Source organism: Tachypleus tridentatus, chromosome 10 (genome assembly GCF_004210375.1).
Source record: "Tachypleus tridentatus isolate NWPU-2018 chromosome 10, ASM421037v1, whole genome shotgun sequence".
In the NCBI taxonomy this organism is placed as follows: domain Eukaryota; kingdom Metazoa; phylum Arthropoda; class Merostomata; order Xiphosura; family Limulidae; genus Tachypleus; species Tachypleus tridentatus.
In genome coordinates, this window is record NC_134834.1 from 45,552,776 (window position 1) to 45,679,075 (window position 126,300).

The 126,300-nt window shown below is 32.7% G+C and overlaps 1 protein-coding gene across 1 annotated transcript; it reads left to right on the plus strand.

Moving 5' to 3' along the window:
* Positions 1 to 6,112: 6,112 nt before the first annotated feature.
* Positions 6,113 to 90,522, plus strand: LOC143228055 (zwei Ig domain protein zig-8-like). The gene is made up of 5 exons (XM_076459394.1): positions 6,113 to 6,474; positions 55,759 to 55,949; positions 71,169 to 71,379; positions 80,395 to 80,691; positions 89,976 to 90,522. Exons 1-5 carry the CDS (start codon positions 6,336 to 6,338, stop codon positions 90,089 to 90,091), a joined length of 954 nt encoding a protein of 317 aa, XP_076315509.1. The 5' UTR covers positions 6,113 to 6,335; the 3' UTR covers positions 90,092 to 90,522.
* The last annotated feature ends 35,778 nt before the right edge of the window (positions 90,523 to 126,300 follow it).

Consider the following 126,300-nt stretch of genomic DNA (forward strand, 5'->3'; position numbering starts at 1 on the left):
CAGTGTAGCTATGTCAGCAATGTTTTAGTTATTATTCAAAGATATTTAGGCGTCGTTATAATTTTACAATTGTATTCAAATGTTTGTTTATTTAAAATTAAGCACAAAGCTACACACTGGACTATTTGAGTTCTGCTTACCAAGGGTATCGAAACCCGGTTTTTAGCAGTGCGAGTCCGCAGATATATCGCTGTGCCATTGGGGGACTTTATTACGTACAATAACGATATTAACGCTCTCTGAGGTGTTTTGTTCAAACAGCTTTGTACTACATAACTATAGCGTTTCACCAATTTACTGGCTCCATTTAAGATGTACAAACGATAATATTTCTCTTCCATTTTCTTTTTGCACTTAAGAAACATGTGCAATAAAATTTTATTATCTAACTTCTTTCAGCTAATATTTACCAACACCAACTTTCATTCAGTGATATATCTTGGTAGGAGCAAAATAACGGGCTTATATATATATCACGTTCCGGAACCTATAGAAATATTTGACTTATCTCTGTATTTTTGACAATGAAAATAAGCCCTTGAAAATGTCATAAAAACTAATTGACGGCCTGTGTAATATACGGACATATTTTCTGTTCCTTCTTGACTGACTCGTTCTTTGCCGTGATAGAAATAACTAGTGAAAAGGCAAGAATAATTGATTTTGTGTCACTGTTTATGAAAAGCTAATGTTTTATCGACAAAAGTCTTTTGTTCAATCGTTAAATCGATGTACCAGAAATATTTCATGAAGCATACTGCCGATTGACTTGCAACCATTGTGACAGTCTGAGCTAACAAACTAACTATTTTTGAATTCTGCTCATCTTCATGAAGTATATTGTTTTAATAAATTTATTAATCTGATGTAAGAGAGCTATTGTCGAATTAATAAGTCACTTATATGTAGAGTATTGGATGACCAATCAAAAATAATTAAACACATCCTTTAGAAAACACCCACAAAGGAGTCTGTAAAGTAAATGAACGAGCGAAGATTTCATGAACGTAAATTTTGGTTACTCAGATTAATTGGAGTAAGATACTAAACTCTCTATCATAAACATACATCTCTTTATTCAGAACTTATAAAACTGACAGTAACCATAGTGGTAGGAAAATGATGATAGCATATATTACCAATAAAAGCGATTACATTATCAATTATAATTGTATTGTAGAAATATGTATATATATATATTTAAATTCTGGATATTCTCGCAAAGATATTCTTAATTTGAACTTATAAACGAGATAGAAACAACAATTTAACAACATCAATGGCCAAATTCTTCTAATGTTGTAATCGAATAGTAGAGTTTGCCACTCACTCTTATAATGTATCTGCGATCCTAGAATGCAGAGAAAATTCTGTGTTGAAGAGTTATAAACCATGAGCCATCATATTCGCATTCCAGCACACTAACCACGACTGAAGTTCTGTAAAAGGAAAACTTCCATATAACAGACGTTAAGTTATGAACACCTGACTCTCTTAAACACAGGGGCTAAACAACATAAACTTTATAATAAAAAATAGCAGGTATGCCATGACGCACATTCTTTGAGTTACGGGTATATTTAATAGGCCAATGACACTAAGCATGCTAACTCTTTCTCCTCTTGATTTCCTTACAGATACCTAGATTATATTTAACCAGCTCATACATCCAGTCAATGAATTGGGAAAACAAAAGGTGTTATTATTATAATTTATTTTGGATGTTACGTAATACGATTTCAAATTGTCGGAAACTTTAATTTTAATTTAGCAGTTAATTGAATTTCGATATGTATCAAATTCATGACATTTGCCAACAAGATTGATACACACAATTTTCTTTCTTAACACAAATAAAATATACAAACAACAATACAATTTATAATAACGACTATTACAAATACTCATTACAAATATTGGTTTATATACAAAGTAAGTGTTACATAATTTTTTTTTTTTTAAAAGGGAGATTTGTCTCCCGAGATATTTTGAGCAGATGTTTAAGGTGAGTTGGAGTATACAGTATGTATCTACTGTGATTTGACAAACAAATTAGTTAAGAATGAGGTAGTTTGTTTTTTCCAGGAATGCACAAACTAGCCATTTTGATAGAGAATATTTTGCATGGAAGTAATTTCTTTGTGAAGGGGTAGATAGGCTGAAGTAAGATTGTAGGCTATGTTTAGTAGACAAAGAATAAGATTGCATTTAAAAGAGAACGATATATAACTGTCAAACTAAGTGAAGAGGCCAGTAAATGTATTTTTACGATAGACAGGAACTGAAAAGACGTTAGCATAATGGATAACAAGAATGTCCAGAAAGATAATAGTATCATATTTCTCCATTTCACGTGAGAACTGTATAAAGGAGTGTTGTGAATTAAGATAATCAATAAAGCATTGGATATGATCAATATGTGAAAAATAAGGAAAGTATCTTCAATAAACCTCCTGTGGAGAACAGGTTTAAATCTTAAAGGACAGTTGTCAATCCAGTACTTTCATAGTGACAGAAAAAAATGTTGAAAAGTACAGGATCCAGTGTAGAATTGATAGCAATACCATCCATCTGTTCATATGGGATATTGTTTAAGAGAATAATAGAGTCTTTAGTAGAGAGCTCAAGCACAGATTTAAAACCGCATTTATAAAGTTCATTAATAACAATGCTTTTGGCAAAGAGATTTGACACTGCATTAGTGCAGGGTACAAAGAATTTAGCTACATTATAACTTGAGGTGGATAGGTGTGTGACTGTTTTTTAACTTCAGCAAACTATATAATATTCCAGAATGGGAGTTTGTAGGATATAAATTGTTCTGAACACAATCAGAAATAATATTTCCTTTGTTTAGGTTTCTAATAATTCTCTGTGTTTTCCTTGAACTTGTAAAGTTTAAAAACTGGAAGGAATATTACAAACCATCCCAACTCCGCTATCTATCAGCACAATACAGAAACAGGACATTCATTTTCTGTCTTTAATTTAAAACACTCTCAACAGCCAAGGATGATATTGCACTTATACATAAAATATCTCCTTTTGTCTCTAAATAATACACAGTCTTCATTCAATAGATTTAAACTTATTTTAGCTTTAGCCACGTTATCGTTTTCTTGTCTTATATTTTTATATTCAAATTGTTTACTCTTATGTATATATTTCTGCTGTGATTAATAATATTGTTTGCATTGTTACACATTATAATTTATTTCGGACGAATCTCAGATTTATTGTACTACGTATGGTACGTATTAAAATTTTAAATGACCGAAAATTTGAAATTAAATATAGAAGTAAATCAAATGTTAATACGTATATATTTTATTATATTTCTAAAAAAGATTGATACACACAACTTTATTTTTAACACAGATCTATTTTAATATTGAAACAAAACAGCAATAGAATTTATAATATCAGTTATTACTATGAATTATTGCAAATACCGGTTTATATACAACAGTTTTACAAACTTATAACTTATACCTTAAACTTGGTTAAACTTAACATTCTTCACTCATACTTAAACATCCCTCTTAAACTCGTTCAAATACTATAAAAAAACAAAAAAACTGATGAGTAACTTAGTTACATCATGCATGATGGACAAAATTAGAAGTACTGCTTACCAATAAATAAAATAAATAATATTATTAAAATGGCTAATTAGTATTAGGCATTAGAGATTTTTTTCCGATCCATTTACAGTTTTATTTTGAAAAAAGGTTTATTTTATGTGTAGGTAAATAATTTTTTTTTTGTGTATAATGTATAATTAACACAAGGTCCTTTGTTCACACTATAGTCCCTTGAGGTTATGTCCAAGTTAGAATTTTTCCTGTGATACTTCTCACACAATCTCATTGGCGCGGAGTCTTTGGAAACATCTTACAGCGTAAACTTTACCAACTATAATACCTAAAAGCAAATGTTTGAAACAATGAAAAGTATAAACAGAATTATCATAGAAAGAAAACAAATTAAATATGAAATCTGAAACACTTGATGATAAAAAAAAAGTAAATTAGAGAAGAAGCCGAAGGAGTATCTGAAACTCCCAAGTCCAACACATTCTGACATGTTAAGGCATGTAAAAATAATAGGCCTAAAAACCATAAGTTAGACCCCTTTGTTGAAAGAAAAGATGCAGTAAAACAAATTGTCTAAGGTATTAAAGATAATATTATCAGATAAAATTTGTTTCATACTGTTTTCTACATAAAAGTTATTCGTTGTATGCATATAATAGTAATCTATCTAGCATGTGTTAAAACATTTAACCAAGAGGGTGAAGTTACTTTCTGACTACAAGTAAAAAGTATGACTTAATGTAGATTGTTGTTTCAGTTTAAGGATCAATTTTAAAAATGAAAAAAAAGACACAACTGTATATCAATAATTTATTTTAAGAACAATAGCTCTAATAAAATGAATAAACATGTAAGAAAACATATTAAGTTCATTCATTATCTTTCCTTTGCTTACAAATAATAGAATACCATTACAAAACTGAAAACAACGTGTACACTCAAGCCTTATACAATTTTTGGAGGGAGGGACCACTCTGAAGTAGTTTATATTACTCAAAACTCTGTATATACTGAATATATTTAATTCCACTGTTTCGTAATGTGTTTTATTATAACTAAAGTTCAAACTCATAAGAAACACATCCACTCGGTGGACTTGGCAAATAGCCCGATGTGACTTTGCTATAAGAAAAACACACACATAAACAACACATTTATCTACAAAATAGCTTGGCTGGTATTTATTTAAAACAACATCATGAAGCTCACAATATATAAGCAAATTCTTGACATTTAATGCCATAAAATCTCTTATGCCAACTTTAAAGCGATATTGTTTCGTATTTGAAATACTTCTCATAACATAAGAATGCTGAAATCTATAGCTGTGTTCATAACTGACATTGTTATACTTGATAACCAGACTAACGTTTAGAAACAAAACATTTCTTAGTATAGTGATCAAGCTAATTTAAATAACTGAAACATTACTTTATGTGATATTTATCTGACAATAGTATGCCATTTTGTGTAACAATTTCACTGATGAGAAATGTGGAAGCTACGTTTTTGTGATGCTTATGCTGAAGTTTAGAGAAAAATGTTAAATAACTACTGATAAAGTCTACAGATGATGTGACACACACTTGAATTCAATCACTGCTGATAAATGTCACAGATGATATGACGCATACTTTGTTTCCACATTGGTGAAGAATTCTACAGCTGACATGATACCCATTTTGTTCGTACCACTGCTGATAAATGTAGCAGCTGATATGATACATACTTAGTTCCACATTGGTGAACAATGCTGCAGATGATATTTACACACATTTTTTTTGTTTTTCATCACTGTTGATAAATTTTACAAAAGATATGAAATCATTTCGCTTAGGCATTTATTTATTATTTATTTATTATTCATTTATTTCCGATAATAACAGAAAAATGCTACAAATTTACTTGCGTCATTTGGATTACTGGTGAGAAATTTCATGCTACATAATTCGTTCTCAATGTAGCAAGGCTTATAGAGAGACTACTCTTGTAACTTATACTTGGTCTATGCCTTTCATTTAGACTTTTTAGTAGCCCTGATAAAATCTCCAAACTAGTTAAGTGTGCTTTCAAAAATCACTGTCCAATATTTTAGTTTATGCAATTTTAATTTTTAAAATAGTAACACGTTATTGTGATGATACTACTGTATAATGTAAGTCGATAATAGTTAATACTGATTATTTTAGTTTATATTGCAACAAATACGACTTGTGAAATACAGTTTGCTAGTGACATACATAGTTTTAGAGATATTTTTGACATTACTGCACTTTAGTTTGGCATTTATTTGTTTATCTTAATTTCTTACAGCTTTTCTTGTAGATTTCGTGTTTCGGAGTAATGTAAGCCGCTTCTATTGTTTTCGGAATTTACCATAAAATATATGACAAGACGTTTTAGCAGAGTCTTGTTCATACAGCAAACATTACTGACTGTTCAACAACACCTAATGTTGACTGGCTATACTCTGTCACGTGACGGTATCTATGTGGAGGTCGTAGACTGCTAAGAAGACTTATCTCCTTTATAAGCTGTATAGAGTTAGGCTTTCCACTATTACAAAAGAGACACGAGGACCATTAAGATCTACAAAGTTACTTGGTAGTTCGTGCTTTCATTCCAGTTTGTGACCAACCAATCAGACTGTAACGTCAGACAATAAACGCATAAGATGGCTGGACTATAAACTTTACGTTCTGCATTATTGTATGTTACTGTTTACGCGTTGCTCGAATCATGTTATTCAAGGAAAAACATACAAGTTCACCATTGATCAGTGCAAGAAGAGAACTCTGGTTTTACAGTGTTAAGAGTGTCCGAACCCTCGCTGGTATTCTTCTCTGTTTTGTTGTCCTTAACAGATTCGTGGAAGGAGGTAAAGTACATCATAATCTCTCTAAGTATGATACTTCAGCAAAATACGAAGCATGAACAAAATAATAACATTATATCTGCAGAGAAAATTCTATTGTTGGAGTTATCACAAAAAATAAAGTCAATGTGTATATTAAACTTGATTGCTAAGAATATATTTTAATTCAGGAATAATTTAATAAACAAATTCCGTTTATACGATGAAATATCATACAAACTCTTTCTAGATCTTGTCAAATATTGTCAATCTGAATAATATTATATTTAAAAAAATATAATATATATATCATGACTATCTTCTTAATAAATGCTGTTTTATAAAGATATTATGATTATTTTAAACATGCATACCATTATAGTCACTTCTATCGATAATGATATTTATTGTTGTTATATTATTATTACTTTGATTTAAACAAGGCTAGAAGCAATTGTAAGATGTAGTTAAATACTTTTCCTTATTCTTTAGTTGTGTTATACTATCAACTGCTTTTGATTTGATTGCTCAAAAATGTATGGGTTTGAGTAAAGATTTCGAGTTCTACACTAATGTCAGGCCTGAGTTTTTGCAAATGTTTTGCTAGATTCGTATCACAGTAAAGTAACTATATTCCTTTACTTTATCTCTCTCTTGTAAGCGTTATAAACTTCCTTTTCTCTTTTTGATGTAGATTATATGGCTACATAGTAATGCCAACACGTCTTTCCTCAAGTGCAATACCTGATCCCTTGCAGTATTTATTGTTATCTTCTGATGTCAGTTATCTCACAATATGCATGCTCGTCGTTTTACGTACAATGGCTGTCGCCTGATGTATGTACAGTTGTTTGGTTATCCAATAATACTCACGTTTGTCTACAAGCGTACACTTGTTGGTTATGAAACAGTACACATGTTTATCGTCTATATTCTCGAATATCTTCGTGCATACAATGGTTTACTTCTCACAATACTTGAATGCACCTTTTCATGTACAATAGCTAATTAACTTAGTGTTAGTCATATCCATTATCTCACGCGCATATCCACGCTATGAAAGCAATATTCATAATTTCACATACGCTATCTGACCACCTAGCAACGGTAAGATTCATTGCTGCTCATTGGTTTTCTAAATCAGTGGATGTATGATACCGTTAACAAACTTATCGCCAGGATTCTGGTATTTGAGTCATTATTATCACAGCTTTATTTTGTAATATGTCCAGTTAGAATACCGTATATACAATAAACAGCACATGTTCATATGAAATATGAATGCTAAGCTTTTGTATTAAAATGATGTTTGTATCCTTGATAAGGATATGTCATGCATCGACCTCGAGCTCTTGAAAACCAGTGTTTACTGCCATCATTGTTTTACGTTAGTAAGCGAGTACGTATGTAAAGATGTACATATCTGTTGAAACGATAATGGTTTTCTTTAACAAGTCTTTTCTTTGTGCATTCATTCGGGATATAATGTCGCGAAATATATGTAAAAACGGCTGGTTTGGATTGAGAATTTTTGTTTTATGTAGAGGAGCGAACAACGTTTAGACCTTCTTCGGTCATTGTCAGGTTCATAAAGAAAGAAAAACGTAACTGACCGATAGCTGACCACATGTTTGAAGAGGGTTGTGTAACTGAGTGTAGGAATGTAGAGGGCGTGCTTAGATGTTTGATTATATTTATTAATAGAGGTATAAAGGTGCTCCTTTGTATTGGTTTATTTTGGGCTTGAGTTGTAGTATAAGTAAGGCTTCTTTAATTTTGCGTTTGTTTATGTTTGTTTCTTTATAGAGTATTTGGGTGTTTTTTATGGTTATGTTGTGTTTATTTGACTTGCAGTGTTCGAAAACGTGTGAAGGTGACTTTTTATGTTCTTTGAATCTGGTTTCCATTTTTCTACTTGTTTCTCCAATATAGAAGTCTTGGCAGTTATCACATTGTATTTTATAAATAATGTTGGTGTGGTGTTTGTCAGTGTAGTTTTTACACAGTATAGACCTTAGTTTTGAGCCTGGTTTTTGAATAAATTTGGTATTAACTGGAATGTCATATTTTGTTACTAGTTTTTGCCAAATGTTGGTTATTTGTCTGCTGATGTCGGGAATATATGGTATGCAGCAGTATATGGTTTCGTGAATTTTTAATTTGTGGGATATATTTACTTTTGATGTTGATGAAGGAGCGTATAACGAAAACATGATGAGAGACTATATTTGGGGCTGATACGTGAAAGTGATTTACATTACAATCGCAAATCTCGAAAAAGTACTCACTTCTAAACATTTTTGTTCATTGTTGCATAACTTTAGTATAAATACATGTAAATCTTGATTCATACTGAATGTTCAGTATAAGGCGCAGACGCCATTCATAATAATTTGAAGTTATATTTTGAATATTTGTTTGTGAAAACCCACATAAACACCTGTTTTTTGTTTTTTTATGAAAGTGTGTGATTTGGTATACTCTTTCTCGAAATATATCAACGCTTTCTTCAAACAGTTTCTCTGTACTTGATGTAGCGCGTAGTCGACTGTATGTCGCGGGTTTCGCGCTAAACATGCTCGCCCTCCCAGCCGTGGGGGCGTATAATGTGACGGTCAATCCCACTATTCGTTGGTAAAGAGTAGCCCAAGAGTTGGCGGTGGGTGGTGATATAGGCGTCACAAAATTAGGGACTGTTCGACTGTTCAGTAAAGGTGTGAATGTGCTAACGAAACATGTTCAGAAAAGGTGTGAAGCTAACGAACATTGTTAAAATAGTACGATACCCCAGTGTAATGTGTCAGAATCCTTAAACGTCATCGGACTACAGAAAACGTTCTTCCAGGAAAATCTAATGGTAGATTTAAAAAGCTACTGTTTTTGATTAGATTAACACATTAAAACCAAAAGAAGTATTGCAACATCTTACAACAGGAATGGCATAGACACATCCATTCCAGGTTATCCAGAATATTAGTGAATATGATACTTGTCAAACAAGGTTATTTTGTAAGAAGGACTATTTGCAAACTGATATTAACTAGAATTCGATAACATCACTGTGTTAATTGTGCTAAACAGCATGCCATCTTATTAAACGACTCCTGTTTCCGGTTTGTTAAAAGTAATTTTAATATTTTTATTCGAAGCTTACCTATAGGATAGATGAGAGAAGACTGTATTTTCCACAGAGCTCACACATGAGGTAGTGGAGTGTATGTTAGGGCAGCTATTCATTATGGGAAACGTCAATGGCGCCTCCTACATATGGAGACGACATTTTTGCCATATGCTAGGGAAATGTTTGACAATAAGTTTTTGTTCAAGGATGACAATGTCACTGCCCACAATGCTCGTACTGTAATCACGCTGACCAGGAGGACATTACAAGCTCTTCATGGCAAGCAAAGACTACAGATTATCATTAACCTACTAGATAGCACGCCACATTGTATTGTGGATTTTAGTAGAGTACGAAGAGGTCCAACCAAATACTGAATGTTCAGTATAAACTGATATAAGGCGCAGACGCCATTCATAATAATTTGATGTTATATTTTGTCGTTATATATGGTTTAGTAAGGCTTTGTTGTAATATGGCAAATGACGAATTACACGTATTTCTTCAGGTGTCCAATAAAATTGTTTGCTGCTCTAATAAATCGTTCATGATGTCCATAGAACCTATTTACTTATAGAAATTACATATGGATGTGTATAATATAACATTATTTTCTCAGTTTGACAGTGTTAAGTATACCTGTTCTAATGAAAGAAGCAAATAGTTGCAGGATGTGACTGGAACCTTCCAAAAATTTGGTTTGTGAGCCTTTTCAGATTTATATGTTGTTAAAGGAAATAGAAGACACATCTGGCTTTATAAAATACACTTTGCGGATTAGAACAATATTCCAGTTTCACTCTATTGCTGGCTGAGTTTTTTGCTTCCAATAGAAAACATTAAGGCTTCCTTTCTCGAAGTATTGTATCTTTTGGCTCTGCCTGGTATACCAATTTCGTCATACAAATATTCTTTCTCTGAAAGAACTTTTACACGTTTTTACAGTCATGTCTTTAATTTTACAGCTTTGCCCTGTCAAATGATTTGGAATATACCTTGAGCGAAGTTTATACTTGTGGAAAATATTTTTCGCGATACTACGCCTCGCAGCTGAAATGATATGCCATTACATTAGAATATTGCCTAAAAGGTAATTAACCGCCTTCTGTTTTTAAATAGGAATTTTAGACACTGAGTGCCTACAATTTATGCTCTACAGTCTATGATGTGGCAACTTACTTACCCATTAATAACAAGCTTAAACGGAAACTAACTTTGTTATGGAAGGTCTGTTTCTAAGTAATACTAACACGGCCTTCATCTCATTTATTTATATTACTCCATTTTAGTCAAAGATTTGTGAAGAAGTAAATGAACTCTTTAATCAGAACCGACCTTGGAGTAAACGGTACTTGACAGGGAGACAAATATTAGCGGCCTTAAACATGTTAACACTTGCTACCTCAAAATAGTTTATCAATTATTTTTTCACTTACCTTTTAATTTTATTGCTTCAAAATATAACGTTCCCTAAAGCTTGAATGTTACTTCCTTGCAGTCGCTCGTGTAGCTTTGCATGAATTCCATTATTACTCATACTTACACATCAAATGTATATATTTTTCTTACAAGACTTGTATCTCGACAATTCCTAGACACGTATCAAATATAGCTAAACTCCTTTTTGTAGACTTAATTTCATTTCACCTTTGTGATTATTGTCTTGAACTAACAAATTATTAGGCTAATATCATTTTCGAGGTACCACAATTCTTGAGTCACGTTGTATCTTTCTTATGCATTTAAAAACAATATTCTTTCCGCATTACTCACGAAATTTAACATAAAAAAATCATGATCTCTTGATTTCATGAAACGATAAACACAATAAATGCATTTATAAAAATGTGCTTCTTAAAAATCCTCCAAAAGGAGAAAAAAAAAGTCTAATTAAACTTTCTGCTCTGTGATCAAATTACGAAAAAGTTAGTAATAGTTGAATTTAACACGATCGTCAATATATGTTTAGCTACACCTAGAAGTTAATAAGGACATGTGTACGTTTTTAACATCTGGAGAATCTCACGGACCATAGCTTACGTCCCGTTGCTGCAAAATTGTGCTCCTCACTTTGGGAATGTGTGTGCATTTTAAGATTGAACAATCTATTCTTATTATTCTATCAGAGTAGCCCAATTACTGGCGGGAGATGCTCTTGACTGATTGCTTTATTTCTAGTCTAAAAGTTCGAATTTAGAGACGGCTATCTGAAATAAATCTTGTTTAGTTTTGCGTGAATATTCGAAAACGAGTGTAAACCATATTTCATAATGGAATAGTTGTTTTGTAAACCCACATTAGTTGACAGTTTACGTAATTAACTATTTTAGATAACTGATAAAGATTTATGTGAAATTCGATGCACAATCGATTACAGGATTCAAACTTTTACTATAATTATTCTGTATACAGAAATTATAGCCTTTTTTATTAACTATTCCTCCAACTAGTAAGAAAAACTAAAAAACTGAAATTTGTTTGTGCAGCAACATGGTAATTATATAGAATAATGTATTCACCATACAGGGTATATTTTTCTTTCATTAATCATATAGCTCTGAAATAAATGTAAAAGGCAGTTACCCAGTAAAGAAAAACATAGGATGTCTGACAAAGAAAAAATAAGTTAATTTATTTACAGACAGAGGTTCATAACTTAATTGCACTTTTACCTAAACCTAACACATTATAAGTATTTAAAAAATCTAAGAAACACATGAACGCAAATAAAAATTACCAAAAACATTAAAACATTAATAAGATGAGCCATTGCGTTTAATTAGATGCATAATATGGCAAGATCAGAAACTCATGTATTGCAGTTCTATTCAAATGTGTTTTGGGTATTTGAGTAGCTGCAGAAGGTTGACATGAACTACTCGTTTTAATTTTCAGCCGATAGGCTAGGGGGAAGGTAGCTTGTGAACAATACGTTTACATTATAGGAGATGGAGACATTATATGATATAGTGTGTCAAGTTATTGGAAGTCGATAGAAATATGCTCATATATCAGTTAAAGATTATAGTTTCTTGAAAATATGTTTGTAAAAATACATTTGGGGTGGGGGGAATATGCTTCCAACTTTTAGTTGGACAGCGGTAAGTTCACGGACTTACAACGCTATTTGTTTGTGTTTTTTTTTTGAATTTCGCGTAAAACTACACGAGGGCTATCTGCGCTAGCCGTCCCTAATTTAGCAGTGTAAGACTAAAGGGAAGGCAGCTAGTCATCACCACCCACCGCCAACTTTTGGGCTACTCTTTTACCAACGAATAGTGAGATTGACCGTCACATTATACGCCCCCACGGCTGAAAGGGCGAGCATGTTGGTGTGAATGGAATTCGAACCCGTGACTCTCAGGTTACGAATCGAACGCCTTAACCCACCTGGCCATGCCGGGCTATACAACGCTAAAATCTGGGATTCTATTTTCCGCAATGGACCCAGCAGATAGCTCAAAGTATAATAGCTTTGATATGAAACAACCAACCAATAACTTTCTGTTTACTAAATCATGTTCGAAGACAACGATGTCTGCGGATATAATTTTAACACTTATTTGCATAATTACATAATAAACACATCATGTTTGCACCCTCTTGGCTTAGAAACTATAACAGGTTATTTAGTTTTCTTGGGTTTCCCTTTACTTACCACTAAAATCTAAGTTACTTTAGGTTTTTGGATACATCAACACCTGAATAGTACTTTATATTCTACCGTTACATAAGGCCTAACTTATTTATTTGCTTTCCTCTTCCAGTCATCACTGGTGAGTTGTGAAGTTAGTGAAACCAGCCTAATGTAGCTAAAGTAGCGAATCAAATAATAGATTAGACCTCTATGTCGTCTTTTCTTCACTGAAATTCACGTTTTGGTGAAGAAAAGAAATTAATAGCCAAATTACATAACATATTTAATGTTCAGTAATGAGATCTAAAATCTCAAACGAAAAACATTTTTTTCTATATGTCAAATTTTTAAACATCATATAGCTAAAGAAACACAACTTATCCTAAAATATATTGAAATATAAAAAATTCAGGCTCTAAAAGGATTTCACAATAAGCACAATTTAGCAGGTGAAATCCTTTTAACTTGGTATAAAAGTATGGGAATAGATATAGATTTGTGAGGTAAATATACTGATTATATTATTGAAGTTTAGCGTCAGAAACTTAACTCACAAAACTTTCATAATTCTCCAAATTTCACCTTATGCTTCAACATTACATTTACACAAAATTTCTTGACTTTTCGGACACTTTCACTTTTCATACTTCAACCCTCGCAAAGTTTTCAAATTAGAAAGAGCAAAATTTTATACCTTAATATCCAGAGATCATTAAGTAGTAATCTCAGTGTTCCGAAATCGTTAAATTATATATGTTCACACCCCTATATTCCGAAGTCATTAGATTAAAATAATTATAAATTAGTAACTCTGTATCTTTGTACAGTATATTTTATTTGAGTGTACTATTCAAATGTATCAGGCAAAACTAAATTATATTGATCACAGTTGCAATACACTTGAAGATCACTTGCTCTGAACATTTCTATTGCCCAATGACTACCTATTAAAGTGGATTAACTCTTTTAATGACAATGATACCAAATGGCCTATTAAGTATGAGTTTCTGGATCGTATCTTAACGATTTATTTCTCAGTACTAATTTCAACATCCTTGACAAATATGATATACTAAAATGTTTCACCAGATACCAAAACATAAGCAATAATAACCGTTTTCCAAATTAAAAAAATACAAGAAATTAAAATATTAGGCAAAGTAAGAAAGACTACGTATCACCTTCGCTTTGCAACAAGCGTGAAAAGTAGTTCAGAACTAAGTGTTATCTCCATACATTTTCATTGCTCAACTACTTATGTAACAAAATTACCTCTTATTTTAATAATTATGAAAACAAATGGCGTTTTACATACGACTTTTTTGGCTAGTATCTTAACGATCCGCATGTCTATGCAAACTCTATATATTTTATTCTAAATACGGATATTGTTCCTTCCCAATATTTTATGGATAAACATTAAACTAGAAATCAAAATATAACAATAACTTTGTGATTTTTAAATTTCACTTGGAACAGTATTGTAATAAAAACTAGGAAAACATTATGCTAAGATATTTAAATTGTTTGCCAGAATGCTTCTCCTAACAACCACGCTAGTTCGAGTATGTTATTTATAAACCATAAAGATACTACGTCGAAAACAAAAGCTTTAACCAAAAGTAAATAAATAAAATATCGTGTTTATTAATAAGAACTGCACAACACCCTGGAAAAGCACTAATAGCCTACCTGATGTTATCTTCTTTCTTTAGAAATACTGCTTGTCAGAGAGAGAGAGATAAAAATGCTGTTGCTGTCAAACAAAGTACTTTAGGCCTTTGCATTGTTGACAACCCGGATAAAGTTATGTGTGATAAATGCGGGTAATCTTTTAGAAGAAAGTATAGAAGATCAGAATATATGTTAACTTTGAAAAACTATATAGCAAGATAAGATCACTGTGGTATAGTTTCACCTACTTATAAATTTGTATGTGATAGAAATAAGAAATATTGTACCGGAGGGACTAGCTGAGCAGAATATGTGAACACTGAAAAGTTATACAACAAGAAAACATCATTGTAATATAGTGCGTTAACCTGCCTGGTTATAAATTTACGTGTTATAAAAGTAAAGAAGTTTATGTCGGAGAGGATAGCTGATCAGAATTTGTTCACATGAAAAAGTTGTACAACACATTAACACCATTGTAGCATAGTGTATTATCCGAATAATATTTACGAATATATGAAAAACCAACTAGTTAATAATAATAATAATAATAATAAATAATAAATTTAGTCGTTTTTAAAAAAGAATGCACTTGTACTGAAACAAACTAATCCCAGAGATGAACAGACACAAAAGTTATCAATTATAATTACACATGTTGTAAAAGTACAGAAAATGGCCATTATTCCCTTCATACTTTGCTTTTGTGACTTGGATAATGAAATTTAAAAATTAACCTATTTTCTATGTAAAAACAGGCAAATTTGCACATTTTCATTTATGTAAAATCTGAATAAAACCACATATGAATCAAGATTTACATGTATTTATACTAAAGGCATACAAAAATGAGCAAAAATGTTTAGAAGTGAGTAGTTTTTCGAGATTTGCGACTGTAATGTAAATCACTTTCACGTATCAGCCCCCAAATATAGTCTCTCATCATGTTTTCGTTATACGCTCCCAGGTCACAAAAGCAAAGTCTGAAGAGAAAATAGGTGTTTTCAATTTACTTTAGTAAAAGTTTTGTTACATAGTGTTATTAGCGTAATAAAATCATTGTAGATAATTAATTACAATTACATCTTGCATTTTGATATTTGACTAACTTTACTAATATAAAATAAGATTGTGACACATTGTTTTAGTGTTCTTAGAACTTGGTTGCTCATAATGATTCATATACTGCTACTTGCCTGGTCACAATAAATAAGTGATTGTTTAACCTTTAAGCTGTTGAGTTGCCAGTTAAATGGGCTGAAGCTTTATATTTCATAAAGACACTGCTTTGTTTGGTAAACTAGTCATTAATGTAAACAAGTAAAAGTTTTTGCTCTTGAACTGATGTATGAAGTAGTGATTGTCCAGCTGTCTGAATGACAAGCAAATTTTAACAGAAATAATAATATTTTTGTTGTGGCTTGCAAACAGGTTCTTGGGAGAATACTTGTCAAACCTACACGTGTTCACCGTCTGGGTAGTCTAAAGATAGCAGTTCGTCATAAAAGAATTACAGTTACAAAACATTCTGGAGCATACGATGGCATTTGTAAACTCTGCTGCTATCGACGTACAGTAATGTCCGAAAGAATAGTGGTCGTTCGATTCTGAACATTTTCCACATATTATCAGAGCGAAAAGGGTCTATTCTTATTTTTACCGTGCATAAATGCTTGTTTTTAGAAATTACTGAAACTGCATTATTACTGTAATTATGCATAGCTGTACTGCAAGTGATCTCGTTAAAATGTAGTTAGTCACGGGAACCTTTCTTTTATGACATAACTATTTGTATTCTGTAGTATTTACCGAGATAAAACTGTATTCATATATCGGTTTAATTTGTGTATGACATCTTTTAAATGGCCAATTTGTATTATCGAGGTTGTCTATTTACATATACAGTGAAGAAGAAAGTTGATGTAATAAACTGAGAATAAATATACATGTCTACCACCTTGAGCGTGTGGTTAAACAATTAGTAACTTTATTTACAATACTGCTAACGTCGAGTAGCTCGATTACATGCACATGGTGCTTTTTGAAAGAACTAACATAAGTATTATGCATATTCTTCTGGTAGTGAGACTCTCACAGTTGACGGTTTAGTTTTATTAGACGCTATGGTGTAACCATTAGGTGTTGCGTTGAATACAGTAGCATACAGTTAATAACGTTTCACTAGTAATCTAGAGACTTTAAGCGGTTAAATAAAACTAGATCTAGTAAACAATTTGATAATGATTTGAGGAAAAGAAAGCAATGCCTTAGAATCTAACAGCTTGAGACTTATGTCACTGATGTTAATAACATATTTGGTCCTGTGATGTAAATATACACCAAACCGCGCAGTTTGCGATTTCATTATGATATAAACCATGTGAACTTAAAAGTTTCTGTTTTGAGAAAACAGACTTATGCACTTGATAATATTACCATATTTGTGATAAAACTTTCATATTGTAACTGGAAAAAAAAACACATAATCGGTGAAATGATAATTCTTTATTCCTTGACTTTTAATGTAAACATATCTACATAGAAACTTGGTTCTATTCCATCCAATAAACGTTAAAAACGCGTGATTTTTGGTAAATAAAGCCTTAGTGTATTTTTACTCTGTTAATCCGTAATGTCGAAACGGTATGTTTTTTAGCATTCATTCACTCATGAATGGTTTATTTACACCAAAATGCAGAATATAATATTCTGTTCGTATATAGCTAAACATCTGGCCGATTGTTTAAGATAATTGCAAAATATTTATTTCAAAACTAATACTGTAATTTTTCTGAATTTTCTACAACTCTATACTTCTTAAATAGCTAATGAATATACCTCAGCTACACAAAAGCTAATGTGTGTCACGTCACGTCACGAAACAGGGGGATTCATAATAGCCAAAAAACATTTATCCAACTAGAGCAGTTTGATTACTATTTGCCCATTACGAGTCTTGTAAAAAGGGTCGTGAGGAGAATACGGCAAAATCTTATAAGTGTAGTGAATGTTGTTATAATAAGTGTGATATAATATAAAAGTAAATATGTACTGTGGAATCACCTAGCCTAGAGTATATAAAATTTGTCATGAAAATATGATCATGGATTCAATTTTAAACTTAAATAGTTTCTGATTTAAGCTATTTTCTGTTATATCATTAACGTTTTTATTAAAAAGAAACTTCTTTAATCAACGGAGATTCTAAATTAAGAAACCAGCACATATTTTTCTACTTTTTTATGTATAAATTTCGTTTTATACTTTCAGTTCAAAGACTAACAATAGTATATATGTTTTGTTGACTTTTCGCCTTCGCGCATGACAATAACAATTTTGATCACTAGAGTTTCGAATAAAAAGAAGTTTATTAAATAATATTTATATTATTTGTAATTTATCAAAGTGTGATATTAACGGTAGAGGATGAATACATTTGCAAGGCACTGTTTTTCCATACTATCCATTAATAAAATCATGATTTCAAAAGGTTTATCATAAAGTATCTTCTACTTAAACGCTATTAAGTAAGAAATTCTGAAGCACACCACTACTGGAAAGAATAAATACAAAACAAACATGGAAAATTGATTTTCTCTGACATTAGATTTAAATTGGTATTATCATGAGTATGAGTATTTCATGTTCTTCTAACACGAAGTTTGTTATACAATGAGTATAAAACTATTTATGTCTTGTAAAGTTTTGAAAGTGTCTTAGAATATAATGGCAAAACTTGACATTAAACACTAACACAAAAGAAAAGTAGATATGTTTTCACTTGCGCAAATCATTAGTGAAATTTGACTTTAGTTTGGATTTTAGATCAGGATTAGTTAGTTCATTAAATAGACACTTCTGTTAAAGTTTTAAGACTTTCTGGTCGAAGAAAATCTCAAAAATAAATCGTTTCGAGTTAATCAAACTCCACAACAATATTTTTATTCCTTGTAGACGTGTTTATAATCGGACACGGCACAAAAGTGGATTTATCTCTTCACTGATTACATAATATTCTAAATCTAGTTTTAAAAACAGAAAGGTACATCATAAACATAAGTATATAACCATGAGTAGGATACAACTTTAAAATTGTTTAAATGCAAAAACAGATATTTGCAAGTGACAGAGATTATTGAGTCCAATATAAAAGTAATTCGCTCTGCAAACTGATCCTACAAGAGGAAAGAAAAATACGCTTGTTGTAGGCAATAATTTATGAGAAAAAAACTATGAACAGGATAAGATATGAATTCAGTAAGTCTGTAATAAATAAACGTGTTTCAACTAATTGTGAGTTTTATCAATGTTACCTAAAGCTATCAAAGTATCTACAGAGCCCAAATCAATAAAAAAAGAAAGAGAAAGGAACATACAGAAATACAGATTTACTTGATATTATGTGAAATAACGATTTAAATGTAAATATTGTATAATATATAAAGTGACACTAAAGTTTTCATTGCAGGACATCTGTCAACTTTCTTCTCAAACAAAGCGTTTCATATCGATTATAAATTATCAGTAATTTAACAAAAAACACTTCTGTGTTTATTCACATATTTATGTAAATGAAAAGGCACATATGTTTTTTCACTCAAGATCAAGCTGCTTATGGAGAAAAGTTCTTTATGTTGTGGATTCTTTTCTACGGACGGTTAATCGCTCTTGATAAGAACTTATTCTCCTATCAGGGATCGTAATTAGTGTGATAGGTATAGTCACACCACTCTGCCTGGAAGAGCACAGTGTGATAGGTATAGTCACACCAGTCTGTCTGGAAGAGCAGGTTCAGTCATAACAAACTTCTACGAGAGATGTTAAGATCAGTCATAGCTTTCCGCGGAAATTTCACTTAATTGGACGCCAGCCCATACAATTCTGTTTAAAACAAATGCACAGAAATTGTATGTGTGTGTGTCAAAGAAAAGTATGAACATTTGTTTCTTTCAATGTTTCTTAGAAACACTTTTGTGCACCTCGATCTGTTATTTTGTATTTTATCTGGATGTAGCTTCACTTTCTTCACTTCCTGGAATATATATTACAGTAATATCAGGAAAATAATAACAGTACATGTAGTCAAATTGACATTTCCTATTATATGAATAACCACAAAGACCGAAAAGAAATGTATTTTACTTTTTGTGTATTATACTGAAGGGTTCTTATGATCTCGTGATCAGTAGCAAATCACCTTTTCCTTGTGAGAGTCTTTTTTTTTTAGTGTATTATGTCTTGATAATGACAGAGCTACTCCTGCGTGTTGTTGTTCAGTTGTTTGAATTTCGCGCAAAGCTACACGAGGGCTATCTGCGCTAATCGTCTTTAATTCAGTAGTGTAAGACTAGAGGTAAGACAGTTAGTCATCACCACCTACTGCCTACTCTTTTACCAACGAAGAGTGGGATTGACCGTCACATTATAACACGGCTGAAAGGGCGATCATGTTTGGTGCGACAGGGATTAGAAACCGCGACCATGCTGGATCTTTGTTCAGTTGTTTACACATCCTTATGTGAATGTGTGCCAATTTTCGCTCTTTATTGCTATTCACTGTATTGTAGTTATTCATTTTTAAACTCGACTTACTGACTTTTGTTATTTTTTTGCTATTTGACTATAAGAACGCTCTTTTTGTCAAAAAGAGCTGTGGTGTAAATTCCAACCACAAGCCTTCTCATGACGCTCGACGAATAGTTTGGAATTTGCCGTAAACAATTATATATAGGTATTAAATATGTCACCAGTGGAATCACGACTTACATCATCGGTGAAAAGTCACTACATTGGCATGTGTATATTGTTTTTTTAAAATTCAATGAATCCCTACTATTCGGAGTGATCCCTATGGGAATCGAGTCTTAAGTTTACATATTCTGTTTATTATTAAAACTTGTTGCTTTTCAAAGAAAAAACATTTTATCTCGAATGTTAAATGTTTGCTCCCAGTTTCACAAGATTTTAAAACGGACGTTTCATTATAGCATGTTTCCCACTACGGTTAAATATCACATTTATATATAATGGGATTTATATATGGAAATGCCGTAGTGAAGGACCTTCGAATATTTTCAGATTATCTACTGAGATACGTACCAAACTGGATGTTACTAATATAAATGTAATGCCTAACATAATACAGTCTTGTCAACAAATATATGTCCGATTAGATTGTGACACGTATGGCTTTCAATGCATTAGAACCCCAGTGAGTCTCCCATTTCGATACCGAAGATCACCAGAGTGGTACAAGTTAAAGTTGTTGTAAAGACCACAATTTGGAACAAGACCTTAAGATCTGAAATCAAATGAGTTGTGTTCACCTGTATATAACTGATCTTTTTAAGTAAGTATTTATAGTGGCATTAAAGACCCTTAACGAACAAATGAAATGTTTGGATTGTATCTGAGAGACATGATAATCAATACAGTTAATCACCTTTTTTAATTAACATAACATTCTACGCATTACGAATATGTAAGTGAAACTGCAATTAGTGTCATATCACATTGAATATTTTTCAGGAGATATGCCAATGTATGTAAAATCAACTTGAAATGGACACACATGTATTACGACTATGAGATACACAAGAGTACAGTAGAAATTACTGCTATATACTTCAACAGCAAGGAAAACATTTACTAACTTCAGATTAAAACTTTAACAGAATGAAGTAAATTTTGTTTTAAATAACGTAAACATCATTCTGTTATAGAAATTTGAACATCTTCATTCATCAATGTTACACATTATACTTGTTGTATAAATGTGCAAAATATAACTAAACGACATTACAGGGGTATTTGGTATTTCCACACTATTTTTATTCCCACTCTTAAGAAAACCTAAAAGGGTAAACCCACCTTTTATATCTATTTTTATTGACCTTTACATGCTATGATATCTTTAGGTCAAACTTTAATGAAAAAGGTTTTATTTCTTTCCTCGAGGCGCACTTTTCGTGATTGATAAGTATTCTCTAAAATATTCAATTTGACGTATGGAATGCCAATGGTAAAACCTCAAAACCTTTTTCCGATTATTCAAAGATTCCCAAACCGCTGTTGCAGTTTTGCTGATGAATTCATTCCTCAATTTCGCTAGTGCTATCAGGATCTGGCTATTTTCATTATGGTTTTTAAGGGTGATTCTTTAGCCTGCTTTGATGCAGAATTTTTTTCATTTGTAGTGAAACTGTTGTCCTATGTTGTTTTTTTTGTAACTTATAAAACATTTTATATTTTGAGTTTTTTACTTGTTTACACACAAGCCATCTCGCCTTCTGGTACAAGTCTTTTGCTAACTATTATTATATACACGCTTTTGTTACTTCTTATTGATTTAAGTCCTAGACCTGTTTTATTGTTGCCAACCCGGAAGTCATTAGAGCTTCTTCTATTTAGTAAAATCTTATATTTTGTATTTCAGAGGGAGTACCAGGATTTGTAGAAACGTTTCATTCAGCACTAAACATTTTATTCAAAGTCCAGACTACTATTTTTTCCGAAGATCAATGTTTGAGACATTTAATAACAAATGTAGAACAAACATTAATAATTCGGTTTCCAATTGACTCGGGAATTTACCCGGCTTTTCATTTTGGTTATATCTAAGTAATCTTATCATCCAATAAATAAATAGTTCTTCGTACCACTAAACCATTATGTTACAAATGTAATCTGTTCATCATGTAATCATGTATTATTGTTCCCAGGAGCAATTCTCTGTCTCGGTAGGGTATTTTTTCTGTAAGAACTCCTTTGGGCTTAAAAGTATTTTTATTCTAAAGGTTCTGAACATAGACTTTTAGTTTTATCTTTTTTGTCCTTCGTTTATTGTAAAGATTCTCTTTTCAATGGTATCCACATTTCAATTAAATATAGCTCCTTCGTTAATTTTTTCAAGGTCCCTACAGATCCCACTATTCGTTGGTAAAAGAGTAGCCCAAGAGTTGGCGGTGGGTGGTGATGACTAGCTGCCGTCACTCTAGTCTTACACTGCTAAATTAGGGACGGCTAGCACAGATAGCCCTCGAGTAGCTTTGTGCGAAATTCCAAAACAAACAAACAAACCCTACAGATGTTGCTAATCTAAGCTTTCAATTTTCGCGTACTGAATTCATCTCTGTATTGGCTCGTAATCCGAAGGTCGTGGGTTCGAATCCCGGTCGCACCAAACATGCTCGCCCTTTCAGTCGTGTGGGCGTTATAATGTGACGGTCAATCCCACTATTCGTTGGTAAAAAAGTAGCCCAATAGTGGGTGGTGGGTGATGATGACTAGCTGCATTCCCTCTAGTCTTACACTGCTAAATTAGGGACGGCTAGCGCAGATAGCCCTCGAGTAGCTTTGCGCGAAATTTAAAACAAACAAACAAATCTCTGTATTGATGTGAAATGTGAAGTGGATCGATAGAATATTACTTAGTGAAACTTCATTCCTGTTCTTCTCTAACGAAAGACTTTTGTCATTAATTTATTTATTTTTTACTCACATGGAACCGAGAATTTTCATTTAATAAACAAACTATTACGTAATGAAAGTAAAACTTATCAGAACTGAAGCAAGTTTATACATCCATTATTGTAGAAAGTCATTTAATTGAGTATTACATTTAGCTTGTTCAAAATAGGCTGATATCAAGATAGCATGAATTATGGAGATTGGAAACATTGTGTCTTTTAATGATTGTTTCAGCGATGGGGGAAAAAAAAAAGAAATTTGTAACACAGATGCCACTTCTCTAATTGTTACCAAGTCGCTAAAACCTCATAAAATGAAATAATTATGTTGGAAGAAACTTCAATCAAGTACAACGTACGCTAAAGAGTAACAATAGTGTTTCTTTATTTTCAGTGAAAATAAAACTTTCGTTTCAAAATGTATTTTAGCTCATGCTTTATTTTTTAAAATTTTAAAACATATCAAAAGGAATACAATACTTTTACATTCTATTCTGTTAAGACTCAAAGTATAAGCTCCCTACAATATGTAATTTCAGATTACATCAAGTATAAAGAGCTAGAGCGTAATCAGCTGACTTATCAGCTTTTTAATGTCAGGTGTATATTTTGTTGACAACATTTCAAAGCAATCTTGATACATTTTTCTTCTTATTAGATGCGAAATGAGCTTGTTTTTTATAGTATAAAGTTATGTCAGTGAATTAGGACATCTGAATTATGTTATCCTGAATTAATTTTGTGAAACTTCAATTGTAAGTTGATCAAAAACAATGATATTATTAGTGACCTTTGGAAAATATAATGAAGCTCAAGCTTTTTCAAAAAAATTAAGCACAAAGTACAAGAATGAGCCCACCACAAGTATCTAAACCCGCTTTCTAGCCAGGTAAATCCACCGACGTACTGCTGTGCCACTGGGTGGCTTGAAAGTTACCAAAGACAAAAAATAAAAAAATAAACTTACACTTACAACCGCTAACATTGGAATAAAATCCAGTTTTGACTTCAACAATTCTGAATTATGTGTTGAAAGACAAAGTTACTTAGTTAGTTTTAGGGTAAAGTGACACGGTGCTGCTGGGATCGAACATTGAGTTAAAGCGTTATAAACCAACAAGGTTACCACTAAGCTACAACTATTTCTTTCGTCTTGTTATGCGATCGCCTAACGTTAAACGTTTCAAGTTGTTCTACATTGAAATAACTGGAAAGTTATTTAGTGAATTATTTGTGAAACTCTTGGACTGAGGTAAATATAATAACATAGTTAACATGTTTATATCATACGTAATCACTTCATCACCACAGCTACATTATGTACAATTATACAGTCAGCATGGCTAAATTTTACATATAATCATGTACAGAACAGGTTCATACTACATTTAATCATTACATATAATTACCTGGTAGGCATGGCTACATTACAAATAATTCACAATCATCATAGCTACACTAATCATAATCACATAGTCAAAAAAAATCAACACTATACATAGTTATCGCACAGTTAGTATGGCTACACAACACACAATTACATATTCAGCATAGATATACTGTACGTTTTCACATAGTCAGGATGGCTACACTTATTATTGTCACTGCATGGCTATACTATACAAATTCACATAGCCAAACTGTAGATAACCACATAGTCAGCATGGATATACTACACAGACTAAGCTACTCAGCATGACTACCTATACATAGTAGCATAGTTAGCAATGGCTATATTATACATAATCATATAGTATATATGTTTACTTCACATGCAAGAAGAGCTTCAGCATGACTACACTTTGCACTATCACATAGTCTGCTTGTATATACTTAGGTAATCATATCAGGAATATATTTATATCACACATACAGTAATGGATAAAAGTACTGCATCACTCAATTTTTAACACCGTTCTTTGTCACCTGTTTTGAGGCCCTGCTGCATGTAGGTGCAAATATGTTTTATGGATGATGCAACACTGTCTAATTATTAAAATTATTACCAGCAGCTTTACAGGCTGTCTAGGTATTTTATCAGCAGCTTTCTGGCCTTGAATAAAAGTTCTTACTGAGATTCAGTTTAGTATCTTCGACAACATTCGTGCCATGTTACCATGATCAAGGATTGTAAGTTAATTTCCTGAAAAAAAAGCAATCATTATTTCTTTCACCAAAGAGGGACTTTCGGCAAGACAGATTGCTAGAGGAATTAAATTCAACTAGTCTGCTGCGAGCCAGTTTGTACAAAGATCTAGATCACAATAAAGATCACAATAAACTACGTGGGTCTCGATTGAGCCAAAGAGCATGCTGATTAGACTGTATCAAAGTGGAGCTAGTTAATTTTTAAGACGAATCAAAGTTCAATTTGCACATGTCTGATGGAAAACACTTCGTACAATGTAGATGTGAAGAACAGTTTCATCCAGCGTATTTGAATACATGAAACATCCGTAGAACCAGATGCTTTGGGTAGAAAAAGATCTTAGGTTTTATTTCATTGCTGGCAACAGCCAAAATCTCTGCACTACAGATAACTGTTAGATGTCAATGGGTAAGAAAGTGTAAAAGAAGGAACCGAGAAGCATCTTGGAACTGCAGAAAACTTTAATTCACGTGTGACATCATGAACTTACCACTTCCTCTATTCAGTTCCTGGTGAACGTTATTCCATGGCGATGTCACGTAATTATCAAGGCCAGAGGGGTCACTAGCAAATATTAAACAAACAATAGACTTTGTGACCACCTTTTGTTAAGTTAAATGCGAGCATTATCTTTAAGTTAAGATTTTTTTACTCGCAGAACATTTTAGTACTAGCCAAGTATTTGTTAATCATCTGTCATAATACATTTTTCACGGTTGGTTTGTTAATAAAGATGCATGTAGGTGTTTGGATATCAGGAATGCGAGTCAACTTACACAACACAATGTCCATAACCGTTTTACACTGGTTCTGATGCTTCTACATTTCACAATATTATAAAAAATTCAGGAACTAATAAAAGTGTGAAAAAATTGGGAAATAAAATAATTTTTCACCGCTGTAGTTGCTTAAATCATATGTAACCATATATTCAGCATGTGTACATCACATGTGATTATACAGCCGAAATGATTACATCATATGTAATCATATAGCAAGTGTATTTTATTCTATGTCGTGAAAGCTGACAGTGAGGTTTCGTGGTACTTTGACGTTCACGTTATATGCTAGTAACTTCTATTACTAAAGTGTAGTTGATCAAACACGTTTAGAAATCGTTCAGCTGTGTGCTTTTATTTTTTCTTATGCTACTGGTGTCATATATACAGGACATTAACAGTTCTAAGAACCAATCTGTGAGTACCTCTACTGATCAACATCTCCATTTGATGTCATTCCTTGTCACGCAAAATATACTGCAATACAATATCGTTGCCATGGTAGTTTAGGTGATATTTCCACGTGCCCGTGAGTTCCAAGCTAAAAATTTTGAATTGTGATACCTTAATTAGTTTAAGACGGAAATAGATACCTAGCTTTCTGCAATAAATTTTAAGAGCCTCCAAAAGATAATTGATGGATACAGTTGCCATACTCGCTTCTTTTCGGTACTTACAACTAAATCAAGATAAAGTCAAAACTTCTAGTAGAGGTTAATGACATTATAGAACATAATCTCAATAATATATTTCAAGATTCGGCCAGCATACAGGATTTATGATACTTTCATACATATGTATTATACTAACAATACGAAATAATATTACTTGTTACAATAAGTAAATAACTAAAAATTGTTTAAAACATTATAATCTATAAATCTAACTTAGTTTAGTTGAAATCTTATCAGTTATCCTAATCATGTCTTCTTTCGTAGTTTATTCCTTAACCAATAAAATACTTTCACTTAGTCTTAATATAATGTTCAAGTCCTTTTCGTAGAAACAGTTCTAGATTGATTGTTTGGAATTAAGCACAAAGCTACACAATGAGATATCTGTGCTTTGCTTACCTCAGATTTCGAAACTCAATTTCGAGTGGTTGGAGGTCGCAGACATGCGGCTGTGCGACTGGGAAAGATATTCTGAAAATTAATTATTCCTTTATTTTAGAAAGTAACTGAAGGCAAGTAAACTGAAATTCAAATGAGAGAGAATTAACATCAGGTAAAACTTTATTAAAGTGATAAGTAACGATTCTCTTTTTTTTTTTTTAACCCCTTAATATTCGGCCCGGCATGGCCAAGCGTGTTAAGGCGTGCGACTCGTAATCTGAGGGTCGCGGGTTCGCATCCCCGTCGCGCCAAACATGCTCGCCCTTTCAGCCGTGGGGGCGTTATAATGTGACAGTCAATCCCACTATTCGTTGGTAAAAGAGTAGCCCAAGAGTTGGCGGTTGGTGGTGATGACTAGCTGCCTTCCATCTAGTCTTACACTGCTAAATTAGGGACGGTTAGCACAGATAGCCCTCGAGTAGCTTTGTGCGAAGTTCAAAAACAAACAAACAAACAATCCTTAATATTTGGTTTATTAATCTTTTAAATTTGTAGCTGTTTGACTCATTCATAGTGTACATTACGTGATTTGTGGCGTACATATCGGAAGATAAATTAACCATCATTACCATTCGTGCTGTGAAACGTTTTGACTGACGTATGAACGTTAATCACACAAAATCTTCTCATATGACGTTTATCATTATGGCCGAAAATATCGTTAACAGCGAGAATACTGATTAAACAACGCTAATCGTTAGGAGTAGGAATGTAAGAAAATATCCTCAATGAGGTGTTTCAGCACTAGTTAGATATTTATTTATGTTCTGTATAGATTGTTCGTTGGTTAACAAGTTAATATTTTCAGCACATATAATAATTTCAGTTTCCGAGAAAAATGACTCATTTAGACAAATTTTTCTTTCAATTAGTTTGTTCTTCAAAGGTTACTGATTGTTGTTGCTTTCATACTCCCAACGACTTAAGTTACAAGATTCGTCTAGTGAAATATGTATCGCACGTACAAAATAGTCATGATATAGGAGAATGCTCTTTTACGCACATATATAAGATTTTCTTTTTCATTCTTATGTTTGAAATTGAGAAGAATTGGTAGTTGTAATTACTACAAATGAGTTGTTTCTGTTGTGTACTAAAATAAGTAAAATATGTGAAGTATGTTTGTGTGTCGGTTACGGAAATGTATTTAAATAGTAAGGTAAGCTCATTATCATGATAGAGATTGTTATTATAATATAGACTAACAGACAGCCGCAAGATAATTGCGCTCAGAATAATCTCTTTATTCCAACATTACTTTTGTTTTCTAATTACAGAGTTTGTAAGACAATACGAAAGAATTCTAATCGCAGTCACAGAAGTCTTGTCATATTGTAATTCTGTTGCATGCGCAATAAGAATTTTACCTAGAAAGCCAGAAAGCTCAACAACACGTCATTATAACCGCTCTATGAATGAAATAATAACAAAAAAGATTTGAGTAAATATTCTTTACTTATCAGTACTATAGTATTAAAAGCTTGGGGTTTTCAAAAATATCATAGTATTAAGTATAATTTAGTCCCACCTAAGCTAATGTATAAACGTACACGGTGCAGGATTAATTCATCTCTTTATCAAACTAATAGCCCGGCATGGCTATGTAGTTAAGGCACTCGACTTGTAGTCTTAAGGTCGTAGGTTCGAATCCCCGTCGCACCAAATATGCTTACCCTTTCAGTCGTGGGGGCGTTATAATATGAAGGTCAATCTCACTATTTGTTGTTAAAAGAGTAGCCCAATAGTTGGCGGTGGGTGGTGATGACTAGCTGCCTTCCCTCTAGTCTTACATTGCTAAATTAGGGACGGCTAACGCAGAATGCCCTCGTGTAGCTTTGCACAAAATTCAAAAGAAACCAAACCAAACTTTACCGAACTAAGTCCTAATATTAGTTAAGGTTTTACAAAGTACGATATAAATACAAGTTGACTTACACATTTTGGTGTCTATGATTACATTTTGTTTGTATTATTTTAAAAATCTTGTGTTTAAAGATATACCATTACAATAAATATACTAATTTGTCAGGAAACGTTTATCGGTCTCTCCTTGTATGTAATATTGTTTTTAATGAATGCCATAAAACAAAATGATATTCACGAAATTAATATATGCATATATATATATATAGGCATTGTAATTTTTTTTTAGCATTACTCTTAGGTTTTGTTTCGAGTATTAGTTCATACATTTTGAATTCCTATTTGTGAAGTTAGTTATATTTGACACTTTTTATCAAGTGTCGAAAGTAAATGGTTCCAGCATTTTTCTCTTTATTTCATGTAGTTTACAACAAAATTACTGTTTACTGATTTTCTTATGCATTTCACAATACAAGAATACAACAGCAGTTATAACAATAATCAAAGTATAAAAATAGCTATATATAACTCACTTAACTATCCCGAACGAGGTCGAAATCAAGCTAACAATAACGAAAGTATATAATTATTTCTATGTAATTTAGGAAACTATATCAGATGACATTAAGGCAAGTTTAACAATTACTAAAGTATATAAATATTCTTTAATAATTCAGTCAACCAATTATCAATGAATGCATATAAACATTCCTGTGTATCCTATTCAGTTGAGCTGAAGTACGACGATGTTAACCTGAAAACATATTAACATTTCTATGTTACTTAGTTATAGAAAAGGTTTGTTTTGAATTCAGCACAAAGCTACACAATGGGCTATCTGTGCTATGCCCACCACGGGTATCGAAAACCGGTTTTTAGCGTTGTAAGTCCGCAGACATATCGCTGAGCCACTGGGGGCTTATAGAAAAAGGACGTCGAAGTTCAATTTATACTATACATATTGACATGCCTTTCAAGACATTCAAGAACTCATTTAAACACAATAAATACACAAAATTCTGCTTAAAACTTTAACAAGGCTTCTTACATTTAGCTGTTGTCATCTTGGGCTCAGAAATAAATTACATCGACAGAAAATTTTGTTTTATAAATATCTATTCATTAAATTACTGTCTAATGTTATTGAGCAGAAGGGCTCCGGAACTTTATCTTCAAGAAATATCTACACAGAAAAGAAGAAATCACTAATCTTTACGGTTGATTATGTCCGCTGTCGCTGAACGCTAAAATGCGTGAGTATATGTATAAAAAAACTTGAGTACAATCACAAGATCTGGTTCTTTGTTCTGTTTATTGTGATAAGATATAAAATGACTTATTAAAATTATTGAATGGTATGGTATTTTTAAAGCAGGAGGATTACTAATTTATAATTCGATCATTGGTTCATCGGTGCCTTAGTGTGACATTGAAGAATTTCTTATAATAAAAATATATACAACGCTGTATATACCTATAACTCTCCTTATTCCACAGTTGCATTTGGTATATTATTGTGTAGAATTCTATGTAAGTCTTTGTATAATAAAATTATCCCACGTTGTTATCTGGTGACAAACCTACTGGAGTTGGGATTTGTGAATGGTCTAAATGCAAGTGAGCATAGATATTCATATTCCGTTTTGTGTATTGTATTAGTAGTGTAACCCAAAGTTTGTTATGTGAATGACGTAATGTATTTCGAACTAGTGTTTAAATACTTACAGTAATACCAGAATAGAGACTGGTTGTTAATGTCCGTCGTGAACATTATTCAATGATCCAGTATTTGAATACTTCAGTTTTGTACCAGCCAAGTGGCTCCACTTGCCACCTCCTATTTAAAAGCAGGAAATTACCTTTTAGAAATCCTTGAATCATGGTAAAGTTATGCACATGTATACATTTTATGAACAACTTTTTGCCGAGGTTCATATGTCATCCATGCCTTGTGATCTTTAAAAAGAGCTATGATCCATCATATCCTTGTTGACCAGTGTCATTGTTATATGGTTTGGCTAGAAATATATATGTAAAAACAGCTCGTTTGGGTTGAGAAAATATTTTACTTAGAGGAGTGAACCTGATGATGACCGAGGAAGGTCGAAACGTTGTTCACTTCTCTACGTAAAAAATTTTCTCAACCCAAACGAGCTGTTTTTACATATATATTTCTCTACAAGTGGGTTTTCTCGACATCACTGGTTTGGCTAGAAGCTACTCAAAATGTGAGGTAAAAATTGTAGAAAGAAACATTACGAACAGTGACTCAATGAAATCCCAACTTTTCAGAAGCAATTACATTTTCTCTTAATTAGGAAATGGTAGTGAAGCTTTCTAAAAATAAACGGACTTAGTGAATATCTATATTATGCGTATACATTGAGAACATTTTTTTCTAATGCCTGGCAGTTTAAATAAAGATTATACCTATATTTCTAAGACCATATTTAGAAAAAAAAATGTTATTGATGATGCACTAAAGTGTAATTAGGTTAGATTATTGATTACAAGAAATTGTGAGTAAAGTAGTATGATAGAAACACTTTATTAAATTTCTTAACAACTAACGTCTCTCGATGGGAGAGCGATAAGTCTACAGACTTGCAACACTAAAATCCATAGTTCGGTTCCTCGCAGTGGGCTTAATGTGGCTTTGTTATAATACACAAACAAAAGCTAACTCTAGAGGAAAATGAAAACTGAGAATAAGTGAGAAACGTATTTTAATTTTTAAGATTTTTTTTTAAACAGAAAGGTAATTTTGTGTATAGGTTAGTGGGTGGGATATTTTAAAAAATGTTAAACAGCTCAGAAAAGCTAAATGTAACAAACCTCATGATGATTAATAAGTAAAATGTTGAATTGATTGAAGTAATTATTAAAAAAGGTGCACTTTTTGGTTCTTGTCTAATTGTTGCTCTACTCCCAATTATAAATTGAGTTTCGATACCTGTGTACTAAATTAACAAATATTCCTTTTATGTATACGTATCCATTTGTTCTTTAAAATTTGTGTTCAATATTACCATAACGTTCAGACTCATCTACCTTTAGGTACAGTTACTCAGTCATGCTTATATTTTTCATATGCCTAGAGAGGTGGCATGTAATGTTTTTTTGTTTTTTTATTATAAAACCGAACGTATGAAGATTAAACCAGTTACACATTATAAACTGCAAAAGTGAAGCCTCGATTTTTTACTACCTTTCAAACAAATACCATTAAACGTCAAAATCTCCAGGTCTTCATTTGAGCAAAATACGTATTGAGTCTAATTTCAATTTATTAAAGTAAAAATTTAAAATTAATAAATATTAAGGAACAATTACAGTATTTTCATTCTTGTATTGTTCATGTACTGAATCTGTGATTCGTGTCATATGCCACAACTGCATATTTCAAAAACGTATGACAAATCCCTAATATTGGCTTTGAAATGGTGCTACTGGAAAGGAGGGGCCAACAGAATACAAATTTCAGTTCTCTATCATTGTTTTCATAGGAATCCCAATAGATACGTGTTAACCTTAATAACACGCGGTGGATCTTCTTCCTAGTTTGGAGAGTTTTAGCATTCTTTCAACGGATGAACGTATACAATGCTGTATCGAAACCAAGCCTCAAGTACCATGGTTCTAATACAAAAAAATATGTAAAACAGAATTAATTATAGCAATTCCTTTTATCGATAATGAGGATTTTTTTTCACTCAATGAAACTTTGTTTTGCTTCTACGAAATAAAGCACGTTACTGAGAGGATTTAAAAGATGAAGAAGGCGAATAAAGTTTGCTCTAAGTTAGGTTTTTGTTCCTCGTAAATCCTTGCATATTCTTTCAGCGTAATTGGCTGATTAATCTTTTTTTTACATGAAACCTTTTCTTTTTCTTTCAAAGTTGAAGTAAAAAATAGTGCGATTAGAATAATGTGCCTACAGTTTTACGCAGCATTACCGAAGCAAATAGCCGACATCAAGGTTATTTATAACGTTAGCAAGTGAAGTGGATTACGCCACTGAAAATCATTCAAACTCCATTTGTTTTGAATATGTGTGTGTATATGTGTAGTGTAAGAATATGTATCAAAGTGTGATCAAAGTGTGTATATAGGGTCAATAAGACTCTCCAAACACACAACAATAGTTAAAATGTTTTATTGTAGAAATACTTGAATATATTATATCCATAATCAGAAATTTTAAAAAAATTTCTAAATTATGTCAAATCTCATAGTTTTTGCGTTGAAATAGTGCATCCTGCTTTACTCTAGAGTTGCAAAATCACTGTGGTGAAGACCTAGTGCATGTCTAGATGAATTCCAGAGGCGGCGATCTAAGAGCATAATGTCCGATTTCCTTACCTTGGCCCCAAACGTTTTTGTTTTGAAGTTCGAGCAAAGTTACATAAGGGTTATATGTGTTAACCGTCCCTAGTGTGGTTGTGTAAGATTAGAGGAAGGGCAGCTAGTCATCACCACTCACCGCCAACTCTTGGGCAACTTTTTTAATCAACGAATATTGGGATTTATAGTATATTACAACGTGTGAAGGGGTATTCAAACCCGTGACCTTCAGATTACAAGTCGAGCGCCCTAACCACTTGGTCATGTCGGGCCTGTAACAGCCTGTACTGTTAAATACATGTTGTTTGTGAGAGATATGTATATATAAAAGAAAATTATAGTACTAACTCTCAACTTTTATTTTTCGATCCAATTCTGAGAGAATAAATTGTAATTCATATTAAGATATACGATGGTATGTCGTGCAGTTATAGAACATACTATATATTATTAAAAGGAATGATAGTTTAGCAATTTTCCATTTTCTGTAGCTCGAACTGTGGTAATCCAAACTATTCCATATTTTCATTGGAGGTACTGTATTGCTTCACTTACAAAATTTTAAGACAATCCATGTACAAGATATAAAATCTCCAGTTTTGATTGAACTTTTATTCGATAAAAATACTTAAATTTAATGTATTTTTGTTAACATTTTACACTGATAGATCTTTACAATATACAATTAGGTGTGAAATTTGATTTAAATATAGATCACATGTGCAAAGTTATTCAGCTAAATCTACTCAAGTTTCGGTATATATGTGCAAAACGTCACCCGAGCTATCGGTCTAAATCATTTGCTACTGCTACACCTAAGAGTGAAGATCGATTCTTTTTAGTTTGTGTTATTTGTTTTAAGTACGGCTGTTTTCACTATGGGGTAAAGGTACATACGTATTGTATAGGCCAAGCAAACTAGATTAATTTTTAAGCTCAAGTTTGCAAAATAATCAAAGAGGTAGACGGTTATTATTAATTATTCATTGCAAATTCATTTTCTGAAGATGACCTAAGAAGGTCGAGACGTTGTTCTCGTGCTTTATTAGTAAATGTGTTAATACTCACACCAGCCGTCATGGGATATATTTTTACTTCAAATGGATTTCTCGTCATCAGGGTGCTTGATACGGCTGTACCGAATGCATGGGGGTGATAACAAGAAACTGTTAATCCAAATTCCACAGCATTAGTATAAACAAACTTACGAAAACTGTTTTTATATTATTTGTTCTGTAAAGTAAAGGTCTGTTCCAATAACAGGGCTGCGATCCTAAAACTAATGTTAGTTACTGTCGTGTGTCACTTTCTTACTTGTTGTGATTTGTTGCACATTGACAAAAAATCAAGTAATCTAATCATAAATATCTCAGGTGTGAAAAACGGTGCATCCAAAAAAAAAAAAAAGATGGAGTGTGTGACGCAAAGGAATGAAATGAAAATTGGCGTTTACACTTGTATCACTGATAAGTGTTTTACAGCAAATATTCATTTATTAGTTAATTAAGCCTCATATTTTGTCTTACCCATCATAATGATCCTGGCTGAACAAAAACTGCGACCTGGCTAACTAATAATTGAATATTTTCTGTAAAATTCTTATTAATGCTATGAATGTAACTACCAGTTTGACCGCCAGTTTTGGTTTCATCCCTTTTTAAATCAAAAGCAGTTTGATAAATGTAAAATACTATTGTCACTGTATCAGCTCTTACTTATATGTTATAAAAAATATTATTGTGGTTGCTGTTTTCTGTTAAATGTTAAACAATCACACATGGACGTTACATTTACTGAACGAAATTTTCTAAATTACTTTTTCATAGGCTGATTTGAAATTTTGTGTATGCGTTCTATAGGATATTTGAGGCATTTGTTTATAATTTTATCTTTCTATACTACCATCGCACATAAATATGATTTTTTGAATGCCTATGTATTCTTTTTTTTTCTAATCATTGATATTACCTTTCAGTTTTGTATGTTTGATGATATTTTAGACTTCGAATAATATCATATCCTCTATGACATGTATAATTACAGGATCTTTATTTTGTATTTTTTAATAAAACGATTAACAGTAACACACTTATTTGCAAATAAATATAAACAAGAATCAAAACACCAGGAACTATATTGATATAGTCAACATAATATTTTCTTATTTATATATCTGTCACCACTTAAGCGTTTTGTTGATATAAAAGTGAATGTTATGTAAAGTATAGATGTTTCGGCCCATCGGCGGACTCAGAAGATAGCCTGATGTGGCTTTGCTATATGAAAATACGCACACACACACACAAGTATAATAGATAAAGAAACCCCTATAGGGCTATCCTGTTTCTAAGCCACTCTGTAAAGCAAAGATCGTTATGTTTACAGTGACATAAAATTTAATGCTTTCCACACACTTTTTTGTACTCGCATATTTTAAGTACAAACTTTGGCATCCAATAGAAACACTTTTCAATCAAATTGAAATAGCGCCAAGAATTTAATAGTTACAATTTTAAATTGCTCTTTTTATTCTTGAAGAAACCACAAAAATTCCCCTCTTGCGCTATACAAAGACGTGATTTGAATATATTTGAATCGAGCGCTTGGAACCTTAAAAAGAATAAAATGTTTCATTACGTATATTGGTTCTCTTCTGCTGTAATAAAATATACCAAAGAATTCTCTGTAATGTCCAATTTAATCATATTGATTGTATTAAACTATGAGTAAAAAGAAGGAAGACAACGGTTTTATTTTAAGATCCACTCGAAGGTTTTATCATTTACAATATTTTTGTAAAAAATACAAAAGTAGACAGTTGATACTACTAATTCATCTAGGTGGTTAAAGTTAATACCTCAGACCTCTTCTTTTTGACAAAAAGATTGGAAATGATACTTACAAGCCTATACAAGTTAATTAAGATAAAAGGTATGTGTTTGTTTGATTGTTTTGGAATTTCGCACAAAGCTACTCGAGGGCTATCTGTGCTAGCCGTCCCTAATTTAGCAGTGTAAGACTAGAGGGAAGGCAGATAGTCATCACCACCCACCGGTTACTCTTGGGCTACTCTTTTACCAACGAATAGTGGGATTGACCGTCACATTATACACCCCCACGGCTGGGAGGGCGAGCATGTTTAGCGCGACGGGGGCGCGCACCCGCGACCCTCGGATTACGAGTCGCACGCCTTACGCGCTAGGCCATGCCGGGCCGGAAAGGGTATGTGAATATATGTAATATCAGCACACTCAGTACAATGGTAATAATGTAATGCAAAGTAGAATTTTTTCGACAATGATGCATCAACAACGTACTCAAAATAGTGGTGTGTATATATGTGTGTGTGTGTTTTTCTTATAGCTATCTATTGTGTTCACCGAGAGGAATCGAACTCCTGATTTTAGCATTGTAAATCCAAAGACTTACCGCTGTCCCAGAGGGAGAGGTAACGAAATAGTGGTATAAATATAAATTGTTCATTGTATAGAAATTTGATATCTATCTTGGCGAATTCTTTGTGTTAAAAGGTAGAACACGCTTTACAAGACAGGACAAATATTAAGCGCAAAATAAAAAGTAGTCGATACATTGCAACATTAAGCAAAATAGGACATTTAACACATTAAAATAAAATATAAAGCTTACGGCACAGTGAGTCAAGGTACATCACACTGAAAATAATGATGAATTGAACCAACTGAATATTGATATACCGAAAACATATTCACAGTAAGTGTATAAATACAAATTACGAAACGCATTGTTACCAAATACAAAACACTTAACAGGAGTTCTAAATGTACAGTATTTAGCACAGTAAACGAACAGAACACATGTTCGACAAATATTGATACAGTTTAATTAACAAGCACTTTAAAATATGTATATTATAACCAGTAATAAGATTATTAATATAGACATAAAAATATAATAGTTATTCTGTAAGAACTCGCATATATTGAAACATAATAACAGGCGATTTCAGTTATTATTATGAACGCAGTAATGTCATTTATGATTTTGAAAATTATTTGGGTTTAGGATCTTTTCAATTTCCAAGAAATTTAATCTAAACTACAGAACACTAAATTATTCTTTATCAAATATTGAAGAAATAATAGTAGAATAAGATAATACACTTTTACTGTCGAAAGACATAAATCATCCTTCATGAAACTTACTTTAAAATTTTAATTTCATTTATTAAAGTAGGTTCTCATAATAATTTAAAGTACATTTATGAGTGAAAAGATCGCTTTTGTTCTGTGCATCTATTAATGGAATAATTGATTAATCATGTTTTAACCCTTTAAATATTGTAAATAAAGCAGTAGAATTATTTTGTACAAATGATAATAATCTTTTGGCAATTAATATAACTATAAAGAGTCATATCCCAAAAATAAATATCATATTTGATGTTCAAAAACGTGACACATGATAGGAAAATAAATTTATCATACATTTTGTACGTACTCACATAATGAATCTTTTAGGATACCACGTAAAAAAATTAAACAAGAAATTAAACTTTTTCTTACTTCATGTTTAATATGTGGAACACAGCGTTGATATTTTGTGTCGTACGACTACACTGAACCGTGTTTATCATGTAAATATTTCCAGTTTCTCAATAAATCACTTATTCCAATAAAAAGTCGTTAGGTTTCAATTGCATCCTCCATACACATTCCAGACGTGTTTTGCGAAACTGCCACTACCTTCATGTAGAATTTATCTATTTCTAGTCCACCTGTGGGACAGAAGTAAGACTTCGGACTTAGAATGCTAAAATTATAGATTTGATTCCCTTCGGTGAACATAGTAGATAGCTTGATGTAGCTTTACTATAACAAAACACACACATATACTATTTCTGGTAGCACATCGATAATTTAAGACTTACAACACTAGAAAACAGGATTCAATTCAACAGCAGATAGCCCAATGTGGCTTTGCTCTAGAAATAAATAACTAATGAATTAATAATATGTTTTATGAAACGTGGAAAATACAAAATTTACTTCAGTTTATGAATATTTTACTAAAACGTAGGCCGCTTGAAATATTGCCATGTCTTGTCAAAATAGTGGGTCGAATGTTATATGATCATACTTTTGATCATGTTCTTCAATATGTTTCAAAGTTTCAACATGGACTGTTACGAACCTTGTAAACTTTATAAAACAACTTTCAACTATTATTATGATGTAGATCAAGTTGATGTTATTTACATGGATTTTGGGGAAAAAAGGTTTGTTTTTCTTTAATTTCGCGCAAAGCTACACGAGAACTATCTGCCCTAGCCATCCCTAATTTAGCAGTATAAGACTAGAGGGAAGGCAACTATTCTGACTAGTCTGGCAGTCACCACTAGAGTTCCTAAACAATATTGCACTTGTAATAAAAATTATTTTTTATTAGTTTACAACAGGCAATTACTCTTATTACACTTACAGAAACAATCGGTAAGAATCTAAGACTGTTATTACCAGTGGTATAATGACAGAATATAATGAAGTTTCTGAAAATAAAATTAATTAAGGTATGAAATTTACGTTAAAATTTAGATGTCTAAATTAATGTAGGCCCGGCATGGGGCCTACAAAAGAGTAGCCCAAGAGTTGGCGGTGGGTGGCGATAACTAGCTGCATTCCCTCTAGTCTTACACTGCAAAATTAGGGACAGCTAGCGCAGATAGCCCTCGAGTAGTTTTGCGCGAAATTAAAAAAAACAAACAAACAAATTAATGTATATTTACGTACTTTTACTATTACCAAGTTTCAATGTGCTCTTACACGTAAATACTGCGTCACTAACTGTAACAGCTTTCCATACATCACTAGAAACTTGAACTGGAAAGTTCCGAACTGTGAATGAGAAAAAAAAAGTATAACATAAATCTTCTACACGGCTATGCTTGAATGAGATATGTAACGAATTTAGGTGAATGAAGGAGCATTACAATCCTACGTTTCCTAGTTATCAACGTATGGAACTTTACGAATTATGCAACCACATACATATAAGATATTGGCTTTCATTATGACATAAAACGTATTAAATATTATAAATATATTTTATTATATTTATTTAAAATTTTAACATTCATACCAGCCATTTCATGAATACAAGTATTGGAGGATTTTACCAAATGATTAATTTGAAACGCCCGAAAGGCTATAAATGAAAAGAAACCAATCGTTTAAAATAAAAGTAACAATTATTCAGAATTACCAATAGAAATAAAATAAATCAGTGAATCCAACTATTTGGTTAATTGTCCGAAATGACGTTTTATAACGCACTGTTTATGTAATACGCTTTAAAAAGTTGTTCATCTGAATGCATAGTTAACAATTACCAAATACACTGAAATTTTCTAGTCTAGCGTTTCATAAATGTTTCAAGCTCACGCACTACTTATTGTTTATTTTTTTAGAATTACAAACCCAGAAATAATTTAAAGTAATAAAAACCAAGTAAAATATTAGTATTTTTAATACTTACCCATCAATGCAAAGGATACGATTGTTTGTTTGTTTTTCTGGCCTATTTGAAAACATGGTACCATTTTCGTCACTTTGTAGGTAACCAAAAGACTGGCATGTGTATACAGTTAAAGCGTGAGCCTAGAAGTGAGGAGAGTAGTATGTATATGTACACAAAGATCACATATAAAGGTTATTAAAAATTGTATGTTTTTTAATTATTAATTGTGTCATGTAGTACCAACACTAGCTCCATTTACCACCAGCAGTACACCGTACACGTATCATAGCTTCATAACCCTTGCTTCAGTCTATTGCCTTACCCCTCATTGTTACAGCAGTAATTCTGTGAACGTACAACACTAGAAATCAAGTTTAAATACCTGTGGTGTAGCATTGTGTTTAATTTCAAAGACACTCTAAGCTATCAGTTTAATTAAAAAGAGGGACGGCTAAAAGTAAATTAACCTACGAGACCTTGGGCATGATTAAATGAATCATTCGAAAGCGTCTGCCTTCTTAAGCCCAGAATTAAAATTAGACCTCACATTGGTCAAGAGATAAAGGAGCTAAAATAAACAACACACACCCCAGAATCATTCTACGAGCCGCTATACCGCGGCTAAAAATACTTATTATATGTTATAAGAAAGTTTGTATTTGCATTAAAAATAATTATTTAACTAAGCACAGATATGTACGATTGATAATGCTGTGCTACATTTGCTGTTCAAACACATCTACTGACCTGAGAGGTTTTTAATTAGAAAGTTGAAACTCACGACAGTAAATGAATTTCTTAAGACTTTGGATCAAGTTTTAATGATTCCACTACACTTCGGTTGTTCGTTATGCGTCATGAAATAATTTGTATAACACTATACAGATCAATGTAGTATAGGAACTATGCCCAATTGATGGACAACAATTTAATCACAGAATATATTAGACATTTAAAACAACTGACATAACATTTCGCAATAAACTATTGTAATAGTCTGAATTTCGCGCAAAGCTACTCGAGGGCTATCTGCGCTAGTTGCCCTTATTTTAGGGGTGTAAGACTAAAGGGAAGACAGCTAGTCATTGCCACCCACCGCCAACTTTTGAGCTATTCTTTTACCAATGAATAGTGGGATTGACAGTCACACTATAACGCCCCCAGGACTGAAAGGGCGACCATGTGTAGTGCGATGGAATTCGAACCCGCGAGCGTTGGATAATGAGTCGAGCGCCTTAATCACTTGACCATGCCGGCCCGAAAAAAAAAAAAACGTTTACAGATTGAATCAAGTTTTTCGTTAGATTTGGTTTTATTTCTTCTCATCGAATAAACCAATTACAAAAACTTGTTTTTCAGAGTCACCAAACTTAGAGTTTTATGGTTAAATTGGGTTACCTCAAGATTCTAACAATTAGGACATTTGCTTTTTTATTATATTAAAATGAATACCTGGTTGTATATCAAATTCCAAATGTTTATGTCTCCTAATTATGACGATAAATACGATAGGCGGTGGCGTTTGTCTGTTTTGAATTTCGTACAAAGCTACTCGAGGGCTATCTGTGTTAGCCGTCCATAATTTAGCAGTGTAAGACTAGAGGGAAGGCAGCTAGTCATCACCACCCACCGCCAAATCTTGGGCTACTCTTTTACCAACGAATAGTGGGATTGATTGTAACATTATACACCCCCACGGCTGGGAGGGCGAGCATGTTTAGCGCGACGGGGGCGCGAACCCGCGACCCTCGGATTACGAGTCGCACGCCTTACGCGCTAGGCCATGCCGGGCCGGAAAGGGTATGTGAATATATGTAATATCAGCACACTCAGTACAATGGTAATAATGTAATGCAAAGTAGAATTTTTTCGACAATGATGCATCAACAACGTACTCAAAATAGTGGTGTGTATATATGTGTGTGTGTGTTTTTCTTATAGCTATCTATTGTGTTCACCGAGAGGAATCGAACTCCTGATTTTAGCATTGTAAATCCAAAGACTTACCGCTGTCCCAGAGAGAGAGGTAACGAAATAGTGGTATAAATATAAATTGTTCATTGTATAGAAATTTGATATCTATCTTGGCGAATTCTTTGTGTTAAAAGGTAGAACACGCTTTACAAGACAGGACAAATATTAAGCGCAAAATAAAAAGTAGTCGATACATTGCAACATTAAGCAAAATAGGACATTTAACACATTAAAATAAAATATAAAGCTTACGGCACAGTGAGTCAAGGTACATCACACTGAAAATAATGATGAATTGAACCAACTGAATATTGATATACCGAAAACATATTCACAGTAAGTGTATAAATACAAATTACGAAACGCATTGTTACCAAATACAAAACACTTAACAGGAGTTCTAAATGTACAGTATTTAGCACAGTAAACGAACAGAACACATGTTCGACAAATATTGATACAGTTTAATTAACAAGCACTTTAAAATATGTATATTATAACCAGTAATAAGATTATTAATATAGACATAAAAATATAATAGTTATTCTGTAAGAACTCGCATATATTGAAACATAATAACAGGCGATTTCAGTTATTATTATGAACGCAGTAATGTCATTTATGATTTTGAAAATTATTTGGGTTTAGGATCTTTTCAATTTCCAAGAAATTTAATCTAAACTACAGAACACTAAATTATTCTTTATCAAATATTGAAGAAATAATAGTAGAATAAGATAATACACTTTTACTGTCGAAAGACATAAATCATCCTTCATGAAACTTACTTTAAAATTTTAATTTCATTTATTAAAGTAGGTTCTCATAATAATTTAAAGTACATTTATGAGTGAAAAGATCGCTTTTGTTCTGTGCATCTATTAATGGAATAATTGATTAATCATGTTTTAACCCTTTAAATATTGTAAATAAAGCAGTAGAATTATTTAGTACAAATGATAATAATCTTTTGGCAATTAATATAACTATAAAGAGTCATATCCCAAAAATAAATATCATATTTGATGTTCAAAAACGTGACACATGATAGGAAAATAAATTTATCATACATTTTGTACGTACTCACATAATGAATCTTTTAGGATACCACGTAAAAAAATTAAACAAGAAATTAAACTTTTTCTTACTTCATGTTTAATATGTGGAACACAGCGTTGATATTTTGTGTCGTACGACTACACTGAACCGTGTTTATCATGTAAATATTTCCAGTTTCTCAATAAATCACTTATTCCAATAAAAAGTCGTTAGGTTTCAATTGCATCCTCCATACACATTCCAGACGTGTTCTGCGAAACTGCCACTACCTTCATGTAGAATTTATCTATTTCTAGTCCACCTGTGGGACAGAAGTAAGACTTCGGACTTAGAATGCTAAAATTATAGATTTGATTCCCTTCGGTGAACATAGTAGATAGCTTGATGTAGCTTTACTATAACAAAACACACACATATACTATTTCTGGTAGCACATCGATAATTTAAGACTTACAACACTAGAAAACAGGATTCAATTCAACAGCAGATAGCCCAATGTGGCTTTGCTCTAGAAATAAATAACTAATGAATTAATAATATGTTTTATGAAACGTGGAAAATACAAAATTTACTTCAGTTTATGAATATTTTACTAAAACGTAGGCCGCTTGAAATATTGCCATGTCTTGTCAAAATAGTGGGTCGAATGTTATATGATCATACTTTTGATCATGTTCTTCAATATGTTTCAAAGTTTCAACATGGACTGTTACGAACCTTGTAAACTTTATAAAACAACTTTCAACTATTATTATGATGTAGATCAAGTTGATGTTATTTACATGGATTTTTGGGGAAAAAAAGGTTTGTTTTTCTTTAATTTCGCGCAAAGCTACACGAGAACTATCTGCCCTAGCCATCCCTAATTTAGCAGTATAAGACTAGAGGGAAGGCAACTATTCTGACTAGTCTGGCAGTCACCACTAGAGTTCCTAAACAATATTGCACTTGTAATAAAAATTATTTTTTATTAGTTTACAACAGGCAATTACTCTTATTACACTTACAGAAACAATCGGTAAGAATCTAAGACTGTTATTACCAGTGGTATAATGACAGAATATAATGAAGTTTCTGAAAATAAAATTAATTAAGGTATGAAATTTACGTTAAAATTTAGATGTCTAAATTAATGTAGGCCCGGCATGGGGCCTACAAAAGAGTAGCCCAAGAGTTGGCGGTGGGTGGCGATAACTAGCTGCATTCCCTCTAGTCTTACACTGCAAAATTAGGGACAGCTAGCGCAGATAGCCCTCGAGTAGTTTTGCGCGAAATTAAAAAACAAACAAACAAATTAATGTATATTTACGTACTTTTACTATTACCAAGTTTCAATGTGCTCTTACACGTAAATACTGCGTCACTAACTGTAACAGCTTTCCATACATCACTAGAAACTTGAACTGGAAAGTTCGAACTGTGAATGAGAAAAAAAAGTATAACATAAATCTTCTACACGGCTATGCTTGAATGAGATATGTAACGAATTTAGGTGAATGAAGGAGCATTACAATCCTACGTTTCCTAGTTATCAACGTATGGAACTTTACGAATTATGCAACCACATACATATAAGATATTGGCTTTCATTATGACATAAAACGTATTAAATATTATAAATATATTTTATTATATTTATTTAAAATTTTAACATTCATACCAGCCATTTCATGAATACAAGTATTGGAGGATTTTACCAAATGATTAATTTGAAACGCCCGAAAGGCTATAAATGAAAAGAAACCAATCGTTTAAAATAAAAGTAACAATTATTCAGAATTACCAATAGAAATAAAATAAATCAGTGAATCCAACTATTTGGTTAATTGTCCGAAATGACGTTTTATAACGCACTGTTTATGTAATACGCTTTAAAAAAGTTGTTCATCTGAATGCATAGTTAACAATTACCAAATACACTGAAATTTTCTAGTCTAGCGTTTCATAAATGTTTCAAGCTCACGCACTACTTATTGTTTATTTTTTTTAGAATTACAAACCCAGAAATAATTTAAAGTAATAAAAAACCAAGTAAAAATATTAGTATTTTTAATACTTACCCATCAATGCAAAGGATACGATTGTTTGTTTGTTTTTTCTGGCCTATTTGAAAAACATGGTACCATTTTCGTCACTTTGTAGGTAACCAAAAGACTGGCATGTGTATACAGTTAAAGCGTGAGCCTAGAAGTGAGGAGAGTAGTATGTATATGTACACAAAGATCACATATAAAGGTTATTAAAAATTGTATGTTTTTTAATTATTAATTGTGTCATGTAGTACCAACACTAGCTCCATTTACCACCAGCAGTACACCGTACACGTATCATAGCTTCATAACCCTTGCTTCAGTCTATTGCCTTACCCCTCATTGTTACAGCAGTAATTCTGTGAACGTACAACACTAGAAATCAAGTTTAAATACCTGTGGTGTAGCATTGTGTTTAATTTCAAAGAAACTCTAAGCTATCAGTTTAATTAAAAAGAGGGACGGCTAAAAGTAAATTAACCTACGAGACCTTGGGCATGATTAAATGAATCATTCGAAAGCGTCTGCCTTCTTAAGCCCAGAATTAAAATTAGACCTCACATTGGTCAAGAGATAAAGGAGCTAAAATAAACAACACACACCCCAGAATCATTCTACGAGCCGCTATACCGCGGCTAAAAATACTTATTATATGTTATAAGAAAGTTTGTATTTGCATTAAAAATAATTATTTAACTAAGCACAGATATGTACGATTGATAATGCTGTGCTACATTTGCTGTTCAAACACATCTACTGACCTGAGAGGTTTTTAATTAGAAAGTTGAAACTCACGACAGTAAATGAATTTCTTAAGACTTTGGATCAAGTTTTAATGATTCCACTACACTTCGGTTGTTCGTTATGCGTCATGAAATAATTTGTATAACACTATACAGATCAATGTAGTATAGGAACTATGCCCAATTGATGGACAACAATTTAATCACAGAATATATTAGACATTTAAAACAACTGACATAACATTTCGCAATAAACTATTGTAATAGTCTGAATTTCGCGCAAAGCTACTCGAGGGCTATCTGCGCTAGTTGCCCTTATTTTAGGGGTGTAAGACTAAAGGGAAGACAGCTAGTCATTGCCACCCACCGCCAACTTTTGAGCTATTCTTTTACCAATGAATAGTGGGATTGACAGTCACACTATAACGCCCCCAGGACTGAAAGGGCGACCATGTGTAGTGCGATGGAATTCGAACCCGCGAGCGTTGGATAATGAGTCGAGCGCCTTAATCACTTGACCATGCCGGCCCGAAAAAAAAAAAAAAACGTTTACAGATTGAATCAAGTTTTTCGTTAGATTTGGTTTTATTTCTTCTCATCGAATAAACCAATTACAAAAACTTGTTTTTCAGAGTCACCAAACTTAGAGTTTTATGGTTAAATTGGGTTACCTCAAGATTCTAACAATTAGGACATTTGCTTTTTTATTATATTAAAATGAATACCTGGTTGTATATCAAATTCCAAATGTTTATGTCTCCTAATTATGACGATAAATACGATAGGCGGTGGCGTTTGTCTGTTTTGAATTTCGTACAAAGCTACTCGAGGGCTATCTGTGTTAGCCGTCCATAATTTAGCAGTGTAAGACTAGAGGGAAGGCAGCTAGTCATCACCACCCACCGCCAAATCTTGGGCTACTCTTTTACCAACGAATAGTGGGATTGATTGTAACATTATAACACCCCCACGGCTGAAAGGGCGAGCACCTTTGGCGCGAAGGGGATGCGAACCCGCGACCCTCAGATTACAAGTCGCACGCCTTAACACGCTTGGCCATGCCGGGCCAGGCGGTGGCGTTCTTATACAATCAGAATTGGAAAACGTTATTATCTGGAGTACAAAAATTGTTCTAAGTTTGTGAAAATAACTTCTATTAGAATTAAACATTGCACTTTTATTAATGTTACATTTTAAATAGTAATCGTAACAGAATATGCACAGTTATATTATTCTATCAATTAACAGTTAAGTTGGTAATGCTTAAAGATAATTTAAATTATTTTTTCAGCGAACTTGTGAGTCTGTGGAACTTAATCCCATTGTTAATAACACCAAAATGTTTGTTCTCACAATTTGTCCCAAGATCATAACGTATAGAGTTATTAATATGAACGTCATCTTTCTCTAGCGCATAATGCATTACATCGTATAGTTCCTAGTGATTAGTCATTTAGCTTATTGTATTATAACCGTATGAATAGCGCTTTCACGAGTTCTAACTCACAGATGCGCAACTATGCTGTAAAAACATGTTCAGTAAATATCTCAAAAAGTTTCCATGCAAAGAAAAGCAGCATCGATCAAATCTAACCTACAACAAGACATAGATACCTAGATCGTTTATTTACGTGTACGAAGCCAGCTCGTCAAGCTTTCAAAAGCCTATATTTTCTTTTTTACTACATTTTTTTTTTTACTTACTGATCGTTATTCTAACCTAACTAAGCGATGAAAAGTAAAGTTAGGTTGTTGGTAATTTGTCTCTGCAATGGAAATCAAACTGGAAGACGAAAATATGCTCTTATTTTAAACATTTTAAATATTAGTATATTGAAATATGCATTTGAAAATAATTTTATAATTTTTGACGAATCAGGATAAATGCTTTTCTTCTCAGATATAGTTTCTGTTTATGGTATATTAGCATATAAAGTGTTACAATATTTTTCTACGTGGATAATTCATTACATAGGTAACTGAAAGAAGATATTATATTTCGTAAGCTTATTCTACCTGATGATTTTAAATCATTAGATTTTCGATGAGGATGTCAATCAGTTACTTCAAACAATTTAATGGAGATAACTTAATTTTTATTTTTGTCAATGTAGCCTTAGTAATGAAAGTAGTAATAGAAATTATATTTCACAAGTATTTCTTTATACAGAATAGTGTAAAGTGTGCTTTAATGTGATATTCACAGTATATACACATATGTATAGTCATATCAGAGCATTAATTTTTCTTTAAAAAAATTTTGGTACTCCTTAAAAAAAAAACTGGATACACGATTATGAATTCTGCTATAACACAGGTCCATAAGTTTATATATTCCAACAGTGGAATTATACTGATAGAACGCCGGTTTCAATACTCGTGTTGAGCAGAAGACAGATAAAGCTCTTTGTATAGCTTTGTATTTAATAACAAACAACAACAACAGTTTATAAATGATGTGCCACCTATCGAAAATACTAAACAGTACTTACTTTTACAAATTATAATATTATTGTTAGAAAGAACAAGTTTAACAAGAATATACAGGTACGGGTGCACAGACGCTAATTATTATTAATGTTGAGAAAAACAATTACAAATATTAATAAATGGTTTCAGAAAGCTCAACTGGTGTAAAAAAAAATCAGTAACACAGTCCGTAGAACCTCCAATTGTTTATATGTATAAATTATGTTCCCATTCAAGTTCAAATAATAATTTTTGTGTTTTTTATATACAGTTTATTTTAAAATCATTAATATAATAAGATTCAGTAACTGCGTGTGTGTTATGTAATTACTCCTAAACCACACTGGTTGCACAGACTTCGAAGAGTACGAAACAAATCGTCTCAGACCCACGTATATCGTACAAATACTTTTTGACACTGATTTCCATTAGGGCACGTAAATAAACATGCCAACTAATAACAGTTCGTACCTTGGTTAAAAATATTAAATTTTCATTATAGTTGCAATGATCATTAAACTGAAAAAGTGTAAAATAATAGTTGAAACATTAAGTTTCTATTATAGCAGCCCTGTAAATGTGAGCCACAGGTCCACGGATCAGCTAGTATTATATATATATACCTGTCTTACCCTATCTATTACCTCTGTAAGCATATATATATATATATATATACACACACAGAAGATAGTTATACTCTACGAGGAAATGGTTTCGTATGACCCTTCTCTTACTAGTTACTTTATGAAGATCAACTGAGTGTACAGACTGAGAATTATAGTGAGTTTCAAGTTTATTCCAATAAGATTGATGTGAGGTTATTTCGTTAATAAAAAATGATGACTTAAATCGTTTTCAAACGAAATTCTGACAATTATTGTTCGGTGTTTTTATCTCATAAGAGCCGTCACTCATCCGAGTGGAAATGTAACTTTATGGGTTATAGATGATTTGATTGTTTCTTAGTCATTCGCTAATTGTCAATCACGTTTGTTTGTTTTTTTTCTTAACTGGAAGATGAATTATAATGCGATTGTTACTGTTGATGGACTCTGTTGATGGTCAGAGAAACATAATTTGGTAACAACACTTACGCTCGACAGATTCGTACGTCACGCTCTTAGATCCTTTGTCTTGCAGATTAGTCAACATATTTCTACATCTCTGCTTTTATGTAAACCAATCACTTGATACATTACATGATCAATCAGTTGTGTGTATGAAGGTAAGTAGAACAATAAAGACGTGCGTTTTTGTAAATTGGGAAATTACTGCATATGCAAGATTTTAGTTGTTAAAGTTAAGTAGACCTTTTATTTTTCACATACGCCATGGTTACACCAAATAATATTAAGGAAATTGATATCATATGAAAATGAATATTGTAGTGTAAACGTTATTTATTTATGTACACTGCTGGCCAAAATCTTAAGGACAATGAACATAAAGAAAAAATATGCATTTTGCGTTGTTAGACTCAATCACTTACTTGAGTATAGCTTCGAAAGATGAAAATAAGAAAAGCTAAAATAAAACTAAAAAAACATTTTTAGCATTTAATAGGGAAAATGTGAACACTATGAAATTAGCCTAAATACTAGCTGTTCAAAAGTTTAAGACCATACTGAAACGAAGCATTAATCAGTAAGCACGTAACGAAATTTAGTCATTTGTGTTCAAGCATTAGCATTGTCAACATCTCCCATTGACATCTCCTGTGTTATATTGGGTAAAAACATGGCAAAGGCTAAAAAGTTGACAGAGTTTGAACGTGGCAGAATTGTCGAGCTGCAAAAGCTCTCTCTCTCTCAACGTCCCATCGCTGGTGAGATTGGGCGTAGTAAAACTGCTGTTGCAAATTTCTTAAAAGACCCTGAGTGATACTGAACGAGAATTTCAAGTGGTCGGCCCAAGGAAATTTCGCCGGCGTTGAGCAGGAGAATTCGATGGGTTGTCCGGCAAGACACCAGCCGATTGTCGAACCGGATTAAGGCCCTTACGGACGCATAATGCAGCTCAAGAACAATAAGACGGCATCTACGGGAGAAAAGCTTTAGAAACCGTAAACGTATTCAAAGGCCACGCCTCCTTCCACATCACGAAACAGTTCGGTTAAACTTTGCTGAGAAACACCAAAGATGGGACGTAGAAAAGTGGGAGAAGGTTTCGTTCTCTGATGAGAAAAAATTTAAACTGGTTGGTCCAAATGGCATCCAACGTTACTGGCACGATAAGGATATCCCACCGGAGACATTTTCTACACGACACAGTGTAGGAGGTTCATCGTGATCTGGGGTGCTTTCTCCTTCCATGGAACAATGGAGCTTCAGGTTATACAGGGGCGTCAAACAGCAGATAACTACATTGGCATGTTAGAGAGAGCATCCTTATTGACTAAAGGCCCTCCCTTGGGTGGAAATGACTGTATTTTTCAGCAGGACAACGCTGCAATCCACAATGTCCGCATGACAAAGAACGTTTTCATGGTGAGTAACGTGATTTTTTTTGGACCATCCAGCGTGTTCGTCCGAACTGAACCCCATTGAAGTTTTTTTTTTTGGGGGGGGTGAATGGTTAGGGAAGTCTATAGAAATGGACGTCAATTCCAAACAGTGCATGATCTTCGTGAAGCCATCTTCACCACTTGGAATAACATTCTAGCCAGCCTTCTGCAAACGCTTATATCAACCATGCCAAAGTGAATGTTTGAAGTTATTCGCAATGACGGCCGTGAAACTCACTCCTGTGACCTTTTTTGGGCATTTCCTGCCCTGTTTAGGACTTCTTTGTGGTATGATCTTAAATTTTTGACCAGCTAATATTTAGGCTAATTTCATAGTTTTCGCATTTCCCCTATTAAATGCTAAAAAGGTTTTTATTTTTATTTTTCCCTTTTCTTATTTTCATCTGTCGAAGCTCTACTCAAATAAGTGGTTGAGTCTAACAACATAAAATGCATATTTTTTTATTTATGTTAATTGGTCTTAAGATTTTGTCCAGCAGCGTATATACATGCTCTCCATAGTGAGGCCCAATAGCATTTTGTGACTGCTGTTTTATTTAAACGTATATAACACATTGTATTAGGAGAGAATAATGTTATATAAACAATCATTTATATATTAATATATATATATATATCGGGTCGGCTGAGTCCTAATGGTTACTATGTCGGCTGTTAAACCAGAAGGTCCAAGATTCGAGAGATGAAAGACTAATGAACACACTCCTCGTGTTCAGCTGTAAAAATGTACTAATTATAACATGAATATCTATTCTGTTACGACAAGGTATGACGTCAACTAACAGTTGTCTTCTGTCTTGTCAAGAGTTTTAGTACGATATCTCTCCATCCAGTGCCGGTTCGGCGTGACCAGGTGGTTAAGGCACCCGACTCATAATTCGAGGGTCACGGGTTCGCATACCTGTCACACCAAATTCGGGACGGCTAGCGCAGATAGCCCTCAAGTAGCTTTGTGCGAAATTTAAAACAAAGCAAACCATCCAGTGGCTCAGCGGTAAGTCTGCAGTCTTGCAAAGCTAAAATTAGGATTTAAATACCGGTGATAGACAGACCACCAGTGCCCATTCTGTAGCTTTATGGTTAACAACAGACAAAACAACGAGAGATGGATGTGTGTGAGCTTTTGTGGCTTCTGACTTAGACGTTTAGCCCAAGTTACGCATGACACACTGTTAGATTTAAACTACCAAATGCATATATATCACAGCAACAGAGAGTATTGTTGTGTAAACATTTTTTGTATATTTTTACAATGATTGAACTTCTTTCTTAAGTTTTTATGCATTATGGTTATATAAAAAAAGACGACGAGTTGTTGAACTTATTTTTGGTATTTTGTATTATGAAAGCTTATATACTATGGAAAATGTACAATGTTATAGGACTTCAAATTACTAATACTTATATCTACTACAGGCAGAAAATCCTCAAGGTATGCCCTCTAATCCTTAAATCTTTTCTTTGTTGCTCATACATCAGGATAATAAATATATTCTTCAGAAATAGTTGTTCTTATATGCACGGCCAAGCTTCTTTCTAGAGGGCTGACTTTTTAAGGTGTACATCTGTGTATTGTGCTTGATGTGAGGGCCACTCTTGTTGGCTTGTCAACACCCTTTAGATGCACTAGAACCTTCCTGTGGCAGCTGGAAATCAGTCCAGAAAACAGCCAACATCACGTTTCATAAGTTGATAAAATAATGAATACAGTGTTGGTGTTTTTTGTTTTTTTTACATAGTATTCAAGAATTGCTTATTCGTTTATCTTTACTGTGTCTGTACATCACGGAGAATCGTAATAAACTGAACGAACAATTCCAAAGAAAACACCAGAGATCTGAAATCCAATAAGAGCAGATATTGAGACCAGATACTACATTATATTGGACAATAAGACACCTATCAATTACTTCATGTATATGCTAATATTTTCACAAAAAGTGCTTGTGGTTCGCATAACTAAAGCGCTAAAACTCTTTGAAAGTTGTATTTATATGCAATCAATCATTCTTACTGTGGAAATTGAACTAGGAAAGTACTGCTGTACTGTTGTGTATTGCATAATCTACCATATACTTGTGCAGTTAAATAATAATACTGGATACTTGCTTCACTATATCAATTCCTAAAATTAACAAGAAATAACAATAAAGAAAAAATAAATCAGAAACACAAGTATGAATATCCCAGCTAAAATTATATATATATACGTATTCTTTACTTCAAGGCTATACGTTAGGCTTCAGTCACAAATAGGGAGGCTCACTGCAGATTTAATATTTCGAATAATTTTTCTTTCTTTTAAAAATTTCATTAAATAATTCCAAGTACGTGTAAATGTATTTTAGCAAATTATACAGTTAAGTAACTAGTGGGAAGCCACATGAGAAACTTGAGAGAACACGACGATCTAGAATACTGTCGTTTATACAACTGACAGAAAAAATATTTTCGAACTTGGTGTGTTAAAAGTGTTCAGAGTCATTCAGGAACAACAGAGAACTTAGCTAGAAACAATGCCTTAAAATTATGATTTTAAACTGGAAGTTTTAGATAATTTTTAATCACATTCTGATATGTAATATTTTGTTTCATATAGACTTAACATTTTGTGTAATACTTTGGTTGCATGTAGGTTCTTTATTTTTATGATCTTGTGTTCTACCTTTTATTGAGTGTACGTTATTTATTTAAACATCTTTTTTCTTGTTGAGGTGTTGAAAACTGTCAGAGAAATTGATATTGCTGATGGATCATCATATTTTCGTAATTAACGGTAAGACTTAAGGCTAAAGGACACAAGTATAAATTTTGGTAGGAATAATTTTCAGCTGAGACAGTTTTATTTTTCTAACAATACATTTGGCCTTTGGAATGGGCTGTATTTAGATGTGGGTTTTAAGCAGATGTTTGAAGTATACTTGAATGTATGGTAAGGGCCCTCTCTAAGTGTTTTATTTGAAAGTTTGGTTTAGTAGTTGGGACGATCTAAAAGAACGAAAAAGGCCTTGTTGTCCTAAAATTATGCGTATAAATATGAATCAACAATAGATTAGCTAAGGCTGCTGTTTTCCTACGTCTTCGTCGTTTGCTATTTGGCCAACGAGTTCTATGAGTGATGTATGAAACAAACTCTTTCACACCATCTTGTCTATGTTTATCCTAGAAACTGCCATCGTTCACTTGGAGCATTCAACTGTTCAACATACCATCATCTGTGCTAGTGGCAAAGTTCTTCGCTATTGGAACGTGGGAAAAGTCTTCCTGTAATATATTGTTATATATTGTCTGCTTGTATGTTTTCTATTGTTGCGTATTGTTGTTTGTTTATCACCTAGAAGTATGATGTACTTTTACATATAGATTCTTTAATCTAAATAAGGTAATGTTATTGCCTAATGATACGTAGATGTTATTAGTTTCTACTAAATGCTGACACATAGTATGGGATTATACATGTAATGTTTCACACTTAACACTTAGTACTGCTTACTGTTTTCTTTTGTATTTAGCTCCTTGGTCCTACAAGCTACTGACAAGTTATCTATTGTTATATATACATATTTTTATTAATTTCTGTGAACTTGCTGTTTACTGACGTGCAGACAATTCCGGAGTGGCCCATGACCCAGTCAAAGCCCTGTCTTGAATCAAAAAAAGATTATGACGAGACTTTAAAATTGTAGTCCATCAACGATCTTATCAAAATTATGGAAATTTTGATGGAAAGGATGAGCAAAAACAATATTGTTGCACAAAGCTGTAAGAAATCTATTGATAAAAACTCACATCAGTAATTGCTGTCAAAGTGTTACCACCAAGTGTTGGCTTGGAGAGTTGAATACTTATGCAATCTGCAAATTTCAGCTTAGATGTACATTCAATTTCAATCATATTCAATGTTAAGTTTGATCATTAAAGTTTTGAATTAAAACAGGTACATTTATAAAAAATGGTTTGTATTTCATTAAAATGTAACATTATTGGAAGGAATGAGTACTTTTACAAGGCTAATGTCTACCGGTGTCTAAATGTCTACAAGTGCTTGTTATTGTATTTTTGTTTAAAATAGTGCCATTAGTTTAAATAACTCCTATTATTTTCTGGATGAATAATTATATTCCAAATATATGTTTTTTCTTGATTACAAATTGTTAGTACTTTTAACAACAATTCCTTTAATTATTCAAATATCACTTTCAGTTTATTTTTCCAGATGAATTCTAATATTTCAAATAATATTTGTTTCTGTATCAGACTGTTGAACTTTTAAATAATTACGTTTTATTTTTTGGATAAACGTCATTATTTTAAATAATCATTTTCTCTAGATGTGAGGAAATATTTAAAATAAATCATTTTCACATTCTGGATAAGTGTCAGTGTTTTAAATATCTGCACTTCTTTTCTGTTTGTTTTGATTAGTGCAAGTGTTTGAATGTGTGATACTTTTATGTGACATTTGCCCATTTTGGTGTTATGTAGCTTTTACCAAACCAGTTTTGGTACAGAATGCAAGAAATGCATTTACTAAACATGTAACTGACTGGAACTGAATGCATTGAACATTGGTTATTAACTTAAAATATTATAATATTTTATAATAGTATGTTCATATAATTTAAATATTATCTATCGATCATCAAAAAATAAGAAAATAAAGCATGGCCTCTTGTAACCTTTGCTTTTTTACTCCTCATATGATATCTAACTTCTAAACTTTTTCTAAATCTTAACTTTTGTTCCATTTTTAATGTTATTAATGATATATGTAAATAAAAACGAAAAGTGTTGCACCTACCTTCCATAAATGTAGAATCAATGACAATTTATTTATAAATAATCTTCTGTGTTTTGGTTATAGACTCATCAAAGGACGAGCTAATCCAGAAAGAAAGAAAACGGATGGTGTCAGTGTCTAATAACGGTGATTACTGGTTACTTGTGCAGTCCACATCTCCATCTTTTGACCAAAATAGAGAAAAAAACATCACTACCCAACTAGGCCAGACCGTCTATTTACACTGTATTGTCAATAACCTCGGAGACAAAGCGGTAAACTAGACGATGATGATTTTACAAAATGAAGACAGTTGTTTACGTTAAAAACGTTCACATTTAGTTCTATGTAATAAGATTATGTCAGGTAGTTAAAAAAACTTGTTCTGACATTTTTAGGTGTAACTAATCATCATTAAATACCGTGTTATATAGACTATAAAGTTAATAACAACTTTGCTAAAATAACTCTGAAAATGTTATTTAAACTCAGAATTAGCTGTAACTTAGAAGATTTTTTTCACCTTATATTGAACTTTTTTTGACTCTTGTAATCTGGTATTTCTAGAATGAACTCAGTCATTAAACCCCTTAGTTTCTTACCGATTAGACCGTTTTTAGTTAAAAGATGGGAATGAGTAACATCACTTCTTCTAATGCATACCTCAATAAGTTGGAATATTTTCAAAAAACTTAGAAGAAACAACTTTCTGTGGATTTTTCGCGACACATTAAAAGTTATTGAGTTGCTGAGATGTGCACTCTGCTATTACTGGTGTTTCGCACTCTGTAAAATAATAAACAGGTGTACAATGAAGAAACTAAAAATTGAGCAGCTAATTGGCAAACCAACAGCTAAAGAGAAGCATTAATTTAACACGTACTAATATATAAATAGTTTTAATGTTCAAGTAATTAGCATGAGGCTACTTATGGCATCTTAATTCATTGTATCTTTGATATGAGGAGGAAACGTGTTGCAGAAATTATTATAGATTACATAAGAACGGAACGTAGTTATAAGATTACAGTATTAATAACATGACTAATGATGTTTGTATATATCATTTTTAAGGAATTATCTTTGGTGCAGTATCACTGCTATAGTGATTTCACCTGTAAAATAATATTGTTAACATTAACACCTAGAAAAGTATTAACACGATTGACAACCAATAACAATTATAACAAGAACAGTGAGTGAATTTTTTTTATTATTCATATGGATTACTAGATGCATAATGAAATAGCTTATACTTATTAATAATATTAACCCGATTGACGAACTACATGAAGGCCAATAATAATATTTAAGTAATGATTATTAATAACACTAAAAAGTACATTTCATTGAATGATCCTAAAAAGAAAGAGTCAAGAACTCGACAATATTTGTTAATAATTCGTTGTTAATAATAATGCCAAGATAAGTGGTGGTACAGCTAAAAAATTCTATAAAGACATAAAGTCAAGCTAGAATCATTTATATTCAAAACAATACCAAAAAAGAGTAACGTGCTGTCCGATTGTTAAAATAATACGTAGAAACTCGCACTCGCACACTGTATATAGAGAATAAGGGTAAACAACAACACGAAGGTAAATACAGAAAAATTGGTTGTTGTATTATGTCCCGAGATGAGCATGGCATGTTATTATTAAGTTTGTTTAACGCAAACTGCATTTTATCACTAGACATTTCTAGTAATGCAAATAAAATATTGACTTAAAATTCCAGAATGTCTTAACAATGTCAATATTTCGGTATCACAAATTCACCAGAAGCTGTCGTTAACTTAGGATTTTGCTACTGATCTAGTTAGTATTGAATGTTTAGTAATAACTGATAGAAAGTGGCAGACGTTATTTATAATAATTTGATGTTATATTTTGTCATTACATATGTTTTGGTAAGGTTCTGTTGTAAAAAGTGAAATGCTAAATTAAACATTTTATACAGGTGTTTTATAAAATTGTTTTTTCTTCTAACAAATCGTTCACAACGTTCATAGAACCTGTCTCATTAAACAGATTACACATGTAGATTTATAATATAACATTCATTTCCCATTTTGACAGCACTAATTTTCCATAACATACCTTTAGCATCTGGAGAATGAAACCAATATTGCTGTATATCCCATAGGAAAACATACCGGTCAAATACTTTGGATTCCTGTACAATGTGGCCCTTGTTTTCGTACACAAGATGGCATGTAAGGAAGGTTGGTGTGCCTTCGTCGTGTTAACTTTACGACGGAGATTTTGTCAGTGAAAACTACGTTGCAGGGGTATTTTACGCTCCTGGTGACATGTGCTGTAAGAAACGGACAGACAAGAAAATAATTTCAATATAATGTGATCAATCTTCGTATTCCCTGTAGAAATACCGGGGTATTGAAAATCCTGGTTAAATGTCCGTTGATGTTCCAAGACATTGACGGAATACTTGATACCCAAGCTTTATTGATTTTTAATGTGACGGTTCATTTTCTTGTCAGGATAGTTTAACGTTTCCGCGCACTCGGACAGTGGAAAGGGTTGAAGTCATTCACAAAGACAGCAATCTAACACTGTTTCACTTGAGAAAGTTTCATTTGCGAATGTTCCTGGTTCAAAACGTTCCGTAAAATGACTTATAAAGTCATTATAAAGTCACGAAGAGACCTGAAGATGACCTAGGAGGGTCAAAACGTTATTCTCTCCTTATCAGTAAAAGTATTAATACCCATACCAGCCGTTGTGAGATACATTTTTTATTTCAAGAGGGTTTCTCGTTATCAAGACACCATGGTATCATTCTTGTATAATCTAAATGTCTTTGGTTGATCTATAAAGACGATAACTCTCTTTCTAATTCTTCATTTATATCCAGATTGATTGTTAAATAATGTTACATTTTAACTGAATATTGGAGGATCAGTTTATTTAACCTATTTTGCTCCTTCTTATTTTATATTCTCATTTATATGCTTACTTAGAGCTACATAGTTAAAAAAATGCAAATAATGCAATGTAACGCGAGAAGCGTATTAGTGCTACAAATGTAGTTTACTCTGTACTTAAATTGTTATAATTATTTCAGTATGAGGCTAACCTATTTCAAACGTATTTGTACTCTTTATATTAAGTGCTGCTAGCTGTAACCTGTGTAAGTTTGTTCTCTAATTTATGTATTTCATTCTGGAAAATTGTAAAAATTATATATATTCACATGTATTATGTAGAGCTCTGTGAGAAAACATTCACTGGGTAACAAAGTCAACACAGTCAAAGAAAATGTTCATGATTTAATCACGATATTTTTTACTTTAACACATTGTTCGCACTAGGATGTATCTGTTTGAAGTTTTCTAGCATCGATCATAATATCTTAAATCACGAACCATTAAGGTCACAGTAATTTCGTGTAAGTAAGCGTTTATATTTTTAGTTGATTACAGTTCAAATATTCACGTTTTTTCCAGTATATTCGTTTGGAAAAGATAAATTACAATTCACCTAACACTGCGTGTTAAGTTTAATGGGACAAATGTTGTTGTTAATGGCAGTCTTTGTTAAGAATTATTTTGATGATTTACTTTAAAATATAATGAACGTTTTACTTAAAGTATTTGAATTTGCTTTTTCTGCTTGAATCATGATTCTTAAAACATGCCTTAAGCTAGTACAAAGAAAACTCTTTGATCCATGAAGCAAAAGCTATAATTACGGGAAAGAATCCTTCGACCCGAAGAACTACTGTAATAAAACTAGGCCGTACTATATAGTGCAGAGGCGGATTGGGATTAAAAATGGTTCTTTAGTGAGGTCAGGTGATTCCTGAAAAGACTGATAGGTTGCTGTAGTTGGTGTTTCAAAGTCTATAACATATGTACTAGTACTATTTATGCACTTAACAAATTAAATAAAAATGTTTTATTCACAATTGAAAGTTTATTACTTTAATAAGCCATTGACTGACAAGATCACAACACTGCTTGAATTGAAACTAATTCACTGTAATATAACTTTACAAAAGTAATGTAATTACACATTTGTTCCTCATCCGCTATAAGCCATTAACAAGATATTTGGGACTAAGTTAAAAGCAATTTAAATAGTGTTAAGAAATTTCACAGTTTTCGATGATACGCGGGCTCATCTATTGTAGATAAAGGTTAGAAGCAGATGAATTTCCATGAAAAAAGAAAGCTCACTAGCTTCCAGTCTCATTTCAAAATCGACGTCTATTTTTATGAGAAAGATGGTTCAAGAATCAGAAATCTCATTCGACCTCAAGTTCTGCTAACATAATTCTGTCAACCTTTTGTGTCTCTTGTTTACTTAAAAATTTGCCCCCCGCTAGTACAGCGGTATGTCTTCGGATTTACAACGCTAAAATCAGGGGTTCGATTCCTCTCGGTGGGGGAGATCAGTAGATAGCCCGATGTGGCTTTGCTATAAGAAAACACATACATGTACATACTTAAACATTTTTAGAAGACTATCTTTATGTTCTGTATCGTGGGTTAAGGCGTTGGACTTGTAATCTGAGGGTCTCGGGTTCGAATCTCAGTCGCACCGAACATGCTCAGCCCTTCATCTGTGGGGGCGTTATAATATTGGGTTGAGGAATAATTCGTGAGCGTTTTGTCAAGTTAAAAAAATATATTCATAAATGAAAAGCTTTCGCAAAATATTCCATGTCATTTGGTAGATAATTTTTTGCTCTAATAGATGGTGTGTTTGATTTTCATATGTCTTTAATTTTTGCTTTCATTTTCAGCTCATTAAATGGAATGTCAAGTGGACAAAATCGAGCATTTTCGACACCATCTGCTTTTCGCATTTAATTTCTTGCAATTTCGTTTAAAACAATGCATACTATATACCTAGGTATTACATGAAATAAAGTATCATAATAAATGTTTTGGGGGTAATGTGTTCATGCATTGAAGTATTGTATAGTCTTGCATGTAATGCTTGAATGAAATTATTTAAAAACGCTCACGAATTATTCCTCAACCTAATATGACGGTCAATCCCACTATTCTTTGGTAGAAGAGTAGCCCAAGAGTTGGCGGTGGGTGGTAATGACTACTTGCTCTCCCTTAAGTCTTATACTGCTAAATTAGAAACGGCTAGCACAGATAGCACTTGTAGCTTTACGCGAAATTAAAACAAAAAGCGGAAATAAGGTTTCGATAGTTTTGTACATAATAACAAATGAAACATTACCTCCCCACGACGAAAAGAGCGAGCGTGTTTAGTGTGACGGGGCTTCGAACTTGCGACCCTATTCATATTTACTAAGTCAGTTAAATGAACCTACAACAAGAAGTGGTATTTATTTCTGCTCTTATTTATGTATTTCATCGCTTACTCTATGTGACCCCCTGATACAATGGTAAGTCTACGGATTTACAACGCTAAATTCAGGGGTTTTATTCACATCGGTGGACTCAGCGGATACCTTGATGTGGCTTTGCTATAAGAAAACACACATGCCCTAATGTAGGTAACAAAAGAGTGAGGAGTGTGGGCTATGACCTTATTAGAATTAGACCTCGGAAAATCAATTAAAATCTTTACCTTTACGATCGTGTGCACAGTGCGATCATTAAAATAATCTGTACACTTTTTGCGAAATCGAATATTTTGTTATAAAGTCTCAAATTTTGACCAAATTTCCCTGTCTTTAATTATAACGTGTATAGAAACGTACAGACAAGTTTCGAGTTAAGTTCGTATCTGCATTCAACTTCAATAATTGCTGCTTAAACGTTTTTACACAGCCAATATGCAAAAAACAAACAAACTTGTGAATCCTTTATGGTATTCCTCTTGGCTATGTGGTTTAAAGAATCTTTCTTCCACAATTAAGCCAGTCTAGTGTTGTTGACAACAAAAACATCAGAAAGGTAAAGTAATTGAGTAGGACTGAGCTATAAAATAGAATGAATAAATAATATATCTTTCTATTATTTCTACAGGCAGGACTTCTCGCAACTTCAGTGACACAACACAACATCCTTATGTTTAAATCATTGGAGTAAAGTACGAATAAATTAATGTAATACACTGCTGGCCAAAACTTTAAGGCCAATGAACACAAAGAAAAAATACGCATTTTATGTTGTTAGACTCAACCAATTATTTGAGTAGAGCTTCGAAAGATGAAAATAAGAAAAGTTAAAATAAAAATAAAAAACTTTTTAGCATTTAATAGCATTTATTAATCAGGAGCTATGTGTGCGTATTCAATATATGTATTTTACTGCAGAATATCTAAATTATACCGAATTAATTAAAACATTAATTTTCGTGATAATTATTTTGAGATGGAACGTCAGAAGTTTTACATAGAACTAAGATTAAGGAAAGGGCTAATAAAATATTTTGAAAGCAAATGAAAATTAACAAAGCAAGTTTTAATATAATGTATAGAACAAGTAATTTTTTTATTTGTGAGTTATGCTACGTACCTAGTTATTCCTGTTTCTCTCTAACTACATAACAATTTCTCTCTCTAGGTATTTATAAATGTACACTCATCGTTGTGTCTATCTGAATCGCTTTTAATATGAAATATTAAATCTGTGATATTTATTAAAATATCTTAACTTTGCAGCACAAACACACAATACAAGAGAAAACAGTAAAATATTTATTAAAATATCTAAATTTTACAGCACAAACACACAACACAAGAGAAAACAGTGAAATCTGTTTTTCAGCTTCTTTTTTCATGCCGCGCATTTGTTATTTGTATTATTTTTTAGCATAAAACTACACAATAGTCTAGTTGCTTTCTGTCACTGCAAGGCACAGAACTCGAAATTTTAGTGTTCTGAGTCTATAAACTTAGCGCTGACTCACCAGGGAATCTGTATTTACACCCATTTATGTCTAGGCGATTGTGTGTAAAGATATATTTACTTAATTTCGAGTATAAATCATAAGTTATCTTTGCAATGTTTTATTGCAAGTTGATTTTATATAGAGAGCTCGAACAGTATCTTTAAAATAGGTGTTATAGAATTAAAAAAATCGATATTGCATTTCTATAGATATAACTGTTTTTTGGTTTTGTTTTTAAATGAGTGATCACATTAGCTAAATGGAGAGACTTATGTAGTTACTGTTGATCAATTTTGGGTTCGATTAATTCCACTCACTTTGAATTTCTTTAAAATGAGCTTAATGAAGTGGATATTTCACGGTAATATCAAAAATTAGACCATTGAATATGCGTTATGTTTTACAGTTTTTTAGAGGATTGAATTATTAATATTAAAAAAAATGATTGTCAAGTAATGTTATCGTAACTATTTGATAAGTTACTGAAGGACGTACAGTCACGTGCATAATGACTGGATGTGCGATGGTAAAACAGAAATAGGTAAGTTGAATCGGGTTTGACTCGGTAAGAATACGTTAGTTCAAAACTCTTTGAAGTCTCTCCTTATAGTTACATTCCATTTCGCCGTGTCCGGTCATGTTTTATCTGACGACCATGCATCCTAACAATAAATTTACATAGTACTTTTCACTGCAAAAAGCTTCATTATAATGATTTTACAGCCATAGTAGATTTCTGCTCCTTCGTGACTTTCCATAGTATAACTAAGGTAGTGAAACACAGTTTTTCTAGGGTCGGTTTACACAGTCTGAAAGCACAGAAAGTTATAGGTGCTACGTCCCGTGACTTGACTCGTAAGTCTTTTTATGAGTTTTCCAATCCAGCTGATTGTGGTAAGAAGAAGTTGAAACGCGATATCTTGTGTACATGTATTTTACTGTTCCACGACATAGTTCCTTCTTAATTATATTGTTGCACCTTTGACAGTGACCTTTCTGTTCGCGAATTCTCATCTGTCACAAGAGGGTGCATTTTTGCTTACCCCTGCTGGAATGCAGTACGACTTTGTTCAGTTTTTTCTAGAAGGTTCTGTAGTCCAGTTTGTTTCATATTTATTTATAGTTCAATTCTAAATCTCCTGTTTGAGCATAGCTTTATGGTTTGAGTGTAGGAATAATTTATGTTCGAAAGAGGTGTTACAACTTTACGTCTAACAGAGCTGTTACAATATTCAGTTGCAGCTACAATTCACGTGATTCTATTACGACTTTATATCAGCTATAGTTGTCACGTGCGTTATTTACTTGATAATGTAAATTGTTTTAATACAATGTATTGAGCCTACTGTATTTTAATATCACCAGGAAGATATTCAACTAAAATAAAATAAAATGAAACGACTATGCCAAATATCATAGCCCTAAGCCTAATTATTTCATTGCGTAAGTGTTCATAAAGTCTCTTCCTTCACTGAGTTAGCAGTAAGTGCACGGACGTACAGAGTTCAATTTCCCGTGGAAGATAGACTGCAGATTGTGAAGGTTTGCGCTAACAAAACGACAAGAACAACGTAAAGCCTCAAATTACGTAAAATGTTTCTACGTATAAAATTACACAATGGGTTTTCTGTGTTATAAGTTCATAAACTTACCTATGAGCCTTTGAGGACATACCTCTTAATGAAGAAATATAAAATAAATTAAACATGACACTCAAATGTAAAAAACAAAAAAGCTACGTCCATTCTATGTTACCAAATAGACAATGTTAGATAATTTCAAAAAAATTGGCTATGGAGTTAAGAGAACATGTTATACTTTTTACTATTTAGTTCATTCATATTGATCAGCTATAAGCAAGTTTTCTGTAAAACTGTATTTTAATAAAGTGTACCATGAGTAACAATACTGATTTACCTTTAACAGTATTTATGTATTTTCTGAAAACCATGATGACGGAGAACAAAAACGGATAAAAACTATGCCATCCATTTGCGTATGGTAGATTCTTGTATGTAGATTACCATGTTTCGTTCTGTCAATTAAAACGAACTTCTGACACTTAAAGGGAACTCTATACTCAGAGTTCTATTCAGTCCGTGTTAGTCTTTCTCCCCATACGCTTATACTATGTACTTGCTTATTCCTTCCGAGCACGATAATAAACAACTAAGATACCTTTGTAGATGAATTTTTCAAGCTGTTGAACACCGATCATGTGCTTCATAAATTACCTGAATTAAAAGGAGTCTTTGTTATAGATGCGATAATATATTGATTTATGACGTAATTGTCTTGAAGCGAGATGGTGAGCAAGACAGAACTTGTTACAAAAGGCTGAATTAATACCGTCTCTAAGTTAATTAGTTCATTTCTAAGAATCATTGTTGAGACTCAAGGCATCCGTAATGTCTTAATAGGTAACATACAACGCTAGCAGCGTCTAATGAATCTTTGGATGAAGAGCCAATAGACTGTACTATTATAACAAGGTTGACATAAACATATAAGTGTAGCATGATAAAAACAACAGCAACAAAAAGTATTGTGAGTGCAGTCATGTATATATCTATGTGTCTGTATATATATACTTAATTTTGCAATATGTGACATGTAGAATTTCCTGTAGTCGTCCAAGTACGCAACCCAAGAATATTGTTGTTGTTGGAAAAGATATCAATGTTTTCATCGTTATATTACAGATGATTGTTAAGTACCTATTTCTTATAGTTGAATTAACTGAACTAATAGTTTAACTATCAAATATCATTATATTTACACTAAACTTATTTAACAGTAAGGTAATATTTTGTAGTTTATATAAAAGTTCATCTAACTTAGAGTTTTTTCATCTAAGTTCGAGTTGTGAAACCGACTACTGAATTTTCTGTAATACAGTACTGACCGGACAATACATTATTGTACACCATCTAACATACAAATTTAAACTAATAAAACTAGAAAACTAAGGTGATTTTCCCCTCTATCTTAATATTTTAACTACTTCTGTCTAATAAGAGCATTATTTTGTGTAATCTTTTATTTAATTTTTTGTATTTATGAACACATTTTCAGCTTTCAGATTTCCAAGATAATACATACACTACAGTCAAATAAGTTTTACTGCTTTCGATAATACAGTAATGCTTGTGTAACTTGATTTTTATGTATAAATAAGTAGCGCATTATTCAAAGTTAGTTTCCCACACCATTTATAAGAAAATGTATACAGAACAACCACTTACATGTTATATATATTGTAAGTTATATAAAACTTATGATCCTAATTTATTGAAACAAGGTATCTTTTGTTATTAAGTTGTATAAGATATGCTTGAAGTTAGAAACTTAAAAGATTAGTCATTATTAATACAGGAAATTGTTACGTTGGTCTATAAATAACACTAACATAATAATAGGATAAATGAATGAACTACTACTCTTATGATGTTATACACAGATAAAACGTTATTTTCACAACGAGTTTCTTACGATTGCAATGAAATAATTATGAACAGTTTGAATAATGATGAAACTGTATGTGAATCTAGACGAAAACTGTATATTTACAGTTCATAGAATGAAATAAAATATGGTTACTAACATTTCCTTCATAAGAACTACTTTTACATTGATGAAAACTGCATTCTGTAAAATAGTATATTCTACAGCATCAAGTTAACACGCGTTTCTGTAACACCTAAAATCCGAGACTTGTCTTAGAAAAATCACACTGAGAAAAAGGATATCCTATTTTGAAACAACTGACTGACCTTTCAACCCAATACATATTATCTTGAAAAGAGAAATGCTGCGCTTTAGCTTCAAACGAATGCTCCTTTTATTATTTTGTCTATACTATGATGCTATTTAGGAACATGAGACTTTAATGTGATTAAACAGCGAAACAATAATACATCGGATAACACTACATTGACATATATATCATTTGGCAAGACGGAATGTAGGCCGAAGCTCTACTCATAACTTTTTCAAGGGAAATTGTTATGTGAAAGCATACACTACAGTTGATCACTACAGGTGTTACTGACACTATAATAAGCTTATCAACTTTAACCATAATATTATTATGTTTAAAAGCAGTATTTAACAGTATTGTTCAAGACACATGGTGAACTGCAAAATAATTTATATTTTGTACAAGAATAGTTGTGTGTAGCTTTTGAATTAAATACAAAATCATATTGCTAAGCAACAAATATTAAAAGCAGTACATAAATCCGTATGGCTTCAATACGCAAGCTTTCGCTACGTGAAAGTTAGTTGACGCTAAACGGGGTAGAAAAATAACACATGCAATTACAGTATAGGTGACGCAAATAACAGTTACATTAGTCACATGTAGTTGATCCGAATGTGCAAAAAATACTTCAGCCCAACATTGTCTTTGATAATCACATAGTCATTATCTGAGGCTCAAAGTGCTTACTCTTTTATTTCTTGATTACAGAAATGTCTGTTTATTTTAATTCAATTTATTTATAACTTTTGTTATACCAGAAATTTATAGTAAACGTTTATAAATGTATGTTGTTTCTTTCTGGTTGGACTGCAATATGGTGTTTTATTTAAAAACTACTGTAGTATTCCAAAGCTGGTGCCATATAGTGTATTATATATATAGCCACTGTTATTTCGTTTGTTTGTTCTAAAACATAAAGTTACACAATGGAGTATCTGTATCTACTTATAGCAGGTATCGAAACCCGATTTTTATTGTTTAAAGTCCACTTATTTATCTCTGATCCACCGGTGGGAACCGCTGTTACGCAATCCAGAAGTACTATCAGTGATGACGAGAAACCCACTTGTTGAGAAATTTATATGCAAAAACGGCTCGTTTGGGCTGAGAGCCGTTTTTGCATATAAAATCCCAGAAGTACTATGTTACACTGTACATAATATCAATGTATATTTATTTTTGTAGCTAGCTGAATATACGGGTATCATAAAAGGCCTTTGCTATGTCCCACAGGTTCTTACATTACAGTGAAATCTCGAATGTAACTGTAACAGGGCTCAATCTTCTGCAGATAAATATCTTACTAAATTTATGTATTCCACTGTTTTCTGTTTTTGTTACTAAATTACTTCCATTGTACCTGAACATGTTTCGCTTTGAGTTGCACTCCTTTCAGGAATATTATATTACCGTATTAAATATTATCGTGAAATACGTACTTACGTTCTTTCTTTATTTGTTTTTCTGTTCATCTATTTACCAGTCTATCTATTGATCCGTCGGCTGCTCTTGTATGTATAGGTACGGTTTTTATCCAGTATAGGTTTCTATCCATTTACTTTATTTGTGAAACAGTTTTAATTCGAAAACGTAAAGCCTTAGATAGCTGAGAAGCTCATGTAATTTTATATATTATCATAATTTTATTTCATTTTATAAGTTTGACAGTTCAGAGGGTATTTTTAGGTTTAAAAATTTTTGAGGGATTATTTGCATACTATTTTGCGAAATATGTGTGTATTAGGGTGCGTCAGCGGATAAAGGATAAAAATTAAAATGTCCCATTTTTTTTGCTCAGTTGCTCAGTTGTGCCACTGCATGAGAAAAGAACATAGACAAAGTTTCATTTCAATCGCGAAGTATTTAGGGGTCGCGCATGCCTCGCAAAGTTCACTATTTTCCTTAAATTTACCCTACATTACATTGTTAATGGTAATTAAATTATTTAAAGAAATTATTTAATATTTGTTATTATACAATTAGCAAAAACATAAAAACTTGAACGAAAAATTTATTTCATTGAAGTTTTATCTTGCCTGCCCCCTTCGCATTATGTTCGCCGATGTTCTTCTGCCATCTGAATCATATACTGAAATTGATCTTCGTTCTTGGTGCGGCCCTTTGATGTAAACTGTTGAATTAAAGCTACTCCTCTTTCAGCTGCGTCATTTGTCACAAAAAGTTTCTTTACTCTGTCCTTTCCTTGTTTGTACTCTTCGGAGGCGCTCCACTCTTTCGGTGGTAATGATAAAATGCGCTACTAATATCCAGATGGTAGAAAATTTTCTTCGTACCCGAGGTAAAAAAAATCTGGAAGTTTTCTGGAAACAGCATTGCTTGCAGCATCAACTGTTAAACGTGGAGTTGGCCTAGGAGATCCTTTCACGGTATTCATATTTGAGACCATCTTGAGTTTGTCGCTATTCGTTACGCCGTCATCAAAGAGCGCAAGCCCAACTGCAACCTTAGATAAATACCATAAATGCCGATTCATTGTCTTTGTACCAACTTCCTTAATCATTATGTAAGGTCCCTTCGAGCTGCCACGGAAGCATCCTTAGCTGTAAACCATGAGAGCAAGTAATGTTTAGTTATAAAGACACACAAATCGCCAAGTTTGCTGCAGAAATGTGCGTCAAATGAAACACGAGATGAAGCAGGCCGTGGTTGCAGTCTACCAAACTCCTCTTGGAACATCCAAATTTTTAGAGAATATATTGCTCGAGTCATCCATCGTGCACGATGTACAGCACCAGAAGTACGGAAAGAAACTGAAGAACGTCCGTGTGGAAGAGATCCAAGAAAAATGACAGCTAATTCCAAGAGCTCTTTATAATCGTCCCGTGGTTGATGAGATTGAAGGAGATTCTGACAAAATTGAATAATATCATTCTTCCAAGGCTGTATTCGGAGTGGCATTGCTTCTACTGCTGTTATGTACTTAGTTTTATTAATTTTAGGCCAACAATCTCTAAAGTTTAAAAACAAAGTAATATCTGGACTTTTTGATGTCTCTATCACGAGAGTAGAGAATATAGCGCTCAGAAGAATCTCCAAAATGTGATGTCTACAGGCAAGGTGCAAGAGCTCACGTTCAAGTAACATTTCAATCCTCAGACAGACGCCAGATTTGGATCCTGTATTGGTCACCGTGGTGTCAAAGCAAAGCGATTTAATTCTGTCTTTTACATTCCATTCTACTAAAACTGATCTGATCTCAGAAGTTACTGAATTTGTATCCCCACTATCAATCTTGAGCACTGAAAAAATCTTCTCTACACCTTCACCTGAAACTAAAATTGACAAACGTTCGATCTTCTCTCTGCCAACCAAGTCAGGCATCAGCTTACCATCCCAATGTAATGTCAAAGGAACGTTTGGAGAAAAACTTTCCTTCAATTCAGCTGCTAGAAAAGTACGGTTAGTAATTCGTTTCCTCCTTATGGAACTTGGGCTAATGGCATGGTCCTCGATATTATGTCCAATATGAGCTGCAAAAGGAAGCAAAATTTGCGCGGCTTTTCGGTCACTGATCTGGGTTCTGTCTAAAGCCGAAGTTAGCCTTTCACTAATGCCAACTTTTCGTTTGGTTCCGGAAGCACGTTGTTATTTTGTGCGCATTACGCAACCCCTAAATATTAATGCATTGAATTGATTTTTACGCTAGCATATTTTTTTCATTGAATGGAATCAAATTATAAGCGAGCGACTGAGTGTCACAACTTTTTGTTTTTTGACGCACCCTAGTGTGTATACATGCGAGTTTGGAAATTCTTCCTTTATCTTGCTTCCTCCAGTGGCTCAGGGTAAGTCTAAGAACTTTGTCATTAAAAGTTAATTTCGATATCCGTTGTGAATACAATGCAGATCGCCTATTTTACAGCTTTGTACTTAAAAACAAACAAAGGATCATCTTCGTCTCTATTTTTAACAGTTTAACATTGATCAAAATGGATATGTTTTTATAGTTTTGTTTTGGATTGCGATTTGAATGTTAAGTCGAGGCTTTGTAGTATATTTGAAGATTTAATGATTATGCTTTACCTCTGCTTATATAATATTGAAATTTTATTAAACCTATACATATTAACAAAACTTTCACAGAGTTTATTTTAAAGTCAATTAAATAAAAATTAAATCCAGTTTAATGTGTGTCAAAAGTATTGTTTTCTTTATAGATTATTGTTCTATTAAAGACTACAGTTATATTTGATAATTTTTAGTTAATATTCATTCCGGTGGCTGAATTATATTTATAGGGTTTTCCTAATGTATTGTTTGTTTTTGAATTTCGCACAAAGCTACTCGAGGGCTATCTGTGCTAGCCGTCCCTAATTTAGCAGTGTAAGACTAGAGGAAAGGCAGCTAGTCATCACCACCCACTGCCAACTCTTGGGCTACTCTTTTACCAACAAATAGTGGGATTGACCGAAACGTTATAACGCCCCCACGGCTGAAAGGGCGAGCATATTTGGTGCGACGGGGATGCGAACCCGCGACCCTCAGATTACGAGTCGCACGCCTTAACACGCTTGGCCATGCTGGGTCTTTCCTAATGTACAAGTATCATATTTTTTTAAGAAGTATGCATCAGTTTTTGAAATTATAATCATAAGCTTTTAGTCAGTAAGTTATTAATAAATATGTTTAACAATTACCTTCTCAGTAAATGTTTTATATTTCAGTAAAATAAAATTCAGATAATAAAGAGAATTAGTTACGTAACTTGTAAAATATATAAAAGTTGAACAATGATGCATAAAGTAAATTATAAGAAATTTGCAATAAAATCAACATATAGCTGCAGAAAGTTATAAAAAAGTTTGATCTTTTCGTTATTTGCAGAACTAATTTATATTAATACTTAAAGTATATCACATGCTTGGCAGGTTGCCTGGATTCGTCGACATGACCTCCATCTTTTAACTGTGGGAACTGTGACCTACATCAATGATAACAGATTTAGTCCCGTCCACGTAGAAAACACCGGTGACTGGTCGCTCCAAATAAAGTATCCACAGCTGACAGACGCTGGGTTGTATGAATGCCAAGTGAGCTCTGACCCTAAAATAAGTTTTTTTGTCAATTTACGTGTTTTAGGTAAGTCCATCTAGCCATAGTATCAGGGTAAGACTTAGGGGTAGTTAAAAAACATTGGGAATTAATGTATCAGCTTCCTAAGTTTTCTTTCTATGGATGTTTTTGTCGTGAAATCGTTATGTATTTTGCGTATTTTTTCTTCATTTTGGTTCCGTAAAATATAGCAAACATTCTCAGTTTATTATTTACCCGTTCTCGGTGGGACAGCGGTGTGTTTACGGATTTACAACGCCAAAATTTAGGGGACGATAGGCCCTTCAAATAACCCCATGTGGATTTCCTGTAAAACATATCAACAAAATATTATTTCCTATTTTATTTTCCTTAAGCTATGTCAAAGACATTCAAAGTATTGTTGCTCTTTTTATACTTTTTTGTAAACTATATCAAACGTACTCAATTTATTGCCCTCCAGTGGCACAGCGGTATGTGTACGGACTTAAAGCGCTAGAATCTTTGTTTCGATATCTGTGGTGAGCAGATCACCGTTAGTGATCGTCGTTAATTACGACGACACACACACTCAATGTATTTATTCCTCATTTTTACTTTTTATAAAATATAGTAAATGTTCTCCATGTATTTTCCGTGATTTTTCTATTTCTCGGAAGATTTACCAAAGAAACTCAGTGTATTATTACCTTTGTACTTTTCATAAAATATATCAAATGTATTTAAAGTATATTTTTTCATTTTTACTTTCAGTAAAATATATCAAAAATTGCTTTTCGTAATTAAATTTTGCTACTAAATATTTTGCACAAAAGGAATTTCACACGATGTCGTTTGTCGATGTACATGAAACTGGGTAACCAATGGATTCCAAAGAAAATAGAGAATTTTAATATTCACTTGATAAATTCAGAAATATCTCTCATGCGTCTTTATGTCGACTTATAATGTTTATCGAAGTTAACCATTTTACACCAACCATTTCCCTTCTATTTACGACATTAATTTCAATGCACCCAAGGACAAATATTGCAGATAGCCTGTTAATAACTTAAAGAAAATGATTTAATCGCCACATATTACACACAGTTGAAAAAAGGTATATTACCGGGTGTAATTGCCCACTTAAAAGTTATTGAACCATTTGAGTTTTTTTATCAGTCCAAGACTATGTTTAAAGTGAATCCTGGGAATATAGCAAAACGAATAACTCAGAACATTGCACACTTCTCCCCATATTAGCCCTCAGTTGTCCAACTTCATCTTCACTGGATTGAAGCATCACCATTATGGACAGAGGTGCCAGAAACATTCTGATATTCTGTAAACATGTAAGAAATATCTATAAAGCTTAATCTGATGATCTTGAGCAAAGAAATCATAGAAGAGAAAACAAAAACAGCTGTTAGTGTGGCTACAACCACTATAAATAATGTGGAGGCTTTCAAACCTCCGTGGTAATGTAACTAGAGCAGTTCTCGCATTAAAATGTGGAGACTTACAAACCTCCGTGGTAGTGTAACTAGAGCAGTTCTCACATTAGTATGAGTAGGCTTCCAAACTTCTCACAGTAGTTTGTTGAATGTGATTAATGCAATACAAAGTAAGAACTTTCGGTCGTATGATTCGTTAAGCTCTATCAACACTATCTGAATCTTGTAACTTCATTTGTTTAACAAGAATCTTCTAAGAATCAGGGTTCCATTTGTTCTGTGTAGATATCCGGCTATTCTGTGTAGAAAGCCCGCACCTTTAATGGTCCCCTGGCACGATCCACCTGTAAACGTAGGACGTGTAGGACCATAATACTATTGTCCTTTCAGCCAATGAACATGACATTGTTGATTTTTGTCAAGAGAATTCAATTTGAATTATCCTGTAAATACCATCTACCTGCATCTTTCATGATTCTTATTATTGAAGTTTGACGACCATATGAGTTTTTTGTTTGGTTAACTCTCCTACTGAGTGGGTTTTGAGTAGCTATATATCAATTCAGTGTCATTCTCATTAAGAATAACAAACAAATAAACATTTATATCTGAACATAAACTATGCCTTTACAAGACTTTTGTAAGATTTTATGAATTATATAAATACTCTACTCTGGGTTACTTAGAACCACTTTTAGTTTGATCTCCCTAGCCGTATACGTTTATTACCAACTATACTAGTTTCATGTATCCTATTAAGAATTTCCATATAACTCCTATTGAAACAAGAAATTACTCCTTAAATTATCACGTAAAATAGCATTCACTATTTAAAACTTTGGATTTCTAGATGTTTACGATGTAAGATATCTGTCTTAGGGGGCATAAATGCAAATAATCAGACTAATGATGGGAATAGTATTTTTATAGGCATTTTGCTCGTGTATGTTTTATGTGATTGCATTGAAGATAAACTATAGTATTGTACTGTTTGCTCTTTCCTTATTTATTATTTATGATTATTGTATATAATATTTTAAGTTAGATTTTCTATTATCCATTATGGCAATTACTGCTTTATTAGGCGGCTGAATATAACATATCGCCTGTTAAAACTTCTTTTTTGTGCGATAGTTTTGTTTTGCAGTGTAAGTATTTTTAAACTATTTAAGCCATTTTTTATATTTTTATTTTCATGGTGTTTTGGGAGCATTTTTCTTTGTTAAATACGTCAAAATGTACGTCAGTCCTCTTTCATGTTTTGACATTACTTAGTGGAGTTTTGTATTTGAGATCTAATAAACGATGTTATAATAAGTTCGCATTTTCAAATTTTGATTCGGTTTTTGCTTTTTACTGTTATTAGAGAGAGAAGATAAACCTGACATAAAGAGAAGCAGGTGTGGTAAATTTATCTGCAGATTTACCTTCCGGCAGATAATGATAATAGATACTTGTAATATTTTAAGAAATTTGAATACAGAAGTGTGATGACTTAGTTTTTGTGGTATACCGTGTGATAATAAAAAAAACTAGGTTATTGAATTGTAATTATAAAGTTTTAAGAATGCCAAACATTTAAAATAAACTCTTTTATTGGTTATTTTACATTATAATATAAAAATAAATTTAATTGGAAATTACCCCTTACTAAGTTTTCTCTGCTGTGGGAGGTCACATCATAACTACATATGAACGTAGGTATTTCATATATTAAAAAAAAACCTTTAAAATATTTTCCAATATTTTATTGATGTAATATCTGTTTTTTTGTATTTTGAAATGCAATTTAATTTGTTTGAATATTTTAAAAATAATATCTTAGGTATAAGTTCAATTATTGTTGCGCAGCTTGTGTTTTTATTTTCTTTTTCTTTTTTCTTTTCTTCTAATCGAAACTAGTAAACCATGTAGCTTTAGAAACAGGTGCATATTTTGTTAGTTGTTGATTGGTTTTTAGCAAATGTAAATTCATTACAGTCACCAGATTATTACTGATAATATTTATATCATTTTACATCAACACCGTATTCCATATTTCTGTGGAGAATTTCATTCAGTCGCGAGTAATTAATTATTTCAGTTTTTACAGTAAAGGTATTGGAGATACGTACATTAGAAGTTTTGGAATCTACAGGGTGTTCGGAAAGTCACTGTGCACTTATATATTTATCAACAGACATGTTTCAATATAGAATACAGGAGGTAAATATGAATGACAATTATAAACAATGTTGAAAGTGACCCCTGTTGGCATCAATACAAGCCTGGATCCTTCTTATTTTGTTTCTAAACACCGCTATCAGTTGCTGGCTTGAAATAGACTGAATAAAATATGATTACAAAACTGCACAGTGACTTTCCGAACACCCTGTATATGTACAAATGTAGATTAATGATCCGCAGTATTAGTTTTAAATACAACAGCTTTTGCCTGATTGTTCACGGAACCATTAATAGAAATATGGTTGATACATGACATCAGATTATCACAGACTAAATTATGAGTATTTACATATGAGACAAAAGAATAACCCAAGAGTTGGCGGTAGGTGTTGATGACTAGCTGCCTTACCTTTAGTCATACACTGTTAAATTAGGGACGGCTAGCACAGATAACCCTCGTGTTGCTTTGCGCGAAATTTAAAAACACGCAAACAAACTATTCCGTTTGGGGAACGATAGAATACTATTATTTTTACTTGTGTGACCAATTATATAAAATTACTAAATCGTATTTTTTTCTATTTTTATATGTGAATTTAGATAGTCTTTAATATAAAAAATATTCAACTAATACGTTTACAATTTAATAATGTACCGGTTGCAGTATATCCTGTAATATTAAATAACTAAATTGACAATTTAACTAACCAAGTTTCTGTCAGTATTATTATATCAAAATTTACTTTATTTCCGTTACTAACAAAGTAAGCTCATTGTAGTTTATCTTAAGCCTCAAATATTCGTGTGAAATACGGTAAAATATTCTAATATACTTTTATGTAATTGATTAAAGTAACAATTATTACCAGTTTTATAGTTTTCAATTACATTAAAACATTAAAAATTATTTATGACATTCATATAAATACAGCACTATGCAAAAGTGTTAGGACAAGAGAATAGTTTGGCTTTTTTTTTCCATTTTCTGGGGATAATTCTTCCATGCCGTTATAGAATATAAATTTCAACACTATGGTAATGCTTCACTGATTCTGCTCCCCGCTAGTACAGCGGTATGTCTTGGGATTTACAACACTAAAATCAGCGGTTCGATTCCCCGTAGTAGGCTCCGCAGATAGCCCGATGTGGCTTTGCTATAAGAAAACCACACATACACACGCTTCACTGATCCATGTTGACAATTCAATTAGCCAGGGTGAGAATTATCATGATTCTTTAAACTTTCCATATCCTTGTACTAAGGGCATGTTATAAATGTTCTGGTTGAATAAACGTACTGATCAAATTTAGTGTCTGAAATAACTACATAGAAATGATTTAGCATAGGGTACTGGTATAGGCTAGAAAAAAATCAATTTAATAGCACTTGACAAATAAACGTTGATAAAAACAGTGATTAATAGCATACATTAATATTTTTGTCATGCCAAAAAATGTATAGAACAAAACCTTTACACGATGCTGGTTGGATTCTCCAAAAAATTCCTGCAAACTTCAAGTTATCCCGAAACATTGTTAAGTATATCTCCAAATTGTGAGATTGTGTCAGGCAAGTTTGAAAATAGGAAAGGAAGGGGTAAGACACCTGAATGCAATGATACTGATGTTGAGTATCTTCGTTTATGTAGCCTTCGGAACAGATGGAAGACTGTCACTGATCTCATGTATGAGATAGACGACTATGTATCAAATAACAGCAAACTGTCCAAATCTACATTATCAAGAAGACTCAACGAAAATGGAATATTTGGTCTTGTATCAGTTAAGAAACCTTTGCTTCCATCTCCACATATTTTCAATACACTGATATTTGGTATAACGTCCAAAAATTGGACTGTTGATGATTGGTAAAGTTGTTATGGACGTGTGAGACCAATGAGAAATACTTGGTCCAAAGCATAGCGCGGAAGAAAGAAGAAAGTTACTTACCTCAACGTAGCACCTACCATGAAGCACGGGGGAGACAATGTGATGGTTTGGGGGTGTTTTTCTGCTGAGGCGACAGGAGATATTTGCAACAATGCCTGAAAGACTGTCTGCAGTTATTAAAGCAAAAGGAGGACATACAAAATATTAACTGTTTGCTGAATTCAATCACTTCCACAGAGTTTCTGTTGTACTAAATATTTGGATGTTTTAACTGTGATCTACTTTTCATTGTTCTTCTAAAGTAGCTTGAAATCTAATGTTTGACTTTGTTCTAAAACTTTTGCACAGTACTGTACATACGTATCGTATATCAATGCAATTTTAAATTAAATTATTTGTTGTTTCGTTTTCTCGTGTGCCTGCCTTTGATCTAGATGTTTTAAGTCAGCATAGGACAAAATGTGGAGTATTTTCTACCTAACCATTATCATGTCTTTCCGACTACACACAAACTAGAAACTCGCGTTCCTGGCAATAGTAGTTTTTTTTTTTTTTACTCCGGAGCCAGGTGCTCATGTGTTTGGAAAAATGTAATGGACATCCTTAGTTTACCTTAGTCAACCTTAATTTACTGGTGTTTTTACAGTCGGCTAGCTAGGTGTACTACGATGAAAGGCGGACGTGAAGGGTTGTACGATTTCACACATGGGTCCTTTCAATACCACTTGCTCCAACTTGTAGGCCTCTACGCAGTGATGAGAATGTCTACAATTTCAACATTTTCAATTCTACTTCATTGCTGCAGCATAATGCAGTTGCTTAAAGGACACCATGTTTTACTTTGACATTCACGGTAATAAAATAGAGTATTACGAGATGTTTGAGCTTCGTCTCATTCAAGTTATGATGAATGTAAAGTATTTGTGTAACATGCTAGAGCGATTTTGTTTGGTCAACTTGGACCCAGACTTGTTTGGGTGTTTACTGTATATTTCGTCTCTCTATTTTTAGTCCGTGTTCATATGTAACGATAATATTTTGTTCCATTTTATCACGGAGCTACACAATAGGCTATCAGCAGTCCCTACTAAAGGGAATTGAACCCTGGATTTTAGTATTGTAACTCTATAAACTTACGACTGATAAACTGCGGGGGACACAACATTGCTTGATAACATCATGTTTCGTGTAAAAACAATTTAATTAAGAAGAAATAAAACTACAGACGTACATAAAAATGAATTAAATTTCGAGTAAAAATTATCTTCTTATATGAAAGATTTTTACATATCAACTCGAAGAAAAACATTATGAAATAACTTCAGTATATGTTTACAAGGTTTTTTATAAAAAGATCAAAATGCAGTCTTTATTAAGGAGTCTAAAAATATATTTCACTTAAAAATAATATGATTTATCTATTTTTTGTTTGCTTTCTTATCTAGGTAGATTATGATCTTCTTGTAAATGGGCAATATAATAAAAGAATAAAATCGTCACAGTAATTAAGTGTACCGAGGAAAGAAAGACAATATTAATTTAATCGTAAACAAATAAAAGATGGTCCTATATTAGGAACAACCTGGTAGGGCAACAAATGAAATGAATTATTACAGAAAGTTCAGATTACTAATCCAGTTAAGTATATTTTCGAGCTCAGACGAAATCTAATCTTTCTGAATGTGTTCTATTGTAAAAGGAGTAATTAACGAAACACCCATGTCCTACTCATAACGTTAGTTTTTAAAAGTAGTATTTGCTTTCTTTTAGACATCCGGTAACTCAGCGGAAAGTATAAGGGCTTATAACGTTAAAAACCGGTTTCAGTGTTCACTGAGAGCAGACCATACATAACCCATCGTGTACCTGTGGGTTTAGAGGGAAATATATACATATTTTCGATTTGTAATTAAACACAAAGCTATAAAGGACTATCTGTGCTTTGTCTACCACGGGTACTAAAATCAGGTTTTTAGCGTTGAGGTCCGAAGACATAAGGCTGTGCTCCTGGGGGTCTTTTTTAATGCCATTATTACCAGGCATTCCCAGGTGAAACACAAAAAAACAAGCTTTTTGTTATATAAAGCACGACTATTTCTCCAAAAGTTTTGAAATAAAGAAATAATTGTAATCGTGAACTGCAGGCTTCACCTCTGTATTCTATTAGTTTCCTTCCTGGTTTAATGGAATAAATGCATGATTGAATATAGTCTACAATGATTAAAGTCGAAAAGTCGTTACAATGAGGAAGTCAGTTGACAAGAAACATAACAAGACGAATGAGAAAATATTAAAAAAGGTATTTTACAATTACTGAGAAAATTATTCCTTTCGTTACTGAAGAGTAAATTAAGTAATTTGTAATATTAATTTGGAGCTTTAATTAATAGACATTTATGATAAACGTATTATCTTTAAATTATAATGAGTAAATGAAGTCAAAGTTAATGTACTATTAAGTGTTACGTAATTCTATTAGTTTGAGAAAGTGCATTCTTACTTTAGGGTTCTGTAATACTGAACTGAATAATAGAATAAATATTTTATTTTAAATAATTATTATTATGTAATCAGTTAAAAATAAAAAAGTAAAATTTACTACTGTAAGTTTACTGGTAATTCTGTAAACATTAATTAAACCTTTTTTGACTAAGTTTGCGAACTTACTTTGTTAAAATACTGGTCTCAATTCTCTTTAGTAGATAAAGCGTAAATAGCCAATTGCGTAGCGTTGCGATAAATATAACGATAAAAACTAAGAGACCGAATAGAACCACAGCATGGTATTCGCCGCAAGATTTTTTTTTTGTAATCTTATAAATTGTACATTGGTAAGCTTGTGAATATGATGACGATAACTTTGAAAACTGTGTGATAAATAATCCGTTAAGCACTAGTGATTGCTCTAGAAACATTGGATGGAAAGTTTAAACTGCACGGTTGTTTCAGTGAACATTGTGTCATGATAGTATTTACAATGAACACTAAGTGTTTATTACTCCGCAAATTACATGATATTTTACAACATCATAACGGTTATTTCGGAAACTTTTTGAGTCCAGTCTTATAGACTACTATATGGTAATCATAAAAAATGTTAAAATAACACATTTGAAAGATGTATTATGATACGCTCCCTTCATTTTAATTGATATGGAATTCTAATCGTACATTTTATAGCAAACGTATGTAGTGGGGACTTGATTTCAACGATCTAGTATTGAAAGGCAGGTTAATATTTCAGTTCTTTCTTAGTATAAAGGTGTTGATACTCATATTTCATAACACTGATACTGTGCTGACGAGAAACGTTCATAATAAACAAAATTAAAATTCTCCGAACAACTGACTAAATTTTTCTTTTGGTGAGTATGTGATTTAAATATATCAGTATTAAGCATAAGCAAGATTTATATAAAATTATGTTCTTTTTATAATCTTCTTTTAAAAACAGACGAAAGAAAACTGAACAACACAATATAAAGATTCAAACTATACCAGGTGAGTTTTATGTTACAATGTAGAATTTTGTTTAAACAAAAAGAAATTTAATCAAGCAGTTTCGATTTTTTAGAACCAAAAGCTGAGATACTTGGTGTTCACCCTTTATACGTGAAAACTGGAAATTCCATCAACTTGACATGCGTGATCAGTGACAGCCCTGAGTTGCCTGTCTTCGTCTTCTGGTACCACAACGATCGAATGATCAACTACGACACAGAAAGAGGGATGATTTCCCTCCATAAATGGGGTAATGACGCTGCAATCAGCACGCTTTACATTACAGATGCTCAGCTAACTGACTCAGGAAATTACTCTTGTGGTCCTTCCAATGCTGAGGCCACCGGTATTTCAGTGTTCTGTTTAAACGGTAAGAAGATTCTAGAAATAATCTTCCACACAATCCATATAAATTTTACAAGATTCTGTTTCTGTAATTCAGCATATTAATGACAAGTACTGAAGTTTTGCAAACACTAAATAAAGTGTTGAGAAAGATCGCGATTTTTTTTTTTTTATATCAGTGTGCAATTAACAAATGTTGGTGTTAGGAACGAAGAACAAAAGTTTTGAAACCGATTAACTTGAAAATTGTCAAAAATTATTATATAAATTCGCATTTTGAAGGTTGAGAACCATATGAGGATCAAAAGCTCCTCAGAAACATGTGATTTACATAAACTATGGCTTGGCTACTTAATGAATCATTAAAATTCTCAAAATAATTTTCTTACGTATCAGGGGATCAATAAAATTTAGGTGATCTTTAAAATTGATAAAAACATGTGAATAACGGTTCAAATCAATGATAAAAACATGGGAATAACGGTTTAAATCAATGATAAAAACATGTGAATAACGGTTCAAATCAACATGTACAAAACTTTTTCTCATAGATATTTTCAGTGACTTTCACAAATAAATTATATTTATATGCAGTGAATATGAATGAAAATCCTATCCAATTTTGAATATCATCCATATTAACATATTTTTTAAATGTATGAAATAAATACATGCACTTACTCAACTTAATAAATTCTACCTCTTTCTGCTAAAAACATGATAAAAATATATGAACTTACTCAAACATTATAATTCCAACTTCATCCTGAACACATCAAACAAATATACGCACTTACACCTAGTTAATAATTACTGCATTGTGCTGTTGAATACATCTCATGAATATGTACATTTACTCAAACTTAATGATCTCATTATTAAAATACTCATTAATTACTACGTGATCGTAAGACGCCACCACTTAAAAACACTAATTTTATATTAATTAATGTAAGTGAAATATATCTTCCCGTGCTAAGCTTTAACATGTATATGATTTAAGCCTACGGTATACTTTAAAAACATTTCTTTAGAATTATGACCAGGAAGACTTTCATAACAGTCCGATAAAGATACAAGGACTTTCAATAACTTCTGATAAAAAGTTATACATCGCTGTGGATCCAAAGTAAACTTTATCTAATAAATCACTGAAGTTAATTCTATGTAACTAAGTGACATGACGTATTTAATGCCCTAAATTAACACAAAAGACAACTAACTAATCCTATACAAATTACAATGCACTGATACGGCAACTGTGTGTTGCTTCTATTAATGATTTTTTTCAGTCTTAAATGGTTAGAGTAAAATAATGTATGTAAAATAAAATATAGTACGGTTACTAGAGTAACTTAAACAGGAATTGATCTATAAAAAAGGTAATTTTGATAAATATTTTATTTGTGTTGGTATTACACAAACTTGTAAGCTAAGCTGTGTTCTTTGATATTAGGTATCTGACTGTGTTCATTTACAAGAACAATGTTCCACATTCTGATCTGCTTTCGAAATTACTTCCTAATTGTCTATTAGTTATAGGTTTACGTTGGACAGCACAACATAAAACACTTTCCACATATCCTCCACTCTTTGGGGGTTTTCACTTCCAAGACAGGAATCAAAGAAAACATATCTTTTGGTGTTCAGCTATAGAGTTTCGCAGATATGTAGGAGAAAGTAATGAGTTGAAAAACATTTTATTTCAGTGTGATTCTTGAAAACGATGGTTCACATATAGCCAAGAAGAGGTATTATTTAAATGATTTCACATCCTGTAGGTGTGTTGATATTCCATTACCAATACTATTTATTATGTGGCAGGCAGTACTAATCGTTCTTTGCCAATACTATTTACTATGTCACAGGTAGTGCTAACCTTTCTTCGCCAATATGTTTTACAATGTCATAGGTTATATTTAACTATTCTTCCACATATTAGTTATTGTATCATAAGTAGTGCTAATCCGTTCTTGCCAATACTCTTTACTATATCATATATATTGCCGATTTTCCTTTGTCAGTACTACTTACACTGTCGTAGGTTATGCTAATCCTTTCGTGCCAATACTATGTGCTATGTTATAGGTAGTTGTCTTGCATATCGGTGTGTTCTGGGTTTTGCGCTTTGCACCTCTTTGCTATTTCACTATAACTTCTGAAAAGGTGTAGGACATCAGTCTTTGGAAGCATTGCGCTGTTGAATAATAGGAAATCTGTGGACAAATTTATGAAATGTGGAGCTACGATTTATCATCTGAATTAATAGTTTACTGTATATGCAGATTGTTCTTACAAAATGCACTGTAATATTACCATAAAACATTTGATAACAAAGAAACTTTATGGTTAGATATTCATAGCTAATATCAAAGCTTCTTAGAATTAGAACATTACACAACAGCAGACACACTATGACTGTACAACATAGTTGTGTTATTACTTTATATCTCTGAAACATTACAGTCGTAAACACAGAACAAAATATGCATAACTGAATAGCAAGAAAACAATGTGATATCCTGAGATTTAAGGGAGTATAAATAGTAATAGCGTTAAGAATAGGCAGATATTTATTAAATGAATGATCAGAACTTTGACTTACTTCACTTCAAAAACCGTGTTTAGTTGTACGTACGTTGTTGTTGTTGCACATGCACATACAGGATATTTGGAGCTGTTTTCTCTCATCTTGTGTAGATATGTTATCTTGTATGACTCGGCGGAAAGGAGAAATCTTAATGAAACGTGATGATATCCATTCCTGATTATCTTCTTTTCCGAAACATCCAGATCATTTTGGTATCCTTCCTGTACAGTTGTCTTGTAGTTGGATTGGTTTATTTTTAAATGTATACATATAAAAAAACTTAAAAAAGAGAATTATATTTATTTTTTATGTACAAACAAACGAGTGAAGCTACATAAACAAAAATATCAAGAAAATATAAAAGAAAACATGAAATATTTGCTTCTGCGTAGTTTCATTAGAAAATAAGTATCTTCGGACCAGAAACTTCTTATTCTCTTAAGTGAATTGTCTGCTTGCACACTTAACTGTGTTAGTATGATAATTTATTACTAAGTCGTACACGAATTGCTTTATAATAATTAAGAGTTTGTCAAACACAATAAAATTGTCGTCACCTATAACTGGTATTTGTTAACATTATAATGTTACTCATTGAATGATTGTCTCCAATATTGCCATGAACATCTATTATCATGCAGGAAGCTAACTTCCTTGAACAATGCTTCAAAATATAAACTTTTTAATTTAATGTTAATGAGGAACTTCTAAATGTTTGTATAAATTGATATTTCATGCACAGTGAGGCCAACTATCATTTAAAGCTCTCGTGATAAATTGTTGCAATTGTTTGTGAAGTGACATATCGATAACTAAAATTAAAAATTGTACTATACTTAATTCGCAAAGTAAAGGTAAATAATTGCCAGTCGGTTTGGAAGCTACCTATAGTAAATGGTAGCAAAAGGGTTTATGATGGTTTAATCAACATTCAAATTTTTATGAATCATACAATAATTTGTTATCGTTTATTATCTCATTCATTGTGAGATTTACTACAGGAATGGAAACAAGATAGCAGAACAAGGTTTGGTTTGTTTGTGATCTCCACTACAGGCGATACTGCTTTATTAGCTTTCTATCATTCTTTATTCACACTGTTTGTGATCTAGTGACCATCTGACGGTATTGAAAACACACACCCTAGTACGTCATGTAAACTAATGTAACATTTTTTTATATAATAGTTTCGATTGTTTGAATTTACCTTGACCATACCTAAGGAATCGGTTAGAGTTATTTTTTAATATTTATATATTAAAAATAGGCTTCTAATCGTAAAGTGATGCTAAATAATATGATGATATTAAAAATATACTGTTATGGGATATTTCCATACTTTTGGATGAAAGTATTATTTCATTTGATATATATCTGTATTATGATAGATTTTACTAGCAGTTTCCAACAAAGGGTTAAATTTGTGTCGGAATGTAGTTAGAAGTAAAAATAGATAAGTAATTTGTAATCACAAACTTAATGAATCAATATATTATGATGTAATATTTAAAAACTAATACAACGATTAAAATAGATTTGAATTACCCATTTTATGCTTTCTGAGTAGCTTATAATGGATTACTTTATTAATTTATATGTATTTACTAGATGTATGAGCTCAGTGACCAGTAATTACTTAAAATACATTGTTGAAACCGTCTTTTATTCAAATTATAGATTATTGTTCCCAAGCAAGATAAGTTGCTGCAAGTTGTCATTTCACAAGCGTAGTTACTTATGGCACAAACATTGTTAACGGTGCAAGTTGTTCTTCCTCAGGCCACTTGTTGTGAGCTAGTTTTACTTATGCAAAACTATTTGCTGTAATTTAGTCTTGTACAGAGATATAGTTAATTGTTTAAGGTGACGCTGTACAAACATGGTTAATTGTTGTAATGTGTTCCTTTACAGACGTGGGTAGTTGTTATAAAGTGGTCCTGTACATACAACTTGGTTAATTGTTATATCTCTGTACATACATTGTTAATTGCTATAAATATGCCATATATAGACGGGTTAATTGCTGTAAGGTGTACAGACATGGTTACTTATTGTACGATGATCTTGTGTAGTTGTGGTTGCTAATGTTGGTCTTGTACATAACTTGCCTTTCTGCATACTTTATTTAGTTCAAACTCTCATCATAAGCAAATATAAACCTTGTTTTAATTTATGTTTGAACAGTTTTAATTTTCGTGGTGGACAGCAAAGATAGCGCATTGTGTAGCGTGTTTGTGTATTGGATTGAAGGCAAAAATGCCAATCGATATTTTCAGACTAGTTTTGTTAACTTAGACAGTATAAATTAAAGCCTGCATAAAGTATAGACGGTATCGGTTTTTAATACGTATGGAAAGTATGACTCCATTAGCATCCTATCTAGAATTTCTAAGCCTTTGTTTAAGAAGTTTGTCAGTAGCTTTTGATCATTATAGACGATGTTCTGATTTTTTTTATCTTTGACAAGTTAATGCTGTCTATCCATGTTGTTAGAATTGCTCTGTAGGTAATTTAAAAGAGGGTTTCAATCAATTTATATTTTTATCACAAAAAAGGCTTAAGACATTCGTGTTTGCTTCTGAAACGTCTGGACACTCATCGCAAAATCCTTCAGGGAACTGGTTTTTATTTTTTGGTTGGATCTTTCAACTTAATTAGCTCTACAATTTTGTTGTACAATATATTTCAGTAATGAAGAATGTGTCGTGGATACTTTTTTAACAGCTTTAAACGGCGTTCCTTACACAACTAAAGTTTGTTAGATGACAACAAATTCAAAAATAAAAAAATAAAGAAAACAAAATATTAGTATTGCTGATAATTTCAATAAAAATAGATAGATGTTACATGTATGTAGTCAAAAACCTTACGTTCCCCGGTGGCATAGCAGTATGTCTCTGCACTCTCACCGCTAAAAACCGCGTTTCAATACTCACAGATATGGGCAGGTAATAAAAATCTCAATATATAGCTACATGCTTAATTTCAGACAAAAAGTCGTTTTTTTTCGTAAACAGGTAATCTCCTTCAGCAGGTATAACACATGAGATTATTTACGGGTATCATATCTATGACATATGCTTTTATTTGTAAAATAACTCGACATTATATACTTTGTTTTAGAAAAATAGATCAGAAAGTAACAATGCTATGTTATTAGAGGCGATGTTAAATTACCTAGTTTTCATCGATAGTGTTCAATTTTATTCAATACAATATAAAAATTGACAAAGTTTTTCGCAAAATCAACTCTTACTGTTATCACACACACATACATAGATGTATATATGTTTGAGTACTGCGATTACATACGACCATTGGTACACGTTAGTTGCTGATGCATCATTGGTAATTCTCGAGCAGGTGGACCTGGTGGCGTCCATTTTCTTCCCTATGTATAAGTCCACAATTTAGAGTTTAAAGAGAAGACAACTCTCGCTTTTGGATTGCTGTTTTATCAACGAATAGTGAAATTGATAGTTACATTATAGTGCCTCCACAGCTGAAGGAACGAGCACTCGAGTAGAGTATCTTAATCACTGGGCCATACCACGCCTGTAATCACAACAAGTTTATAATAATTATAAAACTTCGTTTAAACTTCATTTTACAACAGTCAGTTATATTTAGGCGTGATTTATCTTTAAAATTATTTACCAAATTTTATTATTATTAATAAAGAAATGAAATTAAGTAATTCTTATAATTATTAGCTGTATTTAAAAAACAACAACATTAAAGTACCAAACCTTTTATCAGCTTTACTTGCTTTCAGGAGTGATTAATTTACAAGTCTTTCTATTATGTATCAATTATTTCAGAATAAAATGAATATGACGAATTTACTGGTAACTTTCAATCTATACAATGAAGTAATTTTTTATCCTAATCTTCAAACGTTTTTCCTCTATCTAAGATGTCTCTCAAGGAGACAGCAGTAAGTCTTCGGGTTTACAACGCTAAAATTAGGTTTTTCATTCCTCACGGTAGAGAGAGCACGTAGTCCAATGTAGCTTTTTTTATAAGAAAATACGCTCTCTATACACAAATACGACTCAGGTACAAATGTTTCTATTACTTTTGATTAATTCCCAGTTAACTCTGACTCAATGTCCAGTCTCAAAGATATTGAGACCAATTGGGTGGGCGACGGAGAGATGTCATATTTTCCGGTATTCAAGTTAGAAGAAAATAATGTACTCGTGTAAATGGATCTGTTAATCAAACAAAAATCACACTTTGCTGCCGAAAGAACTTTCCTCTCAATACTGTCTAGTTACTAAGGAGTTTAAAGGTTTGGTCAGTCTGTGTTATTCTTGCGTAAAAAAGTAAAAGGTTTCAGGTTCATGCTGGTACACGCATTTATTTGCTTCTTTTTATAACACCTCCATTAAAAGAACTCGCTGGAGTTGCGGGAAAACAGCTTTAACTAGTTGAGGAACCACATACCGCATGATCGACATGTATGGTTTCTAACGTGTTTGGTATGGGCTGTAATGTTATAAACTGTTGCGAATAAGTGAAATTACAGATATCGCAATAAGCTCAACTCTCTATTCAGAATTTTAATTTGTAACGCTATGTTTGGGAATCAACCAACATAAATATGCCTCCTTGACTCACAGACTGTTTGCATCAAATGGTTCTCCAAAAAATATTTAGCATACTTTCCTTGTACTGTTGTAAGTATGTTCCATTTGCGGTAGAATGTGGCCGGCGACAAAAGCGTTATATAAAACGATACAAGGAGTATTTTGCTTTAGAAATGATTAAAACGAAAGATATAAAAACATACTTGAATGTTTAAAAGAAACAAAGATGGAACCTTTGCAATGATCGAAAAAGAGCTGTTAATATAATGGAAAAAATATATTAAATAAATATTAAGATTTAGAAAATTAGAGTTCACGCTACATGAAATAAATTAGGAAAGAATAAAAATTATTTTTCTGACTAAGATAATACTAATAATCAGAGATCATTGATTACAGGGTCTATGTTAATTTCGAAACATTGAACAGTGTTTAGATTACCAATCAAATAAGCTTTTACATTTTTTTATCTGTTTTAGTTTTGAATCCTGTTTCAATACCAATGAAAGTAACATCGTTAGTGGAATGACCAGGTTGGTTAAAGTGTTGCACAGGAGATATTTTTTCGGTTTTAATAGAATAATTATGGTTGAAACGTTCTCTAAGAATTGTTTGTTTATGTTTTACATATTAGTGATTGCGTTTGTTACACTGTATAAGGTAAATGGTGTTTTGTGTTTCACAAATTATTTTTTTGAAAATCTTAAAGTATCTTTGATTGTGCATGTAATAAAATGAGTAAGTAGTTTTTATGAATTTGCAGGTTTGATAACTGGCTTTATTGCATGGATGACAACCATTTTTTTAAGATCGTTTGTTTGTTTTGTTATACGCAAAAGTTTATCTGTACTCTGTCCACCACAGGTATTGATATCCAGTTTCTAGGAGTATAGGTCCGCAGACATACTACAGTGCTACTGGGGGGGGGAATTGTTTAAGGCAATCGTTACGTTGTAGTCGATGAAAATTATTTGTTTTCTTTTTGGAATTCGTGAAACGTTTCTGAGGTAATAATAATAAAAAAAGACTATTTGAAAGTTTATCTTTGTTTTGACATTCGACTTTTTTTCCGATGAATGTTGTCACCCTTTTTAATTTATCTACCAATTTCGGTATCTTTGTATCCTCTTTGTAACATGGATTGTTTTAGATTCAAGTGTGTTATCTGTAGTGTGTTTCATCGGAGCATATTTTCTTTATTCTAGGAGCTTTACTGTAGATAATGTTCCGTTTAGTGATAGCAGGGTAACATCTTTTATAGTAAAGGTATTGTGGTCCGTCTGCAGGCTTTTTGTACAAGTCAGTGTAGAAAATTTCTTCATTTATAAAAAACAGTGACGTCGAGGAAGTTAATTTGAGTAATTCGAGTAATCAAAGGTAAATTCAATTATGTTGTGAAAGAAGTTTACGTACAAGGTAAATTCTTTAAGCGCTCTGACCAGTTTATTATATACTCGAGTGAAGTAATACAACAGCGGGTTGCATTTTTTACAACGGGGTTGAGAATCTACACAAAACTGATGGCACTCTGAGAGCTGACAGGAACAAACATGTTTTTATTTATTAGTTCATTCTCTTAAAGACGGCGCCTGTGCATAATGATTCATACAGAAAATATGGTGAAACCATAACTGGAAGGTGAGAGAGGCCAATGGAAAACTTAAAACTATGACTTAACTTGTAATGAAAATTATTAAGGATGTATGGACTTGTATGAAAACTGAGAAGACCAGCTTACTGTATTATGAGTAGTAGTTTCTTTTGTATTTTCTATAATAATATGTTGTAGGTTCGTTATTCCAGTTATTTATTTTTAATGTCTATGTTTTAATATTATTGACTCAAGAAAATCTAAAAAAAACACGTTGAAATGACTTTGTTCATATTAATATGAACATTTAACTGTGGAATATTGTAGATAGCCAATTTTAGCGAGAAGATTAGTACCATTTCTTCCAAAATTGTTGAAGTGATTTTTACAGCGTTTTTACTGTCCATTACAAATATTTTTTTCTTCTTATAGTTGTTTAGAGGAGACAAAATAAAAAGCCTTACATTTGGCTATTTCGCTTACCCTGTACTATAAAGACTAATCTTGTTTTCTAATTATTTTTGTCTTGATGTTAGGGGAAAATCCGGCTGCCATCCAACGAGATGCCAGTACTTCACAAGCACCCTCAAGAATTCAGTGGGAGGTTTGGAAGTTTATTCTTCTTACTGTTTCTTGGATGCTTCTCAGATGACAACTTCGTCGTTATCTTTTCTTCCGAACTATTCATGATGATTAAGAAAATAAAAAGTAAAGCTGACAGTTTGAACTTCTGGGTGTTCAGTGTTATCTGATGATATTTGTCTTGTAAAGGAATCACCAGAAAAACGAAAACTTATTTACGTGATACTAGTTTCGTTATTTTTCCAGTAAAAAACATTTCGTGTAAAAAGCTTTCAAATCACGATGACAAATAATTAGGACTATTCTACCATCGGTATCGATTCATGAATGGACACAACCGAAAAGGAGAACTACTTTAGCTTGTACCGTGGTTGGTTGGAAAGAATGGGTTTTATCGGGCACACACATACCTTTTAAACGTTTGAAATAAATATTGTTTTCACTTTGTTTTTCTTAATAATCTGTTTTATGAATGGTTGTCTATTCAGATATAGCTCAACTTGTGTCGTTGTTCTCGAAGTTGTTATCTTAAAAGATATTTAAATTTTAAAATGTCTAAAATTTGTATAATATAAAATCTTATTATTCAAGCAAGCAAAAATTGTCCGTTTTACCGTCTAGAGTGTTTTTGCAGTTCTCACAGGTAAAATGAGGTACCCAGGGTTTATCTTGATCCCTGACAGGCATGCTGAAATATGCCTTGTAGACTTTACACATTTTAACAGATGCTGTCACACAGTACTTTTTCCCTCTTGTCTTGATAAATTGGCCACATACATAGCAGTATGCGTCTGGAGAATACTTGCAGCTTCTTGATGCCATCTCTGATAAATTCAGATAGGCCTCTGTGTTCACGTAGGCACCCAAAACTTAACTGAAGTAGTGAGTGGTGAGCCTCTGTATGTATATATTACTATGAAAAGTTCTAGAAAATTCTAGCATGTTTTTGAAAATTCTTGTAAGTTCTACAACATTCTATAATATTCTTGAAAAATTATTGTAAGTTCGAGAAAATGCTCTATCAGCTACTTAGCACTGAATGGAAAATAACACTTTCTGCCCAAGAACAAGAAAAAGTAAAAATTTTGTTACATAGTGTTATTGTTTTAACTGTATTGATCGTATTTATTGCGGTAATGAACTACGGAAATGTCCAAGGAAAATATGCGAATTTGCATTTCATTAACATTAAATGAGACTGACAAAAATAAAAATAAAAGGGGTAGAAACAAATAATTTTTATAATATTTATTTTTCTTACTAAATAGCTAGTCATGGAGGAAAATATGTAAAACAATAAAATTAGGGATATTTTAATCAGATATCACCTTACCACCTTATAATATTTTTCTGATGCAGACAGACATTGATACAATTATCAGGTTATTTACTGCTAGCAGAGGTCTTGTGAGTTTCCATCTTGGTTGTGAGTCGTTGAAATTCCGGCTGATATGTTACCAAGACTGTACGAATTAGCTCCGTCAGGTGCTGATTTGTAAGGATTCCACGATGCTTCGACTTCACAAACTTCATTACAGAATACAGTGATTCGCAGCAGTATATTGTGCTGAAAATTGAGATGAGCCGCACACTGGTTTTCTTCAGTTCAGGATATTTTATTTCTGGAACTTGTTTCAATAACTCAACTGTGAATGGGATTTATGGATTATCTTTAGACTCAGATTCCTCGCATAGTTATATTAGTTGCATTTCCACAGCAGGTGATTCTGTAACCAGAGGTTTGAGAATTGAACAACCATCATTGATTACATCAACCATGAATGGACTTACAAGAAAGGCGAAGCAGGACTTTAGTTTCTGCAAGTTCTCAAACCTGTCTAGGAAATTATCAAGTAGTCCTTGTAATTTATCTTTGTATTCTTCCAGTTTGTGGTATTTTATTTCAATATTAGATAATGTATTTACTCTCCTTTTGAGATTTGGAAAGTATCTGAAGTGTAATTTTATTCTGAAAGCTGAAAATTGTCTAAGTAAGATCAGAAACAATCTTATACTTTCCACGGAGTGCCAAGTTGAGAGTTTGTAAATGATTCGTTATGTAAGTAAGGAACATTAGATCTTGCATCCATTAATCATTTCCCAGTTGAGAACAGAATCTTTTCTTCAAAAAAAGTAACAATAGACTCCACAAACTTATTTAAGACATTGCTGGTTGAGAGCCATCTCACAAAGCAGTAGTAAAAGACGTTACTGGGTTTATCTTCAAGCTCCAGTTTTTCAATAAGATTTTTGAACTGTCGGTGGGTCTTCCCATTTAAGCGTATGAAATTGACAATTTCAAGAACAAGTTTCATACTTGAAATTTCTGGATGACAGGTATTCACGATAAATAATGCAATGAACAAGGATAAACTCTGGAAAGCTGTGATCACTTTTCATAAGTGCGATTAATCCTGCATTTTTCCCAACAATTGCAGGTGCTCCATCTGTTGCAACACTGACGGGTTTATCCAGGCTCTGTTAAGACTCTGTCAAGTGCATTTTTAATGTCAACAACACGAGTTGTTTTTTTTAGTGCCGCTAAGTCCAGCATCTTTTCTTTCACAGTGACATCAGAGGAAACATAACGAACAAATACCGCCAGTTGTGAATTGTCTTGTTTGTGGATAAGAAAAAAAAAGACTGATAAGCATAGATAGACAGAATATAATTCAAAGATAAATGCAGAGATAGGTCAGTGCAGAAAGACAGGTATAGCAATAGTTAAAAGAAAGATAAGAACACTTACACCCTTGTGCAAATCAATTGAAACAAGACGGAAAATTACGATTTTTTTCAATTTTTGGCGGTTTATTTTTGAGAATCCTAAAATTACTCACAAATTAATACATGAGATGACCGTCTTTATTTTTCAGAAGGTCATTAATCCGCTTTGGCATCGAGTCCATGAGTTGACTGCAATCTTTCCTTTTTTTTAGATCGCAGTACCACACCTCAATTATGATTTCAATTAGCTTATCTTTCATAGTACGGTCTTTTCCCCGATATCTTTCTTTACAAATCGCTCAAAGATTTTCAATAGAATTTAAGTCCGGAGAGTTTTCAAACCAGTCCAGCACCTTTATTCGCGTTGTAGTCATAAAATTCTTCAAAAGTTTCGATGTGTGGCACGGAGCCAGATCTTGCTGAAAAATGCCAGATCCATCTGGAAATCTCTTTTTCAATTCTGAAACGACTCTTCTTTGCAAAACTTCGATGTACTGTGGTCTCCGCATCATACCATCTACGATATATAAGCCTATGACGCTATAGTAGCTGAAAAAGCCCCAAAACATCTTCTTCAAGGGATGTTTTACGAACTGATTGATGTGAGATTACCTGGAGATCTGCAAATATGCAGACTTCTTTGACCCAGTACGAAGAAATGGGTCTCGTCACTAAATAATACCTTCCTTCAATATTCTTGCATCCAGTTCTTGTATTTCAGACCCCATTGATATCGTTTTTTCTTCATTGAGTTGGTAAGAAGTTGTTTTTTGACTGGTCTCCTTGCCCTTCTACCGCAATTTCGAATGACATAATATTTCTCAAAATTTCGTCATATATCCCAAAAATTGATCGACGTACTGCAAAACACAGCTCATGACGCCGTCTGTGTGAAAAAATGACTATTAAAAAAAATCAGCGGGTCCAGCGAGCCTACACTGGCCGCCATGCTGAAAATAGTGTAAAATGACCATTTGTTTCAATTAATTTGCGCAAAGGTGTAAGTAGGAATAAAATTGTTGAAAGAAAGATAAAGGTATTCGTGTATGTTTAGAAAGATTACATTGTAGAAAGCGCGTTGACAAAAGGACAAAATATACAGAGTAAAACATAAATGGCCAACAGTAAGATAAACAGAAAGATTCATTATAATTGGACAGAGATTAATGACATGAATATTGAAGGACTGATCATAAAATCAAATGACAATATAGGTTAATGTTCAAACAAGCACATATTTACATAGGAGATAGAGTGTGCGAAGTTATAAAAATAAATGTTTGTGGAAAAAGACAAGAGTCGTATAAACGGGTAGCTAGAAAGTTAGAACTGGATATAATATCGAAAAAGCATGTTGAGCAATCAACAGACATAATGGGTAGCACACAGAACGATAATGATATATACAGTTTACTTTAGCAGAAAAAGTAGAAAACGAACGTGAAAATAAAGTTAATGAAACAAAATCAAACAAGAAGATAAACAAATACAAGAAATGAAAATCAGGGGAAGTTTAATTGAAATTAATATTTTTTTTATTATTTTCATGTGATTTCAACTACTCCTCACATATTAAACACCGAAACACTAGAAGTTTGTGTCCAAAAGTTTTTATGTAGCAAGCAAATTGGCAGTCCAGATATCGCAAATGTAAATACGCGCTTTAAAATAAGGCATGCGGAAGCAGATTTTGCGGAGTACTAACGTTTAACCTACGATTTTTTACTGAAATAACGTGATTGAAAAGACAACGTGAAAAGCATTAATAGATGTTTTTATATAAACTTCGAATTCAGAAAATAACTCAAACACATAGAAAAGTGTATTTTTTGAGCCGTCTATCCCGAATAACATGGATTTATTCATCATACCTCTAATACCTCTCATACAATATAATTGATAAATTACGTCAAGATAATTTTAGACTGGAAAATAAAGGCAGAGGACAATTAAAACTTAGATCACATTCACTATAACCCAGAGTACGGTTATATACTCAACGACCACTTTATTAGGTACATTTGTTCTTTAACGCAAATAGCCAGACAGAGAATCATGCTGCTGCAACTGAATATATAAAGCATGCAGGCATGGTCAAAGGGTTCAGTTGTCGATCGGCCAAACATTAGAGTGGGAAAGATGCGCGATCTAGACGAATTTGACCGTGGAATGATTGTTTGTGCCAGACGTGGTGGTTTCAGCATTTCAGAAACTGTTGAACTTTTGTTCACGCACTACATTCTCTAGTGTTTCCAAAAAATGGCGCGAAAAAAAATGCATCCAGTGAGGGACAGTTATGTGGGAGAAAACACCTTGTTGATGAGAGAAGTCAGAGGAGAATGGCCAGATTCGTTCAAGCTGACCAAATTGCTTCATATACTCAAATAACCATGCTTTGCAACAGTGGTGTGCAGAAGGGCATCTCTGAACGGTCAACGTGTCGAACCATGTCGGTTCAATTCATGTCAGCTAAGAACAAAACTTTTTAAAAGCTTTTAAAAACGTTGCTTGGTTTGATGATCTCGATCTGCAAATGGTAGGGTCAGAATTTCGCGTAAACAGCATGAATCCATGGATCGATCTCGCTTTATGCCAAATGTATAGGCCGTCGTTGATGGTGTAATGGTGTGGGAAATGTTTTCTTAGCACACATTAGGCATCATTTGAATGCCACAATGTATCTGAACATTGTTGTTGACCATGCGTATCCTTTTATGGCTACAATATATCCGTTTTCCAATGACTACTTCTAACAGGATAATGCGCTATGTCACAAAGCACGCATCATCTAAAGCTGGTTCCATGAACATTACAGTGGCTTCAGCACACTTCAACGACCTGCACAGTGCCCAGATCTCAAGCCAATAGAGCAGTTTTGGGATGAGGTGGAACGGTAGATTCACAGTATGAATATGTGGCAGACAAGCCTGCGGAAACAGTGTAAAGATATCGAGTTAACATAGACCAGAATTCTTAAGGAATGTTTTCAGTACCTTGTTAAATCTATACCGCGAATACTTCAGGCTGTTCTGAAGGCAAAAGAGAGTTCTACCCAGTACTAGATAGGTGTACCAAATAAAGTGGCCACTGAATGTGTCATATTATTAATAAAGTATGCAAGACTGTTACAGTCTGGAAAATAAGGGCACAAGATAATCAAATGATTAGATCACATTCATTATAGTTTAGGATAGAGTGTTACAATATTATCAATAAAATACGTCGTGATAATTACAGTCTAAGAAATAAAGGCACAAGATAATCAAATAATATAAGTAAAGGTGATATAAAACGTTCAGTGGTTTAACTTATATTAATATTACTACATGGGAAGATACTACAAAAGGACCGAAGATGTAAAGCAAGACAGTTACAGACTAATGAACGGTGCTAACACAATTAAACATGTAAGTCAAGTTGGTAATGGTCTGAAATAAGATGTTACAAAATGGTCCATCGTGAAAGGTGATTACATAATCCAAAGAAGACTGCTTCAATGATCAATGATATAAATCAAGTAAAGAATATCAAATCTTACTAAGTTTGTGACTCACATATTTTAGAAAGTTATTATGACGTAGATGAAATACGTATAGTTATGTAAAGTGTGTGCTTTCAAGCAGCAGTTAAAAAATTCGTAGATTATAATTTTCAAGTAAACGATACTTTAAGAAACACCACTGGTCTACTTGTAGGCCAATCAAGTGAAGAAAATGACAAGGTATTTATCGAAGTACGCCAATTAAATATTAACGAATGATTATGATAAAATATCCTCTGGTGTAGATTAAGTTAATACTGCTGAGAAAAGTGTGGAGAAATAACTACACTGATCTAAAATAAGAAACTAGCTAGCAGAGTGTGAACTAAAATAGCTAAATTAATTACTGCTCCATTAATTGTGTAGCAAAATAACCTCAATAGGTGAAGTAACTACTGCTTCGTAACGTGTATTAACAAAATAACCAGAGGTCACAGTTTAGTGATCATAACCATCATACTGTGTAAATAAGTTAACTTTTGATGTGTTCAAATGACTATTCCCAATAATATAAGTAGCAAAATAACCTTAAAGCGATGAAAAGTAGTCACTCTCAAGTAGGCCCGACATGGCCAAATTGTTAAGGCGCTAGACTCGTAATATGAGGATTGCAGGTTCGAATCTCCGTCACACCAAACATGCTCACCCTTTCAGCCGTGAGGGCGTTATAATGTAATCGTCAATTCGACTATTTGTTGGTAAAAGAGTAGCCCACGAGCTAGCGGTGGGTGATGATAACTAGCTGCCTTCCCTCTAGTCTCACACTGTTACAATTGGAACGGCTAGCTCAGATAGCCCTCGTGTAGCCTTGCGCCAAATTCTGACAACAAAAATGAAACTATCAAACATTTAATGTACTGCACGCATCAATAATCAAGTAAAATGGCAATAAAAGAGCTAAGATAATTTAATTATTACTCATTAAATTGTAAGAGGATAATTACAGAACTATATCAAACAAATGCTGCTCCTCGGTAAAGAGTTTAACAAAACAAACACTGTCGGAAGAAAAGTAACTGGTATCAAGTGAAAAATAGCCAACGATATAGCGTATCATAAAACTTTCTTTGTTCACGGCGCTTTTAGTGTGTCAGCATTTTTTACTGCGCCTCTAGGTAAAAAGAAACACTTAACGGTTCCGTTTATTAAGTAGTTAGGTGCAAACAACTTAATACTTAATAAGTATTTATGTCCTAATAATTTAGTAGCCGTTCGAAAGAATAATACATGTAAACTGAAGTTAAAACAATATTTTTATTTCGTTTCTAAATAACCGCAATTACTAATGAGATGTATGCGTCTGTTGGTCACTGCACAGCTTCTCAAACGTTGGAATCGTATTGGGCACCACCAGCCTCGTTTCCTCTTCCACATTGATTTTCGCGCGGTACTTGCTTTTTATCACAAAAACTCAGCTTCGCAGAGATGTGACGTTGCAAATGGAATTACAATTAACTGAGCTTTAGTACTTAGCAGCAGATATTCATCTTTTACAGATATCCAAAACAGAGTTAGTTCCATGCTACCAAAATTTGTTTTCAAAGTCTTATCACAAGACAGCTGAATAAGATTTCTTTTTCTGCGGAAGTAAATTCAGATGGAACCTTAGTTTTGAATGGATCTTGGATCCATGCAAACTTCTCCATATCTTCTGGAAAGTAATTTTGAAACCAGTCACTGAGCTGTGTCAGGTGCTACTCAAAAACAGATTTTAGTTCGTGGGTCAAATCAACTTCACTGGATATAACAAACTGCTGCAGGAAGGGGAAAGAGACTTTGTCACCATCTTCATTCATTTTTCTTCTCCATAGTAGTAACTTTTTCTGAAGGCTGAACTCGTCTGTGCGAGTTTCAGAATGTGCATGTTGCTTCCATGAAGAGAGAGATTCAATGCATTCAGTTTTTCGAAGAGATTGCATACGTATGCTAGTTTTGACAAAAAATCAGTATCCAAGAAGTTTCTAGCACATTCATGTTCTTCTTCGAGATAAGAGTAGAGTTCTTGTCTTAATTCGAACACACGAGGCAGTACATTTTCACGAAAGAGCCATCGCGAGCTACAGTAGTACAACAGTCTCTTAAAAAACCTTGCCTTCTGTAGCTGAGTTTTTATAAAGTTCATCACTTTGAACACACGTTGAAGGACTAGGTTCAGGAAAGGACTCAGGTTTTGACGCAAGGGCTTCCCTGTGGATTATGTAGTGTGTCCGCAGTGCATCAAGAGCTCTGTTTTGTATGAGTGCCTACAATTCTCTATAATAGCCGAACATAGAGCGACCACCATCGGTATAGACGCCAACACACGTAGTCGAGTCTAAGTTGTTTTCATACACAAAAGTGTCAAGGATCTCAAATTAGTCTTGAGTCTTTGTGCCTGTAGTGATACTTTTACAAAAGAGAAGATCTTCCACAAGTTTTTCACCATCTATGAACCGTGTGTAACAATTGAAATTAGCATCCTTGTTACTATCTATCGTCTCATCTAGCTGTAACTCGAATTCCTTCCTTTTTATTTTTTTCAATTAGCTGATCGTTGGGGTCTTCAGCCATGTGTTGATTTCTATGACTGATAGTATTGTCGAATAAAGGTAACTTTAAAAGCAATCTTCCCGCAGATTCACCAACCATAATGTTCACCGTACCCACTGCAGTCAGTAAAATCAGTTATTCTGCGATGGTGTGAAGTTTTTTACATTTTGCGACTCTATATACCACCTTGTAGGATGCTAGCAAAGCAGTGCTTGGTATTGATGCTTGTTTCAAAAATGTACCTTTTTATTCTTTCAATTCTTTTAACATTCTGGTAAAATAATCACAAGATTTACTAGCCATGTTAGGATGATTGGTTTCTAAGGGGAGTTTTAGTTTATTTGGAAGCATGAACTCTGAAGTTAAAACTTTTAAACATTACACACTGCAGACACTCTTCATGAAGGACATCTACCAAAGTAAAACCAAAATATAAATAACTATCGTCATATTACCTATATTTCCATTTCTTCACAATTTTTCCACTAGTCTGTGGTTCGCCAACCCTTTCTTCACTCCCTTACTTCTTATTAATGCTCAAAAATCTTTCCAGTTTTATACACAAGGACTAAAAATCAACAAATTAATTCATTGAACTTCGCTAGACCTCATAGACACTTGATCACAACACTCTTCAGTTATTTCGATTACAGACGGACCCGAAGAGTCGACCAGTATTTATATACAAAATCTAAGAAATGAGAAAGTTCGAGAAGTTACTAGCTTAGCTGAAAGTACAAATAAACAAAAACATCTCAAACATTTGAGAGCGTCATCGAAAGGAATGTAGCGCGATCTAATGTAAAAACTGTGATCTACCTCGAGATAGTAGTTCGCGTGGTATCCGACAGATGCCGATATCGCTGTGTTTCCCTCGAAAATTTGAAACATCCCGCGGCTCACAATTGAGAAACCACTAATATAGGCAACTAATCATCTCTAAAGAAAGACCGTTTAAAATAACCACTAATCTACGTAGTCATTAACTAGTAAAGCGTGTAAAAGAATAACTTTTGACCTTTTCAACTAAATATCGTCCAGAGTAGATCCTAACATTTATAGCTCTGATGAACCTTATGTATTTGTTACCTAATGAAAAGTAAACGAAGTAGAATAATTAATATCCTCTCACGTTTGTATTAAAATAACTATAGATATAATTATTCATATATGTAACTATAGCTGCGAGGAATAGTTTGTGGTATCACACAGCTCTGTACCCGGATCATCATTTCTGGTCAACACGGACCTCTAAATATGTCAAGTAACAGCTGCTCAGAAACTTTCGCACCAAAATAACCCTATACCTTAACGAAGCACCATCTATCCAGTACAATACGTAACAAAGTAACTACAGATCTAATAACTCTCTGGTAATGTTTGAGACAACCTAACTAGTGATTAAGTCGCATCTTTACCATTCAGTAAGGTACGTGACAAAATAACCACTGATTTAACCCATGTAATCATTATCCAGCAAAGCGTACAACATATTAGCTACACAGTCATACATGGATAAGTGTCTAGCGTGCTGAGATAGTGAAGCTACAACTTCTCTTTCACGGTCCATTGTCGCAAAAATGCTCTCTGCACTTAGAAAATGTAAGTGCACTATTATATTTTCAGTAAAATTGAGAATTAAATCAGGCGTAAGTAGGGTAAGAATTAATGTTGGGTTCTGGTGCTGTCGCCTTCCCTCTAATCTAACAATTCGAAATCATGGACAGCTACTATATAATAAAACAGCCAATTTACTGAAACGTTTTTTTAAAATATTAGCCTCACTGATCATCATATATATATTTTTTCATCTGGTCAAAACAGGTTTCTTTAATGTGCATAAATTTTTTGTTTGATTTGTTTTTACATCTTTGTCAAAAACTAAGCAAAGACTCTCTACGCTAGCTGTCCCGAATTCTGAACTGCAAAACTAGAGAAAAGGCAAACTATCAACGTCATCCGTCTTCAGCTCTTGGGCTATTCTAATAGAGTTGTAGCACATGAAACTCACTTTTATAACGCAATAACAGCTCCAAAGTATGGAGTTTGATTTTTTTTTTGCTGCAAATTGGCATATTATTCTCGTTAAAGTTCTAACAATTAAAGGGGAAAGTGGTATTTTACAAACTGTTTTAATCTTCTGATTAACTGGAGTGCAATAAGATAATTTCCAATTAAGAAAATTATTGCTCTTTATAGCAAAGATACCACAGACAAATAATTTATTCATTTAGATAATAAAAACAAAACTCTTAAAATTAAATATACGAAAATTAAAATCAAAAAGCAAAATATCCAACAAAGAGTGCAAAAAGAGCTGCAGACCTGACTTAAGTAATTAGTTTCGAGAAAAAAAGAATGTAATAAAACAACCACTTCGTCCATTACTTTGTATTATAAAATATTCATATATTAAAATCAAATAATTACCATCCAGTAAAATTTGTAACAACATAGTTTAATTCTAAGTGTTATTTTTATTGTATGTGTGGCCATTTTAACTATGCAGGGTGGACAAACATTTTTCTACAATTATTACAGCTGATGTTTTACGGTTAATACTAAAACAGTTTTGAAGCAAGTCGAAACTAATTTAAATATTGTTTGATTCAGAGTAATATCTAAACATTAAATTATTCAAAGGTAACAAATGTATAGCAGCTTTTATGTTCACCATGTATATTTAAGACTAGTATTGGTTTGGTTTGTTTTCAATTTCGTGCAAAGCTACACGAGAGGTATCTGCGCTTACCTTTAGCAGTGTAAGACTAGAGGGGAAGCAGCTAGTCGTCACTACCCGCCGCCAACTTTTGGACTACTCTTTTACTAGCGAATAGTGGGATTGACCGTCACATTATAACATCCCCACAGCTGATAGGGTGAACATGTAGGATATGACAGGGTTTTGAACCCGTAACACTCGGATCGAGTTGTGTGCCTTAACCACCTAATCATGCTGGGCCTTTAAGACTCCTATCTACGCAACTAATACGATAAAGTATGTAACAAAAGCAATCACAGATCTAATTACAGTTACTTTTTATTTGTTTGGAATTAAGCACAAGACCACCCAAACAGCTGTTTGTGATCTGCCCATCACGGGTATCGAAACCTGGTTTTTACCGATGTGAGTCTGCCGAAATACTGCTGTGCCACTGGGAGAGGGGAGTTATAGAAACTACTGCACGGAAAAGTATAACAAAATAACTTAATATATACATTAGTCAAAATCATACTGTTCAGTGAGGAGTGTGAAAATATTAATTCTCTGAAGTAAAGAAGTCATTAGGTTGTTTGGAAAATAATGGCGGATTTTTAGACTTTATCTTAAGAAGTAATACAAACAAATAACAGTAAATTTATTAGTCAAAATAGACACCTAAGAAAGCTATACACTTATTCTGCTACTATAAAATTCTGAAGTTCTAGAACTTGAAAATTCTTTGAAGGTATTCTCTGCTGGTTCTCGATTATAGATGTATTTTCTTTCAAACCGTTGTTCAAATGCTTTAAATACTGGTAGTATATAGGTAAAATATCTAGTAAATAGGGTGGATGAGGTAATATCTCATAATCCAATTCATCAAGCTTCTGGTAGGTCATTTGTGCAACATGCGGTCGAGCATTGTCATTGAGAGAGATCGGTCCCTTATTGTTGACTAATGTTGGCACTTTTTTCACAACTTTCTGTGCATTTCTTCCAATTATTGACAGGTAACTTCTGCAGTAATACTCTTGCCCTGTTTAGGAAAATTGTAATGGATGATGCCTTGTGCAAACCACCATACTGTTGCCACATTTTTCTTTTGATGCAATTGTGGCTTTATGAAGTGTTTAGGGGGCTAATCACAGTCAATCCTATCTGCAGATCGCTTTCTGTTGTCATAAAGCATTCACAAGTGATTAAGCGTTCAAGAAATGGGTCGTTTTTGTTGCATGCAAAAAGTGTCTCGTTCAATGTTAAACAGCAGTTTTTTTTTTATCTTCATTGAGTTTATGTGAAATCCATTTGTCCAGCTTTGTCACTTTTCCAATTTCCTTAATATGACTTGATAATATGGAAATTTAAACACCCAATTTCTGTGCCATTTCCCGAACAGTAAGTTGTAAATGTTATTTCACTGAAACCCTCATTGTCAATCGCGGAATGACGCCCTCTACCCTCCTCATCTTAGAAACTGAAGTCTTCTTTTCTGAATTTTGAACAAACATTGATCTGTTTATCAGAAGTGGCTTTATATCGTCTTGCTTTATATTGCGTGTTGCCTGAGCAGTACTATGACCAAGTTTGAAATAGTGCAGAAAAATGACTCTTAAGCGCATTTTTTCTAACTTGACAATGGGGGTCTAGAATATTGATAAGGAATACCGTAAAAAATGAATAGCTGATGTATAGACGACACATTCAAGTTTTCTGTAATAGGAAAGAAAGCATTTCCTCTTTGTTACAATACACATGTTGAATTATAGAAGTGAAGCCCCCGCTAGTATAGCGCTATGTCTACTGATTTACAACGCTAAACTTAGGTATTCGATTCCCCTCGGTGGGCTCAGCAGATAGCCCGATGTGGCTTTGCTAGAAGAAAACACACACAACACACAGAAGTGAAATTGTCTTTATTTTCCGAACATTTGTTTGTTTGTTTTTGAATTTCGCACAAAGCTACTCGAGGGCTATTTGTGCTAGCCGTCCCTACTTTTGCAATGTGAGACTAAAGGGAAGGCAGCTAGTCATCACCACCTACCGCCAACTCTGGGGCTACTCTTTTACCAACTAATAGTGGGATTGACCGTCACATTATAACGCCCCCACGGCTGAAAGGGCGTTACATTGCTAAACAATAACGATAGAAATAATTACTATGCAGAAGTAATTATAGTTGGAAAATAAGACCGTGTAAAAAATAACATTTTATTTAGTCAATTAATTCTTAGTTTAGTGTATACATTAGAATAAAATAACCTCCAGTTATAACTGCAATCATTTGAATAGTATAAGAAAATCGTGTATAAAACGTTCAAAACTACTAACTGAAAATCTGAAATTGGAAGTGATTGTGATTAAGTATCATTCAAAGCAGGTTCTATGCCTCTCTTATACTTGTTTGTTGCTTCTTGGAAAGGTTATATGAATACTTAAATGGTAATTCTCCATATCTTCATCGTGACATTAATAACACGTTTTTCGTTTAAGATCTTAAGGTTTTAAATTTATGATATTTTGAAAGTCTTGGAATAATTAACTTAAAATTTATTTTGGTTAATGAAGTAGGAATGAAAAAAACAGAAACGAGATAGAGCAGGTGGTCTGAAAATTTGAAAAAAAGAGTAGAAAATGTGACATTAATTCAAAAGAAACATTTTCATATAGAGAATCATGTTCGTAAAACTCATTCAGAATTAGGTTGTTCTTCGTTGAAGAACCTTGATGATTATCATATAACATTTAAAGTAACTCGTACTTTTAGCAATGATACGGTATTTAATGGTAATAATAATAATGTATGTGAATTGTAAGGTTCGTTAGTTTTTATGAAAGAGCATTAAAATTATGTAGTTTGAAAAGCATGCAAACTAATATTTGTAATTGTATTTTATATTACTCAATTGTTTATTATATCGATTGAATAATTGAAATAAATATAGGATGTTATGGTATATCTAAACATAGTTAATTTAAAAAAAATATTTAAAAACAAGCAAAAGAAGAGAGATTCTCGAAAATGTCAATTCACAGGTCTACCAGTTTAAACTTCATAAAAGTTGTTTTAGTTTTAATAACAGATTTTTCATAATTTAACATAATGATCTGTTCACAAATAGAAAAGAAAAACCTTTTACTTAGATTAAATTATTATTTGATTTACAATAATATACATTTTTATTATCATGTTTGTTATCTTTCCTTTCTACAATGCTCCATACGACTCTTACATCGCAATTGACCTAGAAAAATATAGTTGTCAATATTTTAAGCATAACAAAATATGATTCGAGTTTTATAAAAATTATTCACTTATGTAAAAGCGCATATGACGTTTTATGAAAAACCATTACATGACGGAGAAAAATGTATGTCGTTTTCGGATTCAGCATCCAGGAATTACTGTAGAACATGTAAATGTTTCAAGATAATAAAATCTTCACAGGCTTGCGTTATCTATACTGACAGAAAATAACTATAAAATAAATTTAGAAAAAGTAAATATTTTCTAAACGGAGCAATGGAGAGTACTATATGGAAAAAGTGTTCAAAGTATGTTGATATAAATTGTAACATTTGTCTGCATTAAAGTGGTACCCTTTATTTAAAAAAATAATAAATTTTTTTAAGAACCCGTTTTTGTTTTCCAATACCCATTATATTAGATTGTCCAGAAAAAAATGTCGTTTTCAACTACGAATGAAAAGAAAACAGTAATCAGCGTTGTAAAACATGTTATAATCAAAGTAAGTACCATTTGCTTTAACACACTAACGATGTTGTTTGTGCCCCTGTTGTAGAAATCAGAGTTTTTATGGTAAATGAGCTCCCTGAAAGCTTCTTCTGCAGCTATCTGGTTTTGATGGCGTTTATTGTTCAAACACTTGTCAAAGTGCTTGAAAAAAATTAAATTATGTAGGAGAAAGGTCTGGAGAATAAGGTGGATAAGGCAGAACCTTAATTCCAATTTTTTTCAATTTTTGGAGCGTCATCCTTGACAGGCCTCATAACGCCGATTTTGTTGATCTTTACTCAGCTCATGCAGAACCAACTTTAAAATAATTTAAATACATGAAAAGTAGAGTAGCTCACGTATACCAAAAAGCTAATATAAGTAAAATATCTTATATTAATATAATTAATGTGATATGTATGACAAAATAGAGATATTTTTCTCATACACATTTAGTTAGGTAGTTATCACCATTAGATTCCATCTAGGACCATAGAGCCGCAATCGCTTGCGGATTCTTCAACAAGTATTTAAGTGAGTAGGTTGTTAGCCCACTGCACCAAGCCGTTCCTAATTTAGCAGTGTAAGACTAGAGAGAAGGCAGCTAGTCATCACCACCCACCGCCAACTCTTGGGCTACTCTTTTACCAACGAAAAGTGGGATTGATCGTCACATTATAACGCCCCCACGGCTGGGAGGGCGAGCATGTTTGGCGCGACGCGGGCACGAAGCCGCGACCCTCGGATTACGAGTCGCACGCCTTACGCGCTAGGCCATGCCAGGCCATACACATTTAAGTGTGTGAGAAAAATATCTCTATTTTGTCATACGTCATTTTGTCATATTTTCAATCTGCATAATTTATCACATCATTATTAAATTAATGGTGTGATAAACTATGCAGATTGAAAATATTATGCCCAATGGTACATGCCTACTAGTAATTCTGTTGGACTTTTAGTTAGACATGAGTGAAGAAAGTAACAGTTTGAACACAGTTAATCTTTTGAAATCCAGTAATTCTGTATCATCTGATACCCTCTTGAATCCAAAACGGTTGAGTAATTAATAATTCGTTATTAAAATATTTAATAATTAGTTTTTAATTATTAAACCAACAATAAAATTTAATATAATCACAGTGAGAAACTTATTAAGAACAATATTATCATCAAGAAGATGTCATTTACAAGACTACAATGATGAAACCCATATTCCGATCCCGGCATGACACATCTCGTGACAACATTATGGCTTGTGGTTTCAGCAGACATTTAATATCCGTTGAAAAAACCTTTTTAAACTCAATTGATACAAATAGACGGTTGACACCCAAACTAAAAGACTAATCTTTTATTCTATTTTCAACTTATCAAGGAGTTTTGGAAGAATCCTTACCCTCATCAGTAACCACAGTCAAAGACAAATAGGATTTTTTTCACTTTAATTTCATTAGTGTCCGTAGGAGAGGCAGACTAGCAGAGAGATATGCGTCTCTATGGCCATGAGAAACAACTTTAGAAAGGAGTGGCCATGCATAATGAATGAACAGAATCACACTTTATTGTAAAAGGAAGGATTTTAAAACAAAAGAGAAGGGCACGATATGATATTACTCAAATGTTCAAAACTGCAGTTTATGAAGGTAAATGAGACATGAAAAAGGAAAAAAAATATATCGAATAGAATGTCGCATAACGAAACAGGTTTTCATAAGGGAAGCAACATGTTTTTGATCATTTTCCGGAAGAGACTTTTCATACATGTTGAAAAGATGTTTAGCTGAGGGACGCACTTGTAATGGACGATAAACTGGAAAGTTTAATAAGTGGACACGGACTTCTCGAGGAGCACGTAGTCTTGAGGAGAAGTGCGTACTGAGAATAGATTTTATGAAAATATATGAATATGAAATGAGATATGCTTTAATTAATTTTTCATGATTTGATCAGGAAATTACTGTGCGCTAATTAACAAAAGTTACAGAAGTAAAAGATATTAATAACACTTATCCCAAGTGCAGTTGAGAAATCCAGAAAAAATTGATTCAAATCAAAGGCCATCAACCTTGATCTTCTTTGGAGGAATGTCAATGGGAAAATAGTCAACTGGTTATCTTCAGAGAGGACTTTTGCATAAATCACGAGACTTCAGTCGATATCACTTAGAGGGATGGAGCCATCACTGGATTCCTACCATTTACCTGAACAGAACTCTACCTAGTGAAAATATGGCAAGGGATGATGAGTGATAACAGCTTATTTTATTTTTATACAATAAGCTGTGGGAAGGAAAGTCACTCTAAAGACTTCGTGAATGGACAATTCCTGGACAGTGAATTAGTAAAGAAACCAGATATTATTTTGCTTATCAAAATTTTCTTTGTAATTTATTTTATACATTTGATAAAATATTAAGTCTTTATGTTCCGCTTTATGAAATATCGGTTTTGCTTTTACAGCAAAGTAGAATAACACAGTTTGTAATCCATGTACCTAGATAGTAGTTTTGATCTTTTTTGTAGATATAAGAACACATTTTGTAATCCATATAACGCATTACCATTATTGTGGCTGAATATAAAAATATACATATAGCACTTCAATTTTAATTGGTGAAGCAGTCGTTGAAAAAAAAATCTTAATTCTTCATTATATTGTTATTGTTTCTCGACCTGAATAGAGCCAGACAGGTAACTACAGCTAAAGAAAAAGATACCATATAAATAAATTAATACAAATGTCACTACAATGCATGCCCTTATTTTAAATCAATTTGTTATTGATGTTTCATATATGTTAAGTTGCAGGTATTATAAAGCTCATAAGAGTTTAATGTTTCGCTCATATATTTTTTGTATCTTTGCTGCCAGTGTTTTACTATTAAGTGTATTTGAGTATAAAATAGAGCGATCGTATTTATAAATATTAAATTTTGACATTACGGATGCTGAGCTATTTTGGTAGATTGACTTTAACTTATATCTAACTCCAACGTCTACATAACTTACAACTATTTAAAATAGTCCGCCCTCTCACAGAGAGAAATTAAAAAAACCAGGAAGAGGAAAATAAGCAGTAGAAAATCCCTTCTCTGCCAGAATCTGTCGATTATAGAAAGAAGTTTACATTCTCTCAGAGAAGAAACTATGAGCGGGAAAACATATCGTAAGAAATAGATTCTCCGTTAAAATCACTTGAACAAAATGAATTCTCTATTTCTTTTTGTTTGCTTTAATTGTTTTGTATGTGTGTTCTCCTACCTTGGACCTGGTTGTAAAGAGCTCACTGAGAAACTATAGGCTACGTACTATCGTGGTTTACGTTCTCTCACGTTACTTCTACCTTAATTGGATGCTTGGAACGTTTATAAATATTTTACAGACATTAAAAAAATAATTAAATACATGGAAAAATAAAGTAAAATAATTTATAAATGATTCTTAACGAATGCTATAATGTCCTTTGACAATTGTATTAAACTATGTTTTACAAGTTATCAATCATGTTATATTTATGTTTGTTTGTTTTTTGAATTTCGCACAAAGCTACTCGAGGGCTATCTGTGCTAGCCGTCCCTAATTTAGCAGTGTAAAACTAGAGTGACGGCAGCTAGTCATCACCACCCACCGCCAACTCTTGGGCTACTCTTTCACCAACGAATAGTGGGATTGACCGTCACTTTATAACGCCCCCATGGCTGAAAGGGCGAGCATGTTTGGAGCGACGGGGATGCGAACCCGATTACGAGTCGCACGCCTTAACACGCTTGGCCATGCCAGGCCTTTATATTTATAAGAAAATACAATCAAATAACTGTGGATTAATTGGTAAAAAAGGTAAAATTATTTAAAAAATAAACTTACAAAATAACAGTTTTTATTAAATTAACAGATATTAAGAAAGGAAGAAATCTTGAAAACCTTGGTACAGCGGTAGGTCTACGAACTTACAACGTTAAAATTAGGCGTTCGATTTAACTACGTAGACGCAGCAGATAGCCTGATGTGGCTTTGTCAGCAGAAAACACACCCACTCCTAAAAATAAATATTCCTTAATGAATGCGCGTATTGGGAAAACAAAAATATAGAATAACTATTAACAACAAAGTTATACAACATGAAAAAATCTTAAAGTAAACAAAAAGTAGAGCACCTGTTTCGAATTAAACAGAAAGTTATACAATGGGCTATTTGTGGTCTGCTCACCACGGGTATCGAAACCCGCATTTTAGTGTTAAAATTCTGCAGATATACCGCTGAGCCACTGGTGAAAGAGAAAGCGCCCCCTCTAAATGTTATAGGTGGTTAGTTAAACTAAAACGTATGTAAGTGTGAGTTCACAAAAACGGTTTTTAAATCCCATGTAAACTAATAATTTAACACTAGGTTAATAACATGTACACTACAGGTTTAATTTAAACCAAGATATATTTAGTAAGAAAACAATATGCTTATTAATGCACTTAATCTTATTTACCACATGAAACCAACATGAACATATTTTTATGCGTGTCTAAACAAGTGAATCCAGAGTAAAGCAAGCCTTTTGCCTACAGTATGCTGAAAATGCACTGTCAGAAACAGAAGATGAGAGCACCCGTAAAATGACTTGTCAATGTAATGTTTCTGTTCGTATTGTATCTTCTTTATTAATACAATAATGTGATCTTTATCAAATGACAAATTAAGCCAATTTTCGACACTAGTCTAAAGTAATTTTTGTTATATTTAATAATTCCACTGATTTTTAGTACTTCGTTCTAAGCTTCACTCAGTAAACTTTGGCAAACATTGATATTTTGTTTTATATAATGATGTTTTGTAACAAATATATTAGTATAATTATTAAGCTAGAGAATGGAAAGTTTCGAAACATTTTATACTTTGTGATAATAGTATTAACAGGCTCACATAGAAGGAATATAATTGTTGAAATTATGATCTTGAACGCCCAAAGCCGGCGAAAAATTGTAAATCAATAAGTTTAATGTTAGAATTAAAACAAAACACGTTATGTATGACAATTCTTACCTCTCGTTTCAATATTACGCTTTCAAACAGAATGCATGTAAAATTTAGCATTTCAAACATATCTTTGGTTCCTGTGTGTTACTACGTATACTAGAAGAAAAAAAAATGTACTCTAACGTGACGTTTCAGATGTTTTATCAATATTCTTCCTGATGTGTTCATATGGAACTTGAATCACAAGTATGGAAAACTACCAATTGCACGAAGGGGGATTTAAATAGACATTTCTTGCTGAACTATAACATAACGTTGACACACTCATTGCTACTCATAGTAATCTATATTTTGTCATTTAAACGGTTGAAGTAGAGAATGTAGACAAAAAATTATACAGCAACGTTTCATAGGTTAACCACGACAAGAAACAATATAATTAAATAAACACTGATAAAACTTTTTTAAACAAGTAATTTATCGTAACAGTAACTTTGATGTTAAGTAGCCATTAAAAAAATGATAGAAACTCTTGGAAGCTCAATTGTGTTTTGTCAAACGACTTTTTTTTTCTTGTTCATAAGCTAAACCTTGTCAGATTTAAACATAATTTTCACAGATATACAACATTTGACTAAGTGTGTTTTACTCTTTCAGCGCAGTTTAAGACATATGGTAATCAATAAACAGAACATGGTTAAGAATTGTTATTGAAAAAGTTACTAAAAATGAAAGGTGCAGCTTGAGCAGAATAATCATAATTTCAAAATTTCCACTAACATTTGACTGGAGAACTTGCTTATGGGTGGACTTTTATAATGTATTAATTTCTAAAAATAAAGCGACCAGCATTGCTGGTCTTTCTATGGCAAAATTTCAACCAAACTTGTAAATTTAAAGTAATCATCGTAACTTTAAACCACTCAATGACCAGAGCAAATGTCATCAACATATTGCACAAAAAGAAAAAATACGCATGGCGGAATGAAGATCAATGTATTTAAATTGAAACAGTTTGGCCAAGACAAGAACAAAAGGGCTTGAACCATTATCTTGTTCATCGTTCTTAAATCTGAATTTACTGAACTACAAGTAGATTGAGGAAACATTTGAATAAGTCTATTGTTATGAAAAGATAAATGTTTGAAAAATGTCGAAAATATGACATACTCTATTCCTAACTTATCTCTTTATAGTTTCTATGTTCAAATATTGTTGCAGCGCTCAAGTTTCAATGTTATAATGCTCAAAACAGGCACTGGTATAAAATGAGTCAACACGAAATGTATCACAAAATGTCAATCAAACACCTGTTTTGTTTCAAACGTAAATTGAATGTTATGTTTATATATTCTACTCAGAATTAAACGTTACAATAATAATTTTCAAATAAACGTTTCTTTCAACTAGAATATCTTTTTATCTATATTTTTTCCAGTTATATTTGCGTTATTTTCACAACTTTTATAATTGTTTATAGCACACCTGACAATTTTATTCTCAAAAAGAGCATCAATGAAATTACAATTGAGCTTAAATACTTTAAATAATATAAAAAAACTAGAAACTGTTGTTTTTACACTGTACTTTCATTCTGATTTGCACATATTTTATATTATGTAGTTAATATATGAGGTATAAAAATTCAAAGCAAATGAGAGAAAGAAACTTCAAATTGTAAGTCAAATACAGTTGTTAAATGGTTTAAGTCAATATGAATGCCTCCGTACATAATAAAGAATTTTTTAAATTAATTAACAAAATCGAAGTATGTACTTAAAGAACCTTCAAAAAACATGTCAGGAGAAGAAAAGACGGATTTTAACGGATAAACATCAACATACTATAAAAAAGGTTTCGTTTGTTTGTAATTAGGCACAAAGCTATACAATGTGTTATCTGTGCTTTGCCCACCACTGGTATCGAAACCCAGTTTCTAGCGGTGAAAGTCCGCACCCATACCGCTGTACCACTGTGGGGCTGTTATGAAAGGAGAAGTATTTAACTGAAAACCATTTATTAAGAAATGTGGGTAGTTAAAAATAAAATATCACTTAAATATTATTCTAGTGTTATTATTTAAGTATGACTATTTCATAAAACAAGAATCTTTTTTTTTACAAAACTATTATCTTTAAGAGTTCCAATCTTATTTTTTCTTTTTAAAGACATTTTAAAAATTGAAACATTACAAACAAATTTAACCATATAAATTCAAAATTATGTTGTTGATAGTGAATTATATCTTACAGTACATTATAGGACACTAAATTACCAAAGACAGTAAAAATGTAATTAAATATTCTAATTTAAAGGGCGTTATAGAGAAGACGACCACATAGTTTTCATTCCTTTTAAGGAAAATAGTATTTGAAAAATCTTATTAGAAACATTGTTAACAAGGGTTTGACAGAACCTTTTGATCAAAAGAGGTATTTTATTGTTTAACGTTATAAATCGACTCTACATTATAATCATAAAAATGTTATGGATATTGTTCTTGACTCGCTAAACGTTTTCCTATCATGAGCCCGCATTAAATTTATGGACATACAATGTTAAATTTGAAGATTCGATTCTCGCTTGATAAACAGAATATATGTAGTCTAACATGCGCTATAAACAAACCAAATGTTTAATAGATTCCTAGATAAGGTTTTCAGTTTTTATCGGATATACCATAAGCCTAGGAAGTGATCATGAGGTGATTACAAAATGGGGAAGGAGCTATAAATCACAGTTATCACTGATCTTATTAGAACTGGACTTAAAGTCGTTTCTCTTCATTAGTATCAAGTTAGTATATTTGTCATAATAAATAAAATATAAGACATATTACCAGTTTGTATTATCATCAGGCCTTTTTAGTTTGTTTTCAACTTCCCAAAAAGCTACTTGAGGGAAATCTGCGCTAGCCGTTCCTAATTTGCAGTCACAGCCTGAAAGTAAGGCAGATTAGTCGACACCACCAACCGCCAACTTTTGGCCTACACTTTACTAAAGAAGTGACCTTTTCATTGTGCCGTCTGATGACGAGGATTCAAACCTGCCAGCTGGAGATTGTGAGCCAAGCGCACTTAGCATCAGGTCCAAACGTCCTCCGCATTAAGTCCTTGTTAAAATTAAAGGTTCTATTCCTTTTGGTGAACACAGCAGACAGTTCGACTTGGCTCTGCTATAACAAAGCCCACACATAGTAGGCCCAAACATTATGAATTAATATATAATAATATATATTATAGATATAATTAAAACCATATATTTTATAAATCAACAATTCGTGATGACGAGAAAACCCACTTGTAGAGAAAATTATATATGTAAAAACGGCTGGTATGGGTAGAGAACTTGTTTATGGGTGAACTTTGCATAATGTATTAATTTCTAAAAATAAAGCGATTTCCCTGATCGCTCTTCTACACAGTGCTTTCTCCATCCATACCAGCCGTTTTTACACATATAATTTATAAATCAACGTTTTATATTTATGGTTTTATTGTCATTTGGTTTCATATATACTTATAAAAATATTTATATGTTATTTATTTTTTTCATTTCTGATACGTGTACATACAATGGGTAATTACAAACGATAATTATATTTAAAAGTAAAATAAAGTATACATTCATATATATAGTATTATGTATAAATTATGAAAACAGTGAAAACTTGATTATAAAATGTAAATATTATAAGACTGCTCATTTGCTCACCTATTATTGTACCAAGATAAAGTACGCCAGACAACATTCATAGGTTGATATTGTAATTAGCTGTTATCCACTCAATCAAAAAATGCCATTCTCTCAAAAATACTCTATAAATATAGGCAATTATACTTGTTCTTACAGGACATAAACGCCAAAGATGTATAAATTAGTGTTTATACTGGTAAAGTCTACTACATGGGCTGGAATTTTATGTTTCAGTGAAAGCTGTCTAGAACCTGAAGGAGTACGTGTATTTATTACTGATAATAGAAACATTACAGGCAGAAATCCCAAGAAATATTCTATATTAAGTAGCTCAGGATACGTTTTTACATGATATACGTCAATCGATCAAAGAAACTGCAAGTTCTAGCTGTAAGTATTGGTGTGAACGTTATCTCCTGGACAGCTACATACACACTACCACGAAAAATCTTCAACGGAAGAGTAGTTCTTTCAAAAGTCACTGCCGAAGAGACATAATCAAGCTAAAAGTTTTGGAAGTAGCAAACACACTTCGAACAATGGAATGAGCAACCCTACAGAAGAGAGCTTTAACTCACTATAAAGGGGTAATGTCTACAGTAAAGCATGGTAAGGGATCATTAAAACTGTAAGTTGCATCTCAATTGATAGAATTGAAAATATACAAAAATTCGAAGGCATACGAACTGTTGCCAGGTACAATTAATCCAATAACAAGACCTGTTGTGCAGGAATTTGTATTAGAACAAGACTGGAACAAAGGTAATGAAAATACACTCTGAGGGAAAAAAATTGATGGAAAACTCGCAAGGACAGTTTAGCATTTAAAAAGTCCACTTATACATATACATATATATATAATTTTAAGTCGCTATTGGTTTAAATGGAAGCTGAGCAGGTAAAGCGGCAACTGGAGCAACTTTGTTGAAGCATGATGAGTAATGTTTGGTGTTTATTGGCGCAATAACACTTTGAAGAATATTTCATAATAATACATGGACAAGTTTTTATGGCGTAAAACAAGATGTACTGTTTTGTTTAAAACAGAAAATATTAATACAATGTATAACTTAATCACTTCTTTTATAACTTTTTGTGCTAATGATAAATTAACAATTTAATTGTAATTGCTCATGTATGTGTATCACTTGTATCTTTTATACGGTTGTATCAAATTGAAAATGTTATAATTCTTAAATTACAAACTACTATTAACTATGAGTAACATTTACATATAAATATTTATTAGAGAATTAAATATATTTGTATAATTTGAAACTTATGAATATTAATCTTCTAAGGTTTTTGTTGGAGGTGATATATATTTTTTGATAGGCGTGTCGACGTTTTTAAGATAACTAACTAGAAATTTAGAATTCAAGAATTTCAAAAATTGAGTAATATATCTCTTTGTTGATTCTTATTCACATATCGAAACTACATATACTTTGAGATAAGCACATTTGACAAAAATGATGCTCTAAGAACAGCACTGATTTTAGAATTGTTCATTGGGTTCAGTCTTATTACCATTGTTATCCACTAGAACAAGCTACTATGAAGGACAGCCAATTCTGTCCTAGATTCGCGGAATGGATAGAGTAAACCATAAATCATAAAGTGCAGTTATATGTAAGAAAACATAAAATGGAATAAGGAAACATGTTATCTATAGGCTTTAACTACGGATTCCTTTTACTGAGGTGTTTGGCATTATCTAGTATATAACATAATGTCCCAAAGGCTTGTTCTTTAAACTTTTTATGTTTAAATAGATTTATTAACTTGTTAAATTGCATCTATATTTATAAGCAACAGCACTTAAAATTTCTGATGACTTTTTTGAAAGTTAAATAAACAATCGGTTTTCTTTACAATTCAGAGAATTTCACATTCTGTTTCTTCATGTTCCTACGAACTTTGTTATAGACAATAAGTGACCGATGATAATTCCCAGAAAGCAGGTTGAAATGGTTACTTGAGATGAATCGTTCTATTCTGTATCATTTGATTAAGTTTGGTCTGTATGAATCATTTTAAAAAATGACACTACTTTTAGCTTATCAGAGGAGAAGCAATTCATAGTTACAGCGTATGTGTAGAGATATCACGCACCTTCATAATTACAGTACATCTCTACATAAAAGTGTGTAGAAATATCAAGCATCCTTTTACAGATGGTGTCTCGCAATTATTTTCACAGAATCCTGTTTCACATGTTGGTATATTTGGAACTTTGTTAGACATCTTTAGCACATTGAATAGTTTACTCCATTTATTATATATATTTCCTATTTATAGATGTCTTCAGATTATTTGATAAATTATATATTCCCTGCTATTTTTTTTCACTTTAATTTCACTGGTTGGTGTATGCTGTTACTACAAATGTTTAAATTCTGCAGAAACCTTCAGCACCTAACAGAGATAGTTTATTACTTCCTTTGCTGTTTATCTTCCATTACGCTGCACCTACAGTGGATGGTTTGTTATCCTTACAGAGGTCTCTTGTGTCTTTGACAGATGAACGTTATTTCATATGTTCTTTTATAAAGGAGCTAAGTATCGTTAGAATACTACGGTTACTACACGTATCATGCTTACAAAGCAGTTTTCATCATTATGGATAGATATGTCAATCTCGTTACTGTATATGTTATACTTTTACAGAGGACTATTGAACTTGGTTTAACTAGTTTATTCTCGTCACTGTATATTACCTTCTTCAACAACGATTATTTATTTTATTACCCTAGTTGAACACTTCCTACAGAGGACCTCAAATCTGAGTTCAATGTTTATATTCTGCTCTTGCGGAAGTATCCAAAATTTGAGTAAATGGTTTAGTTTCGTCATTGTATACGATCTTCTCTCGCATAAAAGTTCAAAAGTTTGTTTAAGTGAAATATTCGCATTGCTATGTATTACTTTCTCTTACAGAAAACGTTAGAATCTGAGTTAAGTGGTATATACTCGTTACTGTATATGAATCATACAGAAGGTCTTCCGCAACCTTTGACAGACGGTTTATTTCCTTACTATATATGATTTATTCTGAGCTGTACCTTCGATATATATTTTATTACCGTTATAACTGGCTCTGGCATAGGCAGGTGGCTAGGGCGCTCAACTAATGTGAGGGTTGAGGGTTTAAATCCCTGTCACACCAAATATGCTTCTCCTTTCAGCTAGTAGGGAGGCGTTATATTGTTATTGTCAATCCTATTATTCGTTGGTAAAAGAGTAGCCCAAGAGTTGGCGGGGGGTGGTGATGACTGGCTACCTTCCCTCTAGTCCTAAACTGCTAAATTGAGAACGACTAGTGCAGGTAACTCGCGTAGCTTTAGGCGAGATTGAGAAAAACCCAAAAACATCATAATTATTCCTTTTATTGTATGTGTTTCATATCTTCTGCGTCTGTTACTTATATTTTCTTTTCCGAAAGCGAAATTTTGTTCCTCTGGAAGATGCTACACGAGTCCAAAAAACAAAACAAAATACTGACAGGTGTTTTGGTTTGAATCCCTCTGTCTCCGTTGCTCGGAAACAGAAGTAACCGTGGTTACTCAGAAAATTGCTTTCTCTTCACTCCGCTCTTCAATTGGTGTTTTCATGATGCAACCCGAAAAAAAACAGCAAAAAAGAGCCGATGACAGGCACCCCATCATGAGTGTGAATGACGTAAACCAGATAACAAAATCAACGATTTAGGATCCATCAGGGCGGTTGGGATCTATAAGTTCGATGCCAACTTTTTGATGTTGGTAAAACGGGAGAACTCTGAGAAAATCCACTTTCACTAGTTAGTACGAATAAAAAGAAGGGCTTGCATTCAGACCTAAGTTAACGAGGAAAATATCAAAGGCTTGAAGGGTCGCCGGAAAATGATTTATTTTCTTTACTTTATGTATTCTATTTTAAAGTTGCCTTTCAGAATTTTTGACGTTTGAGTTGTTCTTATTACTCTGTATATATATGTACATAAGTTTATATAACTTTATTTGATGATTTATTCCCATCACATTATGCTTTTTATTTCAGATGAGACGAGAATTAGAGGTGGATAGTGATCTACGTTAGTTGATGGTTAATTAACTTCGATAAAGATCTTCACTGTCTTTGATATACACTATATGTTCTAAATCTTGAGAAATATACATATTGTTTGATAGATAATTAATTTACATTAATGTTTATGTTCAAGAGACCCAGCAGGGCCAGGTGGTTAAGGTGCTAGACTCGTAATCCGAGGGTCGCGAGTTTGAATTCCCGTCACACCAAACATGATCGCCCGTTCAACCATAGGCGCATTATAATATTATGGTCAATTCTAATATTCTTTGGTAAAAGAGTAGACCGAGAATTAGAGGTGGATAGTGATAACTAGCTGCCTTTCCTCTAGCCTTACACTGCTGAATTAGGGACCGCTAGCGCAAATAGTCCTCGTGTAACTTTGCGCGAAATTAAAAAACAAAACAAAAGAAAAACAATTTGTCTAACTCTTAGATAGAACTCCTGTACCTTCCACATGAGACTTATTCATTCATTGAATATGCTTCATTTCCACAATGGTTTACAGCATGTTTAACACGTGAATTATTTATTCTATAAATGCTACATTTCAACATGACATTTCTGAATCTTTGCTGGATAGCTCATTTCCCCTATTAAATTTGTTCTGCTATATAGATGTCTTCTATTACTTTGGGGCCCGGCATGGCCGAGCGCGTAAGGCGTGCGACTCGTAATCCGAGGGTCGCGGGTTCGCGCCCGCGTCGCGCTAAACATGCTCGCCCTCCCAGCCGTGGGGGTGTATAATGTGACGGTCAATCCCACTATTCGTTGGTAAAAGAGTAGCCCAAGAGTTGGCGGTGGGTGGTGATGACTAGCTGCCTTCCCTCTAGTCTTACACTGCTAAATTAGGGACGGCTAGCACAGATAGCCCTCGAGTAGCTTTGTGCGAAATTCCAAAACAAACAAACAAACAAACATCTATTACTTTGTATCATGTCATCCCATAAGTAATGTCTAAAAATTTAATACAGAAAGTGCATCATCATTTCTGTCTTTGTAGAAGGCTTTAGTGACGAAAATATGTAGTAGGGCGTGTATAAAATGTTCAGACAAATAAAAGAAACTCACCCAACTCCACTTTTTCAGATCATTAATCAAATAAACTCTTATGAAAATGGATGTGTCTGAGGGGCGCATTAGGAATACAATGCTTTATGAGTCTAAAAAAGTAATAATGCAGCAGAAACTACACGAAATATTCAATGTGTCTATGGTGCGGAGTCTTTCAATGAAAGAAAATGTCGAAGGTGGTTTCAGAAGTTCAGATGCGCCACTTCAGATCGTCCTGTTGCGTTTAATGATGATATGCTGCTGTCTGCATTTGATGAAGATTGTGCTCTAACAGTTGAAGAACTAGCACAGAAGCTAAATTCAACCCATTCAATAGTTCATCGTCATCTGAAACAGTTTGGAAAGTGTCAAAACGTAGAAAATGGGTCAAACATAATTTGACAGAAGCTAACCTTAAAGCAAGAGTGGACATTTGCAATTCTCTGCACTCTCGTGAACGTAACTCAACGTTTTTGGCCAGGTTAGTAACTGGAGATAAAAAATGGATTTATTATTAAAATTTTAAGCGCCGCAGACAATGCCTCAGTGCAGGTAAACTGGGTAAAGCACAGCCCAAAATGGACCTCCACCCTAGGGAAGTATTGATAAGCATTTGGTGGGATATTGTTGCTGCCACTCAACGTAACGGTTACATCAGACTTCTACTGTCAACAGCTAGAGCTCTTGAATGTTGCACTAAAAGAAAAGTGTTGTGTTACACCAGGATAATGCACGGCCCCTCATACAGCAAGAATCACATCTGCAAAGATTGACGAGCTAGACTGGGTGAAACATCCACATCCTTCTTATTCTGCAGACCTTGCTTCATCCGATTATCATTTTCTCTGAAGTTTACAGAACTATCTTGATGGAAAAGAACTTAGAAGATGTCAAAACTACCTTTACTACATTATTTTTCCTCCGAACCCGAAAATTTTTACAGAAGTGGCATTCAGAAGCTTGTGAATCATTGGCAGGAAGTAATTAATAATAACAGAACATACATTATTGATTAAATGATATTAAAAGCTATTTTTTTCTGAACCTAAAACCGGACATTACTTAAGGGATGATCTGGTAGATGGGTTTTCCTTAGCACTTGATATTTTACTTATAGATAAATCTTTTGTAATTTTAATATGTGGCCAATTCTTATAATGTTAGTTGAGTTTCACTTTACAAATCGTCTATACATTTTTTAAAATAGTTTATTCCTCTTGCTATATATATTTCACTTCTAAAAGGACGTTCAGAACGTTTATTAATAGGTTTACTTCTCCTATTCTATATGCTATAGCTATATAGAAATGTATTCTGTTCCTTTCTACTGTATAATACGAAAATGTATTTAGTAGACTTCTGTATCTTGTTTTGTGTTTACGTTGGGCATCAATAACAAATAACGACATGGTATGATAGAATACGTCTAAATAAATGGTAAATTATATATATTTTTTCTTTAACATTAAAGTTATAATACGATGTTGCTATTATTTAGGTTTGTTTAGTTTCTGAGAAGAAGGTTTCCTACGATTAAATATGACTAGTATTCTCAGTGATGTTACTTGTGTCTTACTAATATCTCTTTATGTCTCTTTGGCCTGGCATGGCCAAGCGCGTTAAGGCATGCGACTCGTAATCTGAGGGTCGCGGGTTCGCTTCCCCATCGCGCCAAACATGCTCGCCCTTTCAGCCGTGGGGGCGTTATAATGTAACGGTCAATCCCACTATGCGTTGGTAAAAGAGTAGCCCAAGAGTTGGCGGTGGGTGGTGATGACTAGCTGCCTTCCCTGCTAAATTAGGGACGGCTAGTACAGATAGCCCTCGAGTAGCTTTGTGCAAAATTCAAAAACAAACAATTATGTCTCTTTTTTCCGTAGTAATACGAATTTAAGTTAGTAAAATATAGAGCTAAAGATGTTTTCATTATTCGCAAAGGTCTGATATTTCATTATTTTTTTAAATTTTAGCATTTTTCTTCTATCATCTTCGATGACGGTAACATGGTATTAAAGATTTTAAAGATAGATTATTGTTATACACTCCTACTAAACTAACATGCTTTGATTATTAATTTCTATTTTCTGTTTTCACTGTCTTATATTTCTTATACTACCTTATGCTGTACATGGGAATGTTAACATATAGCAAATTATCGAAGAAAACGGTAATTTTAACCAAAATGAAAAACGATATGAAATAAGACTACTCAGTCTTTTTTGTTTAGTAGCTGCTGATTAGTCATAAAATGTTTGTGTTTATTGCTCTTCTAATGTGCTAAAATCAGCAAATATCCTGTTTTATTCTGAGCATTATGCTCTTCGAGAAGAGGTCTGCTAAACTTCTTGTTTTATCTGTACCAAAGTTTGATTCTATATCCAGAAGAGGTTTTCCTAACAGATTCAGAATATTAGGTTTCTCCCACAACTTTCTCCAGCAATACAATAAATAGTACAGGTATTTTTTCTTTGCGGAATAAACGTAAAGGAGAGTGTATTCTTTTGCAGAGTTTGAGTATCAAAAATATAAAACTTCTTTTACAATGGTTTTCAAAATAATACATATTTCGCGATTAATCTCTTCCTAGGAAAGCAACTTCAGAACATCAGCACACCAAGTGTACAAGCGAACGTAGTATTAAGCGCTCGCAACGTAAGCACCTAGCGACCACGGACCTTATTTATGCCATGTTTTACTATAAATATTAATTCTTGCGTTAGTAACATAGAACAGTGAATTCATTCCACGTCTAATAAAGCTGGGGCAATTTCTTTCATCTTTGTAATTCTAAATAAACATTCAGTTGTTAAAGCATGTTACATATGTTGGGAATGGGAAACAATACAGATTATTAGTAAGATAACAACACTCTCCTCCTCTTCATCCAGTCCCTCCTGCTTTCAGATTTCATTTTACATAGATAAACTCAGAGTGAGATTGTTCACGGTGTAAATACTGTTTCCAGTTCTTCCTGACACGTTGCCATCTTAAAATTACCAAATTTTCCAGTTACTCTAAACAACTTGCTAATGTGTGTAATATAAATAGCATCTTCATTTTAACATTACATACGTGTATAAATTGCTTCCCTATAAATGTTTAGTTTAACAGTAATGCTTACAATGTAAAGGTGTTAGAGACTGATGTAACAGATGTGAAATAAATCTAGAAACAAAATTTCTCTCTATCTTATATCGTCGGTGATGTGATGTCTTGTGAACACAGCAAACAAGAACACTTTGGAGTTAATCACACTTCATCGTTTTATTTGTGCTGTAAATGTAAATTAACAGTTAGCTTATCTCTTAATTCACTAAAAAATCATCATTGAGTTACAGTAAACAAGATGTAATGTGCTGGATTATTAGCTCTATCTTTTAGAATACATTATGTTTTAATTCACCTTATTTTCTTCACTGGGCGTTAAAAGAGCAAAAGCCTTAGACTCTTCCTTTATGAGCTGAAGTTTTATTTTGATCAAACATTCTGTTTATTTGATACTGTTTGTGTATTATATTCTAGTGTATGCTCAGATACTTAAGTACTGATATTATTAACTTTTCGCTGTGAATATACAATTCACTACCTGGTAATTGTGCTTTCAGAAATATTCTGAAAGAACCGTTTATCTCATAGGTTTTATTAACCTTTAATCTCTTCTTCTGGTAAATCATTTGCTATCCGAGGAACAGACGAAACAGAAAGTAGATACGGAGAATCAAGCTCTCAGAAAGTTCATAGTGGTTAATAACCTGTTAGCACGCTACTTTCAGTAATTAATCGGCCTTTCACGTTACATGTAAAGTAAGTTATCATAATTGATAGAATTCTTTAAAACAGAGGATCAGCACTTTCTTACGGAGAGAGATATATATGTATAGCGAACGATGTTAATTATAACACTTACAAAACAGTTCAGAAAGTATTCGTTTCTGAAAGGAAAGTTGTGTGTCACCTCACACAAAGATAATAATGAAAACATAAAAAAAAAACTGGATTTTCATTAATATATCATAAAATTAGAATCCATACTCTTCTGTCAGGATAAATTAAAGTGGCAAAGAGTTTATCAATAAAAGACGTTCGTTTTCCATATCTGGTACATAACGTGGGAAATAATTAAAGTTTTAATTAAGTGAAGTCAAACTAACATTTTTAACTGCCAAAATTTTAACTTGATGTAATCACATTAATATTTCTTTCTACCAAAGTTTCTAAGGACGATGAGAAGAACACACTTGTAAAACTTCTTTTTTCAGTTTTTGTACCCGCACTTTTAAATTAAAAGGAAAAGCTTTTATTTCATGTTTCTTTTTTCGCACAAGTATTCTACGCAGCATGAAAAATTGTTTTTCACAAATTTTAACTCACAATAGTACCGAGTAAGATATCCAAACCAAATGACAATGAAAAGCTTTGATTGTAAGAAAATATAAAAAAGCAGGATATCGTCACTAGCTCCCTCTTAAAACTAATACAATATAGGATCAACAGTATTGAGAATAAATATACATTTCGCTGAGTTCAGTGAATGTATATCATAGAATAAATAGTTAATGCTAGACACGTATATATACGTTCTACAGAAACTACACACATTTTAATTTATAAAATATTGGATTAGGTTTGAAAAAAATATCGAAATTGAATTGATCATAGTGAAATTATCTTTCACTTTGAAATATATTCTAAACTTCATTTTTCGAATATTTATAGATTCGCACATTATGAGCTTTTGTTCAATTCCTTTATGACAGCCACAATTTAATCTTACTAAGTAGTGAGCATAAAATGTTTTTATTGTATAGTACAATGAACTCAACAAAATACAAGAAGTGTATAATAACTTTTTTTTTCATAAACTCTATTAAGAATCTACCAGACTGAAATGAAGAAGTAGTAATATTGACATAATGTATAAAAGTTGTATGAAAGCTAATTCACAATTTTATATAGTAAGATATACGTAGTTTCAAAGAAATAGAATAGTTGTGTATCTAATTTTTGATGTTTTGTTTATAAATATTTCAGAATGTATAATACTTGTCAAGCTTACGACTTTCCATTAGACATTCTGTAATGATTAGTAAGTGTGTTCGATTTATAAAATGATTTCATTTGTCTTCTATTGCAGACCAGGTTTTCTATTGTGAAAAAAAACAACAAAATTAAGACATTTGTCAATAGCTTTCTTTATTGATAACAACATTACTATTTATTTCAACTAAACTTTGTGAAATGCACAAGCGGTTTTGGTTATTTTCATATATGGAAAACATATTTAATGCTTTATTGAGCTGAAAAAGAACAAATATTATAGTGTAATAAAATTTTTTATTTGTCAACAAATATTTGATATATAGTTTTGAATCTTTAAGAAGTGTTAAGATTTTAAGATGTTATAGTTTCGTAACATTCCTATTTTCTTACATACTAATAACATATGTATATGTTGTCTGCCTGTGTGTTGAATTATAAATGTGTTGAAACTGTACGCAATCATATGGGGTATATCACCTTTGTAAAACACACACACGGTACATCTAATAAAAACCATTTGTTTACAGAAACTTAGTAACATCATCACACTAGCTTTTGTAAAACATATGTGGTTGGAATGAACAAATTGTGAAATGGGCATGATTTTTATGAAGACCAGTCCAGTAGATTTATAAACTATGATGCTTATAGTATAACAATATACTTAAAAGTTTGTTAAATATTTACTATAGATAGCATATTGAGCTATGAAGAAACGTCAGTTTTATAAAAGAACACAAAACTGTATAATTCGTGTTAAAGAAGCATTGTTTCAAAAACTTTGAAATAATTATTTAATTTACAATTAGAGGTTTTTTTACGATAATGTTAATTTATAAATTTGGAAAAATAATTAGCTTAAATAAAGTTTTGAACAATACAGAAACATAATTTCTAGTATGAAGAAACAAAAGCATTACTTGGTTTAAGCGAACACGGGGTAAAAAAATTTAATTTTGTCATCTGTAGTACATTAACCATGTAATGACCTCTGTATATCCTAACAAACTGCCGTCTTGACATCATTTATTTGTGTGTCCACGTGATTACATTGCTATTTTCTAACAAAAAGTTTCCCCCAGTGGCACAGTGATATGTCTGCAGATTCACCACTATAAACAAAGTTTCGATACTCCTGGTGGGCAGAGCACAGATAGTCCATTGTGTAGCTTTGTGCTTAATTCTAAACAAACTAACAAAAAGTGATTTTGGTGTCAGACAGAGGTGTATCTCAAAGTTTTATGAATAGAAAGTTAAGTAAATGATAAGTGCTGTTACTTCAACTAGATTCTGTAACAGTAAAGTTACACAGTAGGTCGTTTATTTTTCATATTTAGCTTTATCAAAATGAAATCATACCTAGAGGATTAACAAAAGAACATTGTAATATGCATTATATATGAATATATAAACGTCCTCTTTAGGACGAAAAATGTATGTAAAGTAAATTATTGTTCATAATAACTGCCTTATTCAAATAATGTATAATTAAAACTGTTATAATAGTTGTCTCATTGACTTTTGAAAATGAAACAGCATGTGTGTTAAACTTCTGTGGATCATTTCCTGACTAAAATAACACTATCCTTAGTTATAATAACATCTTTGACTCATAAAAAACACTGTAAATATAGCATAAGAATAAACTAATGAATATGTATGATATTTAAATAATCACGCTTTTAAGGCAAAACTGAAACAGAAACCCTTTTAACCCGAGTGCTTTCGGAAGGTGGACCTTTCTTTTTCTGGAGCAGTCTGGAAACTATGAACACGCTTTTAAGGCAATAATTGTAAAAATATGTGATCACATATAAAAACTAAAATCATAGTTCAATACTTTAAAAGATTAAGTGTTTTAAAAGCTTTTAAGTAGTATGCAAAATGTAACACTAACACTATTCAGCTCTAAAAATAGCAAAAAGTATTATTAAATATAGAACCAGTGAATTAATGAAGTGTTTCTTACATAAAACAACTGTATTACTGTTAGAACTTAATTAATTCTAGTCATTGATGGCATGTTGAGACAACTTTCTTTTCATGTAGATTAGATTGCAAAGTTTATATTGGGAAACATAATAAATTGTTATAAATTGTTAAAAAACAGTGTGTTGAGAACTGATTCGTTGTTATATTAAACAAATAATAGATTTAAATACAGATATTCACCATGTTGAGACAATGAGTTTATCATCCTCTGCCTAGACAAACACT

Bases quoted from the DNA above. Each gene is read 5' to 3' on its own strand.
- LOC143228055 (XM_076459394.1), top strand. From the start codon at position 6,336: ATGTTATTCAAGGAAAAACATACAAGTTCACCATTGATCAGTGCAAGA. The intron at 6,475-55,758 runs GTAAAGTACATC...TTTTGGTTATAG, and splicing joins TAACAGATTCGTGGAAGGAG to ACTCATCAAAGGACGAGCTA. The intron at 71,380-80,394 runs GTAAGTCCATCT...TCGATTTTTTAG, and splicing joins TGTCAATTTACGTGTTTTAG to AACCAAAAGCTGAGATACTT.